The sequence below is a fragment of the Triticum aestivum genome, chromosome 7B (assembly GCF_018294505.1).
Source record: "Triticum aestivum cultivar Chinese Spring chromosome 7B, IWGSC CS RefSeq v2.1, whole genome shotgun sequence".
Lineage (NCBI taxonomy): Eukaryota > Viridiplantae > Streptophyta > Magnoliopsida > Poales > Poaceae > Triticum > Triticum aestivum.
The window spans coordinates 707,007,847-707,152,025 of NC_057813.1; the positions used below are offsets into that span (position 1 = coordinate 707,007,847).

Below are 144,179 nucleotides of genomic sequence, written 5' to 3' on the forward strand. Positions count from 1 at the left end.
GGTATAATAAACTTTTAACTTAGGTCATCAAAGCTAAAAAAAAGGAAAGAAAAGAAACAGGGGATCTTGGCAGCCACACTCAACAATCTATTATGCCTATAACTGAATGTTAAAAACAGTGCTCTTCCTGTAACTGATCTTACGAGGCTAATTCAAATCACACAGCTTGTGAGCACAAGTCACTCTTTCTATTCAGAGCAGCGATGGGGCTCTTATCTGTGATCACACCAGTTGTGCAGAATCATTCAGAAAAACAGCACGACAGAAATTTATAAACGCAGACGAGATAGGCAGTACTTAACTAGCATGAATATTTCAAGGTGAGCGAAACAATCCAAAGATAAACTGGGTCTGTATTTGTGTTGTCTCACATCAACCATAAAATAATTTTCGGGCTCTATAGTATTTTGTATCACACACATATTTCTCTTATCTGATTCTCTCTTGAACAACAGTTTACAAACAGACAACAGGTAACAGTTTACAAACAAGACAACAGATAACAGTTATGTTCGGGAGCTTCCCCACAAGCACAAGAAAAACAGCCACTACCATGTGAACAACAATGGCAAAATGACCAAGCGTAGCACCATAGATTCTGCAAGTAATCCACGCTACTGAAAACATACTCACTTTGACCTTTGAGGACCATCGGATCTGAACAAAATCGACAAAAAAGGAAGGTCAGACAGTGGTGGGTTTTAAGCTCAAATTGTACATATTGAAGAGCTTATAAGAAAAATGGGAAAAAACATTGGTCTTATATTGCGTAAGAAAAACAATAGTAGTATCCAAAGGCAGAAGCCAGAATAGCATTTTGTCCAACTGGTAATACACACAGAATTTGGAATATGCAACTGGCCAACTGCAAACACTTTCTTTTATGTGTTTATCATTATAATTAGTTGCAGTACTTGCAAGTCGGTATATAAAGCTAGACAGAGGCATAATAAACAAACTATGTGTTGAAAAATTGATAGCTTTTTTTTATATAGTACTACAAACTTATAAAGGCGTAACCAACAAACTATGTGTGTCATCTCTCATCTGTTATCCAACTGCCAGCACTGTAAAGACGTAGACATGTTTTAATTGTACACCTTAGCCATTCATTCCATATTGTATGGCTGCGATCACAACGTTTTCCTATGTGTTTCCACTTTCCATTACTAGCAGGAAATACCAGGTATAAGCGACGACTCCTTGAAAAGTTCCTTACTAGTTTTGGTGGATGAATGGATTTTTAGAAAAAGGAACAAATACACCTGACTACCTGAGCAACACCTCAGTATTTTCCCAATCCTTGTTCCTATTGTCCTGCCTTATCCCTCCCATTCACTCTATCTGCATCGGCATTCTATTCTCGTCGCGGCTGGCCATAATTTGCTCCCTAAGCTACGCGTATTGCTTCCAGTGTATCTGGTATCTGGTGCAGCAACATGAAGGAGCACCATACATCAGGGAGAGCGTGAGAAGCAAGAAGCTTCGGTGTCACCCGGTGAGCATGGAAAGCGAGAAGCTTTGGCGGTGGAGAGCAAGCACAGGAAGGAGCAGACAGAGATTGATCAGGAGCAAACGGGTGCAAGCGTGGCAGCAAGCATGAAAATAATTTTTGGCTACATGGAATTAAGGATGAGCAGCATGCAGTTGGAATAACCCTACTTTGTGAACCAATATTACTTATTTTTAGCAATGAAATATCCGTGTATTGGGCCGGGCCTTCTAGGCCTGGAAACACACAGTAAGGCATTTGAGATCAGAACCATCCAAATGAAATGAAAGGCTTGGATGTTATAGCGGCACGACTATGCCTTTTCAATTGTCTCCTCCAAAGGTGAGCTGGATCTATACATGTATTCATGTTGAAATGCCCTAACTATAAAAACAAGTCCTCGCAAATAATTGCTGTGATCTAAAATTGATGAGGCCTAAAATAACAGGCACTACATAAGCTATGTCACAGTTATTTTGCTATGTCTCGTTATCTCAAAAAGGTCATTAGAACAAACAAGAAAATGGATCACAATTACATTCCCAAGCTTTGGTTAGCTCTCCAACAAGGAAGAAAATAATCACTACCAAATTGTGTAAACAAGAATGACCAAAATACAACCTGCATAGTGTGAATCAACTGAACTAGCACACTAGTAGAAAACCACCCATTAGTCCCGGTTCGTAAGGGCCTTTAGTCCCGGTTCATGAACCGGGACTAATGGGTCGTTACTAATGCCACCACCCATTAGTCCCGGTTCAAACACGAACCGGGACCAATGTGGCTCCACGTGGCCCTGTGCACCGAGCCCAGTCAGAGGGCCTTTGGTCCCGGTTGGTGGCTCCAATCGGGACCAAAAGTCAATTTTTTTTTTTACAAAAGTGGCTGCTTTAGGGGTTTTGAGGGTTATTTTTAGGTTGTTATTATATCTAGCTAATAGAAATAAGTGTCCTCTCTTATCTTCGTCTTTGGTTTATCAACGCTGCTGCTATGTTCAATGCACCCGCAGATATGACATGCTCATGCATGCTTTGCATCATACATCATCATATATATGTATATAATAATAAGTCCTACTAATCATGCATCATCATACAACTTCTACTCGTTATTAATAATAAGTCATACGATCATCATCCTCATATATAGTCATCGAACCCAACCCTACATAATTGTTCTTAGCACATGATCATCAGTATCAGGTAGGACCTAAACACCCTTAAGGTAAAATAGCATAAAACAATATAGACCCTGACTCTCCATTATGAAGAATGGCGATCATCCTGTCTCCAATTCTTGCCTTTCGCTGCTTATTGCTTCCAAGAAGCTCCTTACGACTGTCCATACATTTTTTCCATTCTTTGATTGTTATGTCTCCACTTCTTTTAGAAACCCGGTATGGACAGTTGAGATTCGTAGGACGACCTGGTCGTATGTTCAAAACATGAAGGCTACCACGCGTATACATCAGATGAGGCACACAATCATTCGGGATTATCTGTTGAAAAACATAGTAATAACTTCGTAGTTAGCAATGATGTACTAGTTTTAGAAGTGTGCAAAAAGATGCACGGATGTTGTAATAGTAAAAAATAATCTTACCAAGGTATCTCCATGGTAGTTACCGTAGTTCAACACGTGCACTAGTGGCACGTATTGACCATAATGTTGAGGAGTTTGATTGTAGATATTGTAATTCTCAAGATCAGTACAAAATCCGACCAGATGATTTTTCTCCTGATAAGTTAATTCGGAGCCTTCGGTGTAGTACGTTCTGTCTACCATCTTCCGCACATTCTTTGAAGAATGAAAATAAGCTGTCAATGGAGATAAGTTGTCAACTATATATTTTGAAATAAACAATATAAATTACTTAATAACTATGTTTAGCTCACATGAGGGAAGAACTGGAGGTGTATCCACAAAGACCCAAATCGAAGGTGTCTCTTGCTCGATTGTAGGATCACCAAGATCCATGGTGACAACCATACCCTCATCAAGACCATACATCTTGCAAAATGCATCCCAATTTTTGCAACCAAAATGGGTTACACTCTGAGCATTGTACAGCTTTACTTGAAAATCCACACCATGTTCGGTACTTAGGATAATTTTTTTGGTTTCGAAATTTTCATGGTCTTCAAAATCCATCCTCTCCAAGACATAGCGTCTTGCAAAGCATGGGATAAGCTAGTCGAATTGGAAAAGATGAAAAATACACGTTAAAATAGTTGAAGTCGTGCTTAATTACGAAAAAAACTATTGTCGTCGTTGCGTACCGTATGAACATCGCAAGTCTCCTCGAGCTTAATGCTGAAGCGCCGATCTTCGTCCAGCTCAATGAATCTGTCGCACATACCTCGGTCGTCGTGGCACCAGTCGCACTCCCCCGGGCGATTTTCGTCGTCCGATGAGTACGACATTTCCGGCCTACGTTCATAATTCAAATATTAAACTAGATCATTATTATTAATCACGGGTTGACTATCGATGATCGATGTACGTACGTAGCTCCTCTTTCATTCCCGAATGCATTATTATACCAAATTGTCTAGCACACGGGAATGAAGGAGAACTTATCCAATATGAGCATTCAATAAGCAAAACCAAATCACAAAATAAAGTATAGTATTCAAATTAGCATGCATTCAATAATTATAAGCAAAAGTACATCATCTCTTGGTGTCCGTACATCATCGAATATTATCACTAATACAACTAGAACCGTAGCGCCCGGCGGGTATCGACGCGGGCGGTGGACACCCAAAGATAAGGAACCATCACAGGATCATAGCTCCAGTGAGATCCCTGAAGAACCTGCCAGGTATTGTCGAACCTCCCCTCCAATGCAACCATGTAGCGACGGACGTGCTCGTCCTCCTAGCTGACACGGTGACGTACCACCTCCGCGGTGTCCGAATGCCTCACCACCGTCACTGGCCCACGCGACCGCCACCAAACAAGGATCGGGTCAACAACGGACTGCCTCCTCACCAACCTACGTCCCCCGGAAGGTAGCACCTCCCAATACCAACCCGACGGAGCCCAGTCCCGAACATGGCCCTGATCAAGCAGGCCTCCACCGCCGAGTCGACGACGACGAGGATGCGGGATAGGCATCGCCGATGTCGACGTGGGAACTACTTCTATATATAGTTAAATAAAAGTAGTCTTATTAATTAAATCAACTATCTAGTTCAACTACTAAACACTTACTATAAATAAATAAGTAGTACTTACTAAAAACAAACTACTTCATTATATAGTAAAATAAATTAGTTTATTAAATCAGCTAGCTAGTTCAACTATATATAAACTACTTCTTCTTTTTTTCCTTTTTCTAAATACTATGAACAAAAAAATCATTAAAATTCTATGAACAAAATCTAACAGAAAAAAAATCTAACATAAAAAAACAAACATAAAATATCTATTTACAGAAAAAAAATCTAACATAATATAATACATATCTAAATTACTACACATCTAATCTAACAAAAAGATATAAATAACACAATATGAACAAATCTAACAGAAAAAAAATCTAACATAAAAAAACTAACATAAAAAATCTATTTACAGAAAAAAAAATCTAACATAATATAATACATATCTAAATTACTACACATCTAATCTAACAAAAAGATCTAAATTACACAATATGAACAAATCTAACAGAAAAAAATCTAACATAAAAAACTAACATAAAAAATCTATTTACAGAAAAAAATCTAACATAATATAATACATATCTAAATTACTACACATCTAATCTAACAAAAAGATCTAAATTACACAATATGAACAAATCTAACAAAAAAAATCTAACATAAAAAATCTATTAACAGAAAAAAATCTAACATAATATGAACAAATTAATTACACAATCTAAATTAACTACATATCTAAATTACTACACATCTAATCTAACAAAAAAATCTATGAACTACAAAAAAATCTAAAAACAAATCTAACAAAAATTAAAAAAAGAGGCTCATAGCCGGCGACGGCGACGGCGAGGTGCGGCGCGGGGCGGCGACGGCGTCGAGGCGGCGCGGGCCAGGGCGGCTGCAGGGGCGGGCGGCGACGGCGCGCGGGGCGGGGCGGGGCGGCACGGGGCGGCGACGGCGTCGGGGCAGGGCGGGGCGGCGACGGCGTCGGGGCGGGGCGGCGACGGCGAGGTAGCGGCAGGGGACGCGGCGACGGCGGAGGAGGAGAGGCCGGAGAGATCGAAGACGGGAGAGGAGGACGGCGCGCTAAGTGTTGTATATATAGCAACGGCATTGGTCCCGGTTCGTGGCACAAACCGGGACCAATGCCTCCTTTAGTCCCGGTTGGTGCCGCCAACCGGGACCAAAGGCCTCTTTTCAGCAGCCCAAAGGGCGGGAAACGAAGACTTTTGGTCCCGGTTTGGGGCTCCAACCGGGACCAAAGAACAGCATTGGACCCGGTTGGTGCGCCCAACCGGGACCAACGAACAGCATTGGTCCCGGTTGGAGGCATGAACCGGTACCAATGGACCCGTGTAATTACTTTTTTATTTTCTGCAGCTATTTTTTTGTTGATTCTTCCTGCAGCTGTTGTTTTAGTCCCACCTCGCCAAGCGAGAGGCACTCGCAGCTGTTTATAAGCCCTGAGTGCAGATACAATGACGAAAAGGCTCAATGCTCCTGCACGTTGGTTAGCTTCAAGCCTTGCGGAATACGGTAGACTGCACAGAGCTATGTGCAGTGCAGTTGACACTATTCCAAAAGGCTTGAAGCAAATTAACGAGCATTGCGCCTCTTTTTTATTTTTAATGACTTATTACAACTCAGAAAAAAAGAAAAAAAAAGTAGCAGAAAAGAAAAAAATATATAAAAAACCACTCAGAAATAAATAGAAGAAAAAATATAACAGAAAAGAAAAAATATATAGAAAACTACTAAGAAATGAATAGAAGCAAAAAATAGTTGTGATTAACTGTACTAAAAAAGGAGCATATATGCTTATTTTTAATGGCTTATTACAACTCAGAAATAAAAAGAAAAAAATAATATAGCAGAAAAAGAAAAAAAACTATATAAAAAACTACTCAGAAATGAATAGAAGCAAAAAATAGTTGTGATTAACTGTACTAAAAAAGGAGCATATATGCTTATTTTTAATGGCTTATTACAACTCAGAAATAAAAAGAAAAAATAATATAGCAGAAAAAGGAAAAAAACTATATAAAAAACTACTCAGAAATGAATACAGGCAAAAAATAGTTGTGATTAACTGTACTATTAAAGTAGCATATATGCTTATTTTTAATGGCTTATTACAACTCAGAAATAAAAAGAAAAAATAATATAGCATAAAAAGAAAAAAACTATATAAAAAACTATTCAGAAATGAATAGAAGCAAAAAATAGTTGTCATTAACTGTACTAAAAAAGTAGCATATATGCTTATTTTTAATGGCTTATTACAACTCAGAAATAAAAAGAAAAAATAACATAGCAGAAAAAGAAAAAAAAACTATATAAAAAACTACTCAGAAATGAATAGAAGCAAAAAATAGTTGTGATTAACTATACTAAAAAAGGAGCATATATGCTTATTTTTAATGGCTTATTACAACTCAGAAATAAAAAGAGAAAAATAAATATAGCAGAAAAAGAAAAAAAACTACTCAGAAATGAGTACAAATGCGCTTATAGAGGAAATTCAACTTAAATTCATAACGAATTTCAAGAGAAATCCGTATGAATTTATGCTAAATTACCTATATAAGCGCATCTATTTTCATTTTCGGAGGAGCTCAATAAGGTAGAGAGGGAGGGGCTTATAAACCGGTCTCGTTCCCCTTCGGTTGGCGAGGTGGGACTAAACTCTGGTCGCAACGGGTACCAACCATTTAGTCCCGGTTGAAGGTTCGAACCGGGACTAATGGAAGCCCATTGGTCCCGGTTCAAGCCACCAACCGGGACCAATGGTTTTGGGGCAGGAGCGAGGCCCATTGGTCTCGGTTCGTCCTACCAACCGGGACCAATAGTTTCAGACGAACCGGGACCAATGGGCCACGTGGCCCGGCCGGCTCCCGGGGCTCACGAATCGGGTCCGATGCCCCCATTGGTCCCGGTTCTGGATTGAACCGGGACTAATGGGCTGGAGCGGCCTGGACCATTGGCCCCTTTTCTACTAGTGGCAGGTGCTTTCCTGATTAGTAAACAAAATGTAACTTATTACCACACAATGTGAAACGAAAGAAATTATGAGGAAATAACCAAAATAAAACTTGCATCTCCTGTGGGAAATATTTGATTGTACTTAAAGAAACAAGTGTCCTGCCCAACCATAAGCTTGTCTGTTGGCTGGATACTAGTTGTGGATGAGATATTGGTTACACAAATTATCATTTTTTTTAAAATGTTGTATTTAGTCAGCTGTGGATGAATTTGTAAAAAATAATTCGGTAGGAAAATATAGCTGTACTGGTAATGTTGGGTAGGCAGGGCACTTGTTCTATTTAACTGAAGATAAATTCCCGCATTGACTAACTCAATAGTCTAAACAGGAGTTCCTTGACTTAAACAATTTCTTGTACACTTTCACATTGGACTTTACATGTTAGTTCATATATATAAGAAATTTGACATGAGCATAAGCAAGAGGGCTGCACACTAAACCACTGAATGAGATGCCCCACAAAAATGAATTCCATGTGACTTCATTGCTTGATTTTTTTTTTGTAAAATGGATTATTTTCTTCTGCATTTCATATATGTAGAAGCATTTAGAGTTTCAAAGCTAACTGTCTGATAATTCTCAGAGAGTATGGATGACTTTTAAAGCTGCTGTTATTATATGTAGAATTGAATAATTCAAGTTCCGGTTTAATCTATTTGTTGGCTTAAACAATTTCTTGTAGGCTTTCACAATGGGCTGGATATGTTAGTTCATAAAGATAAGAAGTTTGAATGACCATAAGCTAGCAATGAGGCTGCACAGCAGAACAAAAATGGACTCTGAGTAACTTTTTTTATTTGTGCCTTTCAGATAAACTGAATTATTTCTTCTTTGTTTCGTAGACGTGGCTTAGGCTGATATAAGAATGTTTTATCTCATTGATTGAAATTTCACAAATTGCAGCATGCATTAATTCATGATTAAGACTTCGTGACATCATTGCAAGTACCAAATATGGAAAGCTAACAGAGGCTCTTGATGAGTGACTGCCAAGACTTTGGGCGCAAAGGAAGACATCGCTAGTATCTTACCAATTATTAGTGCCGGCTGTTCGCCAGTTTGTTATCCGGTGGAAGTGAAAATGCTTGTGTTTGTCGGGGGACGCAAGAATGGCTTGTTGTGTTCTCTACTGTCAGAGAATGAACATATTTATAGTATTTGAAGAGATGTCTTTTATGAGTAGTCGTTCCTCTTGCCAAAAAACACATGCTTATTACTGATAGGATTCAGAACTGCCATTTGTGAGCATAACTTTTACGGATTATCAACTGCCAGCGATTTGTTTCGGAGTGCCGCTTAAGCCCATGTATAAGTAAATCGCCTTGGTTCACATGTTATGGGCCTAATCAAATTTTATATAGCCTCTGTTTACATGTTTATGGGCTCTTGTATAAAAAGTTCCGTTGCGTAACTTATTAATGATGATGATGTGGTTTAACATGGATTCAAAATTAAGAGGCAGTTTTGGAATAAAGTGGTATTACAGGGGGGCTAGTATATATATACTATTAATCTATTATTACAGGCAGAAGCATGATACCATTTGTCCCATTGGTAATATTGATCTCAACTGAATTGTATTGCAGCCTTGCAGGAATCGCTATATTATACCTAGTATGCTAAGAAACTTCTAACTTAGGTCAGTTAAAAAAAACTTATGTCCGAAGTTCAAAAATCAAGGTGTCTTGGCAGCCACAATCAACAAACTATGTGTATGTGTGCCCTCTACCATGCTACAGAGTTTGATGCTTATATTTTGCAGTCATTGGGAGACTCAGAAAGCGGCAAGTAATGTGTTCCAGCTATCTTACAAGGAAATAAGAGGAAGAAAAACTGGGCACACCCCACTTATAACCGATCTTATGGGGCTGATTCGAACCAAACAGTTTGTGAGAACAAGTTGTTCTTGCTACATCAAATTTCTTCCTCCTGATATATTTGAAAGATAAAAAGCCGACAAGATGAGCAGTGCTTGAATTGAATGAAGATTTTAGTGTGCTGGGTGAAATACTCGAAGGGTAAACTGGATCAATTCTAGTATTTCTTCTAAACATTGAGTCCTTGAAAAGTGTCGTTCCTCGAAAGTAATTGTTGTGACCTAGCATTTTCATGATTTCAGGAGGCCTAAAATAACAATTTGTTTAATGTCTAAAATAGCATTGGATGCATAAGCTATGTGAAAGATTCATTTTTCTCCTCAGATTCTCTCCAGAAGGCGATTGGAACAAACAAAACAACAACCACAACTATGATCTTGTGCTTGATAAGATTCCCACAAGCATAAAAAGAACGGCTAGTTGCAATAATGAAACATTAAGCATTAGACAAAGTTGTGTGCTAACTATGAAGGGAAAGACATATATATATAGCTAGGATGCAATAGAAAGTTTACCACTTCATATTGTCGGTGCAGACAAGGATGGTGGGAAGTTGGTATATATGTGTGTCCCGTTCCTGGCGAACTGGAAAGGTTTTGCAAGAACCCTTTCAAGATGCATCTGCTTGACATCTATTGAAAAATATTCCTCCTCTGGCACCCCCCAAAACTCTCCAATCTTTGCTAGCAGCAAGTACCTCTCCGTTGCAGCTTTGATAAGATGCTGGTTCCGAGGAAGTGGGATTGTCTTCTCCAATTGCCACTGGCTAGAGCTATCACTTTCGTTTCCCCTAATGTAATAACACAGATCACCTCCGATTTCGGGGATAGCAAACATACCCAGTCTGCCTTCTCCCGCCTCCACAATGGCTACAACTTCCTCGTTCCATTCTCCGGGTGGAAGGTCAACAATGGAGAACTCCATACTCCCGGTGTCAAGCATGAGCAAATCTTTCTTGATGGTGTTGAGCTCCCAGTAGAAACAGCCATAAGCATAATGGCGCCTAGAAAAGGTATAGTCGACGAGTGAGATCATGGTGAACTCACCCGCAGTTTGCCATCGTCCACTGCTTGAAGAGAAGACGAAGGCGGCCACCCTACTTAGGCAATGTACCATCCAGATCACTCCGAATGCCATCGCCGCGTCCCCCTCCTCCTCCTCCTCCTCCTCCTCCTCCTCCTCCTCCTCCTCGTCGAGGGGAAGGAGGAAAGGATGGCACCAGGGATTGTACACCACGTCCGGGTCCGCCACCAGAGCGGCAAGCTCTTGAGGCACTGCGGGAAGCAGGATGTATCGCTGGTGCAACGGGTCACACACCGCGAGCTCTGTGAATTTTAGACGACGATCATCGTTGGGGGAGTGGCGGAGGAGGACGCGGCCGTCGCGGATGTCCTGAACGGCCCAACGGCAGGCCCGACGGCGGTGGGGGGAGGCGAGGAACCGCGGGGCCCGGCGGAGGCGGAGGCGGCCGTGCCGGATGTCCTGAACGGACCAACAACCGGCCGAGCGGCCGGTCCGGCGACGATGGGGTGATGGGACGAAAGAGAAGGTGAAGTCAGCTTTTAGGGTGAGCCTGTAGGCGGCGGGCGCGGAGGGATGGGGCGAGAGGGCTTCGTGGAACCGGCCGTGGGCGAAGAAGCCGAGGAATGGCGGGGCGTGGAGGCGGCGGAAGCGGCGGAGGAAGGATCTGTCGGCGACGAGGCGGCGGAAGGTAGCGCAGGTGGCGGAGGCGCGGGCGAGGTCTTCCGGTGCTGGCAGGCGGAGGAAGATCTCGGCCTGGAGGAGGTGCTCGGGGATATCCATCAGCTGCGTCGCCATTTCTTGGCCGGCGAGCGAGGTGGGCGAGGGAGGGTGGTGAGGACTGAGGAGTAGGGAGTCAACGGCCGGTGAGGCGCGGAAGATCCGGTGGTAAGAGATCGGAGGAGCCGCCGCCGGGAACCCTCGACGGCGACGCGTTGGCAAGGGGATGAGACTGAGATCGAGTCGGCTGTGTTTGGAATTTGGATGCTTTGCCGCTGGAGTGAAGACACAATTTGTCCGTCAGTTTCTTTTGGGGACAGCGATTTCCTCGTGAGCTGTCGAAATGGGCCTTGCCCACTTAGTCCAGGCCGGCCATCTGCGTGGCCTCTTTGCAGGCCCGGCATCTCACTTTCTTTTTGTGCTGTGTCTCAAAAAACGAAAAGTCTTCTTTTGTGTAGGGAAAGCTGTTGAAACCCTAAAAAAAATTCCAACCTTGGGAATAAAATCTCAGCTTAATTTACTGAATATGGGGACACAAATCACAGTTAATTTACTGCATAAACTAATGGAAGTTCCATCGCAACTGGCTATGGATCACAAGTGAGAGTTCAATGTGATGATGGAAGCGACAATCATGCCTTTCTATGATGTCTTCCAGCTTTGCCACCAAACATTGCAGTACTTGAGGAGTTAAACATATCACTCCGCTCGGGGCGACATGGGAGCCGACACAACCCTAGCCACGGAGCTCCCTTCCCCCGCCCTTCCTCCTCGTCACTCCCAGAGGGGCCGCCAGCGAAGACCGAGCGACCGCTAAGGATGGCGGCGACGAGGTCTGGCTACTTCATCTTCGTGTCGAGGGCTACAGATTCTGAGGCGACGGCCTCGGGTAGTGCAGGGACGTCGGTTCTATGGCGAGCGGCACTCACGGGTGCTCCTATTCCTTGGTCATGTCGGCGGCGAGTGGCAGCGCTCATTGATCATGATAGGTGCCCTGGTATCCTTGGGTGCGCCAAATCGGAAGGTCGCCTTCTGCACTCCCAACGCCCAACTCCTCGCCGGATCTGGTCCTCGATGGCCATCGATCGCAGGATGCACTGATGGTAGGGATGCTGGAGGTGCGGACTCTAACCAAGAGAAATCTTTGGCTAGCTATCTAGTCATGACGGTGACGACACCTGCGGTGTCATCCCCCTTCTATGAAGAGCCGTAGAGGTTTGACCCCGTTCCCTCCCACGTGCATACTCGGTGAAAACCCTAGTTTGATACGTACTAGGTGGCCCCGGCGTGGCATGCGTCATCATTTCCTTGAAGGTGACGTCGTGTGTGAGTTGGGGTGTGTGTTGGCTTTGTGGTGTGATTGTCTGGCGTACAACAGAATCGCAATTGACGGTGGCGCCGAGGTGCTCTATGTCGCTAGATCAGTAGTCTTTCATGGCTCCTTGTGGTTGTTAGAAGCCCGGTCTGTGTGTGTTTGCTTCTTGGTTGGTCGGCGCCATCGCCTTGGACGGTAAGGGGGTATGGTTCCGCTGGCTCGTTAGCAACAAGGTGTGGGAGCTTGGACATGGTGCCAATAACTACGGGCTCTGATATTCTCTCAGCACTGGTTGTTTCAACTCCTCTGATGTATGTTTCTTCAGCGAGCTCACCCAATAGCAGCTTTGTTTCTTAGTCGGTAGATGAATGAGCTTTGTCGTGGCATTGGTCGATGATCTTTACACAGTGGGTTTATCAGGCTGAGAATTTCTCATGGGGCTCCAAAATCATTATCGATCTTTGATCTAGAGTGAGCTTCTCCAGCTTTCGATGGTCTGACATCGTTCAACCCAAAGCAAGGGGCAAGGGTCCCCTTTAGAATTGGAGAAGGTAGGTAGTATGGTGACGATGTTCACCTTTAGGGGTAGATAAGGGCGCGTCCATCATCGTTGGGTGGTCTCTCCACCTAAAGTGTGCTCGCGTCAATGCGCTAGAAGCACGTCAATGGGCTCCATCAACATCAAGCTAGCTTCTCAGTTGTTTATATCATGTGTGCTTGTTGTTTTCGTGTATGCATGATGTTTTGGCATCATCTTGTATCTGCTGTTTTCGTTATCATTGTTTTCTCTTTTTTTTGTTATGAAACAATATGACGTAGTAATTCCTAGCTGGTTGATGGCTTTGTTAATTCAAAGTCAGGCTCATCTTGAAGCCTTGTTCTAAAAAAATGTAGTATTAAGAGGCAATCTTAGCTCTAAGCCAGGCCCCATATCCGGGTAAAAAAATCAGCATGATTTCTCTATCATTGTCATGAGCTGTCTAAAACAGAGAAGAAGAAAACTGGGTGCCCTGCCTATAACTGAAATTATGAGGCTGGTTTAAATCACACACCTTGTCAGCACAAATCACTCTTTCCATTCAGAGCAGTGAGAGATTCATTTCAAAACAGCGACACAACTTGAATTTATAGATGCAGGCAAGATAAACTGTACTTCACTAGAACCATAAAAGATTGCTGGGTTTACAGTGTTTTGTACCACACCCATTATTTCTCTTGTCTGATTCTCTCTTGAACAACAGTTTCAACAAAACAACATAACAGGTAACCAGTTATATTCCGGAGCTTCATAAGTTTCCCACAAGCACAAGAAAAACCAACCACTACTAAGCCATGTGAACAAGAATGGCAGATGACTAGTACTCCCTCTGTAAACTAATATAAGAGCATTTAGATTATTACTTTAGTGATCTAAATGCTCTTATATTAGTTTACGAAGGGAGTACTACCAAGTGTAGCACCGCACAGATTCTCATCTTGTAGGCAACGTGACCACCTGGCTTCTGGGAGAAATCCACGCTACTGAAATACTTCACTTTGAGCTCCGAGAACATGAATGTTGATCTGACTATATTGGCTACATTAGATCTGAACAAAACCGACCACAAACGTCATGTGCTCATCATTAATTCTGCAATACTTGTAAACTGGAATATATATTCTTACAAAAATGGAACATATAGCTAGACAAAGGCATGTATATACATAAAAAAATGAGCCCTGGACATCCCAAGCAATGCAAAATTTATCATATTAATTACTAAAACAAGAGGCAAAGAAGCCACTACAATCATCCACAAAAGCTAAACTATTCAGATTTAAAATAAAATATAAAGAACATCAGTTAGCTGCAATCCGGGTTGTGCATATGATGGCTTCACCCATGATGTCAGCAACAACAACAACAACAACAACAACAACAACAACAACAACAACAACAACAACAACAACAACAACAACAACAACAACAACAACAACAACAACAACAACAACAACAACAACAACAACAACAACAAAGCCTTTAGTCCCAAACAAGTTGTGGTAGGCTAGAGGTGAAATCCATAAGATCTCGCAACCAACTCATGGCTCTGGCACATGGATAGCAAGCTTCCACGCACCCCCGTCCATAGCTAGCTCTTTGGTGATACTCCGATCCTTCAGGTCTCTCTTAACGGACTCCTCCCATGTCAAATTCGGTCTACCCCGCCCTCTCTTGTCATTCTCTGCACTCTTTAGCCGTCTGCTATGCAGTGGAGCTTCTGGAGGCCTGCGCTGAATATGCACAAACCATCTCAGACGATGTTGGACAAGCTTCTCATCAATTGGTGCTACCCCAACTCTATCTCGTATATCATCATTCCGGACTCGATCCTTCCTCGTGTGGCCACACATCCATCTCAACATACGCATCTCCGCCACACCTAACTGTTGAACATGTCGCCTTTTAGTCGGCCAACACTCAGCGCCATACAACATTGTGGGTCGAATCACCGTCCTGTAGAACTTGCCTTTTAGCTTTTGTGGCACTCTCTTGTCACAGAGAATGCCAGAAGCTTGGCGCCAATTCATCCATCCGGCTTTGATTCGATGGTTCGCATCTTCATCAATACCCCCGTCCTCCTGCAGCATTGACCCCAAATACCGAAAGGTGTCCTTTTGAGGTACCACCAGGCCATCAAGGCTAACCTCCTCCTCACACCTAGTAGTACTGAAACCACACATCATGTACTCGGTTTTAGTTCTACTAAGCTTAAACCCTTTCGATTCCAAGGTTTGTCGCCATAACTCTAACTTCCAATTTACCCCCCTCCGACTATCGTCAACTAGCACCACATCATCCGCAAAGAGCATACGCCATGGGATATCTCCTTGTATATTGTGACCTCATCTATCACCAATGCAAAAAGATAAGGGCTCAAAGCTGACCCCTGATGCAGTCCTATCTTGATCGGGAAGTCATCAGTGTCGACATCACTTGTTCGAACACTTGTCACAATCTTATCGTACATGTCCTTGATGAGGGTAATGTACTTTGCTGGGACTTTGTGTTTCTCCAAGGCCCACCACATGACATTCCGCGGTATCTTATCATAGGCCTTCTCCAAGTCAATGAACACCATATGCAAGTCCTTCTTTTGCCCCCTATATCTCTCTATAAGTTGTTGTACCAAGAAAATGGCTTCCATGGTCGACCTCCCAGGCATGAAACCAAACTGATTTTTGGTCACGCTTGTCATTCTTCTTAAGCGGTGCTCAATGACTCTCTCCCATAGCTTAATTGTATGGCTTATCAGCAAAGCAAAATATTCATGTTTTAATTGTTTGCTTCATGGTTTCTCATCTAGAGTTGGACAAAGCCATATACCCGTTTCGATTGGCTCAATAAGCCTGACGTGATGGTGAACTTCAATAAAACGAAAGACAAAGGAGGCATCATGTTCTTCCACAACGATAAAAATTTCTAATCCTTATATATGCGTACATAGAATTGGGCGACGAATGAGAGGATCAAACCAATGTGCTATGCGCGCACGCAACAAGCATGAAACAACGAAGGGAACTGAACAATTTGTTGGTGCAAAAGTAAAGTTTGGAAGCAACAAATCATATATAAGTGTAACAAGTCATTTCAAATTTGTAGAAGAAAATATGCACAATATTAAGAGCATGCTTTGACAAGAGTGGGTGAGAATGTTGTATCAGTGTACTTGGTCTTAATTAGATAACCAAGGGACAAATACAATTAAAGTATGATAGGCATGGGTGTAAGCAATCATATCTAGTCATGACATTGTATACAAATAAAAAGAATATAACTGCAATATAGCAAACAATTAGGTCGGTGGAAGAAGGGACGGAAAAGCAATTCGGCTCCCGGGTCCAGATGCTCCTGCTATCTGGACCGCACCTCTTCTTTGCGATTTCCGCACAGGCCTATATTCACTGTCGTATTATGATTAAATAGTACTAGGCCTGGCCCACCTATCAGACATACAGACTGGAAGCGGCTCCGTAACACCGCTATAGTACAGATCGGCTGAGACGGAGGTGGACCAACAGCCGCCGTCATCCCCTAGTAGATATTTATGGCCGGATCCCCCACCCCCAACCTACCCATCGTCTTCCTCGGTTCATCCACCAGTGCCTCACTTTCCTCTCCCCTCTCCCTCGGCATGGCAATGGAGTCTTTGTCCTCCGCCACCAAGCGTAGGCCGACACCGGCACCCCTTCCGCTCATCCCCTGCCCATTTTGCGGCGCACAAGCCCTCACCTTCGTCTGTGGCCCTCATGGATCTAAGCCATCCCCATCCCACCGTCGCCGCTCTTCTGGACTAGGCCATTGTTGCTGATTCTTCCAGCGGCTGAGCTATCCATATGCGAACCACCATTTTTCTAGCCCCAATTGAGTAGCTATATCTCGATGCACCAGTCTTACTCACCCACATCTATCTGTTCATCTCATTCCCAGAGAACCATGTCCGACTACACTAGCCGTGACGATATTAGCGATAGGCAGATCACCCCACCAGATCCAGCACGGCTGCTGGCACAGCTAGTCGCTCAGATGGTCTCCCCCCAAATACAACATCCAGAAGCTCTGTCAGGCATGTTGTGACTTTAATGAATGGGTTTAGTGAGTACAAACGCCACAGACACTAACATTTTGGTCGCTGACGCCCTTAGAGTGCACCCTCCGGCGATTTCCTTCTTCAGGGCGCTGGAGGCTGGAGAGGCCGCATCTTGGAATGCACTTGTGGCTGAGCTCGAGGGGAGGATCCTCAGCCAGGAAAATGACACGGTCGCGTGGAGGCTAACTGCTTCTCAGAAATTCTCGGTGAAATCCTTATACGAGAAGCTGATGGAGGGGAATGAGCTAGACATGGCTAGGGGGCTTTGGAAGGCTGGCATTCCCCTCAAGATCAAGATCTTTGTGTGGAAAATGTTCCGTAATCGCCTTCCAACCTCGGATAATGTGGCTAAGCGTAACGGGCCGGCGAACGGGACATGCGCCATTTGTGGCCTCGGGGAGGACGCTAACCATGTCTTCTTCGGGTGCTGTCTTGCTAGATTTGCGTGGAGCGCGGTTAGAGATACCTTTAAACAGAATTGGAACCCGCAAACAAGCGTCGATCTACTCAACTTGCTTTCGGCATAGAGGGGTGCTAATGCAAGGTTGGTGTGGCGTAGCGTAGGGGCGATGCTTTGGTCAATCTGGAGCGTGAGGAACAAAATTACCATAGAACACAAGTTCCCTGCTCACCCAGCTGAGATTCTTTTCAAATGTCACATTTTCTTACAGGCTTGGGCGCCATTGGGGAAGCAGCGTGACGAGGGACGCATGACCGAGATCATGGAGCAGATCAAGCTGTGCATGGCGAAATCAAGACTGCAAGGACAGCACGCTTGAGCCTTTTGCGTTTAGTTATGCTTTGCCGCGACCTATGTCATTGCCTATCTATCAAGTTTGTACTCTTATCTTTGCCTCGACGTTGAGCCCGCTGAACTTTTGTCGTTCTGATATGTAAGGATGGAACCTTTCGTGGATGTTGCCTTGGGGCTTTATTAATTTATAAAGCCGGACGCTCCGTGCGTCTTTGTTCCAAAAAAAAGTACAAATGCTGGTTAGTGAAAGAAATAGGTTTTGGTGGGATGCTTGAACTCCCAATGATCCAGAAATTAAATCTCAGGCTGAGCTCCTGGTGCATGAGTAAGGTAGATGTTCGTCGCAGAGCAGTAGTCATCAACAGCAAAAAAATACTACATTTTCAGTGCTGCAGATGTGGCCATGGTGTTCGGCATACGGTCTGGCAACAGAGATGTGCTCGGTCCGGATGGTAACATCAATGATGCGGCAAGCGCGGCGGTCCTTTCTATGTGAAGAGAATGCACAAGCAACCCGCCATGTCACCACTGCACGCCATAACATACACACCGACATGATCAACTTCACAGACAAGCTGATGGCAACACTTTGCAAGTTTGCATCCAATTGCACATGCTGTGTTGCGAGGGGTTACTCTGATTGTCCCCTGAAAATGATAGATGACAACGCAACATCTACCGAACCTCAGGAGCTAGAGGACCCAGCTAATCTACCCAGTTCTACTCTACAAGCCATTGTACCGAACCCCAGTTTCCAGCAAAATCCATGGCGTGAGGCTTGAAATTGTCTGATTGTGAAAGTAACATTTTTTTGTCAGATCATATCTTCATGGCCATCATCTACTTTCTGTTGGAATTAACCACGCTGTCCAGTCTGGCTCGGACTTGAACTGTCACCACGTAGCCGTGTAGGTATAGGATTAGTAGTAACCTAGGTTAGCTACTATATATATGTACAGGTACCCTGTAATCGATAACCCAGATTTAAGAAATAAAGTATTAGGTGCGACACGCACCTATTGCTATCCATCAGCGTCCAAGTGTTTTCGCGTGCGTGTAGTTTCGCCGAGTTGTGCTAATCCCGTCTGTTAAGCTAGCTAGCTAGGCTCTGCCAAATCCATCCAGCAGCTAGCTAGGCTGCTTCGTTTGGTACGTGTTCCTCTTGCTGTTTGCGTCTATGTACGGCGAGTCTCCGCTCAACCGGCCGGAAAGTTATCGGCCGCGGTAGTTTGTACGCGCACGTCGTCGGAAAGTACTCGACGGTTGCGTCGTCAAGGTTGGGACTGTGCCAACACTTTCCCTAAACTATTAATCATTTTACTTTCTCTCACTTTCCATATTAATGATGTGCAGGAGAGTGCTCTTCTAATAAAGATAGACCGGATAAATGGATGAGGCAATCCGGCTCCACTTCCCGCCCTCAGCAAATCAAGGCCTCCAAAAGCCCTAGCAAGGAATCTGTAAGTGATGCTCGGACAACTGAATCAATTTGCTCTGCTGTCCAGCACTATGCATGGTGCATATCAGTTTCAGTTAAGGATATGTACGCCGACTGCCAGAAGGGTGATCCTTCGACAGTAATTTTTGTTGTCAACCGCGTCAACATACCGAAGTATGTATCATCAAGGAGTTATGCCACCAACCCATGGTTCGCAGGCCGGCCAGTCGTTCCAACATCAACTACTACCGTTGAACTTCTTGATTCCCACTTCCAATCGCTGTCTGCACAGCACCTTGCCAGGTTTGCATATATTATCATTCTCCACCATTTAATTAAATCGCGTGCCGCACTGCATCACCATAAGAAAGAGAAATGTCTAACAGCTCCCGGGTGCCCCTACACCCTCATGAACAGTAAATTCATATAAAATTGAAAAAAATCAAAAAAATCTGAAACTTTCAGGGATCAAGGATTATCAAAGGTTTGATGTTCGTGCAAAGTTTCAGCAACAAATAACCTTCATGGAGCCCTCACCAAAAAAATCACTGCTAAAAATGTACATAAACTTTGATTTTTTTTATTTGAGTGCTCTTCGAATGTTATTTTTAGCTAAAACTTTGCAAGATCATCAAAAGTTTCATGATGTTCGATGTCCCAAAGTTTCAGATTTTTTTATTTCATTTGAATTTGTTTTGAATTTACTGTTCATAGAGGGTGTAGGGGCACCCGGGTGCTGAAAATCATATCTCCCATAAGAAATTTACTGGTTATGACATTTTTTTTCCAATAACTCGATAGTACACAATGCGCCATGGTTTGTACGAGTTAGCGGGAAGGACATCATGGATCAGCTAGTCGGCAATGCCATGCTCGATCATGAACTAGGGTGTATCATTTTACGACGGCAGAACCAGGTTGATCAGGAGTCAAACCACGCTTTACCATATCTGAATCACCGTCACATACTAGAGTGTGATTTCTTCTCAGCACCTAATCAAACCCAAACCAGTCATCTATATAATCAATTTGGACCAGTTACCTAATTCTAAAACTCCTCCCTCTTAATTTTTTTCAGACGCTCGCTCTTTAAGGCACAAGTATTTCTGATTTTCTAGAGATTCAGAATCAATTCATTGGGCAAACGGTCCAGCATGCAATTGAGGCGTGCCAACTGGTAATAATTATCCCTTCGTCATCTTGCTCGCACTCTCCCAGTTTTTATGTGTGGCTGAAACACAGCTTTTTGATAGCTTGTCATCTTACTCCATTGTAGTTCTACATCCCAGCATGACGGATGGGCCCTGTACATTTGGGACAATGGTAGGGAAAACGCAACGGATGGGCCCTTGTACAATTGGGACATGCTTACAAGGGTTATACAGGTATATGACCCTCGTCCGGGCCAAATGGATGCAACCAGGATGAGCAGGCTACACACGAGCTTATCGCGTCTCGCCTCCACGATGCATTGTTCGGGTGCCTAAACGACTTACATGCTGGGTGGCCAACACCCAAGGATAACTGGTCCACTGTTTTCCCCCGTTTCATGGATACCTCAATCACCAGGTTTGTAATTTTTTTCCCTACCATTTTAAGCCTGTTTCTTAATTGTTCAACTTACCCCTATCATGTTCATGATCAACACGGTGACTCGTACTAATTACGATAATAATTTTTTCAGAGGAAACAGGTATTTGTGTTATGCACATCACCAGGCACCATGATGGTGAGAAGCTACGAATGCCTATCACCAAGGTAATAGGAATTTGAACAGACTAAACCATTTATTCGCCCTCAAATACTCTTGGAAAAACACATTCCTCACAATGTCAATCATCACATTTTCTCAGATTAACTTGGCGAAAACTAAGAAATCCATTCTGCAAGACGTGATGAAGCTTCAGGCCGACAGTTCTTTGCCAGCCGATGCAATATGGTCAGTTCATGCTCCTAGCGATGGTTTTGAAGACATCCTCTGAATGCATGCCATTTTACGTGTCAGGCACAACACGCTTCATGTCTTTCTCCATATGAGATGATTTTTGCAACCCACCCAGCTATGTTGTACCTTCAAACAGAGTAGTACTTATTATCGTACAAGTCCCAGTACCAGGGCACAACCCAAGCAGACAAGATCTTTGTAGTGGATATGTTTTTTGGTTGCTATCATCCTTCATCACCACTCGGTTTAACCATTTTTGGGGAACTTATCATCATATGAGCGTACATACACACGTCCTTGTTGCTGAGAAAAAAAATATCCCAGTCGCTGTCAGACGAAACCAAGCAGGAGAACCACCCTCAGGGCATCTCCAGCCGCGCCCCCAAGAAGGCCTCCCCAGGCGATTTTTTCGCGCCGGCGCCGAAAAAACGGCCTAGTCGCGCCCCCAGGACGCCGAAAATCGCCGGCTTGGGCCGAAAACAGCGCCGGCAGACCCAGCCCGAACCCGGCGCGCTGGAGGGCGCCCGGGGGCACCGGGACGAGTTGTTTTGGCGTGAAGAAACCGCGGGCCAGCCGCGTCAGCGACTCGGCGCCTCGTCTCCCCCCAACGGCCTCGGTTTCCGCGGGGAATCAATGGCAAGGCTGCCGCCGGTCAGCCTTGCCATTGATTCCTTCACGGGCGGCGCTTCACGGGGCGGCGCCAACGCCTCCCCTCCCTCGCACGCGCACACATGGGCACGGCCAGGCTATAAAAGCCGGCGGCCTCCACTCCACTCTCCTGTGCCCACACCGGCCCCGCCCGCCCCTTGCCGCCGTCCAGCCCCTCCCTCTCACTGCCTCTCCCGCGCGCCGTCGCCGTCGCCATGGCAGAAGGTTTCCCCGGGGACGAGGCGGCGGCCAATGGCTTCGGCCGCCGTTCGCTCCGCGTTCTGGAGTCCTGGCTCCTGTTCAGGCGAACATCCCGGCGCCGCCGGACATGCGCGCCGGGCCGTCGGGGTGGAGGCTCAGCGCCGGGGGAGTGCCCATTCCCCCGTTGCCCAACGCCGCGGCAAAGCCGGAGTACTTCGCCGAGGAGGTCGAGATCGTCCGCGCGTCCCTCACCGACGCCCAACGCTCCCTCCACCAGTACGCCGCCGACAACCACGCGGCCTGGGCGGCGTATTTCGAGCGCCGCCAGCAGCAGCGTTTGGCGTCCACCAACGGCGCGCCGGTGGTTGGCGGGCGGCAGAACAGCGAGGGGCGCCACCTCTGGTGGGGCGTCCCCGGCCACACACTCGAGGGCGTACTCATGCACCTCGAGGGCGGCAACGACCCGCCATTGGCATACCCCCCGGCGACGCACCGGCGCGTCGGGATATGGGCGCCAAGGCGGTTCGGGTCTTCCTCCTCCTCTTCCTCCTCCCGATCCTCCTCGCACTCCTCCGGCACTCCGGCCCTGCTCGCCGTCAAGGCCGAGCCTGCGGCGGAGTCGCCGCTCGGTCGGCGCACTCGCAGCGCCGGCATCGTCATCAACGAGGGCGGCCGGCGCGCTTCCTCCTCGGCTCCTTCGCGCTTCGTCAAGCCGAAGACGGAGCCGGGGCTGGCGCCGGTGAAGACGGAGCCGGGTCTGGCACTGGTGAAGGCGGAGCTCATCGACGACGACGCGGCCCTAGAATGGGCGCGCCAGGACTCCATTGCGATGGAGAAGGCGCGCCGGGAGAAGGCGAAGGAGCGCCAGCGCGCCGCCCTGCGCCGCTTCGAGGAGCGCCGACGCGGCCGCGACGAAGACGGAGTCGTCGTCCTATGCGACAGCGACGACGACGACGACGCGCCGCCGCCAGTCCACCATGGCGACGTCGGGTCCAGCCGGGGCATCCGCGTCAAGGAGGAGAAGGCCGACGACGACGATGGTGGCGACGGCGGCGACGACTTCAGCCCCTTTCTTTTTTAGATTAGCTTAATAATGTAATGAAAATGGACGAATTTGGACGAAATTCGCCATGTTCAAACGAAATTTAACTACTCTTTGTCATAACTTCGCCGAACGGGCCCCTCTTTTTTTTTACACTCGCCTGTGGGCGGCCCTGGGGGCCGACGGCTGGGCGACGACTCGCCCCAGGGCCTTTTTTTTCGCCGGCTCACCCCCAGGCGGCGCTTTTAGACGCCCCCTGGGGGGCCAACGGCTGGAGATGCCCTCACCCGCCTGACCCGGCCTTGAATTTTTTTTCACCATACAAGTGGGCAAGGCAAACGGCTGGCGGCGTCAAAAGCAAACACCTGTACCAGGCGTGCAGAGTACATGTGCGTCCCGGTCGTTATCCAGGAGACGTCCGTCAACTGCTGCAACGCCCGCGTCCGTACGTACAGCAGCCAGGCCTCCGTATTTTCCATTTTAGATTCCTGTATTGCTGTGACAGTGACGTCTGGCACAGATCACGACACATCTAGGAGTGGCAGAGATTTCGGGTCCATCTGGACCCGAGAGCCAAAACTCCACTCCCGAAGAAGGGAACACAAAGTTTGTAGATACAATACATGTTTCGATTTATATTGATGAAACTTTTCCAAAAGATTATTGATGGTAGGAATTAATATAACAAAACAGTTTTGCATGGCGAGCTATGTACGACAATGCCTTGATCTTTTGTTGTCACACACAGAGTATCTTACCAACAATATAGTTCACTAAATAGTTCTCATATTGGCTCTTCTTTACATATTGAATTATTTAACAATCTAATAATGTAGAGGGAACTGAATTACATAAAAAATTGTGTGGCGGCAAACAATTGGCTGTCAACAGATTAAGCACAAGTTTTGGTCTAATGTATTTTGGCTACGATCTTTTCTCTGTCTACCTAATGGCTTCCGAAGACATCTTAGACCTCATATAACAAATACGCATCAAGAGTATCATTTATAGATTGTTCATTATTCATCTAATGATTAGGAAGTTACAAGACTAAGAAAGCATGTTCAGTTCACTCTCTGTCTAGTAATGTGCAGCGGTCCTATATTTCTAGGCATAGAGTTGCACCTTTTTTTTTACAACTTGATCGACTAGAAAAATAATTTGCTGCTAGACTTAAAATAGCAAACCTGCAAACAAAAACATATCATTTTCCCAACTCCTTGTTTCTGCCATCAGCATTCGATTCGACATTGCTGTCCAAAATTTGCTCCCCAAGCTTGGAGAATTTGCTTCATATAGTGTGTTTGGTTCCCAGTGCAGGCAGATGAAGTAGTACCGGCTCCAGCAGGGAGAGCATGGGCAGAGAGAATCTTCAGCATCAGTCAGCGAGCACAGGCAGCGAGAAGCTTTGGCGGCCCATAGCAAGCACAGGAAGCAAGCAAGGGAGGATGGTCAGGAGCAAACAACAGTGCGAGTTTTGTGGCGAGCATGAAATAATTTCGGCGAGCACGGGCAACGAGAAGCTTTGGCGGCCCAGAGTTAGCATGTGAAGCAGCGGTACAGGATGACCACGAGCAAACGCCGGGTGCGAGCGTGGTGGCAAGCATGGAAATAATTTCGGACTTCATGGAATTAAAGACGAGCAGCAAGCTCCTGGGTAATCCTAATTTGTGAACCAATGTTTCTTTTTTTAGCAATGAAATATCCGTGTATTCGACCGGGCCTGCTAAGCCTGGCAGCACACGGTAAGGTGTTTGAGATCAAAACCATCCAAATGGAAGAAAAGGCCGGGATGTACAACGGCACAACTATGCCTTTTCAATTGCCTCTTCCAAAAGTAAAATGGATGTAGACTTATATTCTTTTTCAATCGCCTAGAGACCATAAAAACTAGTCCTCGAAAATAATTGCTGCGATCTACCATTTTTGTGAATCTATGAGGCCTAAAATTACAAGTGATGCATAATGTCACAGTTATTTTGTCATGTCAGATTATCGTAACGGTCGTTGGAACAAAAAAGACGCAATTATATCCCTGAGCTTGATTAGCTCTTTCACAAGGAAGAAAATAGCCACTACCCAATCGCGTAAACAAGAACGCCGAATTGTGATGATGAGTTATCACAATTCAAAAATTTGTGCGGAAACTATGAAGGAAAGCAAATAGATGAGATAGAAAGTTTGCCACTTCATATTGTTGGCGATAACAACGATGGTGGGAAGCTGGTATACAAGCATGTCCTCGACATGCCAGACCAGACATGTTTACTCCAAGCTCATTTATGCTCTATCATTTGTGCAAAATCACTATTTCTGCAAAATTGCAGAGACATTTATTATTACATTCCACAGTTTGAAAGGTTATTAGTGCAAATATATACATGAATTACATTCTTAAAGACTTCTTTGCCTTCAAGCAATACATCAGTGATCAGGCTTTCCAAATAGACCTGATCATGAAGGGAGAAGAATAGACGGACAAGACATCCAATCAGAAAAGAAAAAAATTTAAATGGGCTCGGTTATAAAAATATCCTCAAGAAAATTCATTGAGGATCGCCATATAAAATGCTAGGGAGTAACAATTATGTATGTGTGTTGATATTAGCAATCATTCACTCAAAAATTAAATTTACGCATTGAGGACATATTTTTGGAACGCCAGATAAACCTGCATTCCCACTAATTTATCAATAGGAGTAGCCTCCAGCAAGACTTTGAAGTCATGCAAAAGGAGAAAGCTCAAAGATAAGCTTGGGTCACAGCAAAAGCTAACATCTAAAAAGCATCAGGTTAATCAGCACACAGCACGAGCTAATTAGCACGTACGTAGCAGCTTCTCAACCTCTCGGATGCTCAAAACTTTAACCCCAACCAAATACACGAGCTTCCAGAGCCTGCTCCCCCTCCATTATTCTGCAATAGGGACCAAAAACAAATCTGTAGTAAAGTAGGGAACACGAAAACTGATTAGGAAGATAAAAGATTCCTTTTCAAAACAAGCAATGTTTCTTATTTCCAAAATTGAACACCATATTAGGTTGCCGCCATAAAAAATAGGTGATCAACTTTCTCCTTTGCAGTACAAAAACAACACCTTGTATGCACAACTTGTGTATATAGATACCACATAACCAATTCACACCAATACAAATTTCTGGGATGTGGACATTCCGTAAAATAAAACTAAATACATAAAGTAAACAGTAAACACCCCCTTTAGCGTGTACTAAGCATAGCGGATGCCAAGAATCATTCAAGTTGACCAAACACACTTGACTATGACTGAATCCAAGACTTCAAATTCTAATTATGTACTTCTAATGAGAAGTCCACGAAATCTGCTTCAACAATACCAGGCACAGACAATTACATTATAATTAGAAATTATACTAAATAATGACAAGCACAAAGACTCGTCTCCCATCCCAGGGGACAGCGGTCAACAAAATATATAATCTAAGCAAGCATACGCCATAAAAACCGGGATGAACAAGGAAGGATAAGGTCTGGCAGTACACTTGAAGTAATTACCTGTCCAGAGGCCATTGGAAATTATCAGTTGAAGAATTTCGGAAGTAAGATAATGGGAGTAGCAGCCTCCAAGATCTGCCCAAATAAATTGACCACAACCAGTATGAACATCACCTGCACAAAATTTGGGATTGAGAGGATATCAGGATAATGTAATTGTTTGGTGTAAGAACGGGAAAGAGATATAGGAGAACCTAGCCGAGTGCCATGCTGATGGGTGTTGCCGGAGTGGAAATAATTAGTGAAGAGTGATAGGGGCATAAATACACGTACCTGTACCGAGGCAGCGAAAGGATGGGCACATCACCTGCCATGAATGCAGAGAAACCAAAGAATGATTGCTTCTTCAAATCCCAACGGAGCAGTTGTCCTCAGCGGAACAGCCATAGTGTCGGCCTACATCTCCCGCATAGGCTCTCCTTGCCCTAAACCGTGGGACCGATCAATCCATCGCCTCCTCTCTCTAGCAGGGACCGTCCACGTCAGCTCGCTCCCCCATTTCTCAGCCTAGTTTACCATAGGGCTTCAAATTTTCCTCTGCAAAAGCAGCCCTCTAGGACTTTTCAGCCCAGGAATCAGAATGTACGGTGAAAGCCCGAGTAGACAACAGACTAATGGTCATGGTTGCGCCCAAGTCACAAAAATGGATGGCCAGAAACGCGCTGGGCGTTAGATGGTTGGAAAGCTGCTCAGTATTACTGTCCTAAAATGTGGCTAAATTACCGTATATCAGAAACATAGCTCATCATGACATAGTTCATTGACCGTGAACCAAGGTCTAGATTTTGTTTGTTATTGTGTGAATCACTGGATCGAAAATTACCTGAGTGTGTTGCGATAACTCGGTGCCAATTTCGTTGTTTGTTAACAGAAGAAAATCCTGTCTTCTAACATTTTCCTAGAGTATTTATAAAGCAACTGTTGAAAAAGCACAATTCAACAACCACAAACCAGAGAATTTCTTGAACAGACGAGATAAGCAAATCTATACCAATATAAAAAAACATGAGTTAGGATGAGGTTCTTTTGATCTATGCTCTCCAAAAATATATTTAAAATTTATAACTATCAATCCCATGGTTGTGGGTAAATATTATACCATCTCCTAATCATAGTATATGTATAGTTTGTTAATTCAACTTATTTATTCATAGTTACTTTCTGATTTTATTTTATGTACGTGGAAATTTATTACTCATTATTACAATTTTCTATCGTGATATTTATGTAAAAGAAGCCGGTGTCATTACTATCGAGATGGACATGCTATTTCAAGCTTATAAACAAATTTTCAGTCTAACATTGAATTCTACACCGATATGCTGGCTTTAAAAAAGTATCTGTTTGGCTAAAAATAATCTGGCGAGTATACAACTGCATCTCGACCATCGAAGTGCATACATAAGTAGGAAGGCTAACTTCTGTCCCACTGCTTTTTTTGGCGACAAAAATCTCATAGTAGCGCCTTTTCAAACTATATGGTTTCATCGACATGGACAGGATGAACCCACATCAGAAAATCCTGGTGCATCTTCTTCATCCTCGTTCACCTCTTTGGCTCTCCCTTCACCACGGTTTCCTTCTATTCTTTGAGCTCATCTCCCACCTACATGCTAAGAGTCACCACCACAAGGTGGGCTTCTAGGATCTCCTTCCTAGTAGTCGCCACCAGGATGTAGCGTCAGGATTCAAGTGCATGGATCCCTAACTCCGGCAAAGGAACATTCGTATAAAAGTTTGAATCGTCATTTTGTCAAGGGATGTAATATAGTTTTGTACTGTTATTTTTTTTTGCTAGACACAACCTCAGCCTAAGGTTCACAAAGGGATAGAAATACAAATATGTTCTCTCCGAAGGACAATATATGGATCTCACAATTTCAATAGATGTTCCAACATCTTCTACGCGCAAGAATTCTCCGCATCCTTTACCCTTGACATCTTATCACATAAAGTTACCCAAATACCACCATGGGTTTCTACCTCAATGGAGTAAACAAATGTCCTATCATGTGCCGGGCCATCTTCCTTCTCTAACCTGAAAAAAACAATGAAGCAATTGTGTAGGGCTGATCTAGGCAAAATGTCAAGTTAGATAATGCAAGAAGCGGTAAGCATTCAAAGGCGCTAAGCTTTCACTCGGCCCCTCCCACACACCTTGTCAAGGGTATTTGAGCCACTAGACCCATCATGACAAAGGATCCACCACGACAAACCAAAGACTTGCTCCTGATAAAGATCAGGGCTTGCCACCCACAGCGACAGCTACGCAGGACCAACCGCTACTACTCCCCTCATAGCCACGTCGACAGAGATAGCACCCAACACCATAGTTGCGACACGTGTCAAAGAGTCGACCACATAGCCCACCATCCAAGGCCACCGCCCGAGCGTCCAAACTCCACCGTACAGAACCAATGGTGTGACAGCAGCTGCAACTCAGCCCAGCTCTTCGTGAACATGCAAGAAACCGCCGTGCCAGATGCACCGTGTGGGCCACAGGACGAGGCCGCAGACCGACCCTCCGGTGAGATTAGCGGAGGGCGCAACTCTATGCGTGGGCAAGCACCGACAGACCAAGGTCGGAGGTCATGACTGCATCGCCCCCACGTGCCGACATTGGGGGAGAACAGCTCCACTGCAGAGGCCAACAAACGAGGCCATGGACTGGCCTTCTTGGACAGATCTAGAGATGCACATCACCTCCATGCCACGGCGGGAATCTCCCATCCCAAGGCAACGACGGGCTGAGGCGGCGGCCAAGAACGTGTAGCCCGTGCGTGCAACACCAGGGGAGTTGCACGCCACCATGCCCGAGTGGAACCCCATGGCTCTCGGAACCGCGTCGTTGACAACACCATGCGTGGAGGTATAGAGAGGATGATCAAGGGTAGAGGGAGGGAGGAGCACCCCGCTGCCGTCGTGGGCCGGTGACGGCGGTGCGGGAGGACACGAGGAGAGTGGTGGCGGCGATGGGAAAACCTAACCCGCAACCCACCCAGGAGGAAGATGCGAGGTCCTCACAAGGGGTTTTTTCACATCATCGTTTACTGCCCATTTTCTTTTAAAAGGGGGGGGGGTAATAATATTACTATTGAGCAAGAACCATGAAGGATCGGGCCGCCAACAAATATGGAAGTTAGGATTTCCTTGATTTGTTCCATATATATATTGATGTCTACACGAACACGGTAAGGTAAAGACTAAAGGTGAGGAAGGATGGTGATGGGTGCATGGAAAGGAAGATGTGTGAGTGGGTGGTTTCTATGTGTGGGCAGGGGGGACAGCATGAAGCAGTCTAGGCGCGCAAAAACATATATGGGAGCGAGATAGGAGATGAATGTTATAGGAAGTGAGGAAGGGGAAATGCGGGCATGGGCTTCTAGGAAGGAACACGAAAGCACTAGAGGGAGTGGGTCGATGCCCGAAGGAACATCGGCGAGCATGGGAGAGAATGGGATAAAGGAAAGATATATGCCCATCAAATTTTCTATTTTTCTGATTGGTTAAGAGTAGATCACTGCAAGGTGGCTCAATGCATACATACAATAATCATGTCAAGTAGCTGCCGCTTTAGTCAAAATAACTTTATGGAACACAATGATGGGGAAACTAAAAAAGTGCACAATTTTTATACTTCAAGGTAGTGTTTTAGACGATTTTGGAGTTCTAGGTTGAAAAGACATACTCAAGCTATAGTTTAAGGTTGAAAAGTGTACACTTTCTCATTTTAGGAATGCCTTAATTAGCACTAACTAAGATGCTAAAATGTACAAAGAATGATGAATTGATTTTATAAGTTCCTGGGGGGGGGGGGGGGTAATATATAGCACAACCATGATTCAAACAAAATAAAGAAATCACTTTGGTTTGACCATTAAATCAACATGAAAGCTTCCCCAACGGTATTAGCAAATAGTTTTTTAGTTTATGAAGCATTACTCTTTGCAATGTGAAGCTTGAATTCTGAGCAAATCAGGTCTTAATAGAAACAAAACAAGTTTAATCTGGAGTAATTTTGTTTTCCACTTTTATACTTTTTTTAACATATGTTATTCAGAAAATTCCCTTTTCCTGGTAACAAAGAAGATATAACTAAACAAATTTTGAATTAAGAACTATGTAATCAAGTTTTTTTTGGTGGGAGCCCGGGGGGGGGGGGGGGGGGGGGGGGGGGAGTGTTCATGCTATAGTGTTTGGCAATCCAACCAGACTAGTGGTTTCCATACTGCATCTGAGATGTTCTGGAGAAGTATATGTTCCAGACCTAGTGACCTACTGAGGTCAAAGTACTATTTACCTAGTAAGGTTGTGTAACAGAAATAGTAGTTCTAGACCAGACTTGTCCAGACAATCACTCAGATCAGGTACCTCTTTCCCAACGTGTTCATGCTGTAGTGTTTGGCAATTAAACCAAACTAGTGGTTTCCATACTGCATCTGAGTGATGGTCTGGACAAGACTGTTCCAGACCTGCCGAGGTCAAAGTACTATTTACCCAGTAAGGTTGTTTAATAGAAATGACCAAATGTTACTACCCTAAGATAAATGGGAACAAGGGTGAAATTACAATAAAGAAACAAAATAAATGTGCAGCAGTGAAACAGTTCTAAAGATGCCCAGAACAAAGTATATGATCAACAAACAATTGTAGTGTAGGTGTGGGAAAGAGATGCCTCATCTGAGGAGCATTGCAGGAAAAGTTCAACTAATGAACAGGATATATAAAACTAAAAAGTGACAGAGTAGTCAAGAATCTTACTAAAGATGGGTTTTGGCCAATGCTTCCTGCTGCACTGCTCAATAAGCTTCTGCTTGCATTCCCTAAGGGTGTGTTTGGTTCAGGAACGAAGTGGAATGGAATGTCATGGTTCCATTCCACTAGAATGGGTCGGTTCCGTTCCTGCGTTTGGTAAGTGATATTAGATAGAATGGAAGGGTTCCATTTCAGTGTTTGGTTTAGAGAACTATGGATTGGTTAGAAAGCTAAAATGGAATTAATTTTATTCAGCTCACCTCTTCCCTGAGAATGGTGAGAATACCTCTGACATATAGATTTTTACATTTTGAACATATTGCCCAAAATCTGAACTTCCAACCATTTCTGAAAATCAAACTACTGCTAATACTCTCTCACGCGACAAGTAAAAACCACAACGAACATGACAGAGTGGAGTGCTAAATTAAAAAAAAAATCATCTGGTGGATAATGATGCATCTGTGGACGACATGCATAGCACCATCTAGAACACAAACAAATCATCTTTTACAGAGAAACTCATGCCGCTGTCCTCAGAGCTGACTACTACTGGTCGCCGCACGACAAAGAACTTACGCCGCGGCGGGCTGGTCACGCGCGATTTCGCATCTGGCATGGGGACGCCCAGCCAAGGAGACCGGCAACGACGAGGTCGGCGGCGCAGCTCGCCAAACAGCTTTGGAGGTCGATGGTGCTGCGCACCCGTTCACTCATCCGAAGGAGCTCCTAGTCTGCCGCCCGACTGTACTCGGAGGAGAGGAAGGATGTGCTTCGGAGGAGGAATAGAGGAGGTAGCCGACGCTTCTAATCGAAGGAAGACGGCCGGCGACACAGACCGGGCGAGGACGTCCGGCGGCGCAGATTGCGGGAGGAAGAGAGATGAGGGAGAGGAGCCGTTCGGGAGGGAGAGGAGAGAGCGGCCGGTTCCGCGTGATACCTGCGATTTGGAGGTATCGCTCGGTTCCGCATATGGGCCGAATATTCCCTTGGTGGGAATGAGTGCGTTCCATTCCATCTATGCACCAAACACTAGAACCATGTATAGGAACGGGTCCGACTCATGCCATTCCACTTCGTGACTGAAACCAAACACACCCTAAGCTCTCCAACCTCAACCCCCAATCCATGGCCAACTCCGGTTGTCAACACTTGCTGATTGCCTCCACCGAGAAGCTTGCTTAATGCATCCCGGGTGGCATTGAGCTTAGCGATTACCATCTGCTCTGAGGAGCCCATCCCAACAAGTACCCCACCAACAAATACATTTACAACCACTATTCCACCCTTCTGCCAAGTCTTGAATTTTACATCTTTCCCATGTTTCTGGCACAGTTCATGCAACGTAGACACAGGTTGCTCATCTACTGTTTCTGCCATGACAATGGGCTCAAAGAGGAACCTTGTTACCTACTCCCTCCGTTCGGAATTACTTGTCGTAGAAATGGATGTATCTAGATGTATTTTAGTTCTAGATACATCCATTTTCGAGACAAGTAATTCCGAACGGAGGGAGTACATAATAAACAGTGATATCATTATCACCACCCATTATTCTAGTGAACTACTTTCTTCGTAAATAAATATGTCGTTAGAGAGCAGAGATCCATTTTTTTAACTTTCACAAATATTATTGGTAAAGCTATCTTGGATTGGTCATACCAAAATGAAATCATTCGATTCTTCATGGAATTACATAGATTTTTATCAGCGTATTATGACTACAATTAGTAGTTAAGTTATATTCTGGAAACCTCAGATCAACATATTAATGAATGGGAAATAACATGAAAGATGGATTACAAACCTTCTAGAGCTTCTCAAGATTAAAGTTGCAATCCACATAGACAGCAGCAGCAATGGCCTCAACTATATCAGCAAGCACCTTGGGAGCCTTAAATACAGTGCAACCATAGGGCGTAGTGCCAAGGTCATCCTCTACTCTTGTTTCACTGACTGGATAAACTGTCCTACCTGCATAAAGGTATACCCAATAACATGTCAATGGTAGCCAAAAACAGTTCATCTAATATCCACATCTCCAAGAGATAACATCAATCACTTAACAATTGAAATGTATTATGCCTTATGAACCCGAATGGAGCGGCGTGAGTACTTACCAATTCCAGTTTCAGCATTGCTAAATACAGTACTAAACTTATTTTTGCATCACTAAATCAAAACTAAGATGTGGCGAGAGCTGGCTGTATGCTTTGACCTCAAATTAAGCTCAACCTCCCCAGGGGACAGTCAAAAGCGGATGACATAATATAATATCTATATACAAAAGAGCCCCCAAATCTATGACTTCTAACTTAGCGGAGGAGGATCCGAGGACGCTTAAGCGGCACATACCAAGAGATCGAGGCGAGGGCAGTTGCATCGGAGCAGTGGGTAGAGGTCGTGGCGCACGGCGACGCGCGCCAGCTTCTCGGTGGAGATGTTGGCGGCCCGGAGCATGGAGAGTGCGCCCGGGCTGACGGTGGGGTTGGTGAGGTAGAGGAAGTTGGAGAAGGCGAGGCCGAGCGCCGCGTCCCCGACGAACTCGAGCCTCTGGTACGAGGCGGCGCCACCCCTGGCGAAGGACTGGTGGGTGAGCGCCTCCTCAAGCAGGGAGCGCTTGTTGAACTGGTACTGGAGAAGCCGCTCCACGCGGGCCGCCGCCTCCTCCCTGTCCGCCACGAAGCACGGCGGCGGCAACGTGACGGGAGCCGACGGCGGAAGCGACGAGGCGCGGCGCTTGCGGAGCCGGGCTCCATCATCCCTGGTGTGCTGGTGCGCGTGACCGTCTTGCTAGATCGGAAGGCGGGAAGATGAAATTTTGGAGAGGAGGCGCCCCCAAAAGAAAAAAAAACAGAGGAGCTCACCTTGCTAGACAAGCTCGTGGTGGCGTCGGCAGCTGCTACGAAGTGGGAGGAGGGCAGGAGGGACGGGGATCCGTGCGCCGTGGGGGCCGGCCGGAGTAGAGTGCCGGCCGGGCCTGTTGCTGGTGCTGGAGACCGGGGCGGGGGCGGGTCATGCCAACGGGAGGAGGAGGGACCCTACCCGCCCGCCATGACGCCGGAGGGAGCCGCGTCGAGGAGCTGCTCACAAGGGACCGGCGGCGGCTGCGAGCGGGACTGGGCTGCGAGGGTTTTGCGTGAGCGAGCGGGAGGAAAGGGGATCCAGGGCTGCGGGCGGGACTGGGCTCTTCGCCTTGCGGGTATACCTGCCAGTGGCATTTTTGTTGTAATATGCTCAAACAATAGTGTCATTTCCCTATACCCCTTCGGGTTTAAGTGAGAAGCTGCGGGAAGCACCCAAGTGAGGTGGAAATAAGTTGAGCTGACTTTTACAAAGGTGAGTGCTAGGCACCTGCGCGCCGGCCCAAATTTGGGCCGATCGCATAATGCCACCCGCCTGATTCATGAAACCCTAGCCGTGTGATTGTGTCTTCTTTCTCGTGCATTATCTCTTCTCCCTCCTTTCCACCCACATCCAGAAAGAAAAATGTCTCCTGCCCGCCACTGCACCAGTCGATCCCCCCTCCCCCATGTCTACCCTTCCGTGAAGGACCGTTCCTCGCTCGTCTCGCCGTCGACTCCTCGCAACCCCGCCGTCGCCGTTGAAGCTACATCTCGTGGGCGTTTTGCGGCCCTCATCGCCATTTGGTTCCAACATGGCATTGCTCCATGGTCGCAGCCCCCCTCCCTCACCGTCGTTTGGTAGCAGCCTCGCCGTCAACCCGTCGTAGTCTCACCGTCATAGCCATTGTTGGCACTAGGTCGAAGCTTTTTCCATGGTCGGTTGAAGCTTTTTTCGTAGCTGCTTCCAGCTTTTCCATGGGGGTTGAAGCTTTTCCGTCATGCCTGATGAAGCGTTTTTCTCCATCGGTTGTAACTTCTACTAGGCCGGTTTAAGCTTTTCTCCATGTCCGGTTGTACCTCACCCCAGATACTCAGCGTAGCAAAACTATCTGTTAGTTGTAGCAAAAAGGTGTGACGGTTCCAGCAAAAAAGAAGCTGACCGGTGCCGTCCACCTAATTATAGTGTTGATGGCTAATTTCTATGCCTCCAGCAAAACTTGATGCCGGATGTAGCAATTTGTGTCACTGGATGCAGCTCCAGCGACCTATTCCACGCACATAGTCTCATCACCTTGTATCATTTTTTGCCGCCGGTTCCAGCACACCAGATAGCCGGTTCCAGCACGGGCGTACACTGATTGTGGCACCGCGATATCGAGGTCGTAGCAGGGCGGGATGCTAGTCGCAACACCGCTCACCATGGTTGTAGCACACTCCACGACGGTGACGATGCCTTGGTTGTAGCAACATCGAGGGGCTCGCCGACCAAGACAGAGAGGAAATTGGTGGCGAGCGTGGCCATGAAATCGACGACCAATGACGCGTCTTTGTGGCAGCCTCATGTGGTTTTATTGCAGGGGGTAGAAGCAAAAGCTCGCAGGAGGAGGCTCATGGTGGTGCGCAAGGTAGAAGAAAAGAAAAGAGATTGCGATGTTTCTGGAGATATGATTTTTGTGGCCATAAAACGGTTGGTGCAAAAAGATAAGGAGTCAGCGGGTGGGCCAGGGCACGTGGCTGGGTGGGATAGGTGCGCGAGCGAGCAGAGCCAGGGCGACCGGCGCAAGCTTCAGCCGGTCGTCCGGCCACCATCATTTCCCTTTTACAAAACAAGTTCCTTTGCATTTTTGACTTATTTTGACAATAAGCTACTATAAGTTAGAAAAAGACTTGGCCCTAAGAAACGGAAAGGAATATGAGAAGAACACGCACGCGGTAGCATTTGGAGGAGCGTCTCCACCAGCAAAAAGAAAACGGAAATGTAACTGGCGACCGTTCGCCAGGAGGCCAGTCCCGGTGAACGCACTCTTTCCCGCCGATTGGTGTGCACGAATTTTGTCGGAGGATCGAAGCCACATCAGATCTTTTTTAAACTAATTCGCTATAAGATGAAAGACAGCGAACACATTGCCATTGGAAACACTACTGCCCCCGCAGTGGCTAGTGACGCGCCCCCGGACACTTTGTATTGCATTCTAGTCTCTCCTTTTTTCGTTACATGGCAATTTAAAGAGGGCAAAAAAGGCAAATCTTACGCACACAACGAAAAATGACCATCCTTTTTGAAATAAAACAACAACATATATATGAAAATGAAATTTCATATATATGCTATGGGAAATAAAAGAGTGAAGTGCATTGCAGGTCCCTAAACTATTTTAGGAGTATCATCTAGGTGCTCAAACTATGAAAATCGGCATTCACGTTCTTAAAGTGCAGTAAGTGTGTCATTCAGGATCAAAATATGTCTGACCACGCCTGACTGGCCAGCTGGCGCAGTTGACCCATGACACGTCGGACATAGGGCCCTGCAAGGTAACGGCCGGTGATGAAAATATGCAAAAAAAATCAATAAATTCCAGGGAATGATAAATGCACTTCACTCCAAATAGATTCAAATTCATGGTTTAAAATAATGTTTGCGAATATGGAAAAAATGTTCACGACTTTAAGAAATGTTCACAAACGATAAATTTGAAAATGTATTCGACCACAAATATTTATGGTTCGTGAAGAAGTTGTGAACATTTTTGAAACCATGAACATTTATATTAATGATTTTTTTTTGTAAATTCATACACATATCTTAGAGATCATAAATATTTTCTTAACCCCAAAAGTTTTTTAAAAGATTCATGAATATTTTTAGAATTCAAAACTTTCTAAAAATCGCCAATGTTTGAAAAAAATGATCATTTATGAATTTGTGCAAAAACAAATTCAAAGACATCGTTCGTGATTTTTTTTCCATATTCGCGAACAATTTTTGGGGTTCGCGAACCTAATTTCAAATTTTTCGTTCACAAACAGTATTGGTTGTTTGTGAACATATTTTCTTTTCTTTTAAACTTTATCGTTCGCAGATATTTTTCTAAAGTCGCGAATATTTTTTTCCACATTCATCGTACAATTTTTTTTTCAAATTCATCACTCGTGAACATTTGTTTTAAGTTACGAACATGTTTTTCGTATTCGCAAACAATATTTGTGGTCCATGAACATATTTTAAAATTTATCTTTCATGAATACTCTTTTAAAGTTGCGAACATTTATTCCATATTCGTGAACATTTTCTGTTGTTCGCGAACATATTTCCAGATTGATCGTTCGTGAATATATCTTCTTTTCTTTTGAATTTATCGGTTGCAATCATTTTTTAACATCGCAAACATTTTTCCCAAATTCATCGTTCGCAAAATTTTATTCCAAATTCATCGTTCGTGAACTTTTGTTCAAATTCATCGTTCGCGAACATTTTTCTAAAGTCACGAACTTTTTTCAATACTTGCAAACATTTTTATTATTTAATGAACATTTTTTCCATATTCACGAATATTTTTTGAAATAATGATTTTAGTTTATTTGTGTATTTCCATCACTGGCCGTTACCTTGAGGGCCGTGTCATGGGTCAGCGACACCAGCTGGCCGGTTAGGCAGGGTCGGACAATTTTTGGGCTTGAATGACACACTTACTGCACTTCGAGAATTTGGATGATGATTTTCATATTTTGAGGACTTACATGATACCCATGAAATACTTCCGGGACCTACAGTGTACTTCACTCGAACTAAAACAACCATCTAATTTGACCACGACCCCTACCACATCGAGGGCCATGTCTAGCTCCTCTTAACGAGGTTGCTTACATATCCTTAAAGACAAGGGGCAGCGGGGGATGGGGTGAATCCCATCGCCATACTCTTTGTACATGTGACCAAGGTTTCCACATACCGAGCACCAGTTTGGGAGTCGTTCATATTTCACGCGAAAGATCTAGCGCTTATTATCCGGGATAAGTGAAACAACATTCTTCGTGTATTTATTAACATTGATCTTAACTTCAGCTCTGGAAAAAATCCCTCAAAATCCTGCGACTTCGGCTCAGTATAGATAAATTCACTAACCTTTCCCTGTAGTGATTCAGTAACAACACATACTCATCTGGTAGGTCGTGGATTTAGGTCCATATCTTTGGAGAATCGAGCTTGATCGGCGAGGGTTTTGTAAACCCTTCGTATGGCACCAATACCACGAAAATTCCAAGGCCCTTCTTCGATAACCCATTTCGAATCGTGAAGGCACAATAGGACTCCAAGGTGTAAAGGTTGTCGTTCAGGGGGCAAAAGGTCACCTCCTTGGCAAATTTTCACGCCACTATCATGTTCTTGTAAAAACAGTATTGGTTGTTGGGCTTGTCCATATGGACTCGTGCAATGGCTATCCATCATGTCAAATTATCCGTCAGTGCTTCATCCTGTTGCACAAGAACATCATGGAGGTCGTCGTCTCTGAGCCCAAGTTGCCATCACCGATGAGGGAAAAGCTAACCCTAGCATGAGGGGAAAAAGAGGTCTTGGTTATGTCTAATAGTTTCATAGACAATAATGGTGTCCAATAGGTGATCCGCATCGGAGTTGCCCTAAGACTTGGTTTGGTGCTTATTTCATGTAAACGAAATTTCAATGGCGTGGCCCATGAGTTGGCCCAAATAAGTGTGTGTGTATGTGCGCGGGAAGGGTCTCGCTGCTATTGGGAGTATAATGTTCTAACATATGTTGATAGGGAGAATCAAAAAGGAAAATGTTGATAGCCTTATAATAGCCGATTTGCCAACTATTATGCCGTAATAAAGCTTATGATTTTTCTTAAAATAAATTGTCATTTCTTAATGTCCGGATGACCAAAAGATCAAGTTATATTAAAAGCACAACAAATGAAGTAGCATAGGAATAGCAGAGGCTGAAAAAGGAAGGCTCTCAGCGAGTCGTACCGACGACGGTATAATGATCGTTCGGTGGCCCAATGACCTTGCTGTAATTTTTATTATATTTGAAATAGCTTGTACTTCAAACTTTTATAATAGATGTTGGTATAAAAAAAGTGAAGGCTCAGAAGAAAAGGAAAAAAAAAGACTGACGTCAATCCGTACACTTCTAGCCCCCCTCATGCCGAGTTAACAGCAACTTCAGGTGACAGGCCCGTGGCTTGGCCCGGCCAGAAGTATACGTCATGACTGCTTTTTGCCTCGGCAGACCCTGGACCAGCAAGCTGGTGTATATGCTTGCGTCGTCGGCAATACGTGGGTCACTACCAGGCTATTTAGACCGTGACTTAGACTTTGTAGCGAGCGGTGTGGTACTAATGTTTCTTTCCGCACGGTGTGGTACACGCCCAACCGAGCGGTGTACTCGTTCACGGCCCAGCGAGCCACCTCGATCGTCTTCCGCCCAGCTAAGCTGTGCCTTTTCCTCGGGGGTCATCAGCACCATGCAAATCGTCATCCATGCTTCATCTCGCCCACGACCGAGCACCATGCCGACCTCATACATCTCCGATTATCAAAGCTACGTACTATTGTATTATACACATGCAAATTTTTATACTAGCCTGTTGTAACAAGATGCAATCAATCGTCTAAAAAAAGTTTCATGATGCAATTAACAATCACAATCCTGACGCATCTGGTTGGCTACAAAACTGAGCAAGCCAAGTCTGCATTTGCCATTGGATCCATTATAAGTAATCTCGTTTCCATCGACTGTTAGACTATGTATAGCTTCTGTACTTATGTACGTGTTGTAACACATTCATTATATATAATGAGATAAGCCACCCCTAGAGGGTTGTGCTGGTTCCCCCAAAACTTATTGTCTTACATGGTATCACGCTAGGTTACGATCGCTTCCGCTTCCAAACCCTAATACCCGCACCGCCGTCGCAGCCGCCGCCGCCTTCACCGCCGCCATGTCGAGTGCCGCCACCACCGGTTCCACTGCTGCGGGGTTCCTCCCGGCCTCTCTTGCGGCTCTGCTCAACCTCCCGCTCGATGCCGTCGCCGTTCCGGCTCCGATCGGGACCAGGAGCATCGGCTCCGTCTACTCCACGCCGCCGGCGCCCTCGCTTGGGCGCGACCTCGTGGTCCACACCGCGGCGCCGCCGTCCGCTGCGGACTCCGCGGGCGTCGTCCCGCTGCTCCTGCCGCAAGCGGATCACACCGCCCCGCTGGCGGGGCTGGCGGCGTCCGCCCCGGCCGCGGGTCTTGCGGCGTCCGACCCGGCCGCGAGCTTTGCGGCATCCGCCCTGGCTGCGGTCCCACCTCCTCCCGCATCGGCTTCGGTGCCTCCGGCTGCCTCCATGGTGTTTGCACCCCAGGCAGCCCCCTCGATGGGATTGTCTTCGCCGCTGCCGTTTCACTTCGGTCATCTCATCACCATCAAGCTCTCCGCCGACAACTACATCTTCTGGCGTGCGCAGGTTCTCCCGCTCTTGGGGAGTCACTACCTGCTAGGCTACGTCGACGGATCGCTTCCCTGCCCACCCGCACTGGTAGACAGCATGCACGGTCCGGTCTACAATCCGGCCCATCGCGTCTGGACGGGGCAGGACCAGGCGAACCTCTCCTCCATCCAGGGGTCGCTCTCGCCGGCAGTTGCCGGACTTGTTGTCTTCGCGAAGACGTCTCATGAGGCCTGGACCATCCTTGAGCGAACCTTTGCAGCGCAGTCCCAGGCTCGTGTCTCTGCACTCCGTCGTCAACTTGGAGAGTGTCAGAAGCTTAACTCCACTGCCACTGAGTTCTACAACAAGGTCAAGGGCCTCGCCGACACATTGGCCTCCATTGGACAGCCCCTCACCGACTCCGAGTTCAACTCGTTTATTGTCAATGGTCTTGATGAGGAGTATGATGCCTTAGTCGAGATCATCAACGAGCGGGGCAACTCGACACCCATGCTGGCACACGAGGTTTTCTCTCGGCTCCTTCTCACTGAGCAACGGGTCGAGACACACCGCTCCAGGGGCACTGGCTCCCTCTCGGCCAACGCCGCCACCAAGGGTGGCCGCTCTTCTTCATCACCCCGGTCTCCCTTGGGGCTGCCACCGTCGCCCGCCTCGGCCCCCCCACCTACTGCGACCTTACCGGGGGCTGGCGGTCCACGTGTGTGCCAGCTTTGTGGCCGCGATGGGCACTGGGCCTCCAAGTGTCATAAGCGCTTCCAGCGAAGCTTCCTTGGTCTTGGCAATGACGGCAAAGATACACGCAACAATGCCCGTCAGGTCGCCATGGCTGATCGTCCCGCGCCGCAGAAGCAACAGGGACACACTCAGTCCTACTCCATCGATCCACACTGGTACATGGACTCTGGGGCGACAGAGCATCTGACCAGCGAGATGGGGAAGCTTCACACTCGTGAACCCTATCATGGCTCCGACAAGATCCACACCGCCAATGGAGCAGGTATGCACATCTCTCCTATTGGTCAAGCATCTCTTCTCACTAGACATGCCAATAGGAGTCTTCAACTTCGCAATGTTCTTCGAGTTCCATCTGTGACCCGTAATCTTCTTTCAGTTCCTAAACTCACACGTGATAATAATGTGCTTTGTGAATTTCACCCTTTTGATCTTTTTATTAAGGATCGGGGCACGAGGGACATTCTTCTTAGTGGGCGGTTGTGCCAGGGCCTCTACCGTCTGGAGCATCCTGGCGTCGCCCGTGTTTTCAATGGAGTTCGGGTCTCTCCGTCACAGTGGCATGCTCGTCTTGGTCACCCGGCCACACCTATTGTCCGTCATATTTTGCGTCGTCATGAGCTTCCTAGTTTGTCTAGTAATAAAGATGTAGCAGTGTGTGATGCTTGTCAGCAGGGGAAGAGTCATCAACTTCCTTTTTCGGAGTCCAGTCGTGAGGTGAAACATCCTTTAGAACTTGTGTTTTCAGATGTATGGGTCCTGCTCAGACTTCTGTCAGTGGTCATAATTACTATATCAGTTTCGTTGATGCTTATAGTCGCTTTACCTGGCTTTACCTTATTAAACGCAAATCTGATGTGTTTGATATTTTTGTTCAGTTTCAAAAACATGTTGAACGTCTTCTCAAGCACAAAATTGTTCATGTCCAGTCGGACTGGGGGGGCGAGTATCGCAACCTCAACTCCTTCTTTCAGTCGCTTGGGATAGCTCATCGTTTAGCATGTCCACATACACATCAGCAGAATGGTTCAGTCGAACGTAAGCATCGTCATATTGTTGAAGCTGGTCTTACTCTTTTGGCCCATGCATCTGTTCCGTTTCGGTTTTGGAGTGATGCTTTCACCACTGCATGCTTTCTCATCAACCGTACTCCCACTCGTGTTTTAAACATGAAGACTCCCATTGAGATTCTCCTTAATGAACAACCTGATTATACCTTTTTCAAGGTATTTGGGTGTGCTTGCTGGCCGCATCTTCGTCCATATAATAAGCGCAAGCTTGAGTTTCGTTCTAAGAAGTGTGTTTTTCTTGGCTATAGCTCTCTTCATAAAGGTTACAAATGTCTTCATGTTCCCACTAATCGTGTCTATATATCTCGGGACGTCGTGTTTGATGAGCATGTTTTTCCCTTTGCCAAACTTCCTGTGTCCACTGTCGAACCACCATCTCTGCATTCATCCTCTGTTGCTTCTGACCAATTTGATGATGTTGCATACTCTCCTTTGCTGTTACCTAACCATGGTGCAGGAACCGGACGTGGGGCTCGTTTGGAGCTGTTGGAGGATTCACCATCATCGTCGCCGCCTTCTGATGGGCACGTCGATTGCCCTATGTTGCATGGCATCGATTCGCGTGCCCATGCATGGTCACCCGAAGAGCCCGTCGCGCCGCTACGCCAGCGACCGCCGAGTCTCCAGCGGCTCGGCCCTCTTCGCCAGCGGCCGCCGAGTCTTCAGCGGCTCGGCCTGTCACGCCGTCTTCGCCCGCGGCTCGGCCCGTCACGCCGTCTTTGCCTGCAGCTCGGGTCCGCGACGCCGTCCTCACGTCGCCTTCATCCGCGGATCGGCCCGCGACACCGGCCGCGCCACGGCCCACTATGCCGGGCTCGCCATCGGCCCGGTCTGTGACGCCAGCGTCGCCAGCTGCTTCGTCTGCTCTGCCGGTTTCGCCGGTGGGCCGGCCTTCTTCGCCGACCGAGCCCGAGGCTACTGTGTCTGGCTCCTCGTCACCGGCTGACTCGTCAACGTCGCCGTCCTCCAGCCCGTTGCAGGCTGCTCCGTCGACTTCGGTGGTTCCTGTGTCCCAACCACATACACGCGGTCGCAGTGGCATTTTCAAACCTAAGGAGCGTAAGGATGGTACGGTTGCTTGGTTGGCTGCTTGTTTGGCTGCTGCTGTTGCGGATCCATCTTCTGAGCCTCGCTCATATCAGGCTGCCCTGCGCATTCCACATTGGCGAGAGGCTATGGAGCAGGAGTTTCATGCTCTCCTTCGTAACAAGACATGGACTCTCGTTCCTCCACCACCACGGGTAAATGTTATTGACTCAAAATGGGTATTCAAAGTGAAGAAGCATTCGGATGGATCTATTGAGCGTTACAAAGCGCGACTTGTTGCTCGCGGTTTTCGGCAACGTCATGGTCTTGACTATGAGGACACCTTCAGTCCTGTCGTCAAGCCTACCACTATTCGGCTTCTTCTCTCCATTGTTGTTTCTCGTGGTTGGTCACTTCGTCAACTTGATGTGCAGAATGCTTTTCTACATGGATTTTTGGAGGAAGAGGTTTATATGAAACAACCGCCTGGTTTCTCTGATCCTGATCGTCCTGACTATATCTGTCGTCTCTCCAAAGCACTATATGGTTTGAAGCAAGCTCCTCGTGCCTGGCATGCCCGCCTTGCCTCTGCCCTTCATGCTCATGGGTTTGTGCCGTCCACTGCTGACACTTCATTATTTCTTCTACAGAAGCCAGAAGTCACTATGTATCTTTTGGTATATGTCGATGATATTATCCTTGTCAGCTCTTCTCAGTATGCTGCTGATGCTCTTGTCTGCTCTCTTGGTGCTGATTTTGCGGTCAAAGATCTTGGGAAGCTTCACTACTTTCTTGGAGTTGAGGTCACTTCTCGTGCTACTGGTCTTGTCCTTACGCAGAAGAAGTACTCCTTGGAGTTGTTACAAAGAGCGGGCATGCTGAAGTGCAAACCGACCACCACACCCATGTCGTCTACCGACAAGATAACAGCTGTTGATGGTGAGCTTTTGTCTCCTGCGGATGCCACAGAGTACAGGAGCATTGTTGGTGGACTTCAGTACTTGACGATCACGAGACCAGATATCTCTTATGCTGTTAACAGGGTTTGTCAGTATCTTCAGGCTCCCAGAGATACTCATTGGGCTGCTGTTAAACGCATTCTTCGTTATGTTCAGTTCACCCTGACATTTGGTATGCATATTCGGCCGACTTCCTCTCGGGTCCTTTCGGCCTTCTCTGATGCAGATTGGGCTGGTAGTCCAGATGACAGGCGATCCACGGGGGGTTATGCAGTATTCTTTGGCCCTAATTTGATCGCCTGGAGTGCTCGGAAACAGGCTACTGTGTCACGTAGCAGTACTGAAGCTGAGTACAAGGCTGTGGCTAATGCTACTGCAGAGATTATTTGGGTGCAGTCTTTGCTTCAGGAGTTGGGTTTGTCTCAACCACAGCCTCCTATTCTTTGGTGTGATAACATCGGTGCTACATACCTTTCTGCAAATCCAGTATTTCATGCCCGAACGAAACACATTGAAGTTGACTATCACTTTGTACGGGAACGTGTATCACAGAAGCAACTCCAGATCAAGTTTATCTCATCTAAGGATCAACTTGCAGACATCTTCACTAAGCCTTTACCTCTGCCACAGTTTGAGGCTTGTAGGCGCAATCTTACCCTTCTCAGTTCTTTAGAAAGTGGCTAAGATTGAGGGAGGGTGTTAGACTATGTATAGCTTCTGTACTTATGTACGTATTGTAACACATCCATTATATATAATGAGATAAGCCACCCCTAGAGGGTTGTGCTGGTTCCCCCAAAACTTATTGTCTTACATGGACCGTTCGATCAACGCTCGCCGGTTCTCCTCACCTGCTCCGGACCCAACGACCACGACAACACATGCTTAGCTAAGCCTCAACCTCAGCAAAATCACCACACGAGCCATTGCCATTGGCATTATATACGCAAGCGCAACACGTACACACATGTCCAGTCCAGTCGAGGTCACAACAGCTTTCCATCGACACAATATCAAGAGGAGCTCTAGGCCCGGCCATGGCAGCGGCAGTGGTGGAGAGGTGGGCGGGGCTCGGATCAGCAGTGGCGACCGTCATCTTCCTCTGGTCCATGGTGCAGAACTACATGCCCCCCACCTTCCGCCTCTACCTCACCACCTTGGCCACCAAGCTCGCAGCCTGCTTCAACCCCTATCTCCAGATCACCATCTCCGAGTATGGCGCCGAGCGCTTCCAGCGCAGCGACTTCTTCCTCGCCGTCGAGGCCTACCTCAGCGACGCCTGCGCCCGCCGTGCACGCAAGCTCAAGGCCGAGCTCGGCAAGGACAGCAAGAACCTCCTGGTCTCCATGGACGACCACGAGGAGGTCACTGATGACTTCTCTGACATCACCATCTGGTGGTACGCCTCGAAGAGGCAATCCAAGGCCAACGTCATCCATTTATACCCCGGCCAGGACGAGAGGCGCTTCTACCGGGTCGTCTTCCATCGACGGCACCGCGACCTTGTCGCTGACTCCTACCTTCCTTTCGTACTCGGTGAGGGCCGCGCTGTCACTGTGAAGAACCGCCAACGCCATCTCTTCACCAACAATGCTAGCGGCGGCTGGAACCCCTACCAAGGGAAAAGCGTGTGGAGCCATGTCCCCTTCGAGCACCCTGCCACCTTTGACACGCTTGCCATGCACCCCGATGAGAAGGAAGCTGTCATCGACGACCTCATGGCCTTCCAGGAGAGCAAGGAATACTATGCCAAGGTCGGCAAGACGTGGAAGCGCAGGTATCTCCTTTACGGACCGCCCGGCACCGGCAAGTCTACCATGATCGCCGCCATGGCCAACTTCCTCGACTATGACGTCTACGACCTTGAGCTCACAGCGGTCAAGAACAACACCGAGTTGCGGAAGCTCTTCATCGAGACAACAGGCAAGTCCATCATCGTCATAGAGGACATCGACTGCTCTGTCGACTTCACAGGAAAACGCCGCAAGGACAAGAAGGCCTCAAGCGACAAGGACTCCGACAACGATGACAAGCCCAAGCTACCGATAGAGCCAGAGAAGGACGATGCCACCAAGGTGACGCTCTCGGGCCTGCTTAACTTCATCGACGGGTTGTGGTCTGCTTGCGGAGGTGAGCGGATCATCATCTTCACGACCAACCACAAGGAGAAGCTGGACCCGGCGCTGATCCAGCGGGGCAGGATGGACAAGCACATCGAGATGTCCTACTGCCGCTTTGAGGGATTCAAGGTGCTCGCCAAGAACTACCTAGATGTCATTGAGCACGAGCTGTTTGGGGAAGTTCAGCGCCTACTCGAGGAGACCGACATGTCACCCGCTGACGTTGCAGAGAACCTGATGCCCATGTCGAAGAAGAAAAGGAGGGACCCGGATGTGTGCTTGATAGGCCTAATCGAGGCGCTCAAGCAGGCCAAGGAGGAAGCGGCGGCGGCCAAGGTGAAGGCAGAGGAGGCTCAAGCGAAGAAAGCCAAGGAGAAAGAGGTGAAGAAAGGCAAGGAGGAAGACCAAGAGAAGGACAAAGCACCCGAGGCAGCCAATTGGGATATTAAGCAAGGTGACAAGTGAAGTGACATCACGCCAGGAAGCCAAGGAAAAAGAATGAGCTTGTTCAGTAGTGCTCCCTTACAAAACAAAAATGCAGTGTTTGGTGAGAGAAAACTAATGCACCTCTCAACTGAAACAATATTTCTTTCTTCTCTCACTTGTAATGCTGCTGCATATAAAGCGTGCAACAATACAAAATGCTACTGTAACAACGCTTTACCTACACCAAAAGGCTAACAATTTTTTTTCAGGGAATTAGAAAATAAACATGGTATCATGCAGGCTTCATTACCATTTTACCAACCCAATGCCGCCACTACGCATGACAGTGACAATATGCAATTAGCGATCAGAATGTATCCTGCTCCTAGAGTTAATTAAGCAACCCAAATCTGAATTGGCCCGTTCATTAATTAATTAACTAATTAAGCAACCCAATTCTGCATTCTTTCAGCCCTGACCAAATGTAACACGATATTGTTGTAAGAACAGAACACAAACAGAGCTTTGTTTACAAAACAAAAGACAGCAGTCTGGCGTATATAACTCGTCTATAAAACTTGCTTGTTCTGATGAAGTATACAAATGCTACAACAGACCCAAAGACACAGACACATGGCAATGATCAGAAAAGAGAATGCGAAGCATTGCTTACCAGCGCACGCAAGCTCACCTTGTGGTCACCGTGTTGAAGGTGGTGCCAAAATGGTTCAGCCCGAACACCTCCAACGTTATGATGAGCATGTTTTGATGGATACGTAGATGGGCAAGAGATATTAATAATTTGTAAGATGGGCATGTGCAGAAGAGGCATGATTTTGCACCAAATTTAAGCATAACTACATTATGATCAATGATGAGACGGATTGAGGAAACTAAAATAAGGTTAGATGTAAGCCATCAATACTAATGCTTAATCATCACTAGAAAATTTCTAAACTCTTTAGTTTTAGATATACACTAATGACCAAATAAGAAGGAATAAAGACAAACGAGTCAAACCGTGCAATTTTTGACCGAATTTCTAGAAAAAATTATCCAGAAATTGAACGCCAAATTAGTATCAGTAAATACATAATAATTTTTTTTAATATTACTATTTTAGGGTAAATATATTCTTTAGTGTTATAGTTATTGATAGTTTTTCATACAAAGGTGGTCCACTTTACACCGCTTGACTACAGACAAACTTTATGGGCCTTCTTCTTTTGGAGTCAGGGGGAGTACAATAATTTCAACACCAGGTATGTTAGCTATATTTAATTATTTTATTTTTTATCGTATAGAACTAGGGTTATAAAAAATTAATCAAATAATACTTAGTCTGGAAGAGAATAACTGGCAGAGGTCGAGGAACACTAAAAAATCATTCTAGGTCGCTAAATAGGCTTTTTTTTCTATAAACTTTTCTGTAACCTATGTGAATACAATGGTATCTGAACACATTAACTTTGAAAATAATAATATTTAAAACATACTTTTATAACGGTAAAAGAAATCTAGCCGCACAAGCGCAGGTTACCCTTAGGGATGTAAATGGTACAGATAATTCCTGTTCCGGATCAGTATTCGCATCCGTTTCTAAGGATATGGTCTGCACTCGCACGAATCCGTCGGATATGGATATAGATATGGATTTCGGTCAACTGGATATCCAACGGATATGGTATCGAAATATCCATCGGATGTGGATTATCCGGTACTTTTACGGATTATCTGAGGTTCCAAAATATGATTAACTGATCAGTTTAGCCCTATCGGCAAGTCTGGTATATAAATTTGCCCACCAATTAGAGTCACCAGATATAAAATTGTTGAGGTATTGGTGTGAGTTTTTTTTTTTATGAAATTATCAGATCTATTATAAAGATTCGTCGGAAATATAAAGCATCTCAAACATAATAAAAATTACATCGAAAGTACATCTTCTCCTCTCCTCCTATGGCCCCAACGACAATGACAACACGTGCTTAGCTAAGCTTCAACCTCAGCAGAATCACCACACCAACCATTAGCATTATATACGCAACACGTACATGCATGTCAATAAGGCTGGCATATAGAATCATCATCAATGTGTTCAAGCTAATGTCATTACGAACTTGAAGATCAACCATTTGAAAGAGAAGGAAAGATTTACATGAGAGGGGGGAACTTCGCATCTCTGTGGGTCGTTCTGGCCATGTTTGGTTGTTCGGTGGTCCAAAGACTTTGATGTAATACTTATTATGTTTGAGATACTTTGTACTTTCTATGAATTTTTATAGGAAAGCATTTGTATATGGCCGACCGGCCCAACTTTACACCCGCTGCTCGATCCGAACAAATCGTGCGTCTCACAACTACTACCTTATCTCCTCAGCCGATCAGTGTCATCTCTCTCACCCGCATCTCCCTCTTCTCCATGCTGACGACCGCCCACCTGCTCCCCCGCATAGACGGCAGCCAACCTCCTCCTCCCCCGTGTCTATAGCCTCACCTCCTGCTCCCCTGAGTCGCACCCATGGAGTCGCCACCACACGCCGGATTTGCTGCGACCAGCCCCACGCTCGCAGCGTGCTCCCCTGGCCTTGTCGCGAGCACAACAAACACCAATGAGCTCGAGGTCACAAGTTACGAGCTACGCCCCCAACGCGGTGCTGCTTGCTGCAACCCCGGCAGCCGCCATTGCTGAAGATGGCGGTCACAGGAGCTGCAACCGGCAACAGCCGATGCTGGAGCGAGGTGGGTCTGGTGGCGTAGAGTCGACATGCTACGACCAGCAGATTTTGAGCATGTCGATTGTAGCTCAAAATCTGCTGGTCGTAGCATGTTAAAATCTGGTGGCGTAGAGTCGACATGCTACGACACTGGTCGACCAGCAGATTTTGAGCGAGGTGCGTTTCTGGTGGCGTAGAGTCGACATGCTACAATCGGCTACAATCGGCCTGCCACCTTAAGTTGTTAAGTCCGCTGGTCGTAGCATGTCACCTTTCGGCAAATTTTTATCAGAAAACATTTATTATGTTTGAGATACTTTCTACTTCCAGCAAATTTTTATCAGGAAACATTTGTATAGAGCTGACCGGCCCAACTTTGCGTCGACCACTCGTCAATCTGCACTAATCGTGCATCTCACAACTACTACCTAATCTCCTTAGCCGATCCACATCATCTATCTCACACGCATTTATATCTTCCCTGCACCGACAACCGCCCACCTCTTTCTCCCCCGCGTCGACAGCCGCCCACCTCCTGCTCCCCCGTGTCGATGGCCCCACCTCATGCTCTCCAGCGTCGCACCCACGGAGCCGCCAGCACGCGCCGGATTTGTTGCGACCAGCCCCGCGCTCGCCGCGTACTCCTCGGCCTTGTCGCGAGCACAACAAACACCGACAAGCTCAAGGCCACATCTTACGAGCTACGCCCCCGACGCAGTGATGCAACCCCGATAGCCGTCGTTGCTACAGATGGCGGTCATAGGAGCTGCAAACGACAGCAGCCTGTCCTGGAAAGAGGTGCGTTTCTGGTGGCGTGGAGTCGACATGCTACAACCGCATGATTTTGAGGTAGAACCGGCTTTTCCATTAGCTGGAACCGACGAGTTTTTTTGTTGTGGCCGGCCACGACGAGGCAATTTTGCTGGAATTGGCTTTTTTTTTTTGCTGGAACCGACCAATTCTTTTGCTTCAACCCGGCAAAAAAGTTTGGGCGGCCGGGCGGGCCTAGCATCGACCATGTTTATAATAGATCTTGGTACATTGAAAAAAAGAAAAGTGAAGGCATGATTTTGAGGTAGAACCGGCTTTTCCATTAGCTGGAACCGACGAGTTTTTTTGTTGTGGCCGGCCACGACGAGGCAATTTTGCTGGAATTGGCTTTTTTTTTTGCTGGAACCGACCAATTCTTTTGCTTCAACCCGGCAAAAAAGTTTGGGCGGCCGGGCGGGCCTAGCATCGACCATGTTTATAGTAGATCTTGGTACATTGAAAAAAAGAACAATCCATACTTCTGGCCCCTCTCATGCACGACTTAACAGCAACTTCAGGTGACAGGCCCACGGCCTGCCCCGGCCAGAAGTATGTGATGACTGGTTTTTGCCTCGCCTGGACCAGCAAGCTGGTGTATATGCTTTGCGTCCTCGGCGATACGTGGATCACTACCAGACTATTTAGACCGCGAAGTAGGCTCCAACGCGAGCGATGTGGTACTAAAAAGCATCTGGCCAACCGAGCGGTGCGCTCGTCCCGGCCAGCAGCAGCTAAACGCTCGCTGGGCCACCTCCTAACCTGCTCAAAAAAAAAAAAAAAGCAAACCTGCTCGACCGGTTCTCCTCAGAGCTCCTCCCCACCTGCTCCGGCGCCAACGACGACGACGCTTGGCTAGTTAGCTTCAACCTAAGCAAATCACCACAGGAATCATTGGCATTATATACGCAACACGTACACGCATATACAGTCCAGTCCAGGTAAGCTTGGGAATAGTTTGGACTGAAACTAACCTTAGTTTCAGTTTGGTTTTCCTATTAGATTGTGTTTGGTTGGTTTAAATGGGCTGAGAGTCTAAATCAATTTGGTGTGGTTTGGATTTTATAAAATACTGGATTTGGACTTGTTTGGTCTCAAATTGTTTCATCCTGTGGACGAAATCCAGTCTCCGGGTCACTACGGCTTTCTATCAACACACGATACCAAGAGGAGCTCCAGGTCCGGCGATAGCGGCGATCGTGGAGAGGTGGGCGGGACTCGGATCGGTGGTGGCAACCATCATCTTCCTCTGTTCCTTGGTGCAGAACTGTGTCCGCCCCCTCCCCACCTTCCGCCTCTACCTCACCACATGGGCCGACAAGCTCGCCACATGCTTCAACCCCTACCTTCAGATCACCATCTCCTAGCCCTAGTATGGCGTCGAGCGCTTCCAGCGCAGTGACTTCTTCCCCGCCAACGAAGCCTACCTCAGCGATGCCTGTGCCCGTGCGCAAGCTCAAGCCGAGCACGACAAGGACAGCAAGAACCTCCGGGTCTCCATTGACAACCAGGAGGAGGTCATTGACAACTTGTCCGGGACCACCTTGAGGAGGTCATTGATGACTTCTCTGGAACTCCTACCTTCCTTTCATCCACGGCGAGGGCCGTGTTGTCACCGTCAAGAACCGCCAACGCCGCCTCTTCACCAACAATGCCAATGGCAGTTGGAACCCCTGCCGGGGCAAAAGCGTTTGGAGCCACGTCCTCTTCAAGCAACCCGCCACCTTTGACATGCTCTTCATGCACACCCTGATGAGAAGGAGGCCGTCATCGACGAGCTCATGGCATTCCAGGAGAGCAAGGAATACTACGCCAAGGTCGGCAAGGCGTGGAAGGGTGGGCACCTCCTTTATGGACCGCCCGGCACCGGCAAGTCCACCATGGTCGCCGCCATGGCCAACTTCCTTGACTACGACGTCTACGGCCTCGAGCTCACGACGGTCAAGAACAACACCAAGTTGCGGAAGCTCTTCATCGAGACCATGGGCAAGTCCATCATCGTCATAGAGGACATTGAGTGCTCTGTCAACCTCACCGGAAAACGCCACAAGGACAAGAAGGCCGCACGCAACAAGGACTCCGACAAGGTGAGCGGATCATCATCTTCACCACCAACCACAAGGAGAAGTTGGACCCGACGTTGATCCGGAGGGGTAGGATGGACAAGCACATCGAGATGTCCAACTGCCGCTTCAAGGGCTTCAAGGTGCTCGCCAAAAACTACCTAGATGTCATCGAGCACAAGTTCTTTGGGGACATTTAGCGGCTGCTCGAGGAGACAGACATGTCGCCCGCTGACATTGCAGAGAACCTGATGACTATGTCGAAGAAGAAAAAGAGGGAGCCCGACGAGTGCTTGACATGCCTCGTCGAGGTGCTCAAGCAGGCCAAAGAGGATGCGGCGGCGGCCAGGATGAAAGAGGAAGAGGAGGCCAAGGAGGCTGCAGCAAAGAAAGCCAAGGAGAAAGAGGAGGCAGAGGTGAAGAAAGCCAAAGAGGAAGACAAAGGGAAGGACAAAGCATCGGAGGAACCAATGGAGATATCAACAAGTGAAGTGATCTCAAGCCAGGAAGCCAAGGAAAAAGAGTGAGCTTGTTCACTAGTGCTCCCTTGCGAAAGAAAAATGCAGTGATCTCACTTGTAATGCTGCTACATATAAAGCGTGCAACAATACAAAATGCTAACAAGACCCACTGAAGGATGATGAAAGCAAGCCGATGCTCTCAAGCCTGCTTAACTTCATCAAGGGGCTATGGTCAGCATGCGGCCATGAGAGAATCATCATCTTCACGACGAACCACAAGGAGAAACCGGACCCGGCACCGGTCCGGAAGGGCAGGATGGACAAGCACATCGAGATGTCCTATTGCCTCTTTGAGGGCTTCAAGGTGCTTGCCAAGTACTACCTGGACATCATGGAGCAGGGCTGTTTGGGGAGATTCGATGGCTGCTCGAGGAGACCAACATGTCGCCCACCGATGTGGCAGAGAGCTTGATGCCAATGTCGACGAAGGAGAAGAAGAGGGACCCTGATTATTGTTTATTAGGCCTCATTGAGGCGCTCAAGCAGGCCAAGGAGGCCAAGGAAGACACGGCAGCGGCAAAGGCGAAGGCGAATGAGGAAGAGGAGGCAGAAGCAGAGAAAGCCGAGGAGAAAGAGAAGCAAAGGAGAAGAAAGAAAAGGAGAAAGACGACGGGAAGGGCGCAACACCGGAGGAAGCTAAAGGAGACATCAAACAAGGTGACGAGTGAAGTGACATGAGTAGAGTAAGCATGTTAGTGCTCTCTTACAAACACAAACAGATGCAGTGTTTGTTTGAATAAAATATGTATCACTGAACTGAATAAATAATATTGGTTTCTCTTCTCAACTATTATTTCAAATAGGAAGTAGCCATTATAGTGTTGCTATATACTATTCCTTCGTCCCAAAATTCTTGTCTTAGATTTGTCTAGATACGGATGTACCTAATACTAAAACGTGACTTGATACATCCGTATTTGGGCAAATCTAAGACAAGAATTTTGGGACGGAGGGAGTAGTACATTATGTTATAATACCAAATAGTAACATGTTATTGTTGTAAGAACAGAACAACAACTGAGTGTCATACACACCTTGTGGCAACTCCTTGTCATATAAGCGCCTCTGGAACCCGGAGCCCATGTAGACCGACGCATGGAAACCGGAGGAGATGATGGCGTCGCCTACATTCATGACTAGAAGCGTCGCTCCTATGAAGAAAGGCCTGCCCACTCCTCGCAACTGGAGGAAGTGATCGGAGATGCTGCGCCGAACCTCCCTGAGAAGTTCCAGATGCTCCAGAGCGACACCAGGGTGCTCGTCTCTCTGCTCGTGTAGCCAAAGGATCCCCTTTTGTCTGAAGTTGTTCACCGTGCCAGAAGTCGAGTTTACACATGGCCTGCACCAGATTCAGGTTTTCTTTGTGTGACAACATTGTCCTGACCAGATACCACAAGCGCAGTGCTAGAGCTGGCTCTTCTCGTTGTTTCGATTCCGTCTTGTGAGCTCTTACAACAATAACTGCTGGAGACATGATCAACAGCAGGAGTATCATGAAGCAAACATTCTGTCCAGGTAAACTTATCACGAATACTTGGTCAAAGATTATGACAACCATCAGGTACCCGGCAACAGACACGGCCATGACAGCGAAGGCATCAAGGAACTTCTTGTTGTACCGCCGATGAGCACTGTCGACGTCGACAAAGTACATGAGCAGCAATGCGATGGCTGCGGGTAATATCGCTAGCATAAGTATGAAGCTGCCAGGATCAATATGGAGAGTGTGCTGTACCTGGACCAGTATTGCTCCACTCAAAGCCCAGAAAACCCTGTTTGGAAAATGCATAAATCGTTTAATACCATATAATAAAGGAGTAGGGACACATCTGTACTTGTGTAACAAGACAAAACATGATACACTGCCTAATAAATGTGCCTTACGATTGCTAGTTTGCTACGTTGTCGAGAAACAGAGTGCAGGTTAGGATTATTGAGCAAATGGGGTGCAATGTTGGATCTACACACATTTGCATCGTCAGAGTTAGGAATGTAGTTAGCTGAAAACTCAAGACAATAACACTCAAAGTTCGTGCAATTAACGCAAATGATAGCTCTACCCATGCAGTGTGGTAGATACAGGATTTCAGGAAACAAGCATGGTGCTGAAAGGATGAGGCCAGCAAAAGAAGGCTGCGTTATTGCCTCTCTGGTGTCTCTTGGCCAGAACACATTATAATGAAACAGTGACTGTACCTACACAATTGTACTCTTCCTCTAGAACCAGGGATGCTGCCTCCCAGCCTCCAGGGAGCAAAAACTAATACAAGTCTAAGAAATCGCATTACTGTACTTTTCTGCTACTCTCAGCATATGCATCATCTGTATACTACGCCACCAGAACAGATTCCTCACAGTCACAGCACATAAGAAAAGAACTGAAAGCAAACGAAACACATGGTTCTTGTGATTTTTGATTCCTCGCAGTCACAGTAGAGGATGTGGCCCTTTTGATTTCACATGGATTTTTTTGATACTTCTGATTTCATCTGTATACTTTGGATTTTTTTTTTTTGATTTCAGCATATACACCATCTACACATGGTTGTATTGTAGCATGAATCGCTATCGGACTAATTAATCACATCATTTAGGTACTGACGCGGTACAGTACTTAGCAGAGTACAGTAAGAAAGAAAGCCAAGCCAGCGAGGGGAATGAGGACGGCAGTACCTTCACGATGCCGTTGACGGTGCCGCGGCGGTCGGGGAAGTTCTCGACGGCGGAGACGACACCGGCCGTACTATAGGAAGGTCTGCGCCTGCGCGGCGAGCAGCATGTAGAGGCAGACGAGCAGGATCGGGGTCGGCGAGGAGGACGATGTGGAGGTACCCGGCGGCGCAGAGCGCGGCGCCGACGAGGAGGACGATGCAGGGGCTTCAGCGGCCCACGGGCGCCTACGCGGAGAGGACCCCGGCGTTGGCGCCCACGTCGTAGGCTCGTAGCCCTGCCCCTGCGACGCCTTGATTGCCGGCGAGTATACACCGAAGCAGTAGCTGCCACCGGCCCACCGCGGCCCACGCGGCCATCGCCGCCTCCCCCCCCGCCGGAACAGAGGAAAAAACAAAGCTTATTTTTTGGCTCGTGATGTACTATCTGCTTCAAGGCTCCAATGATGTTTACTCAAAAAGAAAAAGGCTCCAATGATGTGGGCCCTCTTTTATGCTGACACGTAAGCTATGTGACACGCTCTAGCCGCCCGCGTCATTGACAGCGTGGGCCAACTGAGAGGAAACCACTGCATTTGTTAAATAGGAAATTTGAGCATTTTTTCTATAAAACTTTCAATCTATTTTTTTTGGCTCTGATCTATTCATCATGTCATGACAGTAAAAAAACACAAGAATACAAAAATACATCTATGTTCATAGATCATTTACCGATGATTACAAATACTCGAGCAAGCCGAAGGCGTGCCGCCGTTTTCGCCTATCTCTCACCGGAGCCATACCAAACTTGTTGTAATAGGCAATCGAGAAATCGTCGTGCTAATACCCCACAAACACAGTGCACCCAAAGAGTAACCGTACTTATAGAAAATTTGAACATGATGCAAAAACAAATGATTGATTTCTTTTGTGAAAATGAATCTATAGTGTTGTCCAAATTGTTTAGTGATTATTTTTTACATGAAAATAATTAGAAGTGGTCCAACTCAAAAACAAAGTAACTAGAAGTTGTCTGTGTGTTTTGCAAAGGCCATTCTTCATTCGCGGGGCTATATTTTATGGTATGTGTGGCTATCTTAATTATGTTTCAAGCATTGTTTGAATTAACCAGATGAAATTCATGCAAATACGACAATTTTTTTATAAACCGGATGAAATTCATTACATTTTGAACGTTTTTTAACTAAAAACTATACCGGACTAAGGTAAAACTAGTCTACGGCCGGCGCCGACGGATATCCATTTCCACAACATGGATACCCTTGACTAGTGTACGGCTGGCCACTAGTGCAGAACCGGGCATTAGCACCGGTTTGTAAGGCCCTATAGTGCCGGTTACATAACCGGCACTAATTTGTGGTCACTAAAGCCCCCCCCCCCCTTTAGTACCGGTTCAGCACGAACCGGTGCTAAAGGACAACCACGTGGCACGAGCCAGCTCAATATGCCTGGAGCCCTTTAGTACCGGTTGGTAACACCAACCGGTACTATAAGGTTTGGTGGATTTTTAGTTTTATGATTTCTTTTTCATTTAATTTTGTGTTTCCATTTGAATTCTTTTTCGTTTGTTGGTATTTTACAATACTACACATTGTACACGTTATGCATCATACATCATGCATGCTTTGTTTATCAACGTTGCTGCTATGTTCATTGCACCCGCAGATATAACATGCTCATGCGCATGCTTTGCATCATTACATCATCATCATATATATAATAACAAGTCCTACTAATCATGCATCATCATACAACTTCTACTCGTTATTAATAATAAGTCATACGATCATCATCCTCATATATAGTCATCAAACCCAACCCTACATAATTGTTCTTAGCACATGATCATCAGTATCAGGTAGGACCTAAACACCCTTAAGGTAAAATAGCATAAAACAATATAGACCCTGACTCTCCATTATGAAGAATGGCGATCATCCTGTCTCCAATTCTTGCCTTTCGCTGCTTATTGCTTCCAAGAAGCTCCTTACGACTGTCCATACATTTTTTCCATTCTTTGATTGTTATGTCTCCACTTCTTTTAGAAACCCGATATGGACAGTTGAGATTCGTAGGACGACCTGGTCGTATGTTCAAAACATGAAGGCTACCACGCGTATACATCAGATGAGGCATACAATCATTCGGGATTATCTGTTGAAAAACATAATAATAACTTTGTAGTTAGCAATGATGTACTAGTTTTAGAAGTGTGCAAAAAGATGCACGGATGTTGTAATAGTAAAAAATAATCTTACCAGGGTATCTCCATGGTAGTTACCGTAGTTCAACACGTGCACTAGTGGCACGTATTGACCATAATGTTGAGGAGTTTGATTGTAGATATTGTAATTCTCAAAATCAGTACAAAATCCGACCAGATGATTTTTCTCCTGATAAGTTAATTCGGAGCCTTCAGTGTAGTACGTTCTATCTACCATCTTCCGCACATTCTTTGAAGAATGAAAATAAGCTGTCAATGGAGATAAGTTGTCAACATTATATTTTGAAATAAACAATATAAATTACTTAATAACTATGTTTAGCTCACATGAGGGAAGAACTGGAGATGTATCCACAAAGACCCAAATCGAAGGTGTCTCTTGCTCGATTGTAGGATCACCAAGATCCATGGTGACAAGCATACCCTCATCAAGACCATACATCTTGCAAAATGCATCCCAATTTTTGCAACCAAAATGGGTTACACTCTGAGCATTGTACAGCTTTACTTAAAAATCCACACCATGTTCGGTACTTAGGATAATTTTTTTGGTTTCAAAATTTTCATGGTCTTCAAAACCCATCCTCTCCAAGACATAGGGTCTTGCAAAGCATGGGATAAGCTAGTCGAATTGGAAAAGATGAAAAATACACGTTAAAATAGTTGAAGTCATGCTGAATTACGAAAAAAAACTATTGTCGTCGTTGCGTACCGTATGAACATCGCAGGTCTCCTCGAGCTTAATGCTGAAGCGCCGATCTTCGTCCAGCTCAATGAACCTGTCGCACATACCTCGGTCGTCGTGGCACCAGTCGCACTCCCCCGGGCGGTTATCGTCGTCCGATGAGTACGACATTTCCGGCCTACGTTCATAATTTAGTTTTATTAATTAAGTCAACTATCTAGTTCAACTACTAAGCACTTACTATAAAAGAATAAGTAGTACTTACTAAAAACAAACTACTTCTATATATAGTAAAATAAATTAGTTTATTAAATCAACTAGCTAGGTCAACTATATATAAACTACTTCTTCTTTTTTTCCTTTTTCTAAATACTATGAACAAAAAAATCATTAAAATTCTATGAACAAAATTAATTACACAATCTAAATATCACCCAAAAAAATCTATTAACAATAATATCACCAAACATGCATATTCAATAATAATATCACCAAAAAAATCTATTAACAGAAAAAAAATCTATTAACAGAAAAGAATCTATTAACAGAAAAATGTATTAATTCAACTAGTTCAACTAAGCATTTACTAAAAATAAACTAGTTATATTAATTCAACTAGTTCAACTAATTAAGCATTTACTAAAAATAAGCAGTTCTATATATTAATTCAACAAGTTCAACTAATTAAGCATCTTCTAAAAATAAACTAGATAGTTTTAATTCATCTAAACATTATATATAGAAAACAGAAAATAAGTAAAAAAATATGTGTGTGTGTGTGTATACGTGTGTGTGTATGTGTGTGTGTGTGTGTGTGTAGTGTGTGTGTGTGTATGTGTGTATACGTATGCGTGTATACGTATATACGGCGCGTACGGGTGGCGCGGGGCAGCGACGACGACGGGCGGCGGGGGCGGCGACGACGGGCGCGCGGCGGGCCGGGAGCGGCGACGACGGGCGGCCGGGGGCAGCGACGACGACGGGCGCGCGGCGCGCGCGGCGACGACGACGGGCGGCGCGGGGCGGCGACGACGACGGGCGGCGGGGGCGCGCGGCGACGACAACGACGGGCGGAGGGGGCGGCGAGGGCGACGGCACGGCGGCGCGGCGGCGTCGGCGAGAGATCGAGCGAGCGAGAAACGTGGAACGAAGTGGCGTCGATAACTGATTTTTCGTAAGTGCCATATATATAGGGGGAGCTCCAACCGGTACTAAAGGTCTGTTTTGTCTAGGCCAAGCGGCGGGAAACGAGGCCCTTTAGTACCGGTTGGTGGCTCCAACCGGTACTAAAGGCGACGCATTAGTACCGGTTGGAGTCACCAACCGGTACTAAAGGCCGTGCGCTGCCACCCGCGGTGCGCTATGTTTAGTCCCACCTCGCCGAGCGAAGGGCAGCCGCACTGGTTTATAAACCCAGCCGCGGCTGCCCTTTCGAACTCCTCTATATAGCAGGCTTCTGGGCCTAACTATGGCGCGCTGCCCGGTGAGCCTCCTGGACCTTCTGGGCCTGCATTTGCACACCCTAGGTCTTGTAGGCCCACCGGGCAGCGCCCCAACATTTTTTTAATTTTTTTTCTTTTATGCATTATTTATTTTCTTCTATTTATTTTTGAGTAATTTTTTTATATAGTTATTTCTTTTCTGCATTATTTATCTTGTAGGCCCACCGGGCAGCGCCCCAACATTTTTTCTAATTTTTTTTCTTTTCTGCATTATTTATTTTCTTCTATTTATTTTTGAGTAATTTTTTTATATAGTTATTTCTTTTGTGCTTTATTTTCTTCTTCTTCTCCTTCTCCTTCTACTTCTTCTTCTTCTTCTTCTTCTTCTTCTTCCTCTTCCTCTTCTTATTCTTCTTCTCCTTCTCCTTCTCCTTCTTCTTCTTCTTCTTCTTCTTCTTATTCTTCTTCTTCTTCTTCCTCTTCTTATTCTTCTTCTCCTTCTTCTTCCTCCTCCTCCTTCTTCCTCTTCTTCTTCTTCTTCCTCCTCTTCTTCTTCTTCTTCCTCTTCTTCTTCCTCTTCTTCCTCTTCTTCTTCTTCTTCTCCTCCTTCTTCTCCTCCTTCTTCTTCTTCTTCCTCTTCTTCCTCTTCCTCTTCTTCTTCTTCTTCTTCTTCTTCTTCTTCCTCTTCCTCTTCTCCTCCTTCCTTTTGCCATAACAGAAGAAGTCCAGAGTTGTAATAAGTTATTAAAAATAAAAAAGAGGTGCAATGCTCGTTAATTTGCTTCAAGCCTTTTGTAATAGTGTAAACTGCACTGCGCGTAGCTCCGTGCAATCTACCATATTCCTAAGTTGATGGCGTCGCTTTGAATGATGCATACTGAATGCACAAAAAGTCTGGAGTTGTAATAAGTTTAAAAAAATGAAATGCCTTTGTAACAGATGAGTTTAATTTCGTTAGAAACCTGAATACTTCGAAAGAGATTGTCCAGTTTGTAAACGAAGTGCATCCAGTTTTTGCCGTAACCCTCTCTACTTTTTTGAAAATCTATGTGGGTGAAATGATGATACCATGCCAAGTTTCAACTTTTTCAGAGTTCATTTGTAGTGCTTTTTAATTTCCAGGTCATTTAGTTCTCAAAACAAATCATTAAATGCATGCAAAATAGCAAATGAAGGCAGAAATGGTTGAAAGTTGACGGCGTCGCTTTGAATGGTGCATACTGAACGCAAAAAATATAAGAGCATTTACATCACGATCTTATATTTCTTTAGAGTCTAAACTGTCAATAAGATCTTATAACATCAAAAATACTTTGATCATCAATGATCTTTGTGTGTACAATCTGAATTGTCAATATGAGTCATCAACGATTTATAAACCGATGAAGACTCATATTGCGGCCACAAATTCTACACATAGAGTTCAATGAAGACCAAGTGCTTGTGATAGTTTGAGAAATAACATATTTAAGGTGGTAAAAAGCTTGTTAGGGGAGCGAGGTGGGACTAAAAATAGCTTGCCATAACCTCATTAGTACCGGTTCGTGGTACGAACCGACACTAAATGGTGATGGTGGGGCCATAGCCTGACCGCAGGCTGACACATCCCCTTTAGTACCGCTTCGTGGCATGAACCGGTACTAAAGGTTCGCCACGAACCGGTGCTATTGATCGCCGCCACGAACCGGTGCTATTGTACACATTAGTGCCGGCTCTAATACAAACCGGCACTATTGGGCTTCACGTATGACCCTTTTTCTACTAGTGGGCCGCGGTGGATCTCCACTGTCTTCCCCATGTCCGGTAGTCCGCTCATCGGACTGCGTTGAGCCCCGAAGGAATATATGCTTCAGCGCAAAGGGCGGCTCGCTTCCCCATGTTCAGCAGCGCCTCTCATCGGAATAGCACCACCGGGTTGTGCTTCAGCCGGAGGGGAAGGGTGCCCTCCGCTTCCATGAAAGCACTGATCAGGGTTGGTTTTTGGGGCGGGGGACGACGGTGGCCTGCGATCGGGCAAGACACCGGTTGTGTACATCGGCGTCGCCTCAACAATGGCCTTCATGGGACCCAAGCGGCGGCGGCCGCACATGTTTCTACTTCTCCTCGATGATGACGGCTGGCGCGGATGTGCTGGCCACCATTCCGTCGATCCCCGCGAAGCTGGCTTCTTTCTCCGCCAACAGGGCATGGTTACGCATTCGTTGACAGCGGATGGCGCGGTCGTAGGCACGGGAGGAGCGGTACGACACTGCATCGTCCACGGCAACCACAATGCATGTGTCACCGTGCTCCCCTCATGCCGCCCTAGAGCAACTCGCCGCTCCTCGGCGAGCTGCCTTGGAGCTTCAACGGTGGTGGAGTAGAGAGTTGTCTAGCTCGTATTCGGCGGGCTCGATGGGACACCCAGTTAGGCTTTATGCCGGAGAACTCCTCTTCCTGCTCGTCTGGTGCCATGGAGATTGTGGAGAAAATTGTGGAGGAGATGGGAGCGGAGTGTGGTGTGGTGCGATTTTTTCCCAGCATCTGACACCATTTAAATAGCGGGCAGACGGTCGGAGCCAACCAGCGTTGTGTTTAATGATGGGCGGCTCGCGAACGGACTTGTGGCCGGAGTACGTTTCTCGGCACACACGGGGGTTTAATGGAGGAAGGCGGATAGTCTGTGGCCTTTTGAATGCGGCGAGGAGGCGTGTTCAACGGGAGTGCAGCAGGCGGCGCTTTCTCGGCCGTCGCGCCGCTTCAATGACGGCAGTGAGAGTGAAAGAACATGCGGTGCCCCCATGTTTGGTTTTGGTAATTGATGACAATCTCTATGGACTAATGGTTGCCTTGAGTTATATTTGAAGGGTTTGTCCATAGGCTTTTCTTGGAGTCCATTTGTTGGTTTCAAGGAGAGTTTGTGATGCCCACGGTGCTATTAAGGAATTATCCAAAGATTGGTCATGTGAGTGTTGAGCTTATTGCAAGCATGTCTTGAAGAAGAAGATTGTGTGATCATTCATGTCTACCTTCAAGACATCATTCAAATGAAGAGAGTTGGAAAGATTCAACACACAAAGCGCACAAGATGTATCGAGGGATCAAGTGATCCCATGGTATGGTAAGCATTGTCCATTACGCTTTGTGTGCTAACCCATGGTCTTCGTGAGAGTTCTTTGTGGGGTTAGGTTGCGGTGTGCAAGTTCAAGTGATGCATCACGAAGAGATCAAGTGCTTGAAGCTTGCCGTCCATTATGGTGACAATAGACGTGTGAAGATGAGCGGAAGAGTGGCTCACCCATAGTGGAGTATGGGGGAGCAATCAACTAGTCTTCATCGAGCCAACACAATCAAGAAAGGTGGTCCATCTTGAGGAGGAGTAGATCGTCATCATCTAGCTCAAGTGGACTTTGTGCAAGGCAAAGGTTTTCCCTTGATAGGTTTTCTATTTTACCGGTCTCATGGTAGTTGTGGGAGACCGGGTTATAGGATTGATTGCCGTACTATCAAGGGGGCTCTCGATGAGTTGCTTGATCGTATCGTTCGTAGAGAGCTCAAACCATTGCATCCTTGCATCATCTTTATTGGTTCTTGTTTGGTTCTTCTCCTTGTGAGTTTTGGAGCTTTTGTTCATTTTCATGACAAGCTCGAGTTCATCGAAAACGGAGTTTACATGCATCTTCTATGATGTTTTCGATGTTGGAGGTTCTGCCGGTTCTTCTCTGTTGGAGGTTTCTTTCCTCTCTTGTTAGGCATACCTCCCCGTCTCTGTTTTGATGCTACTCATTGTCTTGTATCCAACAAGCTTGAGTTTGCTCAATTCAGAGCTCATTTGCAGAAGTTATGGCAGTTCTGGTTTTATTGTTTCCCTCTGTTGTCTTCTCTGCAAAATGAAGGACTCCTGGTGTTGCTGATCTGGGGCATGCGGTAGTATTGCTCTCCGGAGCGGTAGTACCGCAGGCCCTTGCGGTAGTACCGCTCTGTGGGAGCGGTAGTACCGTGGCCTCAGGCCAGGCGTAGCTGCTCGAGCGGTAGTAGTGGCGGATATAATTTTTTACATCCGCGCCCTACGCGGTAGTACCCGCCGCGAGCGCGGTAGTACCGTGGGCTCTGGCCAGGCTTAGCAGCATGAGCGGAAGTACGGATGTAATTTTTTAAATCCGCGCCCTACGCGGTAGTACCGCTCTTCGTGTGTGGTAGTACCATGCCGGAGTTTTGCGTAGGTCCTCCCTCAGCGGAAGTAGGTACGGAACTAATTTTTTACGCCCGTGCTTTCTCTGCGCCTAGTGTTGCCTGCCTTATGGTAGTACTGGAGGGGCGTGCGGTAGTACCGCTCCGACTGTTCTACCATTCGTTGCCCTATGCAACAGGCCTTCATCTGGCCAGAGCTGCACATGCGGTAGTACCGCAACCTGCAGCGGTAGTACCGCGGCCAACCGCGGTAGTACCGCAGCTCCCTGCGGTAGTACCGCGTCTTGCGGGCTGAGTGAGGGGATAACGGTTGGTTTTTCTCCCCTCCTATAAAAGAGGGTCTTCTTCCCCATTGAGACTTATCCTTTGAGCTCGTGTTCTTCCTCCATTGTTGACCTTCTTCGAGCTTGCTAACTCTCAATCCCTCCAATGATTCTTGCTAGTTCTTGAGGGAAAAGAGAGAGGAGATCTAGATCCACGTTTCCACCAATCACTTTCTCCTTTAAGTGAGGGGAACCCCTTGGATCTAGATCTTGGAGTTCTTCGTGTTCTTCTTTCGTTCTTCCTCTCATTTTCCTCCCTAGCATTAGTTGCTTTGGTGGGATTTGGGAGAGAAGGACTTGGGCACTCCGTGTGCCCTTTCCATTGCATTTGGTGCATCGATTTGAGTTCTCCACGGTGATATGTGGAAGTGAAGTTTGAGAAGCTTATTACTCTTGGGTGTTTGGGCACCCTAGAGCTTGTTCCTCTTGGGTGCCTTGGCGCCCTAGACGGTTGGTGGTGTTCGGAGCTCAATCATTGTGGTGTAAAGCTCCGGGCAAGCGTCGGGTTCTCCAATTAGGTTGTGGAGATTGCCCCAAGCAATTTGACGGGTTCCGGTGACCGCCCCCAAGGGTTGCCAAAGTGTACGGGTTCGGTGACCGCCCCCAAGGGTTGCCATTTGTACGGGTTCGGTGACCGCCCTCAAGGGTCCCTTAGTGGAATCACGGCATCTTGCACTGTGCAAGGGCGTGAGAAGATTACGGTGGCCCTAGTGGCTTCTTGGGGAGCATTGTGCCTCCACACCGCTCCAAACGGAGATTAGCATCCGCAAGGGTGTGAACTTCGGGATACATCGTCGTCTCCGCGTGCCTCGGTTATCTCTTACCCGAGCCCTTTACTTATGCACTTTACTTTGTGATAGCCATATTGTTCTTTGTCATATATCTTGCTATCACATAGTTGCTTATCTTGCTTAGCATAAGTTGTTGGTGCACATAGGTGAGCCTAGTTGTTTTAGGTTTTGTGCTTGACAAATTAACCGTTAGGTTTATTCCGCATTTGTTCAAGCCTAAACCATAATTATTTTAAAGCGCCTATTCACCCCCCCCTCTAGGCGACATCCTCGATCTTTCAGAGAGGTTACGTCCATCCTGCACCACTGTCAATGCGGAGCAGTAGCTCTCCAGCAGCATGAATGCGGGCAGCTGGCCCCGGGCGAAAACGCGCGCGGGTGTGGGTGGGTGTTTCGGGTGGGCCAAGGTGGTCAGACGTGGGCGTGGTAGCGGCCCGGACACCCGCAAAGCCCCTTGCCCACTTTGTCTCTTGTTTGCGGGAAAAAGTGCGTGTAGACAGCCCGGCGGACCGATACATGCCCGTGTTGGATGGCACAACACGTCCAGACCACACGGTCCGGACATAAAACGAGCGGTTTGAGGGTCCACGTTGGAGATGCCCCTAGGGGCGAAAACAGATAAGGGTGCTCTTACCGGTTTCGTTTTCGTATTGTCAAAAGAAGTACGAACGCGAATATGAATATTCTTGAATACGTACTGATCAAATATTACTCGGATGCGGATAACTAGATTCGGAGCGGATACGAATAATAGTGACATATCAGTTAAAGGACATAAGAGAATAACTATATCACACAACATAATCAACATGCAAACATATAATAAATCAATCATATAAACAAGTTTATGAATAAATACTACAGCAATGCATAGTAATTACTAAGTTTAATTATACAAAAAATTGGACAACTTATTAGGCTTTTATTTTGGATATTTGGCACATTTGGCATGTTGGATATATATGGATGGAGGGAGTATGATTTATTCTTCTTAAACTATTTTGATAGTGATTTAGCTTGGACAACTTGGTATTGTGTGCCCAACTAATACAGTGGTTGATATTAATGAGGTTGTCTACAAGCGTGTTCATGGTTGTTCCAGAGCATTTCTCAGTTGTGATACTATATGAAAGGGTACTGATTATGTTCACAATGTTGATCTGTCATTTCGTCCATGGTGTTTCTGCATTTTATAGTCATTGATAATTTTCCATGGAATGAAATTAGTTTGAAGATTGGTTTGCCTGTCATACTTTTGACAAAAATGAGAGGATCATTGAGACTCTGCAATTATACATGTCTACTGATCACTAGGCTTGGCGAGAGGGTATTCGGTGGGGAGATGCGATTATTACTGGGACTAATAAAGGTAGATCTGGTTGTATTACCTGAATCTTTCTAAATGCGCCGAGTACTAAATGGCTATTCACATAGGGTCGCTGCCAATTTCCTGTCCATTTGTGTTGTAGTATGACGATCAACAAAAGTTAGCGGCAAAGACTAATGAAAATCTACGTTTATGCCAATTTTCTCTTTCGAACAATTATATGTAGCAGTTTCATGATCACTGAGTTCCGACCAATGTGACAAAGGACATCCTGTACAAGAAGGATATCAGTTTGCTGTGGTTCTCTGTCAGGTGATCTACTTGGTGTTCCCCATGGCCTATAGGTGGTATTTTTTCGCCTTCTCTGTAATGTGTTTTTCTCTTGTTGTGTCCGGTTGATTAACTGCTTTCTTTACCATTGCAGGAGAGAACAATGTGAAGGCATTGTGAATTTAATGGCTCCGCTCTGCTTTTGTTTTAGAACTTTGTGGTTGCTTGTAGTTTATAGCTTGTTTCTGCACCGCTAAGCTAATTCAGTCAACAAGAGGTTCAGGTTAGGGGCGGTGCATAACCCCGCGCTTCTGCACCGATATTATACTATGGATCCTATGTAATGTCAACCTTTGGATCGCCCCTGTTTTTCTGAAAGAAAAGAAGAAGAAAAGTGCAGAGCAGGATTTGTCATTTTCTGAAGAAAAAATACAGAAAGTGCAGAGGAAGATTTTTCATTTTTCTCAGTATGTGACCATTGGCGCGAAAGCTCCACTCGTGAGCCGTGACAAACTATACGAGCGGATAGTCAAAAATTAAAGAGCTGGACGGATGTTTTTTATTGTTCGCAAGTCAAAAAAGAGAGAGATATTTGACTGCTCGCTAATCCTTTTTTTATTTTTTTGCGGCAGACTGTTCGCTAATCCTTTGCAGCACACCATTTCACCCACGTACATGGTTGGATATACGCGCAGGACACACGGAGACGGAGGAATAGGATGGCGACGGCAGATGATTCCACCCGCCACCAACCCAAGGGCACGTAAACTTCCTTCACAGTTGATCATCCAAAAGAAAGCCAACCTTTTCCCGTTCAAACCAAATCTTCATCTTGCATTGAGAACCGACGGAATATTAAAGTTGATTGATTCGTTCCTATATGTATACAAGCATCACGGTATTGGTGCACTGCTATTGCTACTACCTCGCTACCATTTCCACGGCCGTAAACTGCTTTTACAGAGTTGATTCGATCTCGCTTAGAGAAGAAGCAAAATTCAGAGACATATTATGCTACAGAAGCAGCAAAGGACTTCAGGCGATGGCGACGGCTCGGGAGGCCGGCGTCGGCGAGGGAGGCAGGCGCGAGCTGAAGTTCCGGTACGGGAAGGCAGCGTCCTCTGCTTCGTGATCGCCGTCGCCGCTGCCGCCGTCATCGAAGTTGAGCGCGTAGCTGAGCGGGTCGTACCTGAACTCCCCCGCGGCCGCCACCCGCCGTCTCCACCTGGCCCTGCCGCCACTTTGCGGCCTCGGCCCGTCGCTGCCCGGCAAGCCGAAGCAGCCGCAGACGGTGGTCCGCAGCTTGTGGCGCAGCGACGGCGGCGAGTAGGGCGAAGAGGACTCCACAGCGTCCATGGCGTCTGCCTTGGTGCTAGTGTGCTTCAGCTAGTAGAAGCTAGAGATGGATGTGGTGGATTGTCGAGTTATGGAGTGCGTGACAGTGTGCTCTGCTGCTGGAGAAGGAAGGCGGGACTAAATAGGAGGGGCGGAGAACAGGGGCCGGCGACGGCATGAAGGGCAAGAGACGCGCACACGGGGAGGCAACCAGCCAAAGCTTTCGCCGTAGCGCACGCGTGGGTTAGACGTGAGGGTGTTGTGGGGATTTCGTAGGCCGGGGCTCCGGAGCCGTTGGAACGGGACGGAGGAGGGTGACGGCAACGGTCGGTCGTTTGTGCAAGCTGTGAGAGACAGCTGACCAGCTGACCGTGATAGTAACGGTAACAGTGGTAGCTTAGCTGCTTCAGTGCACTTACAGGCTTTGCTCGTTGCCTTTCAAGTGTCAGACAGCTGTTACTTTTTTTTTCTCTCTCTTTTGGAATTGGAGATCAACATCTGATGCTCACGCAATGGCGATGGTGACGGCGAGTCTGCTGGAGTGAGCCGCGCTCGGTCAAAACGTACACCTCGCCAAAGCAGAAAATTATCCTGCCTCCGTCTCCCTGCACCGTTGCGTCTGTTTGGTTTCCTTGCCCTCCACGCAGCCTGCAGAAGCGACCAACGCAACACGCACCAGACATCCCTCTCATATACACTAGTAGTACAGTACTAGAGTAGGATAGGGCCAGCTTCAAGCTTGAGCACCTGAATGTTTCAGCTTGCGTGGTCCACTGATTTCGAATTCGATCAGAGCGGCCTTCCACTCAACTGATCTGACGAGTCCGGCGATAGTGTTGTGCCCATTTAATCGATCACTCGATGCTCTTGCAAAGTCAGAGCCTCGGAGAAGCGAAGCTCAGCCTTTTTGAAACACCCACCAGAATTTTTTTTCCTAACCAGGCGCATTACACAAGAGCATCTACAGCTGGCGTTTCAAACCCCACTCAAATGCCGGACGAGTGGCCCGGTCACTAACCGGTAAAAAACAATCCATCAACCCGGGCTGACCAGCACTCCTCATATCCAATCTAAATCCAGGGCGGTCCGGGTGCATTTGCAACGTCGGACTAAAGACGGGTCCCGCACATAATTTTTGAAAACCCAACGGTCCGATGGGTGTCTCCTCCGGTGAGGTGTGAACGCTGCGTGGCGATACTCAGGCCTGCCGCCCGAGGGCCAAGGTCCGGCTATTTAAGCCGGACGGTGTCCCCAAAGCCCTAGACACATCCACTTCCACTTCCTCTTCCTCTTCCTCCCTCTTTCCTCTTCCATGGCCCGACAGAAGAAGACCACCTATGTTATGCTAACACCACAGCGGCGTTTCCAGTTCCAGATGATCAAGGAGATCCGGGCTAGGCGCCCGGATTGCAGCGGGGTTGCCTTCAAACTCGCCGGAGCCAAAGGAGGAGGACGAGGAGGGGAGCAGCAGACGGATCACATGGAAGGGACGGTTCCGATGGAGGAGGATGCGGAGAAGCCGAAGGAGGAGCCGCAACCGGTTGCGGGCATTGCCATGCAAGATGCCATGGTGGAGTTCGAGCTCGCCTAGGCGGCGGAGACGGCGGAGCCGATTACCACCCTTGATTCCTCCAGGGTGAGGCCTTGTTGGAGGTCAGCTCGCAATACATCCGGTGAGAACGGGAAGACCGAGGGCTTTGCCATGCAAGATGCCATGGTGGAGTTCGAGCTCGCCCAAGTGGCGGAGATGGCGGAGCTGATTGCCACCCCGGAGTCCACGAGGGTGAGGCCTATGTGGAGGCCAGCTCGCAATACATCCGACATGAATGGGCGGAGACCGACACGCTTTTCGCCAAACTGGAGGCGAAGGCCGTCTTAGAGGAGTCGTAGGAGCCAGAGTTGTGGCTCTCACTCATCTATCCTGAACTGGGCATGGAGATCGTGGACATCTTCGACGATGAGAAGGGTATGATAGGTTTTAATTGATATACATAGTCAGTAGGTTTTTTCTCTTTTGCATGGTCTGTATGGATTTAAAGTTTCAAGTATGAGGTATTCAGATGGAGAGAAGGAAATTTAAGAGCTGCTACGAGGACCAGAATTTGGTGTCCATGGTTGTAGATGCTCTATGTTAGGAGAGCCTGGACTTAACATTTTATCATAACCTCTCTGCCCCGCCTGCAAGTGTGTTCAAGTGTTGTCTCCAAGTCAGTGGTTTCTGAATAGCAACCTGTACACAAACAAACTGTTAGTAGCCAAGTAACATAGTGCAAAGCATCAGGTGCGGTCTCATAGGTAGATAAGAGCATCGACAACCATGGTCACCAAATTCGGCCCCTCAAACACATGCGGACACTCCGGGCGCGACCGCGGGCACTCCTTAGTTTGTGTCCTTCACATTCGTATGTTGGGGAATGTAGTAATTTCATAAATTTTCCTACGCACACACAAGATCATGGTGATGGCATAGCAACGAGAGGGGAGAGTGTTCGTCCACGTACCCTCGTAGACCGTAAGCGGAAGCGTTATGACAATGCGGTTGATGTAGTCGTACGTCTTCACGATCCGACCGATCCAAGCACCGAACGTACGGCACCTCCGAGTTCAGCACACGTTCAGCTCGATGACGATCTCCGGGCTCCGATCCAGCAAAGCTCCGGAGATGAGTTCCGTCAGCACGACGGCGTGGTGACGGTAATGATGTTCTACCGGCGCAGGGCTTCGCCTAAACTCCGCGACGATACGACCGAGGTGGAATATGGTGGAGGGGGGCACCGCACACGGCTAAGGAACGATCACGAAGATCAACTTGTGTGTCATGGGGTGCCCCCGCCCCTGTATATAAAGGAGCCAGGGGGAGGAGGCGGCCGGCCAAGGAGGGCGCGCCAAGGGGGGAGTCCTACTCCCACCGGGAGTAGGACTCCCTCCTTTCCTAGTCCAACTAGGAGAGGGGAAGGAAGGGAAGGAGAAGGAGAAGGAAGGAGAGGGAGGAAGAGTAGGAAAGGGGGGCCGGCCCCCTAGTCCAATTCGGTTTGGGCTAGGGGGGCCGCGCGCCCTGCCTCCTCTCTTCCACCACTTGGCCCATGAGGCCCATTGCTTCTTCCTCGTATTCCCGTAACTCCCCGGTATCCCCGAAAATACCCGAATCACTCGGAACCTTTCCGAACTCTGAATATAGTCGTCCAATATATCGATCTTTACGTCTCGACCATTTCGAGACTCCTCGTCATGTCCCCGATCTCATCCGGGACTCCGAACTCCTTCGGTACATCAAAACTCATAAACTCATAATATAACTGTCATCGAAACCTTAAGTGTGCGGACCCTACGGGTTCGAGAACTATGTAAACATGACCTAGAACTATTCTCGGTCAATAACCAATAGCGGGACCTGGATGCCCATATTGGCTCCTACATATTCTACGAAGATCTTTGTCGGTCAAACCGCATAACAACATACGTTGTTCCCTTTGTCATCGGTATGTTACTTGCCCGAGATTCGATCGTCGGTATCCAATACCTAGTTCAATCTCGTTACCGGCAAGTCTCTTTACTCGTTATGTAATGCATCATCCCGCAACTAACTCATTAGTCACATTGCTTGCAAGGCTTATAGTGATGTGCATTATCGAGAGGGCCCAGAGATACCTCTCCGACAATCGGAGTGACAAAACCTAATCTCGAAATACGCCAACCCAACATGTACCTTTGGAGACACCTGTAGTACTCCTTTATAATCACCCAGTTACGTTGTGACGTTTGGTAGCACCCAAAGTGTTCCTCCGGTAAACAGGAGTTGCATAATCTCATAGTTACAGGAACATGTATAAGTCATGAAGAAAGCAATAGCAACATACTAAATGATCAAGTGCTAGGCTAACAGAATAGGTCAAGTCAATCACATCATTCTCCTAATGATGTGATCCCGCTAATCAAATGACAACTCCTTTGTCCATGGCTAGGAAACTTAACCATCTTTAATTCACGAGCTAGTCAAGTAGAGGCATACTAGTGACATTATATTTGTCTATGTATTCACACATGCACTACTAGAAAAAACCTTATACACAGAAGTTTATCAGCAGCGCGGTTTTGAAAATGGACGCTACTGCTAATTAGTAGTAGCGAGGGGTATAAAAACCGCGCTACTACTAAGTTAATAGTAGTAGCGAGGGATATAAACCCGCGCTGCTACTAAATGGTCTGCAACAATGCCCCCGGATAGGCCATAGTAGTAGCGAGGGTATAAAACCGGCGCTACTACTAAGTAAGTAGTAGTAGCTTAGGTAAGACCCCCACGCTACTACTAAGCGTGTCCACCCCGGCCCATCCACACTCCCACCCCACCACCACCTCCCACCCCACCAACCGTCCCACACCACCCACCCCCGTCTGTCTAAAAAAAACAAGCAGCCCGATCCAGATCCCCAACCCACTCGCCGCCGGCCTCCCTTCCACCTCCTCTCCTCCCTCCGTCCGCCCCCACGCCCCCCGTCGCGTGCGCCACGCCGGCCTCCAACTACGACCTCACGCATCGAGCGCGCGCGCTGGCGCAGCCCTGAGTCACCCGCCGCGTCCACGCCGAGACGCCCTCCATCCTCACCTTCCAGGTCCGTTCCTCCTCCCCCCCAATCCCTGTCTTTCTTCCCTCGTTCCAGTTCCTGCATTTGGGGATATCTTGTTGTGCAATCTGGATACCATTGCCCGTTCCAGCACGCGGTTGCTGCTCGATTCGTTAGTCTTGGGAGAAAGCAGAACAAATTTGGTGATGAAATCATGTAGACAGAGATTAATTTGACTAGAAACAAATGAGGAGACAATTTATCGTCCTATACAAAAACATTGACGATATCTACGATGTATGCAACCTGGCCTCGATTACTAAGCTATTCTTGCTTGTATTTTTCTGAAGGGGAAAAAAATCCCTGTCTGTTCAATTATTGTAGAGGCTGCAGCACAAGTTGCTGGACAACTTCTTCTCCGCTCACTCGCCGTCTCCCGTCTCATGGCCGAGCTCAAGGTCCGCTCACTCGCCGCCTCCTCACCGATTCCAGCCCTGGTTGTTAATACCTAGGTTATGTATCAGTTTTTCAATCTAATTTTTCAATTGAATCACTTCTGGTGCATGACTGCATGACCGCAGGTTGATAGATCACTTCTATCTTATTACTCTTTTCAATCTAATTTTTCACATGTCCATGAATTCCTAGTTGGATATAAACTGCAGTCATCCATTGATTTAGTATCAGTTTTTCAGAAATCATGGCCATCTAATTTGATAAGAAACTGGAATCTAAGTCCATCGATTCCGAGTTTCTTGCCATATTATTTTCTTTAGTAAGTACACTTCATCGGTTTCTTTTGCACACCATGACAGTCTAATTTGAGTGTTGTTGAAACGTACTGATTTTACTCTACGCAAGTCAACCTGTATCACTAGATAATTTTTTTGTACACAATTGAAAGGAATGAAGTATGTACAGTAGTAGTATCAGCATATTCAGAAGTATCACTAACTGAAGGACATCTGCACGTATATGTAAATCGGTAGCAATCCTTTTGCATAATCAAACTGAATTCAGTTCGGTTCAGTTAGTCGAGTCAAACACTGACGAATTCATCCAACCCGACCATGGTCACTGACCTCTTACTCCTCTCAGAACCTTGGAACTGCTGTGCTCAATCTGTAAAGAGAAGACCAGGCTTTTGATTGTAAATTATGCATGACAGACATATTAAATGATGGTCTGCATGTTTCCATTATGGCTTTCCCTCTGAATTTTTAGAACACATCGTTACAAGGATATCAGATTTCTTTTTTGCCTAATTCTGATCCTAACTACCTATTTCAATTCATGACCATTACTTGGTCAACCATGCTTTTAGCACTTCACCATACTGTTTGCATCTTTGTCCCAGTGAAGTTTTTTCATAGGCGATTGATGCGTTGACATAATGTGCAAACAGCAAGACGTTGATTTATGAACTATATATTTACATGCAGTATAGGTTAATATTGATCTGTGATTTTCCTTACTTGGTCAACCTGTTTTTAGCACTTAATCATATTCTTTGCATCTTTGTTCCAGTGACATATATGAGTATATCATGTGCGATTGAGGCTATCCTGCTGAAGGGAAGGAAGATGGAGGAGCAGATTCTAACAGCAAGCGTTAATTTCTTTACTTTGCTGTTAAGTAACTGTTGTCTTACTTCCTCTTATTTGTTTCAGGCGAATGTATACCCATCCACCTGATGGTTTTCTTAGTTTATCAAGCAGTCCACGAACGCCAACATTCCAGCCAATGCACTATCCATCTCATGTCCCCCCTCCTAGACAACAGCAACAGGAGAATCTCCATTTTGTCGGTGTCCCCTCACATGTTGCATTCTCAACACCACCACCACCACCAGTTCATACTAAAAGGAAAAAAACACCATCCGAGTCTGGTTCTGGTAGAGGTTCTTTACAAAAAAAAGGCCCATGTTGTAGAACAGGCCGGTGATGTCTTTGGTTGTCATGAGGCTGGCCGGTGAGAATGCCACGTTGCCGGAGCCAAATGAGCCCGGCGTAAACCTGCGGAGGAACATGACAGATACAGGATTTTCTGAAAATGAAAGCGAGTTCACCATGACTACGACAGATACTAGGTAGTTTAGCTTGGGATAGAATACAATGCACGGGTTACAACAGAAGTTATTTCTTGTCTCAGAATTACTGATTGCTCTTTGTTCTCATTTTCCTTGTTAGCTGAAACTATTCCTTGTCTACAGATAAGCGGAAGCCGTGTTCGGAGCCACCAACAGTGTCTTCCTTGGATTCGTTCGTGCAATAAGGAGGGTACCCGGCCTTCTTCACGTGTCGAGCAACAAGTAAGGACCAGCCTTCGGCTGTTACTATTGATTCATGTGCATGCGCAAAAACGAAAGAAAATACAATACTAGATTTGGACACAGCACGTGAACGAACAAGTTTTCACTTTCCTGACATGGGTGCAGGGGTGATCGAGGAGGATTTTCGTGGCCCGGTGGGTGTCGTGCTCTTCAACCACTTGGAGGCGGACTTCACCGTGAAGCCCAGTGACTACTGCACACAGATGATCATCCAGGTGATTGCGATGTCGGAGGTCGCCAAGGTGGAGGTCCTCGACGCCACCGTCCGGGGGGAGGTCCACCGGTGTCTGAACTCCAAGCCTTAGTAGATACATCTAGAGAAGTGGTCTGTTTAGGTTGGTGGTGGAATGCTAGGGAAGGTACCCACCTTTAGATGATGGTTGTGTTCGTCTGATGTTAAATGGGATGTCATGATTTCTTTCAGTTGAGATGTTGTTCCTTGACACGAGTCTGATATTAAATGGGATGTTGTGATTTCTTTCAGTTGAGATGTTGTTCCTTGACATGAGTTTATTTTGCACTGGGCATGTCTATTTTCTATCCAAGAATAATGCATCTAAATTTTATTTTTTTAAATTCCTAATTAGCTACTAGTAGCGTGGGAGGAGAAGTGCACACTACTACTACCTAGGATAGTAGTAGCGCTGGTTGAGATAGTAGTAGCGCGCTGCCATCTGCGCTACTACTAACAGACGTACTAGTAGCGTGGGTGGCATCCGCGCTACTGCTATCTAGTTAGTTGTAGTGCCTTATTGGTAGCGCGGGTGCCCGCGCTGCTGATAGGCCTAAAACCCGCGCTGCTGCTAGGCTTTTCCCTAGTAGTGATGTATTATGTTTCTGGTTAATACAATTCTAGCATGAATAATAAACATTTATCATGAAATAAGGAAATAAACAATAACTTTATTATTGCCTCTAGGGCATATTTCCTTCAGTCTCCCACTTGCACTAGAGTCAATAATCTAGTTCACATCACCATGTGATTTAACATCAATATTCATATCTGTATATGATTAACACCCATAGTTCACATCGTCATGTGACCAACACCCAAAAGGTTTACTAGAGTCAATAATCTAGTTCACATCGCTATGTGATTAACACCCAAAGAGTACTAAGGTGTGATCATGTTTTGTTCACGAGAGAAGCTTAGTCAATGGGTCTGTCATATTCAGAGCCGTATGTATTTTGCAAATATTCTATGTCTATAATGCTCTGCACGGAGCTACTCTAGCTAATTGCTCCCACTTTCAATATGTATCCAGATTGAGACTTAGAGTCATCTGGATCGGTGTAAAAGATTGCACCAATGTAACTCTTTACGACGGGCTCTTTTATCACCTCCATAATCGAGAAATATTTCCTTAGTTCTCACTAAGGATAATTTTGACCAATGTCCAGTGATCTACTCCTAGATCACTATTGTACTCCCTTGCCAAACTAGGGCAGAGTATACAATAGATCTGGTCCATAGCATGGCATACTTTGTAGAACCTATGACTGAGGCATAGGGAATGACTTTCATTCTCTTTTCTATTTTCTGCCTTGGTCGGGATTCGAGTCTTACTCAATTTCACACCTTTGCAACACAGGCAAGAACTCTTTCTTTGACTGTTCCATTTTGAACTATTTCAAAATCTTGTCAAGGTATGTACTTATTGAAAAACTTATCAAGCGTCTTGATCTATCTCAATAGATCTTGATGCTCAATATGTAAGCAGCTTCACCGAGGTCTTTCTTTGAAAAACTCCTATCAAACACTCCTTTATGCTTTGCAGAATAATTCTACACTATTTCCGATCAACAATATGTCATTTACATATATTTATCAGAAATGTTGTAGTGCTCCCACTCACTTTATTGTAAATACAGGCTTCACCGCAAGTCTGTATAAGACTATATGCTTTGATCAACTTATCAAAGCGTATATTCCAACTCTGAGATGCTTGCACCAGTCCATAGATGGATCACTGGAGCTTGCATATTTTGTTAGCACCTTTAGGATTGACAAAACCTTTTGGTTGCATCATATACAACTCTTCTTTAAGAAAACCATTAAGGAATGCAGTTTTGACATCCATTTGCCAGATTTCATAAAATGTGGCAATTGCTAACATGATTCGGACAGACTTAAGCATCGCTACAGTTGAGAAAATCTCATTGTAGTCAACACCTTGAACTTGTCAAAAACCTTTTTGCGACAAGTCGAGCTATGTAGATAGTAACACTACTATCAACGTCCGTCTTCCTCTTGAAGATCCATTTATTTTCTATGGCTTGCCGATCATAGGGCAAGTCCACCAAGGTCCACACTTTGTTCTCACACATGGATCCTATCTCAGATTTCATGGCCTCCAGCCATTTTGCGGAATCTGGGTCATCATCGCTTCCTCATAGTTCGTAGGTTTATCATGGTCTAGTAACATGACTTTCAGAACAGGATTACCGTACCACTCTGGTGCGGACCGTACTCTGGAAGACCTACAAGATTCTGTAGTAACTTGATCTGAAGTTTCATGATCATCATCATTAGCTTCCTCACTAATTGGTGTAGGAATCACTGGAACTGATTTCAGTGATGAACTATTTTCCAATTCGGGAGAAGGTACAGTTACCTTATCAAGTTCTACTTTCCTCCCACTCACTTCTTTCGAGAGAAACTCCTTCTCTAGAAAGGATCCATTTTGAGCAACGAATATCTTGCCTTCGGATCTGTGATAGAAGGTGTACCCAACAATTTCCTTTGGGTATTCTATGAAGACGCACTTCTCCGATTTGGGTTCGAGCTTATGAGGTTGAAACTTTTTCACACAAGCATCGCAGCCCCAAACTTTAAGAAACGACAACTTGGGTTTACTGTTAAACCATAGTTCATACGGCGTCGTCTCAACGGATTTAGATGGTGCCCTATTAAACGTGAATGTAGCTGTCTCTAATGCATAACCCCAAAACAATAGTGGTAAATCAATAAGAGACATCATAGATCGCACCATATCCAATAAAGTGTGGTTACGACGTTTGGACACACCATAACGTTGTGGTGTTCCAGGTGGCGTGAGCTGTGAAACTATTCCACATTATTTCAATTGAAGACCAAACTCGTAACTCAAATATTCGTCTCCGCGATCAGATCGCAGAAATTTTATTTTCTTGTTACGATGATTTTTCCACTTCACTCTGAAATTCTTTGAACCTTTCAACTATTTCAGACTTATGTTTCATCAAGTAGATATACCCATATCTGCTCAAATCATCTTGTGAAGGTCAGAAAATAACGATACTTTGCCACGAGCATCAACACTCATTGGATCGCATACATCGGTATGTATTATTTCCAATAAGTCAGTAGCTTGTTCCATTGTTCCGGAGAACGGAGTTTTAGTCATCTTGCCCAAAAGGCACGGTTCGCAAGCATCAAATGATTCATAACCAAGTGATTCCGAAAATCCATCTTTATGGAGTTTCTTCATGCGCTTTACACCGATATGACCCAAACGGCAGTGCCACAAATAAATTGCACTATCATTATTAACTTTGCATCTTTTGGCATCAATATTATGAATATCTGTATCACTACGATCGAGATCCAACAAACTATTTTCGTTGGGTGTATGACCATTGAAGGTTTTATTCATGTAAATAGAACAACAATTATTCTCTGATTTTAAATGAATAACCGTATTACAATAAACATGATCAAATCATATTCATGCTCAATGCAAAACGCTAAATAACATTTATTTAGGTTTAGCACTAATCTCAAAAGTATAGGGAGTGTGCGATGATGATCATATTAATCTTGGAACTACTTCCAACACTCATCGTCACTTCCCCTTCAACTAGTCTCTGTTTATTCTGTAACTCCTGTTTCGAGTTACTAATCTTTAGCAACCGAACAAGTATCAAATACTCAGGGGTTACTATAAACACTAGTAAGGCACACATCAATAACCTGTATATCAAATATACCCTTGTTCACTTTGCCATCCTTCTTATCCACCAAATATTCAGGGCATTTCCGCTTCCAGTGACCATTTCCTTTGCAGTGTAAGCACTCAGTTTCAGGCTTTGGTCCAGCTTTGGTCTTCTTCACGGGAGTGACAACTTGTTTGTCATTCTAGTTGAAGTTCCCTTTCTTTCCCTTTGCCCTTTTCTTGAAACTGGTGATCTTGTCAACCATCAACACTTGATGCTCTTTCTTGATTTCTACCTTCGTCGATTTCAACATCACGAAGAGCTTGGGAATCGTTTTCGTCATCCCTTGCATACTATAGTTCATCACAAGTTCTACTAACTTGGTGATGGTGACTAGAGAATTCTGTCAATCACTATCTTATCTGGAAGATTAACTCCCACTTGATTCAAGCGATTGAAGTACACAGACAATCTGAGCACATGCTCACTAGTTGAGCGATTCTCCTCCATCTTTTAGCTATATAACTTGTTGGAGACTTCATATCTCTCAACTCGGGTATTTGCTTGAAATATCAACTTCAATTTCTGGAACATCTCATATGTTCCATGACGTTCAAAACGTCTTTGAAGTCCCGATTCTAAGCCGTTTAAGCATGGTGCACTAAACTATCAAGTAGTCATCTTTTTGAGCTAGCCAAACGTTCATAACGTCTGCATCTGCTCCTGCAATAGGTTTGTCACCTAGAGGTGGATTAAGGACATAATTCTTCTGTGCAGCAATGAGGATAAACCTCGGATCACGGATCCAATCTGCATCATTGCTACTAACATCTTTCAACACAGTTTTCTCTAGGAACATATCAAAATAAACATATGAAAGCAACAACGCGAGCTATTGATCTACAACATAATTTGCAAAATACTACCAGGACTAAGTTCATGATAAATTTAAGTTCAATTAATCATATTACTTAAGAACTCCCACTTAGATAGACATCCCTCTAATCCTCTAAGTGATTACGTGATCCATATCAACTACACCATGCCCGATCATCACGTGAGATGGAATAGTTTCAACGGTGAACATCAATATGATGATCATATCTACTATATGATTCACGCTCGACCTTTCGGTCTCTGTGTTCCGAGGCCATATCTGTATATGCTAGGCTCGTCAAGTATGACCTGAGTATTCCGCGTGTGTAACTGTTTTGCACCCGTTGTATTTGAACGTAGAGCCTATCACACCCGATCATCACGTGGTGTCTCAGCACGAAGAACTTTCGCAACGGTGCATACTCAAGGAGAACACTTCTTGATTATTAGTGAGAGATCATCTTAAAATGCTACCATCAATCAAAGCAAGATAAGATGCATAAAGGATAAACATCACATGCAATCAATATAAGTGATATGATATGGCCATCATCATCTTGTGCTTGTGATCTCCATCTTCGAAGCACCGTCGTGATCACCATCGTCACCGGCGCGACACCTTGATCTCCATCGTAGCATCGTTGTCGTTACGCCATCTATTACTTCTACGACTATTGCTACCGCTTAGTGATAAAGTAAAGCAATTACAGGGCGTTTGCATTTCATACAATAAAGCGACAACCATATGGCTCCTGCCAGTTGCCGATAACTTCGGTTACAAAACATGATCATCTCATACAATAAAATATAGCATCACGTCTTGACCATATCACATCACAACATGCCCTGCAAAAACAAGTTAGACGTCCTCTACTTTGTTGTTGCAAATTTTACGTGGCTGCTACGGGCTTTAGCAAGAACCGTTCTTACCTACACATCGAAAACCACAACGATAGTTCGTCAAGTTGGTGCTGTTTTAACCTTCGCAAGGACCGGGCGTAGCCACACTCGATTCAGCTAAAGTGAGAGAGACACACACCCGCCAGCCACCTTTAAGCACGAGTGCTCATAACGGTGAAACCAGTCTCGCGTAAGCGTACGCGTAATGTCGGTCCGGCCCGCTTCATCTCACAATACCGCCGAACCAAAGTATGACATGCTGGTAAGCAGTATGACTTGTATAGCCCACAACTCACTTGTGTTCTACTCGTGCATATAACATCAACGCATAAAACCTAGGCTCGGATGCCACTGTTGGGGAACGTAGTAATTTCAAAAAATTTCCTACGCACACGCAAGATCATGATGATGGCATAGCAACGAGAGGGGAGAGTGTTCGTCCACATACCCTCGTAGACCGTAAGCGGAAGCGTTATGACAACACGGTTGATGTAGTCGTACGTCTTCACGATCCGACCGATCCAAGCACCGAACATACGGCACCTCCGAGTTCAGCACACGTTCAGCTCGATGACGATCTCCGGGCTCCGGTCCAGCAAAGCTCCGGAGATGAGTTCCGTCAGCACGACGGCGTGATGACGGTGATGATGTTCTACCGGTGCAGGGCTTCACCTAAACTCCGCGACGATACGACCGAGGTGGAATATGGTGGAGGGGGGCACCACACACGGCTAAGGAACGATCACGAAGATCAACTTGTGTGTCATGGGGTGCCCCCCGCCCCCGTATATAAAGGAGCCAGGGGGGAGGAGGCGGCCGGCCAAGGAGGGCGCGCCAAGGGGGGAGTCCTACTCCCACCGGGAGTAGGACTCCCTCCTTTCCTAGTCCAACTAGGAGAGGGGAAGGAAGGGAAGGAGAAGGAGAAGGAAGGAGAGGGAGGAAGAGTAGGAAAGGGGGGCCGGCCCCCTAGTCCAATTCGGTTTGGGCTAGGGGGGCCGCGCGCCCTGCCTCCTCTCTTCCACCACTTGGCCCATGAGGCCCATTGCTTCTTCCTCGTATTCCCGTAACTCCTCGGTACCCCCGAAAATACCCGAATCACTCGGAACCTTTCCGAACTCCGAATATAGTCGTCCAATATATCGATCTTTACGTCTCGACCATTTCGAGACTCCTCGTCATGTCCCCGATCTCATCCGGGACTCCGAACTCCTTCGGTACATCAAAACTCATAAACTCATAATATAACTGTCATCGAAACCTTAAGCGTGCGGACCCTACGGGTTCGAGAACTATGTAGACATGACCTAGAACTATTCTCGGTCAATAACCAATAGCGGGACCTGGATGCCCATATTGGCTCCTACATATTCTACGAAGATCTTTATCGGTCAAACCGCATAACAACATACGTTGTTCCCTTTGTCATCGGTATGTTACTTGCCCGAGATTCGATCGTCGGTATCCAATACCTACTTCAATCTCGTTACCGGCAAGTCTCTTTACTCGTTATGTAATGCATCATCCCGCAACTAACTCATTAGTCACATTGCTTGCAAGGCTTATAGTGATGTGCATTACCGAGAGGGCCCAGAGATACCTCTCCGACAATCGGAGTGACAAAACCTAATCTCGAAATACGCCAACCCAACATGCACCTTTGGAGACACCTGTATTACTCCTTTATAATCACCCAGTTACGTTGTGACATTTGGTAGCACCCAAAGTGTTCCTCCGGTAAACGGGACTAGCATAATCTCATAGTTACGGGAACATGTATAAGTCATGAAGAAAGCAATAGCAACATACTAAACGATCAAGTGGTAGGCTAACAGAATAGGTCAAGTCAATCACATCATTCTCCTAATGATGTGATCCCGTTAATCAAATGACAACTCTTTTGTCCATGGCTAGGAAACTTAACCATCTTTGATTCACGAGCTAGTCAAGTAGAGGCATACTAGTGACACCATATTTGTCTATGTATTCACACATGTATTATGTTTCCGGTTAATACAATTCTAGCATGAATAATAAACATTTATCATGAAATAAGGAAATAAACAATAACTTTATTATTGCCTCTAGGGCATATTTCCTTCATGGTATATCTCATATCCGATACCCTATATCCATATGAAACATGAGACATGAAATAAAAAGTACGTGGATCATCGCACAGACTATGAAACGGAAATAGGTATGCACATTCTGATCAGATTAATATCACCAACAGATCTTCAAAAGCTAGTCAAAGTTCACAGAATCCAAATACACGACGGACATGTTCTAACTAAAGCACTAAATAACTAGAAATTAAAGATGAAGACGACAAAGATTCACCACTTCCCTCGATGGGCCTTTGCCCTTTTCAGTTGCCAACACAGTTGTAGGCGTCCGCGATAGGTGGTGGATCATCAAAGTCATAGGACTCAAAACCGTGGTCGTCGTCGTCGAAGAGGAAGATGACCCGCTTCAACCGCCGGACGGCCCTATCATGCAGCCACTTGAGCTTGGCCACCCGAGCCTCCTCTGCCACCGACTTGTGCTCCGAGTGCCTAATGACAAGCCGGAGTGTCGGAGTAATGGGCCACGGGTAGGCCAACCCGAGTCCCAGAACCTTTCAAGACATCGGGGCAGGCTGCGCCCCTCAAGTCCTAGGAGCGACTCCAAGACAAGCCGAGTCCCCGAGGCGACTCCAAGATAAGCCGAGTCCCAGAGGCGAATCCAAGATGAGCCGAGTCCCAGAGGCGACTCCAAGATAAGCCGAGCCCCAGAGGTGACTCCAAGATGAGCCGAGTCCCAGAGGCGACTCCAAGATAAGCCGAGTCCCAAAGGCGACTCTCAGTTAAGCTGAGTCCAGAGGCGACTCCAAGATAAGCCGACTCCTGGCCAGCGACTTCCGAAGAGGTCGGCTATAGGGAGTCGACCTGCAACTCCAACCACCCTGTTAATTAAGGGCAGGCATGGCCACAGTGCGCCGTACCGACGGAGATCTCCGTGCGGCGCGACACTGTTGCCATGCCGGCCCTGACATCAGCCCTTGGGGGCAGAGCCCTGTGCCCACGATGGCCTGTCTGTACGACCCTGAGACAGCGGGCCCCACCAGTCAACGGGAGCACTGAAGGCGGCAAGAGCGCCAAGAGACGGACCCGTTGGGAGTCGGCCCCCAGGAGTCGGCCGGCCCCTCCCACGGCCCCCCCACGCCATTAACCAGATGTGACGGGGAATGGCAACAGTGATCGCCCGTCCGGCGGCGGTACTGTTGCCATGACCCCATGATCGAGCCAGCGTCATTAGAAGCACGACTACAGTAATCTGCAGCCGGCAAGACCCGCCCGCGGCGGACAAGGGATGATGCCCCCATACCAGGCTAGTCGGCGGGACCCACCAGTCGGCGGGCCCCAGTAGTCGGCGGAGAAGACGGCGGCCTGAGAGACAGACGAATGGGCCTGCGCCCAGCCGGTTTTACCATTGTACCCCTGGGGGTAGGCCTATATAAACCCCCCAGGGCACCCATGCAAAGGGTTCGAATCCACTAGCACTAGACCTAGGGAGAAGAGGGCTAAACAGCTCAAGGAGCAACCTTGTACTCACTTTGCCTTAGGGACCATGCGGAGACCCCGCAGAGCAGCAGTAGCGGTGTTATCTCCTCGGAGAGCCCTGAAGCTGGGTAAGATCCGCCGGCGTGCATGTCTTCGCCTCATCCCGTTTCCAGGCACCGGCGACGTTCTACTCGCCCCCACCATGATAAGCCATCCTTTGGCATATGTCACACCCAACCCCCGACATTTGGCGCCCACCGTGGGGCAAGGTGCACCGTCGTCTGGAGATCTGTTCTGGATGGGAACCCTTTTCCTCCCTGGCGAGCGCAGCCAGCCAGGCTCGCCAGACGGAGTCTGCATCGATGCGCTACGCGGCGCTGAGGCCGCCTGCGCAGCCAGCTGCCTCGCCGAACTTGTCGGTGAGGTTCGCCTCTCCGATGAGCCTACATCTGATACAGGCACGGGCAGCCCCGAGAACCTCCTTGCAGGCCTCCTCGACCAACTCCACGTCACCGACGAGCCTGCCGTGGACTTGGAGTCCGTAGGCTCCACCGAACCGATGCTGGTCGATTCCGACGCCGCGTCGCTCGACGCGTTCCCGAGCCACTCCCTCAAGAGGAGAGCGGTGGAAGCACCGTCACGGAGGTGCTTGTCATCAGACATGATGAGCGTTCCGGTGAGGGAGCTCATGACCCACTCGACGTGACTCTACAAGACCTGACTGCGCCTATCCCAGAAGACGCAGACGCCGAGACGCTGGAGGCACACCGCCTTCAGATCATCGAAGGCGTTAAGAAGCTGGCAAGCATGAGACGCTTGTCAGAAGCCTACCAGCGCGAGATGGATCGCGCTGTGGGCGGCTCGCCGGCTCCGACTGGGCCTAGCCGCCTAGGCGCGGTCCGACAACGCGGCGCGACCATCGCCAACCTGTTCGGGGCCAATCGCCCCGTATACGCCACGCCAGCGGAAAACATCCGCGCCGCCCAGGCGGCGACTGACGAGCTGAAGAACTTTGAAGGCGAAGAGCGCCGCATGATGACGAAGCGAGTCCAGCAGCTCCTCAACGCGGTTGCTGCCCAGAATGCAGCCGGCGGCCGCACAGAGGCGCTGCAGCAACCAAACGATGACCTGCCTCCCCGCCGAGATCAAGGCGCGACGTCTCGGACGCCAACTGGCGGAGTCCGCGGAAGAAAAGACAAAGAGCCGGTTGTCAGCCACAGTCGGACTCGCATCACCATCGAGCGCGACCAAGACGGCCGCCCGAGAGCAGTGGAACGACAGGGCGACTATCTGCCTCCTCCACCGCGAAGAGAAAGGCGAGTCTCCCCGCAGCCCGTTGAGCATCTGACTCTTGGTGGCCGCCTTGGCCGTCGAGAGGGAGTCGGAGAGAACGACGCCACCACCGGATCGACCGACTCCACCGATCCCTGGCGCTGTAAGAAGAAGATGAGTTGGGTCCGCCTTGCTTCGGACCTCGCATCCGAGACGAGCCCTTCCCCAAAGGGTTCACGCTCCCCCGAGACATGCCCAAGTATACCGGCTCCGAAGCCGGAAGACTGGCTAGTTGACTACTCCACGACCGTCAACATAGCGAACGACAACAAGCGAGTTGCCGTGAAGTATGTTCCACTCATGCTCCAGAGCACGGCCCGGACATGGTTGAACAGTCTGAAGCCCCGCAGCATCAACAGCTGGGTCGACTTCGCCGAAGCCTTCGTCCGCAACTTCACAAGCACATACAAGCGACCTCCGAAGCCTCACCAGCTCTCCCTGTGCGTGCAAGGCCCAGACGAGCCAACACGCGACTACCTCACGCGCTGGGCCGAGCTTCGGAACTCCTGCGAGGGCGTGCACGAGGTGCAGGCTATCGAGTACTTCACCGCCGGGTGCCGGGAAGGCACTCTCCTCAAGCACAAGCTACTCTGCGACGAGCTGCTGATCATAGCAGACAAGTACGCCACGGCCGATTCCTCCATGAAGATGGAGATTCAAGTTAGTGCGACTGGCAAAACGACCCCTCAGGCTCCCAGAACTTCGGCTGGAGACGCCAGTCGGCGGCAGCAACAAAATGACAACAAGCACAAGGCCTCTCAGCCGACTTCCAGCAGTCGGCAGGTTGCGACGGTCGAAGACCAGCAGCCGGAGGGGCAGCCTCCGACCAAGCGACAGAAAGGCGGCAAGTCCAACTGGTTGCCGGCCTTCTCTTACGAGCAGACTCTAGATGGTCCCTGCAAGTTCCACAGCGGCGCGAAGCCATCAAACCACACCACTCGAAAATGCCACTGGCTCACCAGAATCGCCAAGGGAGACGGCCTCCTTCCTCCCCCGCCTGCTAGGCTGCCGCCTCCACCGCCGCCCCAGCAGCCGGCTGCCAGGCCAGTCGGCGCAGTACGAGATGAGTACCCAGAAGAGCACGAAGCCTATGTGGTGTTCACCAGTGTGGCTGACGATCGACGCAGCAGGCGGCTGCAGCAGCAAGAAGTGAATGCAGTAGCATCAGATACTCCAAAATTTATGCATTGGTCCGAGAAGCCTATCAGTTGGAGTAGAGCTGATCACCCAGAGGTGATGCCGAACCCAGGCTCCTACGCCTTGGTTTTGAGTGCTACTCTAGCCACGGATAGGCGGGCCGCTCGCTTCTCGCGAGTGTTGATAGATGGAGGCAGTAGCATCAACATCCTGTACAAGGATACCATGGAGAAGTTAGGAATCAAGCAAAGACAGCTGCAGAGCAGCCGGACTGTGTTCCACGGCATTGTACCTAGCCTTTCCTGCTCACCCATCGGCAAGATCCTGATAGACGTCCTCTTCGGAGACAAATTCATTTCCGCGGAGAGCCGTCTGGTTTGAAGTGGTGGACCTAAGCCCATACCACGCGTTGCTAGGCCGACCTGCTCTGGCCAAGTTCATGGCGGTCCCCCACTACGCCTACCTCAAGATGAAGATGCCGAGTTCCAAGGGGATTCTGACCGTCGCCAGCGACTATAGAAAGTCATCCGCTTGTGCAGCCGAGGGCAGTCAGCTGGCCGAGTCCCTGGTAATCGCAGCCGAGAAGCGGCTTCTTGACCGAGTCGTGGCGATGGCCGGCAAGCAGCCAGAGATGTCGCCCGACCCCAAGGAGTCGGAAGCGGAGGGCTCGTTCAAGCCGGCCAAAGAGACCAAGAAGATACCCTTGGACCCGGAGCACCCAGAGAGGTACCCTGTCATAGGTGCAAACCTTGACAGCAAATAGGAAGGCGAGCTCGTCGATTTCCTCCGTGAGAATCGAGACATCTTCGCATGGTCCCCTAAAGACATGCCAGGTGTACCGACGGAATTCGCCGAGCACAAGTTACATGTCCGACCTGATGTGAAGCCCGTCAGGTAGCCCTTGCGCCGCCTGTCAGAAGAGAAGAGAAGAGTTGTTGGAGCGGCGATAGCCCGCCTCCTGGCAGCCGACTTCATTATGGAAGTATTTTTTCCAGAATGGTTGGCAAACCCGGTCCTGGTGTTGAAGAAGAACAAGCAGTGGCGGATGTGTATTGACTACACAAGCCTCAACAAAGCCTGCCCCAAGGACCCATTTGCTCTGCCAAGAATTGATCAGGTGATAGACTCCACAGCCGATGCGAGCTGTTGAGCTTCTTAGATGCATACTCAGGATATCACCAGATCAAACTGAGCCCGGCAGACAGACTGAAGACCGCCTTCATCACGCCGTTTGGAGCCTTCTGCTACCTGACCATGACGTTTGGCTTAAGGAATGCCGGTGCCACCTTTCAGCGTTGCATGCAAAACTGCCTCCTCAAGCAACTCGGCAGAAACACCCACGTCTACGTGGATGATGTAGTGGTGAAGATGGAAAAGCGTGGGACGCTGATGGAAGACCTCAAAGAGACCTTTGAGAACCTGCGCCGATTCCAGATCAAGCTCAACCCTGAGAAGTGCGTCTTTGGAGTACCAGCCGGCCAACTCCTTGGCTTCCTGGTCTCTGAACGCGGCATAGAGTGTAACCCTGTGAAGATCAAGGCCATCGAGAGGATGGAGGTACCCAGCCGACTGCTAGATGTGCAGAAGTACACCGGCTGTTTGGCGTCCATCAGCCGATTCATCAGTCGGCTGGGCGAGAAGGCTCTCTGAGGGAGTCCTGGACTAGGGGGTGTCCGGACAGCCGGACTATCATCGTCCGCCGGACTCCAAGACTACGAAGATACAAGATTGAAGACTCTGTCCCGTGTCCGGATGGGAATTTCCTTGGCGTGGAAGGCAAGCTTGGCGATACGGATATGTAGATCTCCTACCATTGTAACCGACTCTGTGTAACCCTAGCCTCCTCCAGTGTCTATATAAACCGGAGGGCTTTAGTCCGTAGGACACAACATACATTACAACAATCATACCATAGGCTAGCTTTAGGGTTTAGCCTCCTTGATCTCGTGGTAGATCCACTCTTGTACTACCCATATCATCAATATTAATCAAGCAGGACGTAGGGTTTTACCTCCATCGAGAGGGCCCGAACCTGGGTAAAACATCGTGTCCCTCGTCTCCTGTTACCATCCGCCTAGACGCACAGTTCGGGACCCCCTACCCGAGATCTGCCGGTTTTGACACCGACACTCTCCCTTTATACCAACTGATGAAGAAGACCACCTTTTTTGAATGGAACCACAAGGCGGATGAAGCATTTCTCCAGCTGAAGAAGATGCTGACTACTCCCCCTGTGCTGGCAGCTCCGACTCCTAAAGAGCCCATGCTCCTATACATTGCCGCCACCAGCCGGGTAGTCAGCACAGTCATTGTAGTCGAGCGCAAGGAGGAAGGCAAGGCGCTCCCTGTCCAGAGACCGGTATATTACCTGAGCGAGGTACTGTCGACCTCCAAGCAGAACTACCCCCACTATCAGAAGATGTGCTACGGCGTGCACTTTGCCGCCAAGAAGTTGAAGCCTTACTTTCAAGAGCATCCAATCACCGTGGTTTGCATAGCCCCGCTGGCCGAGATTATTGGGAGCCGAGATGCTTCTGGCCGAGTGGCCAAATGGGCCATAGAGTTGGCTCCCTACACCATCTACTACCAGCCCCGCACCTCCATAAAGTCGCAAGCACTGGCCGACTTCCTTGTCGACTGGGCCGAGATCCCGTACCTGCCGCCAGCGCCCGACTCCACCCATTGATGGATGCATTTCGACGGCTCCAAGATGCGACCGGCTTGGGAGCCGGCGTCGTCCTCACCTCCCCTAAAGGCGACAAGCTGAAGTATGCGCTGCAGATCCACTTCACCGCCTCCAACAACGTTGCCGAATACGAGTCGCTCATTCACGGGCTCCGGCTTGCCAAAGAACTCGGCATTCGCCGGATCATGTGCTATGGCGACTTTGATTTGGTGGTCCAGCAGTCATCTGGCGACTGGGACGCCAAAGATGCAAACATGGCGAGCTACCGCTTCTTGGTGCAACAACTCAGCGGATACTTCGAGGGGTGTGAGTTCCTTCACGTGCCAAGAAATGAAAATGACCAAGTAGACGTCCTGGCACGAGTCGGCTCCACCCGCCAAGCGAAACCATCCGGCGTCGCTCTTCAGCGCCTCCTTAAACCGTCTATCAAGCCTTCACCAGAATCAGACTCCATCTTTGAGCCGGCTCCCCCCAAAGATGTCAGATCCGACTCCAGAGCCCCAGCAGATAGCACGAGAATTCTTATAGACGGCTCCAAGAATGTCGCAGTCAAAGCCGGCCCGAGAACTTTAGAACCCGGCCCGGGGACTGTGACAACCAGTCCAAAGACTCCAGAGCTCGGCCCGGGGACTGCGCCAGTCGGCCCGGGGACTGCGACAACCAGTCCAAAGACTCCAGAGCTCGGCCCGGGGACTGCGCCAGTCGGCCCAGGGACTGCGCCAGTCGGCCCGGGGACTTCAGCGATTCAACAAGCGGCCGCGGACTCCAGCCCGCCGCCTCCCAGCCCAGCCGCCCTCGTCCAAGTCGCACTGGTAGCAATCGAAGAAGTAGCAGCACCCTCATGGGCACAGCCCATCCTCAAGTTTCTAGTGAGCAAGGAGTTGCCAACCGATGAAATCTTGGCTCGGCAAGTGCAACGCCGAGCGGCAGCCTACACCATAATCAACAAAGAGCTGGTCAGGCGCAGCGTTACTGGTGTCTACCAGCGCTGCGTTCAGCTAGAGCAAGGCCAAGCAATCCTCAGAGACATCCATCAAGGCAAGTGCGGCCACCATGCCGCTTCAAGAGCACTCGTCGCCAAAGCCTTTCGGCATGGCTTCTTCTGGCCAACTGCCCTAGAAGAGGCCAAGGAGTTAGTCCAAAAATGCAAGGGGTGCCAGAAGTTCCGCTCCAAGCCGCTTTAGCCGGCTTCTGCACTCAAGACCATCCCCATCGCCTGGCCCTTTGCGGCTTGGGGCCTGGACATGGTGGGACCATTCAAGACGGCCCGAGGTGGCCTAACTCACTTACTCGTCGCAGTGGACAAGTTCACCAAGTGCATAGAAGCGAAGCCCAAGAAGTTGAACGGTCCGATTGCAGTGACTTTCATCACCGACATCACGGTTCGGTACGGCATACCGCACAGCATCATCACCGACAATGGCACCAATTTTGCCAAAGGCGCCTTGGCCCGTTTCTGCGCGATGCAGGGCATCCGACTGGACTTAGCGTCCGTTGCCCACCCGCAGTCAAACGGCCAGGTAGAGCGAGCAAACGGCCTCATCCTGTCCGGCATCAAGCCTCGACTGGTCGAACCACTTGAGCGTTTGGCCGACTATTGGCTTGAGGAGCTGCCAGCCGTCCTCTGGAGTCTGCGCACGAATCCAAACAAGTCAACCGGCTTCACGCCTTTCTTCCTCATCTACGGTGCCGAAGCCGTCATCCCGACGGACATAGAGTTCGACTCTCCGCGAGTCACCATGTACACCGAGGAGGAAGCAGAAGAAGCATGCCAAAACGGCGTCGATCTGCTGGAAGAGGGCCGGCTGTTGGCACTCAGCCGGTCCGACATCTACCAGCAGAGCCTGCGCCGATACTACAACAGGAAGGTCAGGCCGAGATCCTTCCAAGAGGGCGACCTTGTGCTCTGACTGATCTAGCGAACAGCCGGCCAGCACAAGTTGTCGGCGCCTTGGGAAGGCCCCTTCGTCATCAACAAAGTGCTGGGCAACGACTCCTACTACCTAATCGACGCCCAGAAGCCCCAAGCACGCAAGAGGGATGACTCCGGCAAAGAGTCGGAACGGCCATGGAACACAAATCTTCTTCGAAGATTTTACAGCTGATGCAGTATGTACCACGCTATCCTTTGTATTAAAGTACCGAGACTTTGGGCCCCCCGAGGCGAGCTCGGGGACTGCCCTTTTTTGTTATCTGTATGATAAGAATTATGCCTTCGAGTATGCTACTCTTCGTTATGCCGCTTGGCACCGGGTTCGACTAAGTCGGCCTGGGGACTCGCCGTCTTGCGCTATGAAATGCTTCCTGCAGTCGGACAAGTAGTGTGCGGCGCTTAAGACGTCTCCTGTCAGAAGCCACAACTCGCAGAACGACTGTCAGTGGGCAGAGAGTAAGGAAGAATAAGCGCCCACACGAAAAATGGCTAAGGACTCAAAGCATAAGCATAGCCCAAGCCGGCTTCCAGCCTCTCTTCGAAGAGCCGACTCTTGAATAGTCGGCTTGCCGCCTTCTATCCAACTTGCTAAAAGACTCTAAAAAAGGCCAAGTACTTGCCTTCCCTAAGGTAGCCAAGCAGTTGACCCAGCGACAGTCCGCAGAGCGGATTGTCCGTCTGGCAAGGCGGCGACTGAGGGAAGGCGGCAAAGGAAAAGCCAAAAGAGCAATGAGCAAGGAAAGATAGAATTCGGATAAATATTTACATAACATAGGCCCTTGGCCAAGTTCAAAATACACCCCGCGGGTGGAATTGTGCAAATTAACAAGTTCTTTCAAAGACTACTAAAGCAGATAAAATAAAGGCAAGACGGCAGCCTAAGAAGCGGCAGACGGGTTCGGCGGGTCGGTGGAGACGGCGGTGTCAGGCGCCGGAGCGGCCGGCTAGGCAGTCTCGGCTTGATCGTCTCCGGCGTCGGCCGGCTCAGTCGGACCCGACTCGTTGCTGGAGGCGCGGCCGAGCTGAGCCTGGTCGTCCGCTCCGTCTTCTGGCGCCTCCATCTCGCCTCCGTCCTCCGCCTCGTCTTCCTCCTCGGCGCTGGAGCCGATCACCTCCGCCGAGTCCTCGTCGTAGTCCGGGTTCATCCCGAACCACTCCGGCGGCACCTCCTCGCCGTTCGCGGCCCGCTCAGGAACGAAGACGCTGGTGTTGGTATAGTCCGCAATCGCCACCGCACGCTCGACGAGGACGCCTTCCACAGCCACCAGCTCTGCCTGGGCCTCTGACCGGAACACGGCCAGCCGGTCCAGGTCCAGCCCCGGATACCAAGCCTTGACGAATTCCAAGGCCCCGCGCTCCAGCCCGGGCCGAGGAACCCTTCCAGGCCTCAAGACGGCCTGCCGCGACCTCCAGCCAGTCGGCAGTCCGACTGGGAGTACGCCGAATCGGCATGCCCGGCCATAGGGCGACAATTGCCTGAGCATCGGCACGTTGAAGCCGACGCAGCAGCTGATGGGCCAGCCGCAGACGAGTCTCGATGCTCAGGAGCTGCTCGTTGATGGTCAGGGGGGCGTTGGCGGCGATCTCCGCGCCTTTTGCTCTCCGCGCCTCGCGATCAGCCTCGATGGCTCGAGTGACCGCCTGCGAGTGGCCAGGGAAGAAGTCTGCCAAAACAAAAAGAAGCAAGAGAAAGAGTCAGGAGTCGGCATGACTTGCTGTCGGCGGCTCGAAGAAAGAAAGCAAGGAAGATCACCGTTGATGATGTCTTCGATCTCATGGAAGCCGGAGGTCAGCATCGCCTCCTTGTCGGTCCAGGAGGAGCGCTCGCTTTCGAACTCGGCCAGGAGAGCGGTCTCTCTCTTCTCCGCCTCGTCCTGCGCCTTCTTGAGAAGCTCCTTCTGCTCCGCCAGCTACGCAGCCAGCAGGTCGCGTTCTGTGGCGACCTTGCTGCATTCCTCCTCCTTGGCGCATAGGGCAGTGCTGGCTTCGCCCAGCCGTTCCTGAAGAGCGGCGTTAGCCTCTAAAGAACAAAGGGAAAGGACATTAAGTCGCCAACTAAGAAGTACGCTGGGAAGATCCAGCCCGACTGCTCAGTAGTTGGCCCGAATCTCGGGGACTACAGCCCGCGGGTGCGCCAGCGCGCCCCCGCGGAAAAGAAGAAGGACTTACTCCGGCTCTCCGACAAGTCGGCAGTCCGCTTCCCCAGCTGCTCAACGTTGCGGTTGAAGGCAGTGACGCGGAGGTTGTGATATTCATGTGACGAGTATTTTAGATAAAGGCAAATATGAGGAACTCGCCAGATGGAGTTCCGGGCCGCCTGCTTAGCAGCCGGCCCGAAACTCGGGGACTACACCCAGTGGGTGCGCTGGCGCGCCCCCACAGAGAAGAACGAGAAAAGAACAAAGTCAAAGAAGAAGGCATACCCGAATAGCTGCTCGTGACGCCAGATGTGCCTTGGTGCAGCCCTGGATGGCCTCGCCCTCAGCTCGCAGCTTCGCCTGGACGTCCAGGAGCGCCTGGTTCAGCGGACCGTCGCCACCTCCTCGCACCCACCCAGTAGGTGCGACGCTTGTCGCCACGGCATCTGGGATGGCTGAGCTGACGGCGCCGGCCTCCGAGGGACGTGGCGCCGAAATCGCCTTCTCAAGGCGGTGGCGCACCGGTGAGGCGACTTGAAGGAGCAGCTTCACCACGGCCTCATCTTTAGTCGACGGCATTGGCGGGCCTGCCGGCTGCTTACCATGCGCGCTCCCCGACAGCGGCGGAGGCGGCGGTGGCAGTGTGGCCATGCCCGACGCGGAGGCCTCGCCACCATCCTTCTCCACGATGGGGTTCTCCCCGCCGGCTTCTCCAGTCTGCCCCGTGAACTTCGGAGGCGGCGGTGCGGAGTTCAGCGGGATGACGAGCAACGCCGACTGGTGCTGCGTGGTCTCCTCAGCTCGCCGTCTTGCTGCGACGGCGGCTTCGGCCTCCTCCAGTTTCTTCTAGGCGGAGGCCACTGCTTTCTCGGCCTCCGCCTTCTCCAGGCGGTCGGCCTCCTCCTCGTCGTGCTTCTCCCGCTCGTTTCGCTCCGTCGCCTCTTAGATATCGGCGGCGGGGTCAATCCGCCGAGTGCTGGCGGACGTCTCGGCCAACCCCATGACGGAGGGGACGGTGACCCTCTCAAGGGAAAGGGGGGCCCTGAAGCAAAGAAGGAGTATAAAAGACTCAGAAAAGATTCGTCAAAAGAAAACAAGACGAAGGCATAGAACACTTACGTAGAGACTAGCGGCGGCTTCTTCACTTCCTTGCGGAAGCGGTTGGCCTTCGCGACCGCCTCCTCCCGCTTGCTTGCGGCCGCCGCCCCCTTGAACTTCTTCGGCTGGCCGCCGAGCGAACTCGACCCGGCCCGGCGCTTCTTCACGCCGACTTGACCGGCCAAGCCGGCGGAGGAACTCGCGCCTTGATGGCCGGCTCTCGATTGGTGGCGTGGGGCGACTGCCCCTTCGGCGTCGTCTATTGGCCAGTCGGCGAAGGTGGCCGAGGGCCTGAAGCCGCCTTCCGCTCCTCCTCCTCCGCCTTCGGCGTCGGCCTCCATCGCCGCCGCCCCCAAGTCGGGGTCGTCGACGTCGCTCTCCGCTCGGTCGGGGACGAACTCGCGGGGCGGTCCCGTTGCGCCGGCTGCAGGCTAGATGAGGGGGTTCTGACTCGAAGAAACCAAGAGGATCAGAAGTCGGATTTGGCTACAAAGAAAAAGAGAAGAACAAAAACACGACTCACCACTGGCGGGGGGTTGGCGCGTGAGTACGGCTCTTTGCCGAACTGCCAGTCCGCCGCGAGCTCGCAGTTCGCGATGTGGTTCACCATGTTTGCCACCTCCGCGTGGGGCATGTCCCTGGTGCACATCCGACTCGGGTCCCGGTGGTCGCTCATCTGACAGATCAAATGAGGTCGGCCTTGGAGTGGGAGGACTCGGCACGTCACGAAGGCGGCCAGCAAGTCGGCCCCAACCAAGCCTTCCGACTGCGTCAGCACTCGGAGTCGCGCGACGGCGGCGGCACCTGCGGGAGTCAGCGTCCTGGCCCGGTGGGACCAGCTGGGAAGCCTCCCAGCCGGCGCGCCGGCTTCGTAGGGCGGCAGGTTGACCCAGTCGCCTTCTGGGGCGACGTTCTTCACGTAGAAGTACGACCGCTGCCACATCTTCACCGAATTGATCAGCGCGACGGAGGGGAATGGATTGTCGGCGGTCGACCTTCGCATCGCGATGAAGGCGCCGCACTGGGCCGGCACGCCGGTGACGTATGTGCCGAGCTTGGATTGGAAGAACTCTCCCCACAGCTCGATGGTGGGGAGAACGCCAAGAAAACCCTCGCACAGGGTGGCGAAGGCGGCCAGCAGCACCACCGTGTTCGGAGTAAGGTGGTGCGGCTGGAGCCTGTTGAACTCCAAGAAGGAGCGGAAGAAGCCGCTCGCCGGCAGCCCCAGGCCGCGCATGAGGTGCGAGCGGAATATGACCCGTTCGCCCTCCTCCGGCGCCGGCCTTATTTCCCCCGCCGGCGCGGCACGGGCTCGCACCAGGTTCGCGCCGGGGAGCCGACGCGTCTTGCGGACGAGCTCGATGAGGTTGTCGTCCACCTCGGAGCTGTCCCACACGCCGGAGCGCACGGCAGGGGCCGCGGCAGCGGAGGAAGAACTCATTGTTGCGGGCGCGGCGCGGTTCGGTGCGACGACGGCAAGGAGAAGAAGAGGCAAGAGGAGGCGGGGGAGCAGGGAAGAATGGGCGCACGTGTTTCGCCGTCCCGCTCCCCCCGCCTACTTATAGGTCCATAGGCTGAGAAGCCGATGGGGCGGGCGTGGGGATTAACTGCGCACGGGACCCCACGCCCCCCACGATTTACCCCACGAAGTTACTGCACGCAGTAACGATGTGGGAAACCCAACCGTCCGCGCGGCCGCAATGGATCCGTTCGCGGGCCAGGCGCGGTAGTGGCGGGCCCCGCCCGACGGCCTGTCCCGTCGCGCGCGTGGGTGGGCAGACTGCCCCTGACACGTGGCGCCGCGCGACGGCCTGCAGTGAGCGGCTGTGGGGAAGCGTATCAGGCATGCCGCCTGGTTCCCGCCGCGACCAAACTCCTTAGGGGGAAGACGGCCCTCTACGAGTCCGACCCCGGAAAGTCGGCCAGAAGGAAGACGGCAAGCGGGGCCTGTCGGTGTCAAAACCGGCGGATCTCGGGTAGGGGGTCCCGAACTGTGCGTCTAGGCGGATGGTAACAGGAGACGAGGGACACGATTTTTTACCCAGGTTCGGGCCCTCTCGATGGAGGTAAAACCCTACGTCCTACTTGATTAATATTGATGATATGGGTAGTACAAGAGTGGATCTACCACGAGATCAAGGAGGCTAAACCCTAAAGCTAGCCTATGGTATGATTGTTGTAATGTATGTTGTGTCCTACGGACTAAAGCCCTCTGGTTTATATAGACACCGGAGGAGGCTAGGGTTACACAGAGTCGGTTACAATGATAGGAGATCTACATATTCGTATCGCCAAGCTTGCCTTCCACGCCAAGGAAAGTCCCATCCGGACACGGGACGGAGTCTTCAATCTTGTATCTTCGTAGTCTTGGAGTCCGGCGGATGATGATAGTCCGGCTGTCCGGACACCCCCTAGTCCAGGACTCCCTCAGTAGCCCACGAACCAGGCTTCAATGACGATAAGTCCAGCGCGTATATAGTCTTCGGCGTTGCAAGGCGGGTTCTCCCTTCAAGTTTCATGTACCTGCCGAACAGTGTCCGGCTTTATCATAAATACTGTGTTTCTCGGCTTCTACGCTCAATAATGGCCTTTTTCCACGTGTCGCACGAATGCGAAAAGACAGGGTGTCTTTTATGCTTCACCCCCTAGTCGTGCGAGTCGTCCGCCCACAAAAGAGGCAAAAATCCAGATCCAAACCACACCATCTTCCTCCCACGAATACTTCACCGGAGCGCCCTTGACCTAGAAATCCATTCCATCATGGACCGTCAACACGGCTCCTCTTCTCGCGTTCCCAGCCCACCGCCAGGGGATTGGAGGAGGTGCTCTGTTCTGCACAATGAGCTAGTGAAGCTCCAAGTGGGGGGATATCTCCCTCCGGCCTTCATGGTCCCGGTTCGAGCCGGGCTGGTCACTTATCAAGGTGGGAGGCAAGCGGAGGCTACCCCAAGCCCCAATAAAGGGAGCGAGTATGCTTCGTCCCTTATCTGATAAGGGGACTCGGATTCCCAATACATCCGATCCTCCGCGGGCTCCTGGAGTTCTACGGGCTCCAGCTCCACCACCTCACGCCCGCCTCTGTCCTGCATATCGCGGGCTACGTAGCTCTTTGCGAGCTATTCCTGGGCATTGAGCCCCATTTTGCATTGTGGAAGAGGCTATTCTGCCTCGTACCCCGTTCTCACGAGGGGTCCATATATCAAGTGGGCGGCGCCGAAATATGGCGCATCGCCGGTATCAGATACCCATCCGGTACTCCCAAGAAGGCGTCCGAAGACTAGCCTTCAGAGTGGTTTTCCATAGGAGGTGCTCCGCTGCCGGACCCAGTTCGGATTGGCCTCCCGGAGTTTAGTGCTGCTCCTCTGAAGAAACGCCTCAGCTGGCGCCCACGGAGCCCCGATTGGAGGAAGACAAGAGCGTCCATTACTTGATGGGCCGAATAAGATTACTGGCCCATTCCGGGTTGACCATGATTGGAATCATGGCGACATGCATCATGCGGGGGGGGTACAGCCATTGCAATACAGAGGCCACCCCATGTGGGATTTCAACGGGGAAGACGATGCCACCCGTCATGGCCGCGAAGGGCCGGATTCGACCGAGGATCTGGTGGAGATCCTGTCCAGCCTGTACAATGGGGAGAAGGAGGACTTCCTTCGAACGAACCCTTTGAATGGGTTTTCCATGAACAACCCTAGAGGATGGGTAAGCGAACACTTTCAAGGGCTCAACCCATGCTTTCGAAGTTTAGGCTTCTTACATTATGTCTTCGGCGCAGGATCTACGCCGGACTGTGGAGGACATGGTAAGTCCCGCTCCGCAACCCGAGGATCCAGAAAGATTCCTGGATCCGGCCTCCAAAGAGGATCCGGACATCAAGGTGGAGCTGATCGACGGGGTGTTTCACCAGCTCAGCATGGATAATGCTTTGGTCGCCATTACGGCGGACTACCCCGGACTCTATCCGGCTTCCCAGGTGACTGTGACCGAGGTCCGAACACCATTATCTCTTCCTTGCCCATTTCTGACCTTCGCGAACGATGGTATTCTACAGGAAGCGCCTTTACGGCGGGAAGCCGAGCCCGCGGCGGCTGACCAACAAAGGTCAGTCCGGACCAGCAGGCGGAAAAGGAGCGCGACACGGACTGAAACGTCGCCGCAAAGGTATAACTTGTATTTGAATTTTCAGAGCAACGTTCCTAGGAAGCGTCTGAGTGCTCATGATCTTTGTAGGAGGAAAAGCGCTCGCCAGACTGCGGGCGCGGAAGTTGCCGATCCAACCTACACCGGCCAGGCTCCAGCGCCCGGCCTGGAGGGGGAGGCAAGCGCAAGACGCGGGCCGGATCCTCCTCCAACGGAGGACACCGACAGACTGTCCGCCACCAAGTCTGAGGTGGAGAGCGCCATGAACCATAGGCGCCGCCGGACAGTGTTTCGTGAAGCGTGCTTCTCCCCTGAGGCATTGGACGCCTTTAACGCAGGGGACGCGCACCTCCGTGCCGCTCAAGATGGTTTTACCAGAGCCACGGAGCAGTATGTGAAAGACATACGGGTAAGGGAATTTTAATGGTTATATATACCAGTAGCCCCCGAGACTTAAAGTAGTTATATTAACTGATTTAAGGATCAATTAAAACGCAGGCTCTTACCGAGAAGAATGCCCAGCTGTCTCAGGAGCTGCAAGAATGCAAGGCCCAACTTGAGGCCGCACTTGCTGCCGCAGGGGGAGACGCAGAGACCCCTCCTGGTAACACATTTTTGTTAATAAATATAAGCGCTGTGCGGCGTGCACTCAAGTCTAATAGTGACATTGCAGGTGCCGCCGAACAAGATCCGGATAGGCAAGGATTACTACGCCAGCTAAAGGCCGGCGAGAGGGTGCTGACTAAGGTGCAGCAAGAAAGGAACAAGCTCCAGGATGCCCACGCCCAGCTCGGAGAAGAGCTGAAAGGTGTTCGGGCCGAGCTGTCCGGCTCCGTCAAGGAGACTGAGCGGCTTCGTCGCGGCATCTATAGTAAGTGCTTGAGCGGACTCCTTTGAAAAGAAGAGTTCGGCGAGGAAGTCAATTGACAAATTATGTCTTGTAGGTATACTCACCAGGTCGCCCCGCGGAGGAGATGCCCGTATCAGCGGGTGATCAACTTCCCGAGCTGTTGCAGCTGCTCGAACGAGTTCGGCAGGCAATGAGCGGCGTCGTCCAGGCTTTATGGCCAGCCCTCTCCCTACCCGAGGGCCTTGGGGAGCTTGCGGAGAAGCTTCAGGGAGTGCGGCAGCGCTTCCGTTTATGGAAGATTTCGGCCTGCCGCCAAGGTGCCAGGGAGGCTTGGGCCATGGTGAAGACGCGTTACTAGAAGGCGGATCCCAACCATATGGCCGAAGTTGGACCGGTGGGGCCCGATGGGAAGGAGATCCCTGTGAGTTTAGTATACAGCCAAGTAGAGTTGGCTGCTAAATTTTCCCAACGGGACTGTAAGTTAGACAGCCTGTTAGACGGGATTGAGGAGGAATACAATCAGTAATTTTGACGATGTATGTTTTCCTTTAAAGTGACATGTGAAATGCCTTCTAGCCGGATTGTAGATCGTTTGTCTTTGCCGACCTTTTCGCTTCAACCTCGGGACCCTAGAGTCCGGAGTGTGTCCGAATACCTTTTTGGTTAAGAAGCAACCGAGGTATGCATGGAGACCAGGCGTAGGGGTCATTAGTGCTTTATCAGACAAGTGCCCAACTAGTTATGTTATATTACATGGTTAGTAAGAAACATCTTCCAGAGAGAATAGTTCCGTTAAGGGTTCCTTTCCCTGGGAGGCATGCCCTAAAGTGCATGTCCGGACTGCGAAAAAAGCAGAAAAACATCTGGGGGCGGATAAATGAGTAGGTAAAAAATCATCTTTTAAGTCACCGACCGAATATTCCCTTAAGAACGCTAGCTTTCGGCTTCACCCAGTCTGAGGTACACATCCGGCTGACCCGGCAGTAACAATCGCAGAGGTGCTCCCTTTACCTCCTAGCCGAACAATCGGGAACGTAGGGGTAAGCACAGGAGCCAGGCAACCCAGCTTGGCCAAAACTTAAGTCATATCGATGCATATAATGGTGAGTAAAAGGTACATGTGGAAGCTTGACACATGTGCTGGGCATGAAACCCTTATAATTGAGCTTCTGTAAAAGAAGCCCCCAGGTATAATGAGTGCGGATGGCACATCAAGTGTATGCGAAAAATGCGAAAGTAGGCCCTTAGGGGCTTTTTAGTAAAAAGGTTATGAAAAGAGAAACAAAAGACAGCCGAAGTGTAAAAATTTGGACGGAGGAAGGGGACGAACTCTTAGTCCGGCGCTAGGCATAGAATCTTCGGAGGCGGGCTGCGTTCCATGGGTTCGGCTCGAGTCGGTTATCCGACGCATTTCGTAGACGGTATGCTCCGCCGGTCAGGACTTGATCGATAATGAAGGGGCCCTCCCATTTGGGCTTGAGCTTGTCCTTTTTCTTGTCCGGCAGGCGTAGAACTAGTTCACCAACGTTGTAAGTCTTGGCCCGTACTTCTCTGCTTTGATATCTTCGGGCCTGCTGCTGATAGAATGCGGAACGAGCCTTGGCGACGTCGCGTTCTTCCTCCAATGTGTCCAAGCTGTCCTGCCGATCAAGCTCGGCCTCTCTTTCTTCGTACATGCGCACTCGAGGTGAGTCATGAATAATGTCGCAGGGCAAGACTGCCTCTGCGCCGTAGACCATAAAAATGGTGTGAATCCGGTAGTGCGGTTAGGCGTTGTCCGCAGCCCCCAGAGTACGGAGTCGAGCTCCTCGACCCAGTGCGTGTCAGATTTAGTAAGTGACCGCACTAGTCTGGGTTTAATGCCGCTCATTATTAGACCATTTGCTCGTTCCACTTGACCGTTGGTTTGAGGGTGATAGACTGAAGCGTAGTCGAGCTTGATGCCCATATTTTTGCACCATGACTTAACCTCGTCGGCTGTGAAGTTCGTGCCGTTGTCGGTGATGATGCTGTGGGGGACTCCGTAGCGGTGTACTACCCCGGATATAAAGTCTATCACTGGTCCGGACTCTGCCGTTTTGACCGGTTTGGCCTCTATCCATTTGGTGAATTTATCCACCATGACCAATAGGTACCTTTGCTTGTGGGTTCCCCCTTTAAGGGGTCCAACCATATCAAGCCCCCAGACCGCGAACGGCCAGGTAATGGGTATAGTTTTGAGGGCGGTGGGCGGCATGTGGCTCTGATTAGCAAAGAGCTGACAACCAACGCATCTCTGGACTAAGTCCTGGGCATCTGCCCGGGCCGTCGGCCAATAAAATCCTGTACGGAATGCCTTTCCTACAAGGGCCCGGGCTGCTGCGTGGTGTCCGCCTAGTCCGGCATGAATTTCAGCCAGGAGGTTTCGCCCTTCCTCTTCGGAGATACACCTTTGAAGGACTCCGGTTGTACTTTTCTTATAAAGTTCTCCCTCATGGACCTTGTAGGCTTTCGATCGCCGGACTATGCAGCGGGCCTCGTTTTGGTCTTCGGGAAGTTCCTGCCTAAGCAAGTAGGCTAGGAATGGTTCTGTCCACGGGGCGATTACTGCCATTATGACGTGGGCTGAAGGTGTTATGTCATCGGCTGAATCGCCGATTGGCGCGGTTTTTTCCGGTTTGTCACTTCCGGGCTCCTCTTCCCATAGTACGGATGGCTTGAAGAGCCGTTCCAGGAAGATATTTGGAGGGACAGCATCACGTTTCGCACCGATGCGTGCCAGTACGTCGGCCGCTTGGTTATTATCTCGGGCTATGTGATGGAATTCGAGTCCTTCAAACCGAGCTGACATTTTTAGGACAGCGTTGCGATATGCTGCCATTTTTGGATCCTTGGCGTCAAAGTCTCCGTTTATTTGGGATATTGCAAGGTTTGAATCCCCGCGCACCTCTAGGCGTTGAATGCCCATGGAGACTGCCATCCGGAGACCATGTAACAGGGCCTCGTATTCGGCTGCGTTGTTGGAGTCCGTGTACATTATTTGAAGTACATACTGGACTGTGTCCCCGGTTGGGGACGTCAATACGACGCCAGCCCCCAGTCCGGCCAACATTTTAGAGCCGTCGAAATGCATAGTCCAATTGGAGTATGCGCCGTACTCTTTAGGGAGTTCGGCTTCGGTCCATTCGGCGACAAAGTCAGCCAAAACTTGTGACTTTATAGCTCGCCGAGGTTTGTAAGTTATATCGAATGGTAAGAGCTCAATGGCCCATTTTGCAATCCTGCCCGTTGCGTCGCGGTTATTTATAATGTCATTGAGTGGTACTTCAGAGGCCACTGTTATCGAACACTCTTGAAAGTAGTGTCGGAGCTTCCGGGATGCCATGAACACCGCATACGCTATCTTCTGATAGTGTGGGTAACGGGACTTGCAGGGGGTTAACACAGTGGATACATAATACACTGGTTTTTGAAGAGGGAATTTGTGCCCTTCTGTCTCTCGTTCGACGACGAGTACCGCGCTTACAACTTGATGCGTTGCTGCGATGTATAACAACATTGGTTCGCCCAGATTGGGCGCAGCCAGGACCGGATTTGTTGCCAATATGGCCTTTATTTCTTCGAGTCCGGCAGTGGCAGCATCCGTCCACTCGAAGTGTTCGGTGCGCCTGAGGAGGCGATAGAGGGGCAACGCCTTTTCTCCTAGACGGGAGATGAAGCGGCTTAGAGCTGCCACGCATCCTGTTAATTTTTGTATTTGTTTGAGGTCTTTTGGAATGTCCAACTGTGACAGAGCTCGGATTTTAGCTGGGTTTGCTTCGATTCCTCTACCGGATACGATGAAGCCCAGCAGCTTTCCGGCTGGTACGCCGAAAACACATTTTTCCGGATTCAGCTTGATGTCATATGCTCTGAGGTTGTCGAACGTGAGCCTCAAATCGTCTACTAGAGTTTCGACGTGTTTTGTTTTGACGACTACGTCGTCTACGTATGCCTCGACTGTTTTGCCGATCTGGGTAGCCAGACATGTTTGAATCATGCGCTGATATGTTGCGCCGGCGTTTTTAAGTCCGAAGGGCATCGTGTTGAAGCAGAATGGTCCGTAAGGAGTGATGAATGCCGTTGCGGCTTGGTCTGCTTCCGCCATCTTGATTTGATGGTAGCCAGAGTATGCGTCGAGGAAGCACAATGAATCGTGCCCTGCGGTAGCATCGATAATTTGGTCGATGCGGGGGAGAGGGAAGGGATCCTTTGGGCAAGCCTTATTGAGGTCTTTAAAATCGACACAGAGGCGCCAGGATTTGTCCTTCTTTGGTACCATTACCAGATTTGCTAGCCAATCCGGATGTTTGATATCTCTGATGAATCCGGCTTCCAATAGTTTGGCTAGCTCTTCTCCCATTGCCTGTCTTTTGGGTTCGGAAAATCGTCGAAGAGCCTGTTTGACTGGCTTAAATCCTTTTAGGATGTTTAGGCTGTGTTCTGCCAACCTGCGTGGGATTCCGGGCATATCCGAAGGATGCCAGGCGAAAATGTCCCAATTTTCCCGAAGGAATTCGCGCAGTGCGGCGTCTACTTCGGGGTTCAATTGTGCCCCGATGGAGGCCGTCTTTGTTGGGTCCGTTGGATGGACCTGGAATTTTATTATTTCATCTGCTGGTTTGAAGGAGGTGGACTTGGATCTTTTATCGAGTATCACATCGTCCCTGTTCACCGTAGAGCGCAGCGCGGTGAGTTCTTCTGCTGCTAAGGCTTCGGATAGTGCCTCCAGGGCTAGTGCGGCTGTCTTGTTTTCGGCGCGGAGTGCTATGTCCGGATCACTAGCGAGAGTGATTATTCCGCCGGGCCCAGGCATTTTGAGCTTCATGTACCCGTAATGAGGTACTGCTTGAAAAATTGTGAATGCCTCTCGTCCTAATATAGCGTGATATCCGCTGTTGAACGGGGCCACTTGGAACGTGACTTCTTCGGATCTGTAATTGTCCGGCGAGCCGAACACCACATCGAGTGTGATTTTTCCGGTGCAGCGCGCTTCCCGGCTAGGGATTATTCCTCTGAAGGTTGTGCTGCTTCGCTCAATACGGCTCCAATCGATTTCCATTTTTCGCAGAGTTTCCTCGTAAATGAGGTTTAATCCGCTGCCGCCATCCATGAGGACTTTTGTCAGTCGAAAGCCGTCCACTATGGGACTAAGCACCAGTGCGGCTGGTGCTCTGGCTGTTCGGAATTTAGGCTCGTCGCTGACGTTGAAGGTAATAGCTGTGTCGCTCCATGGATTTGCTGTTGCTACTTGGTAGACTTCGGCGAGTCCGCGGATTGTTCGTTTTCGCATATTGTTTGATGCGAAGGTCTCGAAGACTGTTGATACCGTACCGGTATTGTTGGAGTGGTTTTCCGGGGCTAGAAGCTCCTCGCCACTTTTGGCCACCTGCCGTAATATCCAACATGCTCGAAGGCTATGTGTTGGGACGGCTCCCTCTGTACTATGAAGCTTACAGGGTCCATTGAGCCATCCCTCCAGTACGGTTCCGTGCCCCTTATTGGGTTTTTGCTTTTTCGTTTTTGCATCTGGGGCCTGAGTGTGAGGCACCCTTTTGTTGCGGACTGGGGTTGGGGCCGGATTATCCCAAAATTGGTTTTCGGTTTTCCGGAAACTCTCCATCGCACAGTACTTTCGTACTATGGACGCCAGATCGGTGAAGCGTGTAATTTTACGACGATCGATGGCGTTCAATATTCCCTTGTCCGTGCAATTATTGCAGAAGATTGAGATTGCGTTTTCCTCTCGGCAGTCCTTTATCCTGTCCATAACCAGGAGGAATCTGGCCCAGTAGTGATGTACTGTTTCAGCGGGCTCTTGCCGTATTAGAGATAGATCGCATATGTCTGGGCGGGTGGGTGGACTAAAATCCGGATCCCTGCCCATCTTGGGGCTTAAAGGCCGAGGAGTTTCCGAATTCGGAAGCTTGGGTTGCTGGACACGATCCAGCGAGTCCGGAGCGATGCATGGTTTTAAGTTCAATGCTCGATCGAAGTCCGTCCCTCCGCGGAAATCCGGCATGGAGGGTTCGGGAATCCGGACGTGACTAGTTTTCAATATAGGCGAAGAGTTGCCGTATTGCTCCTCTACCACTGCGACGTGGTGGGTGGCCTGGGGAGAGTTAATCTCTCTCAGATCGGTTTTAAGCCCAATCTGATTGTAGTCTGTAGCGACTCCCAGGGCGGCGATGCGATCCAAGAGCTCGTTAACAGACGAGAGCTCTATTGGATCCAACTGTTCGGCAGATTTCGAGCTGACGCGAAGATTGCTTCTGACGACTTGAGAAGTCATTGTCGAAGCGGTGGCCGGACAGGCGGTCATAAGAAAACCACCTAGCCGGATAGTTTGGCCGGCGGCCAAGGCCCCTTTGGCGAAAACACCGTCTTTGAAGACGGGTGGAGGCATCCTTCCTATCGGTGACGACACAGAGGAACTCTCAATGAAAGCACCAATGTCGGTGTCAAAACCGGCGGATCTCGGGTAGGGGGTCCCGAACTGTGCGTCTAGGCGGATGGTAACAGGAGACGAGGGACACGATGTTTTACCCAGGTTCGGGCCCTCTCGATGGAGGTAAAACCCTACGTCCTGCTTGATTAATATTGATGATATGGGTAGTACAAGAGTGGATCTACCACGAGATCAAGGAGGCTAAACCCTAAAGCTAGCCTATGGTATGATTGTTGTAATGTATGTTGTGTCCTACGGACTAAAGCCCTCCGGTTTATATAGACACCGAAGGAGGCTAGGGTTACACAGAGTCGGTTACAATGATAGGAGATCTACATATTCGTATCGCCAAGCTTGCCTTCCACGCCAAGGAAAGTCCCATCCGGACACGGGACGGAGTCTTCAATCTTGTATCTTCGTAGTCTTGGAGTCCAGCGGATGATGATAGTCCGGCTGTCCGGACACCCCCTAGTCCAGGACTCCCTCAGGGCCCAAATTCCACCACAGTAAGAATGAAACTGTTGAGGCCCCACGACATGTCACCCTCGGAGCCTCACCAGCTTCGGGGACTACTGTCGGAGTAATGGGCCACGGGTAGGCCAACCCGAGTCCCAGAACCTTTCAAGACATCAGGGCAGGCTGCGCCCCTCAAGTCCCAGGAGCGACTCCAAGACAAGCCGAGTCCCAGAGGCGAATCCAAGATGAGCCGAGTCCCAGAGGCGACTCCAAGATGAGCTGAGTCCCAGAGGCGACTCCAAGATAAGCCGAGTCCCAGAGGCGACTCTCAGTTAAACCGAGTCCAGAGGCGACTCCAAGATAAGCCGACTCCTGGCCGGCGACTTCCGAAGAGGCCGGCTATAGGGAGTCGGCCTGCAACTCCAACCACCCTGTTAATTAAGGGCAGGCATGGCCACAGTGCGCCGTACCGACGGAGATCTCCGTCCGGCGCGGCACTGTTGCCATGCCGGCCCTGACATCAGCCCTTGGGGGCGGAGCCCTGTGCCCACGACGGCCTGTTTGTATGACCCTGAGACAGCGGGCCCCACCAGTCAACGGGAGCACTGAAGACGGCAAGAGCGCCAAGGGACGGACCCGTTGGGAGTCGGCCCCCAGGAGTCGGCCGGCCCCTCCCACGGGCCCCCCCACGCGATTAACCAGATGTGACGGGGAATGGCAACAGTGATCGCCCGTCCGGCGGCGGTACTATTGCCATGACCCCATGACTGAGCCAGCGTCATTAGAAGCACGGCTACAGTAATCTGCAGCCGGCAAGACACGCCCGCGGCGGACAAGGGCTGACGCCCCCGTACCAGGCCAGTCGGCAGGACCCACCAGTCGGCGGGACCCAGTAGTCGGCGGAGAAGACGGCGGCCTGAGAGACAGATGGCTGGGCCCGCGCCCAGCCAGTTTTACCATTGTACCCCTGGGGGGTAGGCCTATATAAACCCCCCAGGGCACCCATGCAAAGGGTTCGAATCCACTAGCACTAGACCAGATCATATAGGGAGAAGAGGGCTAGCCTTGCCTTCTCCTACCTTCAGAAACAGCTCAAGGAGCAACCTTGTACTCACTTTGCCTTAGTGACCATGCGGAGACCCCGCAGAGCAGCAATAGGGGTGTTATCTCCTCGGAGAGCCCTGAAGCTGGGTAAGATCCGCCGGCGTGCATGTCTTCGCCTCATTTCGTTTCCAGGCACCGGCGACGTTCTATTCGCCCCCACCATGATAAGCCATCCTTTGGCATATGTCGCACCCAACCCCCGACACGGAGCGCCTTCGCATTATGCCTCCATAGCCGGCAAGCATCCGTCTCCTCCGTCGTTAGCGACCGGTGGTAGACCCAGTCGAGGAGCCGCTCGTCCTTCTCGGGCTCCGCCGGCAACCCGCAGCGGTGGCACACGGATTGGTCCGCCACTTCCCTCTCCCTTGCTCGTGGCCTCTCGCAGCGCACACCTCCGTTTTCAACGTGCGCGTCCGTGTCGGCAGAGCGGACACTAGCACCCACCGCTGCCCTTGCGGAGCAGCAGCCGGCAGGGGGAGAGGACAGTGTGGACTACACAGCCCCTGCAGATCTGCACACGGGTCGGGAGGGGCCAACATCGGCGTTCGCGCCATGCCGACGCGGGAGCGATGACGGGTCAGATCCGGAGCTGTCTCGTGTCCACCTTGGATTTCTCTAGCACAATGCGGAGCACCAGCTCCTCGTCGACGTCGACGTCATCGTCATCGGAGCAGCTGCTGGAGCGCGACATCCTCGCCGGAGTCGTCAGATTTGATCCAAATCGAAGAGGGAAGAAGAAGGGACAGAGCGAGAAAGGAGAGTGAAGTGAGCTAGGGTTACTGCACTCGCCGAAGCCATCTACCGCTTTCCAAATTAATGCCGCCAAAGCGCACACCAAAAGGGACGTCGTGCCTCCACCATTGCTAGATCCAAAAAAGCACCATCACCAATGAGGCTTTGTAAGTCGATGAACAGGCCCATTGCAAGCAGTGCGGGACATATGTCGTTGTGGCACGTCGACCGAGGAACGTCCCATGCTACCTGATTCTCTGATTTTTAAAAAGGACAACCGCTACTACGATTCAGGACTCAGGGTGGACGTGACGAGCGGGCTTTTGGCCCGGCTCGCGGCTCGTTATGGACCGGACCGTCCGGTCCTGGCTCGCTCAATAATATGGCCGGTCCGGTCCGCGAAAACAGGACCGAAATTCGGTCGGTCTGGTCCGCCAAAAGCTCGGTCCGGCTCGGAGGACCGAAGGCCCAGCCCAATACAGCTAATCAGGACAGCCCAACACATATAGTCTTGCGTGCGTGACCTAGCGAGCCAGCTTCCTCTCCCTCGCCTCCCTCTCCCCTGCGCGGCTGCGGCAGCTTCCTTTCTCCCCGACACCAGCCCCCTCTCCCTCGCCTCCCTCTCCCCGGCACCGCCCCCCTCTGCCTCGCGCCGCCGCGCCTCTGCCTCGCGCTGCCATGCCCTCGCGCGGCTGCTCCTCGTCTCCCCCGCGTAGCCGAGCCGGTCCCTCTCTCTTCCTTGCCTATTCCTCGCGCCGCCGCGCATCAGGAGCGTCTTCTCCGGCTCCGGCCACCCTGCTTCTTCTCCGACCACCCCTCCGTCACGCTGGGCCCACATGGCAGTGACTGGATGTCGCCTGGACCGTGAGGACTGCCGGTCCGCACCGAGCTTCGCGCCTGCCGGTCCGGTCCCCGAAATCAAGACCGCCGCACTGCTCGGTCCGGTCCGGCTCGGACCGCCGACGGCCGGTCCAAACGAGGGCTCGGACCGGGACCGGACCGGCCCGGACTGTGTCCATCCTGATTCAGGACTTTAGGTGATGGCGCTCGGGAGGCCGACACCGGCGAGGGAGGGAGGCGCGAGTTGAAGTTTCTGTGCCGGAAGGCCGCATCCTCTGCTTCCGTGCCGTCGTCGCTGCCGCCGTCGTCGAAGTTGAGCGCGTAGCTGAGAGGGTCGTACTTGAACTCCCCCGCGGCCGCCACGCGCCGCCTCCACCTGGCCCTGCCGCCGCCGGTGTGCGGTCTCTCGGCGCCGCTGCCCGGTGAGGATGGTGATCCAAAGCAGCCGCAGACGGTCGTCCTCAGCTTGTGGCTCAGCGAGGGCGGGGAGTAGGGCGACGATGACTCCACCGCGTCCATGGAGGCTGCCTGCCTTGGTACTGGTGTGCTTGAGTCCGTAGGAGGTGGAGATGTGGAGAGAAGAGATGGAGTGAGGAAGTGGAGGTGGGGATTGGCAATGGCTGGAATGGATGGAGAAGGAGGCCTGGGAAGGCGGGACTAAATAGGGAGAAGGGGGAAGGACGGATAAGGCAGGGCGCGGCCAGGGCGTGAATGGCGGGAGACGCGCACGCACACAGATGCGGGGAAGCAAGCAACCAAAACCGCTGTCGCCGTAGCGCACGCGTACGGTTAGTCAGACAGACAGACGAAACGAGAGGGTGGTTGGGGGATTTCGCAGGTCCAGAGACGTTACTTGGACGGAAGTGAGCTGGACGACGATGGCAACGGCAGGTCGTCGTGCAAGCTGATGCTGACCAGTAGCAACGGTAACCACAGTGGTAGCTTAGCTGGCGGCTAATCCCTGACCTTCTTTATGTACACACATCATTACAGGCTTTTCTCTTTTGTGATAAATCATGATCGGCTGTTGTCGTCAAGCGTCTGATACCTTTTTCTTTTGTTCTCTTTTTGGGGAACCAACATCTGATTCTCAATGCTTCCTGTCCGGCGGGCGGATCGTATACATTCAGAAGCATCATCCATGAGCGGGACCTGCTGCGTGCCGGGCTGGTGTGGATGATAGGGGACGGCATGAAGGTCAACATCCACCATGATTAGTGGATCCCGAGGAAAGGGAGCTTGGTGCCACTGGGTGCCAAGTTCGTCCCTGGCGTGACTAAAGTTGGCCACCTCTTGGACCAATCTGGGGCGAGACGGGATGCGCAGAAGGTGGACACTATGTTTTCGAGTGATGATGCTAGAGATATCAAACGGATCGCTGTGAGAAGGCCGGGAGTTGAGGACTGCCTCGCGTGGAACTATACGAAGAACGGTCAGTTCACGGTCCGGTCTGCGTATCACCTACGCATGGGGATGAACAAGGCCAGATGCAACCGGGCGGAGTCCTCATCTGTGAGCAATCACAAAAGCTGCCTGGCGTTATGGGATTCGGCCGCCCCGGGGAAGGCCAAGATACACATGTGGCGCCTGATGAAAAATGGCCTTGTTGTTGGGCACGAGCTGAGAAGACGGAGTATTAAGGCTGGAGTGTTTTGTGCTGCTTGCAGGCGGGACGAGACCGTTTTTCACCGTTTCTGGGGGTGCCCGCATTCGGCCTTGTTCTGGAAGAGACTGTGCTCGGAAACGGGAATGAGGGTGGTGATCCCACCCTGTCACATGCATTCCCAGAGTGCTTTCTCTAGGTGGCTGCTGGACTGGTTTGCTGTTGCCCAGGATGAGGAGGGAGCGTTGGTGATTCAGGCCGTCTATGCCTTGTGGCTGGCGCGGAACGAAACCAAGGAAGGGAAGCGCATCGAGCAACCGCTGGCGATTGCCCGGCGTGTGGTGTCTCTCGTGGAGGAGTGGAAGCAAGTCCATGAGCAATCTCCACCGCAGCCGAAGCACAGGGTCCAAGCAAAATGGGAAGCACCGGAGGCGGGGTGGGTGAAGGCCAACGCTGATGGGGCTCTGTCCGTGCAAAGGGAGCGAGGAGGGGCTGGTGTAGTTTTCCGAGACCACAATGGTGGTTTTTTGGCTGCAGCGTGCCACTCCTACAACCATGTGGTGAGTCCTGAGGTAGCTGAAGTTCTCGCTTGCAAGAGGGCGCTTCAAGTGGCATCTGAGATCAATGTGGGAAGGATTCATCTGGAGCTTGATAATGCTGCTGTAGTTCAGGCTATCAATCGTAGCACGAAGGATCTCTCTTTGATTGGGCCGGCTGTCCAAGAAATCAGAAATATGCTCCAGCTGTTCACTGTTGTCAAGGTGTCGTGGAGGAGCCGAGAAGCAAATCGTGCCGCTGACAAGCTAGCTAAATTAGGTTTAGATGATGATTTATGTAAGGTTTGGTTATCTGTACCCCCAGAGCATATTCTGGTGATCTTGTCAGATGACATTCCGAGCTTTTAATATATGGCGGCGACATTGATCCTCAAAAAAAAAAAGCTTCACTTTTACGTTCTCATCACACACAAGAGAAGAGAACATGCATGATAGAAAGCACTGACACGGCCGAATCGATGGATGTGAACGCCGGCCAGATCACGAATGGGATGCCAAACCTCCTGGCCGGGTGAAAGGTTTCGTATCGTAGGGCCCACGCTGACGGACGGAGAACAGACGGACAGGATTGAGGCAACTCTGCTCAGTCAAAGCATGCAGCTCGCCGGAGCAGCAAAACAAACCATCCTGCCTCCGCAAGCGCCGTTGGTTTGGTTCCGCTGCTGTGGACGCAGGCTGCAGACGGGGCCAACGCCAAGACAAAGTCGAAGCAATGCGATTTATTAAGCAACCGGGCTCTCGAGTACTACTAGACTGGTGCTAGTGGTATGCCCAGTTGCCCATGATCGATCTATCGGGATAAGGATCGATTCCTTGGTCACACCATTTGTCAACAAAACAAAGCGTTCCTCCCTTCCCTTCCCTTGAGAGACAATCTAGGAGTATTGTAAATAAAATAAGCCAGCAGTCCACGGCAAAACCACACGCGATGGGAATCCATCCATCCATCCACCCATCACATACTAATAAACCTTTCTTTCTTTAGTTCCTCCACCTTGGTGGTGCAAAGAAAAAACAGGGATAACCAGGTAAGCCCTAGCGGAGCCCTGTGACACAAGTGCCAACAATCCTCTCACTGTCATAGCCAAACAAGCTTCTAAAGAAAACTGTACCATCTTACAAGCACTGTGTCACAAACTGCTGTTTAAATTCCAGCGTCACGCTCTTGGCCACACCCACACGATCATGTTACACCAACTGAAACCCGGATCCAGACGACATGGAGCAGCAAAGGAACAACATCATCTCACAGAGACATGAGCCATGAGCAGCCATGACAAGTGAGCCAACAGTATATTAAAACCATGCCTTCTTGTAGGCGAGGCGACCACATCTGCACGTGCTGAGTCCACGCGACAGAGATCACGACTGCTTCGAGTTCTAATGTCGAGGGTGTTCATCCGACCATGGCTCTGATTGTTAGACAGTTTTATGTATATTGGTGTACACTTGTGTAAAGCCTAGAATGTAGGATCTATAACAGCCGCCCTGGCCTGCGTGCCGCCTCTCAAGGGCTCCCTCTTGCATATGTTGTAACACTGTAACCGATCCTAGTCATTCAATCAAGAGCAATTCTCTCCAACTTGGTATCAGACTCCAGGAGCACCCATGGCCGGCCCTCCTCCCTTCTCCACCTCCGGCGGCACCTCAAGCTCCGCCACCTCGCCGGGCTCTCTCTCCTCCTCCTCCACGGCGCCTGCTGCCGACTCCTCTGCGTCTACCTCCCCCGCAACCTCGCCGGCTTTCTCCTTCGGTACCACCCCGTCCCTCTTCAGCGGCTCTTCTGCTGCATCTGGCACCCAGTTCGCCCCACTGTTCACCGCCGGCACCACTGCCTCGCCCATGCTGGCTACCCCTGCCCCTAGCCCCTCCATCTTCCATGACCACATAACCAACCACATCAAGTTCCTCCTAAACCCAGCAGATCACAATTACCACAAGTGGAAGACCTTCTTTTTCATGGTGCTTCTTCGCTATGGCGTCACCTACCTCATCGAGCACCCTCCTCCGCCCAACACCACCTCCCAATACCTCGAGCTGGACGCCCATGTCGTCCTTTGGATCTAAGCCACTCTCTCCGACACCATGTGCGACCATGTCGTCGGTGCCACGACCACGTTCGCCCTCTGGCACAAGATCAAGGATTACTTCCTTGCCAACCGCGCCGCCCGCTACATGATCCTCAACCGCCAACACCGCAACCTCAAGCAGGGCGATCTCTCGGTCTCCGAATATGCACGTCGCATGAAGCTCCTCACCGACGGCCTCGCCGACATCGACCACGCCGTCACCGAGACTGATCTCACCACTTAGTTTCTTCATGGCCTCGACAAACGGCTCGAAACCATTCGGGTCGTCCTCAGTGACCAGACCCTCCTCTTCGACACGGTTCTCTCTCGCATGGTCTTGGCCGAGGAATCTCAGGCGCAGCGCGTAGCCGAGGAGAGCGCCTCCGCCTTCGCCATCACTGGTTCCAGCTCGTCTGGCGGCCCCTCCGGTGCGGGTGGTCGCGCCGCTGGAGATCGCGGCGACCGCTCCTCCGACCGCCTCCCCGACCGGCCTCAGGGAGCGCCTCATCCACAGCCCCACCTTCCGGGCGTGGCCGTGGGGACTGCGGCGGCGACGGTGCTGACCGCGGCCGTGGGCGTGGCCGCGGACGCAACGACAGCGGGGGACGCGGCCAGTCGCATCCCGTGTTCTCCCTGTTTACATGCTACTTCGCTCCATACGGGATGGCGCTCCCGTCTCCTTGCTCCGGCTGGATCCCACCCAACGCCGCTAGCGTCCTTGGGCCACGTCCCGGCTCCCACGCCCAGGCGTACCATGCCTACGCCCCACCGCCGATGCCCAACCCGTACTACCCACCACCGCCACCGTCGTGGGATCACATCGCCATGCTCAATGCCGCCTACAACAATGGTGGCTGTCCTCCCACGCCGGCGCCTGAATGGTTCCTCGACAGCGGCGCCTCCTCTCACGTGACAGGCAATCCAGGTACCTTGACCACACCCAGTTCTTCATTAAAGGATATACCATCTAGCATTCTTGTGGCAATGGGCAGCATCTTCCCATCACCGCCTCCGGATCCACCACTCTTTCCCCCCATGACTTCCGCCTTACCGACATTCTTGTCTCTCCTCATGTTGTTACTAGTCTTATCTCTGTTCGTCGTTTTACTAAGGATAACTCATGTTCAATTGAATTTTACCCATGTGGCTTTCTTGTGAAGGATCTTCGCACTCGGAAGGTGCTCATGATCTCCGTTAGCAACGACGATCTCTACCCCTTCGTTGGCACAACTCCATCTCCGGCGTCTGCACTTTTCAACGTCTCCACCTCGGACTTGTGGCATCGACGGCTCGGCCACCCTAGAGCCAACACTCTTTCGTCCTTAGGACTTGATTTTCTTTCCCATTGTAATAAGGCAGCTCACTCTCCATGTACCGCTTGCCAACTAGGGCGCCAGCGACGGCTTTCGTTTTCTTCTTCACTTAGTAAAACTTATGCTCCTTTTGATTTGATCCATTGTGATCTATGGACCTCTCCAGTTGTAAGTTTCTCCGGTTATCAATATTACTTGATTATTTTGGATGATTTCACGCACTACTCCTGGTCCTTTCCCCTTCGCAACAAATCTGATACATCATCCACACTCCAACGCTTCTTTTTGTACGTGTACACTCAGTTTCATGTGATCATCAAAGCCATGCAGTGCGACAACGGCGGCGAGTTCATTAACGCAACTCTACGACACTTCTTCTCCTCAAATGGCGTCGTCTATCGCTTCTCATGCCCCCATACTTCCACTCAAAACGGCAAGGCCGAACGGATCATTCACACTACCAACGATATTGTCCGCAGTCTTCTCCAACAAGCCACGCTTCCACCACCGTTTTGGGTCGAGGCCTTACACACCGCAACATATCTTCTCAACTGGCGTCCCTCTCGTGCCATTCATCCCCACACCCCCTACTTCCTATTACACGGCACACATCCCACTTATGACCACTTATGCGTTTTTGGTTGCCTTTGCTTCCCCAACGATTTCCGCCACCATGCCTCACAAGCTTGTGCCGCGCTCCACTCGCTGTGTCTTTCTTGGGTATCCCCTAGAGCATAAAGGGTATCGGTGTTTTGATCTTACGACCCGTCGCGTCATCGTTTCACGCCATGTCCTATTTGACGAACAAACCTTCCCATACACGCCACCCACACCTACGCCACAGCCAGGCACGTCCACAAACGATCCCATGCAGCAGATCCCGCCCACCCCAACCTCCTCAGATCGCCCGACCCCACCACATCTCTCGGATCCGCCACCCCGCCCATCGCTATCGCACGCGCACCCTCCGTCCGGGCGCCACAGTCCCGCTATGCCGACCGTCTCCACGCGTACCCCCGCCAACGGCTCGCTCACCTCTCGATCCGCATCTTCCTCGCCTGTCGTGCCCACTCCCCGTGCCTCCCCCCAATACGGTCCGCAACCCCGCTCCGCGCCAACTACCCTGGACCCACCTGACCCAGCATCCACCCCGGGATCCACTCCGGTCGGCTCTGACTCCCCTGCAGCCCGGCCCACAGCATCCACCTCGCATCCCGCGCCATCCACTCCCAGTCCGCCACGCCTACCTCGCCATGCATTGCCAATAGAGCCTCCACGTAATTCTCATCGCATGACCACTCGCGCTAAGCGCGGTTACTGTATGCCTCGCCGTTTATTCTTAGCCACCACTACCCCTCCTCTCTCCGCTATACAACCACATATAAATCCGCACTCAAGGACCCCAATTGGCAACAAGCGATGCGTGATGAATATTTTTCTTTAATGAATAATTCCACTTGGTCTTTGGTGCCCAAGCCTGCAGGTGTGAATGTGGTGACAGGCAAATGGATTTTTCGGCATAAGTTCAATGCGGATGGCTCTCTCGCTCGATACAAGGCACGCTATGTGGTCCGTGGCTTCACCCAACAGGAAGGTGTCGATTATGACGAGACGTTCAGTCCCGTGGTCAAGCCATCCACCATCCGTGTTGTTCTCAGTCTTTCCACGTCAGAGTCATGGCCTATTCATCAACTCGACGTCAAGAATGCATTCCTCCACATTGAGCTCAATGAAACTGTGTACTTTGCTCAGCCTGCCAGGTTCGTCGACCCAGCTCATCCGGATCATGTTTGCTTGCTGCACAAGTCTCTTTACGGGCTCAAACAGGCGCCTCGCCAGTGGTTTCTTCGGTTCAAGAAGTTCCTGCTCTCCCTCGGGTTCTCTGCTTCCCGGAGTGATTCTTCTCTATACATTCTCCATCGTGGTACGTCCATTGCATATCTTCTTGTGTATGTTGACGATATAATCCTCACCGCCAACTCCACCCACACACTCAACACCATCATCGCTTCCCTTAAGTCCGAATTCTCCATGAGCGACTTAGGTGATCTCCACCATTTCTTGGGCATCAATGTCACACCCAACAGCGCCGGCCTCTTCCTATGTCAACAGCAATACACTTTAGAGATCCTCGACCGTGCCAAAATGTTAAACTGTAAACCCGTGTCCACACCCATTGACACCAGCTCCAAACTCTCCTCCACCGATGGTCATCCTATCTCTAACCCCACACACTATAGGAGCCTTGCCGGTGCGCTCCAATATCTTACCCTCACTAGGCCCGACATCTCCTATGCCGTACAACAAGTTTGCTTGTTCATGCATGAGCCCCGGGACAGCCACATGCAATTGATCAAGCGCATTCTTCGTTACTTGCGGGGTACAACGCACTACGGTCTTCAGTTCTACCGGTCCACCTCTCGCGATCTAGTTGCTTACACCGATGCAGATTGGGCTGGTTGCCCGGATACCCGGAAATCAACGTCTGGCTTCTGTGTTTTCCTTGGCTCCAATTTGGTGTCGTGGTCTTCCAAACGATAGCCAACCGTGAGTCGCTCCAGTGCCGAGGCTGAATACCGCGGGGTTGCCAACTGTATCGCCGAGTCGTGTTGGCTGCGACAACTCCGTCATGAGCTGAAGTGTCCACCGCGGCGTGCAACTATGGTTTATTGAGACAACATCAGCGCTACTTATCTTGCCAGCAACCCTGTACAGCATCAACGAACAAAGCACATTGAGATCGATTTGCACTTCATCCGTGATCGTGTTGCTCTTGGTGAAGCTCGCGTGCTGCATGTTCTATCCAGCTCTCAATTTGCTGATCTCTTCACCAAAGGACTGCCATCACAGGTGTACCATGAATTCAGATCCAGCCTGAACGTTCATCCAAATGGCGTTCCGGCTGAGGGGGGTTGTTAGACAATTTTATGTATATTGGTGTACACTTGTGTAAAGCCTAGAATGTAGGATCTATAACAGCCGCCCTGGCCTGCGTGCCGCCTCTCAAGGGCTCCCTCCTGTATATGTTGTAACACTGTAACCGATCCTAGTCATTCAATCAAGAGCAATTCTCTCCAACTCTGATACATCGACTCTGCGCAGACAAGGCAGGAGTTAGTCAGGCAATACAGGTGGACTTCCAGCTCAGATCCTACAGATTCAGTAGTTCAATGAACAAGCAAAATGGGACAGATTACTATTGGGGGGGTTGGGGGGGGGGGGCTACATAGTATATATATATAGAGAGAGATTGTTACAGGCAGAAGCAGAACAATGTTTCTGCCACATTGACTATATTGATCTCAACTGAATTTGAAATTTTGTAACCGTAAACTCTCAACTTTTATGTGTTTAGCTCTATAACTTACCGCTATGCACGTTGGATCAATAGCCAGGTAGAGACATTATAAACTTGTTCAACTGGTGCACAGTCTATGCGGTGGGTTGTCGGCTTTTCCCCCAAAAAAACATCACCCAATTTTCAGAGGTAGGGGCGTCCCCCCATTGTGTCTCGCTTTGTGTAGAATCTCGAGGGAAGAGAGGTAGCTGGGGCGAGACGACTGGCACCGGGCGTAGGAAGTTAGTCTACACACCCAATTTCATCTTTCTTTTTTGTTAGTATAAGTGGTACAGTTGTTGTCTTAATTTCGTGCAGGCGAGCTCCATGGTTGGGGTCAGTTGAGATCTGTGGATTCATTAGTGTTTAAATTCACTTCATCTGGATGGTATGGTTGATTGCCTTCTCTTGTATGGAGGAGAGAGCATGGGGTGAGTAACAGAGAGGGGCTTTTTCCAACCGATTAGCCCGTTGGGTTTGCAAAAGAAAAAAAAAAAACAGCGTCAGTTGTCATTTGCACACCCGCATCTTGTGAATTGTTGGTGTGATTAAGCTGGGCATTGTCTACGAACACTTCCGGCCCTCGGTCTTCATTAAACTCTTGCTGCTACCAGTTTGCAGTTAATTCTGTCTTTCTTTGCAAGAGTTTTCAGTTATTGTCTGACACTCGTCTCTGGTACACATCTCTGTCATTCATTCTTTTTAGGAAAGTTGCATTTTTTACATAGTTGATCTCTGCTCTATCCTTCATTCCAGAATCTCCAAGATGACGGGTGCATATATGATCAAGTTCAGCATGTGAAGTAGCCCATCACTATTTGCTGGTTCCATCCTCGCGCCACACTGGCAGCTGACTTGGAGATCATGGGGCCCCCTTCGGATTAAGTACTTCACGTGGCTCGCGCTCCAGGACCGGTGCTGGACCGGCGCGCGCTTGGCCCGCCATGGACTCCCTCACCATGCCCTCTGCTTGCTCTGCGGCCAGGAGATCGAGTCCATGGAGCACCTACTGACGGGCTGCCCTTTCTTGAGGCAGATTTGGCATAGCTGCCTTGCTTGGTGCATCCCTCCTGCTCATGCACCGACTGCGAGCACTCGGTTCCTTGACTGGTGGCACACTACCACGTCAAGCGCCCCGGCGGCACAAAGGAAGGGTCTCTCCTCACTCATCTTGCTCACGCCTGGTCCATTTGGAAGCACCGCAACTATTGCGTGTTCGACGGCGGCACCTCCTCAGCCACGCAGCTATGCCTAGACATCCGCGAGGAAGCGCGCTCCTGGATCAAAGCAGGAGTGACCGGGTTAGCCTCCATAGCACTGTAGGCGCTAGATGAATGTACTGGGGCTGAGTATACCCATTCTCTATCATGCTCGCGCTAGCGACTACGCCATCCCTGTGTACGTAGCACTCTAGCGGCCCCCTCCTTGTACGCTCTTTACTCTACCTATCAATGAATGATACGCAAGCTTTGCGTATTCGCGAAAAAAAACTGTGAAATCTGCATATGACATGTCTGTGTTAAAAGGTAGATTGTAGCGTGTCAACGTATGTATGTACGGTTCGGTTGTAGTAGATAACAGTGTAACCGAGGTAGGTTGTTGTAGTCGGCCTTATCTCTAGTATAGCTTTGATTAGGGGCCACGACTCCAACAACCTCTTCAAACCCTCATGTATCTTGTGCTATATATATTGACACGAATGCGTCCCTGATGAGATCATCAAACGCTTAGCCTATTTTCTTATATGGTAATCAGAGCCTACCTCGGTTGCATCCATGGCGAACTCCTCCACAAATTCATTCCCCTCATCTCCTTTTGCACACTTCGCCACAGAGAACCTCACGAGAGGAAACGAGGCACTCTGGCACACCACCGTCCTCTCAGCCATACGGGGGGCGCAGATGGCGGCCTTCATCGACCTCGAGCAGGAGGTGCCACCCATGCACACTGAGGTCACCTCCTCCGACGGCAAGACCAAGACCAAGGCTCCGAACCCAGAGTTCAGCGTGTGGTATGCGCGAGATCAGCAGGTTTTCTCCTACCTGCTGACGACGCTGCCGCGCGAGATGGCCATCCAACTTGCAACATGCCATACCGCAGCTGAGCTGTGGAACACTGTGCAAGGGATGCTGGCATCGCATACCCGCGCACAGACCGTCAACGTAAGGATTGCTCTGGCGAACCTCCAGAAGGGCAACCTATCCGTTGCTAAATATGTCGGTAAGGTTAGAACACTTTGGGATGAACTAGCTGCTTTAGGAAAGAAGGTGGACGAGGAAGATGTCGTCTCCCACATCCTCGCTGGACTTGATGAGGAGTTTGATCCCGTGGTGTCTGCCATGTGCTCACGGGTCGAGCCTGTTGGGGTGCCGGAGCAGTACTCGCGGCTCCTAAGCTTCGAGACTCGCATGAATCTGCATGGCGGGTCTTCTCAGTCGTCTGCAAACGCGGCGGCATGCGGGCGCTTCAATAAGACAAACGGCGGCGGTGGTGACCGCGGCCGTGGCTTCCCCAACAAACAAGGCGGCGGCGGCGGCGGAGATCGCAACCGCAACTACTCCAAGCCACCCAACCGTGGAAACGGGGGAGGTGGTGGCAACGGAGGCGGCAGCGGCGGGAACTACAACAACAATCCCTCCGCCAAGCCTATGTGCCAGATCTGCGGCAAGATTGGACACCCTGCATGGAAGTGTTGGAAGAGGTATGATTCTTCCTACCATGAAGGAGAAGAACAGTAGCATCAGCGCTCGGCGAACATGGCGGCCCCTCAGTATGGAGTAGATACCAATTGGTATCTTGACAGCGGCGCAACAGATCACATCACGGGAGACTTGGAGAAGCTGACAGTTCGCGATCGCTACACGGGAAACGAGCAAATCCACACAGCTAGTGGATCAGGTATGACTATTGCCCACATTGGTCAATCACACATACATACCCCTGAACGAGAGAGCTTGCACCGTAACCAGCGGGAATTTTTGTTCCCACTCCACGCTCGCAAGAACTCGATCAAGTTTTTCGTAGGTTGGGTTAGGCAGAGCGTTAGCCCATGTAAACTTTCGACCAGAGAGCTCTATCTCTCTCAGATCCAAGCTTTCAATAATGGTGTTGAACATGAAGGACCACCTGCCATCAAAGTTATCATTGTTCTTCTCGTCTCTCCTCCTGATGATATTGAAATTGCCTCCAACTAAAATTGGCAGCTGCTCTGACCCACAGATTCGGACAAGGTCCGCGAGAAACTCCGCTTTAAGCTCTCGCTGTGCGGCACCATATACCGCCACCAAAGCCCAGTTAAAGCCATCAATCCGAGACCTAACTCGAAACTTTACTACAAAGTCGCCCATCACTACACTACGGACTTCAAGCGAATCACATCTCACACCTAGTAAGATACCACCCGATCTTCCTCGCGGAGGGAGGCAATGCCAATTGAAATCAATACCACCGACCAGAGAGGAGAGAAACTGTGGTGCAAAGTTATCTCTACCCGTTTCTGATAGAGCAACAAAATCTAGCTTCTGCTCTAAAGCTGTCTCAGCCAGGAATCTTCTTTTAGCCAAGTCCTTCAGACCTCTGCTATTCCAAAAAATTCCTCTCATAGTTCATCATGGAATTTTTTGGTGGTTCGAATCCTAGCACTCCTACGAACTGCGGAATCGGGATAGATCTTCCGTTTCCACTTACGCTTAGGTTTACTAAGCTCAGTCACCCGGTCCTCATGACCGGGTTCACAAATATTACTAGCATCATTCTCTAGGGGTACATCATCTTCCTCAGCGTCATGATCGGGGGGTGCTAGATCCGCACACAGACTATCAAGCACTCTAACCCCTAATGCATCAATCTCATCATCATTCATTGGTTTAATGGCTGCAAGATTGCGAATAGTCTCTAAAGCACGTTCCGCCTCCAAATCTAATATATCATTCACCGAATTGGTAATCTCACTATCCGTAGCACCTAGTGAAACTCCTAATTGGTTTGCATTATTTTTAATGTCCTCATTAGAAAAATGCAATAGGGAATTAGACAAGTTGACGGACATACCAGAAGATAAAGCAGCCTCCTGAAGCTTGGCCTCCCTCATAGCGCACCGCTGCTGCATATCGTCCACCTCAGGGATGTTGAGGATGCGAGCACTCATCCGTCTCCCCTCGAAGATAGGGTCCGGGATCCCACCAAACGCGATCACCTCCTCCCTAGTATAACCTGGCACCAAAACCCCGAAAGGTGGTGCCGAAGTTACCAGAGAAGGCGTCTGCGGGCTCCCGATCCCCTTAGACGGGTGCCCCACACCAGGTAGTGTGGAAGAGTGGATGATGGGGGCTTCCTGCCCGCTCCCTCCTCCCGCCACAGCCGCCAGCTCAGGCGACATAGCCAGTGGCAAGGTGGTCCTCCTGACCATCGGTGTAGAGGGAGGAGACAGGGCCTCCTGCCCCGGCGTCCCCCCAAACGCAGCAGCTGCCATAGTGGTTGTCACCACCATCGGAGTAGGAGTTGAGGCCGCCTGCCTCGGGCTCCCTCTCCCAGCAGCAGCCGACCCCCTCGGGGCCGTCATCGGTATGGAGACGGGGGAAGACAGGACGACCTGTCTCGAACCCCCTCCCCCACACCCCATCGCGCCCGCAATCGCCGACACCGAGGTCGCGTCTGCGGGAGGCGGCAGACCAAGAGAACCATCCACCGGCCTCCTCTCCGTAGCGCCGCCCTCAATCTGATCATACACCATTGTTCGTGGACTCAGGGGAGCCGAACCACGTGGGTAACAAGAACACCTTCTCCTTCGAGACGTCATGGTTTGAACGTGAGGGGTTCTTAGATTTGATTGCCAGGGAATGGGTTAAAGATGTACGAGGCAAAACTGCTATTGAGCGGTGGCAGAATAAGATTAGGAACTTGAGAAGCTTCTTACGGGGTTGGGCTAAGCACCTTAGCGGTGTGTATAAGATTGAAAAGGATAGACTCCTGACTCTTATACAGGACCTGGACATTCAGGCCGAATCCAATATTTTGTCACCAGCAAAGCTTCAGGTTAAAAATGAGGCGGAGAAGAGGTTAAAAGAACTACTCCGCGAAGAAGAACTGAAGTGGGCTTTGCGTGCTAAAGTACGCAAAGTGGTCCAGGGGGACGCGAATACTCAGTTCTTCCATTTGATAGCTAATGGCAAACACAGAAAGAAGCAAATCTTTCAGCTTGAGCAGGACGAGGGCACTATTTTAGGTCAGGATAACCTAAAAACATACATTACCAAATATTATAAGCAGTTATTTGGACCTCCGGAGGATAATACTGTGTCCCTTGATGAGTCCAAAACTGAGGATGTACCTCAGCTATCGGCTGCTGATAATGAGATTCCGGTTGCCCCGTTCTTGGAGAAGGAGGTTTTTGATGCTATTGCACAGATGAAAAATAATAAGGCTCCCGTACCGGATGGTTTCCCGGCTGAGTTCTATAAGAAGTGCTGGCACATTATTAAGGGGGATCTACTACCTATGTTCCATGATCTATTTTCTGGACAGCTTCAATTATTCCACTTGAATTTTGGGACTATCACACTACTTCCTAAGAAGACGGATGCGGTGAGAATTGAGCAATTCCGGCCGATCTGTCTCCTTAATGTTAGTTTCAAAATTTTCACCAAGGTCGGGACTAACAGACTCACACAGATTGCACATTCTGTAGTGCAACAGTCCCAAACCGCTTTCATGCCGGACAGAAATATCCTTGAAGGGGTGGTAGTCCTGCATGAAACGCTCCATGAAATCCAGTCCAAAAAATTAGATGGAGTGATTTTTAAGGTGGATTTCGAGAAAGCGTATGATAAGGTCAAATGGCCATTTCTCCAACAGTCTTTGTGTATGAAAGGCTTTGATGAAGCCTGGCGCCGACAGGTTGAATCATTTACGCAAAAAGGTAGTGTGGGAATTAGAGTTAATGATGACATAGGTCACTACTTCCAGACACATAAAGGCCGAAGACAAGGTGACCCGATGTCCCCTATCTTGTTTAACATTGTGGTGGATATGTTGGCAGTTTTGATAGGAAGGGCTAAGGAAAATGGTCAAGTAGGTGGATTGGTGCCTCACCTTATTGATGGAGGTGTCTTTATCCTACAGTACGCTGATGATACAATCATCTTTATGGAGCATGACTTGGCTAAGGCGAGAAATATGAAGCTGGTGTTATGCCTATTCGAACAATTGACCGGGTTAAAGATCAACTTTCATAAGAGCGAGCTGTTCTGTTTTGGTAGGGCCAAAGCTGAACAGGATGCTTATAGGCAATTGTTTGGATGTGAGTTGGGAGAGCTACCATTCTCATACTTGGGGATTCCTATCCACCATCGTAGGCTGACAAACAGAGAATGGAAGTGCATCAAGGACCGATTTGAGAAGAAAATGAGCTGCTGGAAGGGCAAGCTCATGTCATATGGAGGCCGATTAATCCTAATTAATTCGGTGCTCACGAGTATGCCGATGTTTCTTCTATCGTTCTTTGAGGTACCAGTTGGTGTTAGGAAGAGACTGGACTTCTATAGATCACGGTTCTTTTGGCAGGGTGATGAGCTTAAAAGAAAATATCGGCTTGCTAAGTGGGATATCATCTGTAGACCGAAAGACCAAGGGGGTCTAGGTATTGAGAATCTCGAAGTTAAGAATAAATGCCTTCTTAGCAAGTGGCTGTGGAAGCTCTCTTCGGAGAATGATGCTATGTGGGCTCAAATCCTTCGCGGCAAGTACCTTCATTCAAAAACTTTGTCCCAGGTCACAGTACGGCCGACCGACTCGCCCTTCTGGAAAGGTCTCATGAAGGTCAAGCAGGCATTGTTTAATTGGACTAAGTTTGTTATTGGAAACGGCACGAGTACACGTTTTTGGGAGGATACTTGGCTCGGTGACACACCCTTAGCCATCCAATACCCTTCTTTGTACTGCATTGTTCAACGGCGTGAGGTGTTCGTTGCATCGGTCTTTCAATCTACCCCCCTTAATATCCAGTTCAGACGAGTGCTAGCGGGCAATCGTTGGGAAGAATGGCTCCGTCTAGTTAGGAGACTGATGGAAGTCCAGCTTTCTCACCAACCCGATGAATTACGCTGAAAGTTGACTAAGTCTGGAGCATTCACGGTTAAATCAATGTATATTGATGTTATTAATTCGAACTCCATTCCTACGTCCAAACATGTTTGGGATGTCAAAGTTCCTTTGAAAATAAAAGTGTTTATGTGGTTTGTCCATAAACAAGTAATTTTAACTAAGGATAACTTGATAAAGCGTAATTGGACAGAACCTACTAGGTGTAGTTTCTGCGATCGGGATGAGACTATTAAACACCTCTTTTTTGATTGCCCGCTGGCCAAGGTACTTTGGCAGACGGTCCACATTGCTTTTAATATCAAACCTCTGAATTCTGTTAATGCGTTATTTGGGACATGGCTTAATGGGATTGAGCCTAACTTAGCGAGACATATTCGGGCTGGAGTTTGTGCTTTGTTGTGGACTATCTGGAATTGCAGAAACAATTTGGTCTTTAACAGAATATCATGTATACATTTTTTGCAGGTCTTATTCCGGACTACGGCACTGATCCGTTCGTGGTCGCTACTCACCCAGACGGAGGCCAGGGGGCATTTGGTTACTGGGTCTTTCCGCTGGGAGATGGCATAGGACAGAAAAATAGGAAAGGCTACTGTAGCGATTGGGCCATGATGCAGTGCACAGGCCTGGTCCAGCCCAGCCCAACCGAGCTGAGGTTATCTTCAACCTCGTGCCAGTAGCACCGAGGGCGACTGGACAGCGCGCACCAGCCGCCGGCGTCCACCTCCTCCTTTCCACTGGACCCCATCCCGCGAGATAAGACTACCGCATCCCCCCGAATCATCTGCCTCTCTCTGGATGCTCTCCCTTCTCTCAATCGCGTAACTGATTCACTTGAGAGCATGTGTTCGACACCGAGCGCCATTAGCGCGGCCAACGACCAAAACTCACCGACCCTCTATGCCTCCGACGTCCTCCACTATGCTCTCTACCACTTCACCGAAGAAATCGAGCTAGGACAGCCCAGGCCAAGCGAATCGACCTCGCCTTCATCGCCTCCGATCGAAGACCGCCGGCGCAGATTCGTTGACGTACAAGTTATCCCGCCTGATCCGAATGCATCTCCAGACCTGCCGTGATACCCTCCTCCTCTCCCCTCTCCTTCCCCGTTTGTTTTCATGCCATAGCTCCATCCCCGCCGAGTCCGTGGCAGTGCCGCCGCTGGCCTCGTTCCTGCTGGCAAATTTAGCCACCCTGCGCCCTCCTGCTAGCAGCCCTGGAAGCAGGAGAGGCAGCGCTAGCCACCCCGCACCTCAGTCATCGTCCTGGGGGCCTCCCGGTGAGCCTCTGCCATGGATTTTTGTCGCCGACGAATAATCTCCGATGAGGTCCTTAATTAAGCATTAATTACCCCGCTAATAGCCCCCTGAGCCACAACCACATGGGCCCACTGGCATTATTAACCTCTGGCATGTCAAATAAACGGCCAGATACCGGTCAAAGAGCTTTGACTGGACGGAAACGGCACGGAAGGGTAATTTTGTAAGGGAACATGACCGTGGAGGGGCAATTTTGAGCACACTTCGAAATTAGGGGCAAGTCTGAGTAGTGGGTTCGATTTAGGGACACAAATGTAAAAGACCCTTCTTTTTTTGTTAAGGATCGGGCAACGAAGAGAACCCTTCTTCGCGGCAGGGGTAGACGAGGTCTATACCCTGTAAAACACATGGAAGAAGATGCCAAGAAGCATGTGCTCAGTGTCACCTCTCCATCTTTGGACAGATGGCACCGGCGTCTAGGACACCCTTCTTCAATTATTGTTAGCAAAATAATTAGCCAGAATAAGCTTCCATGTGTTAGTCTATCAAATAATGAACTTGTCTGTGATGCTTGCCAGAAGGGCAAAAGCCACTGGTTACCTTATCCAAAATCTATAAGTGAATCCATGTTTCCTTTGGAACTTATCTTTTTTTATGTATGGGGACCAGATGTTGAATCAGTACGTAGAAAAAAAATACTATGTGAGCTTCATAGATGATTTCAGTAAGTTCACATGGATCTACCTAATCAAAAATAAGTCAGAAGTTTTTCAAAAATTTCATGACTTTCAAAACCTTGTTGAGAGACAATTCAGTCAGAAAATTCTTGCTCTTCAAACAGATTGGGGGGGGGGGAGAATATGAGAAACTGAATTCCTTTTTTACTAAAATAGGGATATCCCATCATGTTTCGTGTCCTCATGCTCATCAACAGAATGGGTCGGCCGAACGCAAGCATCGTCACATTGTTGAAGTAGGACTCTCTCTACTTGCTCAAGCCTGTATGCCCTTGAAATTTTGGGATGAGGCTTTCATTGCCGCTACCTATCTTATCAATAGGTTGCCTAGTAAAGTGATCAAGTTTGAAACTTCACTTGAAAAATTGTTCAATGAAAAACCCAACTATTCATCCCTTATAATCTTTGGGTGTGCTTGCTGGCCCATTTGCGTCCATACAATTCACACAAACTTCAGTTTCGTTCTAAAAGGTGTGCCTTTCTTGGTTACAGTAACCTGCATAAAGGCTTCAAGTGCCTAGATATTTCTACCGAGCGTGTATACATCTCAAGAGATGTTGTCTTTGATGAAACGATTTTCCCTTCTCTGAATTACACCCAAACGCCGACACTCGCCTACGGGCAGAGATTCTTCTTTTGTCCTCGGAGCTTCTAAATCCAATAGATCACGGGGGTAATGAATGTGTTGATCAATTGGCAACTAGTCATAATACTGATTTACATGAAAAAATGCTGCTTGTGGTCATGATTTTATGCAGAATCAACTCTCCACAGGCGCAAGACACGAGGAACGGACAGGCGCCGATCCCGAGAGATCTGGCGCAGACACAGCAGGCGCAGATCCCAGGGAGGATTCACCTGGTGGTGGCAGTCCTGCCGCGCCTGACATGCAGGAGGAAACCGGCGCGCGGGGCGCACGGGCTGCGAGCATCCTCTCCGCGCGTGACACGCGGACGGAAGCCGCCGGCCCACGAGCGAGTGGGTCCAGCCCGCTCTTGTCTTCACGCTATGACAACCGGGTCGGGTCGGCTGGGTGCGCGACAAGTCCAGCACGCCATAATGAGGCTGGCAGCCCGTCTCGTAGGGAGCCGTCGCCATCCGCGCTTGATCCAAGGCGGATCGACCGCTCAAGTGCCGAGGCGGATTCCCCTGACAGCTGAGTACGAGGAAGCGGATCTTCTGCGGCCACTGGTGATCCTGATACGACTATGGGAGGAAGATCCTCTACAGCCGATTCAACTGGCGCCCCCGGGTCTGCACGAGTAACTCGGTCACAGCAAGGTATCTTCAAAACAACAGTTCCCAAGGACGGAACAATCAGGTACAAGAAAAATTTCAAGTTTGTAAATTTTGCTGCCACCGGTGAACCACAAAGTTTGGTAGAAGCCTTGAGTAACAAAAAATGGAAAAGTGCTATGCATGATGAATATGATGCTCTTATGAGAAATCAAACATGGCATTTAGTGTCACCTAAGCAAGGAAGAAACTTTATAGATTGTAAGTGGGTATATAAAATTAAAAGGAAGTCTGATGGTACAATAGACAGATACAAGGCTAGGTTAGTGGCTAAAGGATTCAAACAAAGATATGGTATTGACTATGAGGACACATTTAGTCCAGTAGTTAAAGCTGCTACTATTAGGCTTGTTTTGTCTGTTGCTATCTCCAGAGGATGGAGCCTTCGCCAATTGGATGTACAGAATGCGTTCTTGCATGGCGTTCTCGAGGAAGAGGTCTATATACGACAGCCACCTGGTTTTGAGGATGGGTCAAGGCCACATCATGTATGCAGGTTGGACAAAGCTCTGTATGGTCTAAAACAGGCACCCAGGGCATGGTATTCAAGGTTGAGTTCAAAGCACTTCTCTGTTCTTCTTTCAGAAAGGGAAGGTGATCATATTTATGTTGATTTATGTTGATGATATAATTGTTGCTAGCTCCTCACCCGAAGCTACCTCAGCCTTGGTGAGAAATTTGAAAAATGAATTTGCAATCAAAGACCTAGGAGAGTTGCATTATTTTCTAGGCATAGAAGTCAAAAGATTAAATGAAGGTATCTTACTTACACAAGAAAAGTATGCCAAAGACATATTGAAGCGTGTAGGGATGATAGATTGTAAGCCCTCTAGCACACCTATGTCTACTACTGAAAAGTTGTCATTGCATGAAGGAGAATTACTATGTCCAGAAGAAGGAACTAAATATAGAAGTACAGTTGGTGCACTTCAGTACTTAACATTAACAAGTCCAGATATATCCTTCTCTGTTAATAAAGTCTGTCAGTTTTTGCGTGCTCCTACTTACTGGACAGCTGTAAAGAGAATACTAAGGTATATTCAAGGGAGCGCTGGAATTGGTCTGACAATATGCAAATCTCCTTCAACAACTGTTAGTGCCTTTTCTGATGCAGATTGGGCAGGATGCCCTGATGACAGGAGGTCTACTGGAGGCTTTGCTGTGTTCTTTGGTTCAAATCTTATATCATGGACTGGAAAGAAACAAGCAACAGTCTCACACTCCAGCACTGAGGCTGAATACAAGTCCTTGGCAAATGCTACTGCTGAGGTGATGTGGATCGAAACACTGCTTGATGAACTAAATGTTGAGAGACCACGTGTGTCATACTTGTGGTGTGACAATCTTGGAGCAACATATCTGTCTGCGAATCCTGTATTTCATGCCAGGACAAAGCACATAGAAATTGATTTTCACTTTGTTCGTGAAAGAGTTGCACGGAAGCTTTTGGAGATAAAATTTATTCCAACTGGAGATCAAGTTGCAGATGGGTTTACTAAACCACTACAAGTTTGACAGCTTCAAACCTTTAAGAACAATCTCAACCTTGACATGTTAAGATTGAGGGAGGATGTTAAAAGGTAGATTGTAGCGTGTCAACGTATGTACGTACATGTGTACGGTTCGGTTGTAGTTGATAACATTGTAACCGAGGTAGGTTGTTGTAGTCGGCCTTATCTCTAGTATAGCTTGGATTAGGGGCCAAGACTCCAACAACCTCCTCAAACCCTCATGTATCTTGTGCTATATATATTAACACGAATGAGTCCCTGATGAGATCATCAAATGCTAGCCTATTTTCTTATAGTCTGTCACCCGGCAATGATGAACTTGATGTATGATTTCGGGACTTCTCCGCAAGTTTTGAGGGGATACGAGACTAACATCTAGACGGTAGTAAAATATATGAATGGAAGCACTTGCACTCTTTTTTCCCTTATTGACAAGGAAATCATTAACTTTAGTATTGAATTTTTTGTTGATGTTGTGCAGAGAACAGTAGCATCAGCAAACAAAAAGGCCACAGTCCATTTTCATGAAGTATAGAACTCCAGGAATAGTAAATGCCTAATTTCTGTATCCACTTTCATCTTTTTGGTCAATTATTTACCAGAAATACTACATTTTGTAAACAATACTTATGCTACATATGGGCAGTTATTTTTTTTGAACGGTCACCGGGGGGGGGGGGGGGGGGAGAGCTTCCCCACCTGAATATATTACCTCTCAATGGAAGTTCGAGTATTACAACAGAGAAAAGTTACAACATCAGCTTTTTAGGGTATAGCTGAGGATAAGAAGTGAAGCCAATGCTTAGCGAATAATTTGTCTTCCTTCTTTTTGAACCGAAAAACCCATAGAGAGAAATCAGCTACAATGTTGCGTAGTGTGGTCCTGTGAGAGTGGTCGTCGTTTCTGAAAACTAGGGCGTTTCTTGAGTCCCATAGTTTCCAAGATATAGTCAGAGCGACCGATGGCCATATGTTGGGGTTGAGGCCTTGAAGCGTTGGGTGTTGGAGCAGATCATCAAGAGAGGTTGGAGCTTGCAGACCCAGGGAGGACCAGACTTGTGATGATCTTGACAGCGAGGGCATGCGGCTGGAGATGAGGTGGAGCGCGTCCTCATGAGGGTCTTGACAGCGAGGGCATGCGGCTGACTGTGCAATGTGCTTGCGAAACAAGTTGGCCTTCGTGTTCAGCCGATCGCGGAGGAGTAGCCAGGCGAAGATCTTGACCTTGATTGGGACTTTTGAGGCCCAAACAAGATCATGATGTGGGTCGGCATAGTCTTCAGCAACAATAGAGGAGTAGGCATTCTTGGCTGAGAACGGCAGGCCATGGGTAAGAGACCGTTCGTCCGGTTGGTCCACCTGTTGGAAGTCCTGCAACAACAACAGCACACTATCCAGCTCGCGAGCAGCAGCATTAGACAGACGGTTCCGCAGGTTCGCCAATAAGCTGGTTTGCCAGACAGTAGCCACTAAAACCTTGTCATCAATGGAGTGTGAGTAGAGGTTGGGGAAAACTTTTTGTAGTGGTGACTGTAGAAGCCATTTATCTAGCCAGAAGAAGGTGGAGAGGCCATTGTATGTGATGACAAAGGAATGCTCAATTAGCAGTGGCAAGTTGTTGTTGATAACCTTCCATAGAAAGGAAGGTCGTGTAGTTTTTGCAGCTATGCCAAGAGGGTGCTGTTGGTTGAACCACTGGGTCCAAGGGACATTTGGGTATTGCAGAATTTTGGAAGAGAATTTCATAAGCAAGCAGCGGTTTTGGATCTCAAGATTTTTAATGCCTAGACCACCAGTATCTTTGAGTTTGCAAACGTTTTTCCACGCGACAAGGCAGCTCGCCCCTGTGCATGTAGACTCGTTAGACCAGAAGAAGGCTCTCCGAATAGCGTCAAGTTTTGCTAAGATGGATTTAGGTAGCTTGAATACTGACATAAAATAAACTGTTAGGGAGTCGAGGACCGCAGTCAGGAGGGTGAGCCTAGCCCCCCGTGAGAGAAGGCGCGCCACCCATCCAAAGAGGAATTTCCGAAAGTTACCAATGATTGGGTCGAAGGCAGTCAGTGGTAATTTTGTAGGGTATAGTGGTAGCCCAAGGTACACCAGCGGAAAGGAGGATGGTGAGCATCCGATAGCAGCAACAATGTTTTTTTGTGTGGCTGAGTCCGAAGCAATTGTGAGAAGAGCAGTTTTGTGATAGTTGATTACCAACCCCGTTGCCAGGGCGAAATCATGAAGGGTTTTTTTGAGAATCAAAGCTGCTGCATCACTAGCAGCAGCGATAATGAGGGTATCATCCGCGTATTGCAGTGTCACCGGTGGTTCATTTGGTCTTAGAGGGTGGCAGAGAACGTTAGGTTGAAAGGCTTTGGCGATTAATCTTTGGAGAACATCCGCGACGATGATGAACAGATACGGTGAGAATGGGTCCCCTTGTCTAAGTCCACATCGACATTGAATCCATGGCCCTGGAACACCATTCAAAAGAATAGCCGTTTTTCCAGTGGAGAGGATATTTTGGACCCAAGCGCAGAAGATGGAAGGGAAGCCACGGGCTATTAGAATTTGAATGAGGGAGGACCAGCATATGGAATCAAATGCTTTCCTGAAACCCAACTTAAAAACCATGGTCGGGGCTTTGCGAGTGTGGCACGTACTGAGAATGTCTGCAGCATAAATGAAGTTTTCGGCTATGTTACGACCATGAAGGAAGCCCGTCTGATCGTAGTGAATGAGAAGCGGTATGAGAGGTTTAACTCTATTTGTGAGGATTTTGGCAACTGCTTTTGGCGTGCAGTTTTGGAGGGATATGGGCAGTTAGGAACTGGCATTCTAGTACTCCCTTCGTCCGGAAATACTTGTCATCAAAATGGATAAAAGGGAATGTATCTAGACGTATTTTAGTTCTAGATACATCTCTTTTTGCAGAGGCCTGGGTATACCTCCATTATCAAAAAGACATCTCTTTTTTATCCATTTTGATGACAAGTATTTTCGGACGGAGGGAGTACTTCAAGATCTTGGCATACTGTTCAATACAAGTAAAATCTTCAGAGCTGCAGGTGAGTTATTCTCGGTTTCACGTCTTTTTTAACTTTTCTTCATTATCTATTCTTCTCTCTCTCTTTCTTGACTGAAAAGATGAATGACCAGAACAAGACATTTGCCAGTGTTGGGTATTTTCCTATTACCTCCAGTCTGTGGACCTTTTTCCATTTGTTGTCTTTCATTATTATATTTTGTCCCTCGATCTTCAGTCTCTTTTTCTTCTCGGCTATATGTCTTTTTCCTAAGTCATTCTCAGTATTTGTTTAATCTTAGCTATTCGGTTATCACTTAGAGATAAGGTGTGTGTGTGTTCAATCTTTCATTCAGTCAGTTTGATATAAGGTTCTGATAATTTTGTTCATTGTTCTGTAATAACTAACTAGTTACAAGCTTACGTCAGTGAATTTTTAGTCATACTAGTTGTAGTACATTCTTCGCAAAAAGGTCCACGTGTCACGAGCACAGAGTAAGTACAAAATCACGCACCGAGGTGTTGCATGCATGTTTGTCATGCCAGATACGGCCGGAGGAGACATGCGTAGTTTCCAGGCAGACTGTCTGTCCGTTTCAACTTCAAACGTTGCCACCTTCAGTATAGCTTCAGCCTTCAGGCATCAGGACGTGAAGTTTTCTGCATGCGCGGTGGCTCTATCCATTCATTTTCCAGCAGATGATCTGAGCTCAGCTCATCTCATCAGCCTTCCACCACTGATAGTGCTATGCCTTGTTATTCAGGCTCGTGAGTGCTACTAGTGATATGCCCAGTTGCCCATGATCCATCCATCTATCGGGCCGTGGCGCCTGGGATAAGGATCGATTCCTTGGTCACACCATCAACAAAGCCTACTACTACTTGACACATAATCTAACTACAAATAAAAACGGTCCACGGCAAAACCATAAGCGAGAGGAATGGAATCAATCCATGCATCCGTGGACCTACTTGGTGCATATCTAATCCTGCAGATTAGTTAACTTACGCTTTCTCCGTGCCTCACCAACGGGCCACGTCAACAGCATTCAGTGATCTATAATAATCCTGCATACCATTGGCAAAGACTGACACGGATCTTGCTTCTCGATCTAACTAGGCGGTAGATTAATCACTCGAATTCAAGATACACTCCCTTAGAGTAGCAGCAAGAAGGGGATCTGAGGAAGAAGAGCCGGAGGTGGGAGGAGATACACGCCACAGGCGGCCGGGTCGGGGTTCACTTCTTTCGTGCCCCTCACACACACACCAACCACGCGCTAAGTAGGGCGACCCACATGCTGCCTCACTAGCTCCAGTCTGGCCCGGTGTAGCGCGGGTTGGGCTGCTTGTTGCGCTGCGGCCTGATGGGCTTCACTTGGGCTTGCTCGCTTGGGTTGCCGGATGTAGTTCTCGTGACATCTCCCCTTCCTTTACGCTTGGCTTGACCCCAAGCCAGCGCTCGGGGAAAGCGGGATCGCAGCGGAATCTTGTCCTCCCAGGTTGCCAAGGATGCAGGGAATCCCGACCATTGCACCAGAACTTGTTTCACTTGCCGTGCTCCTCGTTGGACGCGACGCTTCTGGAGGACGGCTTCAGGTACTTGGAGTGGAAGCAGATCCTCGTCAAGCACCGGAAGTTCTGGCATAGCACTTGTGGCCGGAGGGAGGCCGGCACGGAGCTGCGAGACATGGATAACATGATGAATCTTGGAGTGCTCCGGTAGTGCAAGCTTGTATGCCACTTCGCCCACGCGTTGCAGCACCTGAAACGGGCCAAAGAATCGAAAGGCAAGCTTGTGGTTAGCGCGTGCTGCCACTGATGATTGTGCGTATGGCTGCAGCTTGAGGAAGACCCAATCCCCCACAGCGAATACCCGGTCTGACCGTTTGCGGTCTGCCTTCACTTTCATATCCTGCTGGGCTCTGTTAAGGTGCTGACGGAGCAAAGCCACCATGGTGGCACGTTCTTCAGTCCACTTGGCCAGGTCAGTGACCGCAACATCGGCTATGTTAGAGATGCCGAAGAAGCGGGGCTTGTGGCCGTAGAGCACTTCGAAAGGAGTGGACTTGAGAGTGGAGTGGTAGGAAGTGTTGTACCAGAATTCCGCGAGGGAGAGCCGGTCCATCCATTTGCTGGGGCAGTTATGAACAAAACAGCGGAGGTAGATTTCCATGCACTGATTGACACGCTCGGTTGTGCCATCAGTCTGCGGGTGCCGGGCAGATGAGATGTTGAGGGTTGTGTGGGTCAGTTTGCATAGTTCTTTCCAGACCCGACTGGTGCAGACTCTATCGCGGTCAGAAACCATAGCATCGGGAGGTCCGTGCAGTTTGAAGACAAAATCCATATATGCTTTCGCCACTTGGAGAGCGGTGAATGGATGGCGGAGGGGAATGAAGTGAGCATACCGGCTAAGTTTGTCCACCACCACCACCAGGATAGAGTTGAAGCCACGGGAGGTCGGTAACCCTTCCACAAAGTCCAGAGTGACCACTTGCCACGCTTGCGTAGGCACTTCCAGTGGCTGCAGCAGCCCAGGGTACTTAACATGTCCTGGTTTGGCTTGTTTGCATACAACACAGAGCGCCACAAAGTCCTTGACAGTTTGCTTCAGTCGGGGCCACGCAAAGAGGCGAATGATGCGGCTGTAAGTAGCCTGAATGCCGGAGTGCCCTCCGATGGCGCTGGAGTGCATCTCACCAAGGAGTTGGTTTTGCACTTGTTTGTTGCTACCAATCCAGATGCGTCCTTTGTAACGAATGATCCCATCTTGGACAGCGAATGGCGGCTTGGGAGCCCGCGCTGCCGCTGCTGCTAACAACCTGGTGCATTGAGGATCCACGGAGTAGCCTTTCTTAACTTCTTCCAACCAGGAAGGGACGCACACTGAGACTGCATAGAGCTGGTCAGATGGTTCTGGACGGCGAGACAAGGCATCAGCCGCCAGGTTGGTCGCACCTTTTCTGTACTCGATGGTGTAGTGGAGGCCGAGCAGTTTAGTTAGTGCTTTCTGCTGCCAGGGGGTGGTCAGGCGCTGCTCGTCCAAACACGCCAAGCTGCGGTGATCCGTGCGGATGACAAAGGAGGAAGTGAGGAGGTAACGGCGCCAACGATCCACGGCCATGAGGATGGCGAGGCACTCCTTTTCATATGTAGAAAGCGCCTGGAGCTTGGGCCCCAAGGATTTGCTCATGAAGGCAATGGGGTGATGGCCTTGCATGAGTACTGCGCCAACTCCACGCTCTGAGGCATCCGTCTCCAAGACAAATGGCTTGGCAAAGTCTGGCAAGGCAAGCACGGGAGCTGAAATCAGGGCTTTCTTGAGCTCCTGGAAGGCTTCTTCGTGTAACGGTGTCCAAGCATAAACCACACCTTTCTTTAGCAGATCTGTCAGGGGACGGCTGATCACACCGTAATGGCGCACGAATTTACGGTAGTAGCCGGCGAGGCCCAAGAACTGCCGCAGTTCCTTGACTGAAAGAGGTTGTGGCCAATCCTTCAATCTGTCCACAGTAGAAGGATCCGTGCTGACACATTCAGCACTAATGACATGACCCAGGTGTTGGGTTTCGTAGTAATTTCAAAAATTTTCCTACGCACACACAGGATCATGTGATGCATAGCAACGAGGGGAGAGTATTGTCTACGTACCCAACGCAGACCAACTGCGGAAGCGATGACACGACGTAGAGGAAGTAGTCGTACGTCTTCTCGATCCAACTGATCAAGTACCGAAACTACGGCACCTCCGAGTTCGAGCACACATTCAGCTCGATGACGATCCCCGGACTCCGATCCAGCAAAGTGTCGGGGAAGAGTTTCGTCAGCACGACGGCGTGGTGACGATCTTGATGAACTACAACAGCAGGGCTTCGCCTAAACTCCGCTACAGTATTATCGAGGAATATGGTGGCAGGGGGCACCGCACACGGCTAAGGAATAGATCACGTGGATCAACTTGTGTCAACTTGTCTGTTTAGAGGTGCCCCTGCCTCCGTATATAAAGGAGGAGAGGAGGGGAGGCTGGCCGGCCAAGGGGGGAGGCGCAGGAGAGTCCTACTCCCTCTGGGAGTAGGATTCCCCCTCCAATCCTAGTCCAACTAGGATTCCTCGGAGGGGAAAAGAGGAGGAGGGGGCCGGCCACCTCTCCTAGTCCTAATAGGACTAGGGGAAGGGGGGGGGGGGCGCAGCCCATCAAGGGCAGCCCCTTCTCTTTTCCACTAAGGCCCACTATGGCCCAAATAGCTCCCGGGGGGTTCCGGTAACCCTCCCGGTATTCCGGTAAAATCCCGATTTCACCCGGAACACTTCCGATATCCAAATATAGGCTTCCAATATATCAATCTTTACGTCTCGACCATTTCGAGACTCCTCGTCATGTCCGTGATCACATCCGGGACTCCGAACAACCTTCGGTACATCAAAATGCATAAACTCATAATATAACTGTCATCGTAACCTTAAGCGTGCGGACCCTACGGGTTCGAGAACAATGTAGACATGACCGAGACACGTCTCTGGTCAATAACCAATAGCGGGACCTGGATGCCCATATTGGCTCCTACATATTCTACGAAGATCTTTATCGGTCAGACCGCATAACAACATACGTTGTTCCCTTTGTCATCGGTATGTTACTTGCCCGAGATTCGATCGTCGGTATCCAATACCTAGTTCAATCTCGTTACCGGCAAGTCTCTTTACTCGTTCCGTAATACATCATCTCACAACTAACATATTAGTTGTAATGCTTGCAAGGCTTATGTGATGTGTATTACCGAGAGGGCCCAGAGATACCTCTCCGACAATCGGAGTGACAAATCCTAATCTCGAAATACGCCAACCCAACATCGACCATTGGAGACACCTGTAGTACTCCTTTATAATCACCCAGTTACGTTGTGACGTTTGGTAGTACCCAAAGTGTTCCTCCGGTAAACGGGAGTTGCATAATCTCATAGTCATAGGAACATGTATAAGTCATGAGGAAAGCAATAGCAACATACTAAACGATAGGGTGCTAAGCTAATGGAATGGGTCATGTCAATCAGATCATTCTGCTAATGATGTGACCTCGTTAATCAAATAACAACTCATTGTTCATGGTTAGGAAACATAACCATCTTTGATTAACGAGCTAGTCAAGTAGAGGCATACTAGTGACACTTTGTTTGTCTATGTATTCACACATGTATTATGTTTCCGGTAAATACACTTCTAGCATGAATAATAAACATTTATCAGGATTATAAGGAAATAAATAATAACTTTATTATTGCCTCTAGGGCATATTTCCTTCAGTCTCCCACTTGCACTAGAGTCAATAATCTAGATTACACTGTAATGATTCTAACACCCATGGAGCCTTGGTGCTGATCATGTTTTGCTCGTGGAAGAGGCTTAGTCAATGGGTCTGCAACATTCAGATCCGTATGTATCTTGCAAATCTCTATGTCTCCCACCTGGACTAGATCCCGGATGGAGTTGAAGCTTCTCTTGATGTGTTTGGTCCTTTTGTGAAATCTGGATTCCTTTGCCAAGGCAATTGCACCAGTATTGTCACAAAAGTTTTTCATTGGACCCGATGCACTAGGTATGACACCTAGATCGGATATGAACTCCTTCATCCAGACTCCTTCATTTGCTGCTTCCGAAGCAGCTATGTATTCCGCTTCACATGTAGATCCCGCTACAACGCTTTTGTTTAGAACTGCACCAACTGACAGCTCCACCGTTTAATGTAAGCACGTATCCGGTTTGTGATTTAGAATCGTCCGGATCAGTGTCAAAGCTTGCATCAATGTAACCTTTTACGGTGAGCTCTTTGTCACCTCCAAATACGAGAAACATATCCTTAGTCCTTTTCAGGTATTTCAGGATGTTGTTGACCGCTGTCCAGTGATCCACTCCTGGATTACTTTGGTACCTCCCTGCTAAACTTATAGCAAGGCACACATCAGGTCTGGTACACAGCATTGCATACATGATAGAGCCTATGGCTGATGCATAGGGAACATCTTTCATATTCTCTCTATCTTCTGCAGTGGTCGGGCATTGAGTCTTACTCAACTTCACACCTTGTAATACAGGCAAGAATCCTTTCTTTGCTTGATCCATTTTGAATTTCTTCAAAATTTTGTCAAGGTATGTGCTTTGTGAAAGTCCAATTAAGCGTCTTGATCTATCTCTATAGATCTTAATGCCTAATATGTAAGCAACTTCACCGAGGTCTGTCATTGAAAAACTTTTATTCAAGTATCCCTTTATGCTATCCAGAAATTCTATATCATTTCCAATTAGTAATATGTCATCCACATATAATATCAGAAATGCTACAGAGCTCCCACTCACTTTCTTGTAAATACAGGCTTCTCCGAAAGTCTGTATAAAACCAAATGCTTTGATCACACTATCAAAACGTTTATTCCAACTCCGAGAGGCTTGCACCAGTCCATAAATGGATCGCTGGAGCTTGCACACTTTGTTAGCTCCCTTTGGATCGACAAAACCTTCTGGTTGCATCATATACAACTCTTCTTCCAGAAATCCATTCAGGAATGCAGTTTTGACATCCATCTGCCAAATTTCATAATCATAAAATGCGGCAATTGCTAACATGATTCGGACGGACTTAAGCATTGCTACGGGTGAGAAGGTCTCATCGTAGTCAATCCCTTGAACTTGCCGACAACCTTTTGCGACAAGTCGAGCTTTGTAGACAGTAACATTACCATCAGCGTCAGTCTTCTTCTTAAAAATCCATTTATTCTCAATTGCTTGCCGATCATCGGGCAAGTCAACCAAAGTCCATACTTTGTTCTCATACATGGATCCCATCTCAGATTTCATGGCTTCAAGCCACTTTGCGGAATCTGGGCTCACCATCGCTTCTTCATAGTTCGTAGGTTCATCATGATCTAGTAGCATGACCTCCAGAACAGGATTACCGTACCACTCTGGTGCGGATCTTACTCTGTTTGATCTACGAGGTTCAGTAGTATCTTGATCTGAAGTTTCATGATCATTATCATTGGCTTCCTCACTAACTGGTGTAGGTGTCACTGAAACAGTTTTCTGTGATGAACTACTTTCCAGTAAGGGAGCAGGTACAGTTACCTCGTCAAGTTCTACTTTCCTCCCACTCACTTCTTTCGAGAGAGACTCCTTCTCTAGAAATGATCCATTCTTAGCAATGAATGTCTTGCCTTCGGATCTGTGATAGAAGGTGTACCCAACAGTTTCCTTTGGGTATCCTATGAAGACACATTTCTCCGATTTGGGTTCGAGCTTATCAGGTTGAAGCTTTTTCACATAAGCATCGTAGCCCCAAACTTTAAGAAACGACAACTTTGGTTTCTTGCCAAACCACAGTTCATAAGGCGTCGTCTCAACGGATTTTGATGGTGCCCTATTTAACGTGAATGCGGCCGTCTCTAAAGCATATCCCCAAAATGATAGCGGTAAATCAGTAAGAGACATCATAGATCGCACCATATCTAGTAAAGTACGATTACGACGTTCGGACACACCATTACGCTGTGGTGTTCCGGGTGGCGTGAGTTGCGAAACTATTCCACAGTTTTTCAAATGTACACCAAACTCGTAACTCAAATATTCTCCTCCACGATCAGATCGTAGAAACTTTATTTTCTTGTTACGATGATTTTCAACTTCACTCTGAAATTCTTTGAACTTTTCAAATGTTTCAGACTTATGTTTTATTAAGTAGATATACCCATATCTGCTTAAATCATCTGTGAAGGTGAGAAAATAACGATATCCGCCACGAGCCTCAATATTCATCGGGCCACATACATCGGTATGTATGATTTCCAACAAATCTGTTGCTCTCTCCATAGTACCGGAGAACGGTGTTTTAGTCATCTTGCCCATGAGGCACGGTTCGCAAGTACCAAGTGATTCATAATCAAGTGGTTCCAAAAAGTCCATCAGCATGGAGTTTCTTCATGCGCTTTATACCGATATGACCTAAACGATAGTGCCACAAATAAGTTGCACTTTCATTATCAACTCTGCATCTTTTGGCTTCAACATTATGAATATGTGTATTACTACTATCGAGATTCAATAAGAATAGACCACTCTTCAAGGGTGCATGACCATAAAAGATATTACTCATATAAATAGAACAACCATTATTCTCTGATTTAAATGAATAACCGTCTCGCATTAAACAAGATCCAGATATAATGTTCATGCTCAACGCTGGCACCAAATAACAATTACTTAGGTCTAATATTAATCCCGAAGGTAGATGTAGAGATAGCGTGCCGACCGCGATCACATTGACTATGGAACCGTTTCCCACGCGCATCGTCACCTCGTCCTTTGCCAGTGCCCGCTTATTTCGTAGTCCCTGTTTCGAGTTGCAAATATTAGCAACAGAACCAGTATCAAATACCCAGGTGCTACTGCGAGCTCTAGTAAGGTACACATCAATAACATGTATATCACATATACCTTTGTTCACCTTGCCATCCTTCTTATCCGCCAAATACTTGGGGCAGTTCCGCTTCCAGTGACCAGTCTGCTTGCAGTAGAAGCACTCAGTTTCAGGCTTAGGTCCAGACTTGGGTTTCTTCTCTTGAGCAGCAACTTGCTTGCCGTTCTTCTTGAAGTTCCCCTTTTTCTTCCCTTTGCCCTTTTTCTTAAAACTAGTGGTCTTGTTAACCATCAACACTTGATGCTCCTTCTTGATTTCTACCTCCGCAGCTTTCAGCATTGCGAAGAGCTCGGGAATAGTCTTGTTCATCCCTTGCATATTACAGTTCATCACGAAGCTCTTGTAGCTTGGTGGCAGTGATTGGAGAATTCTGTCAATAACGCAATCATCCGGAAGATTAACTCCCAATTGAATCAAGTGATTATTATACCCAGACATTTTGAGTATATGCTCACTGACAGAACTGTTCTCCTCCATCTTGCAGCTATAGAACTTATTGGAGACTTCATATCTCTCAATTCGGGCATTTGCTTGAAATATTAACTTCAACTCCTGGAACATCTCATATGCTCCATGACGTTCAAAACATCGTTGAAGTCCCGATTCTAAGCCGTAAAGCATGACACACTGAACTATCGAGTAGTCATCAGCTTTGCTCTGCCAGACGTTCATAACATCTGGTGATGCTCCAGCAGCAGGCCTGGCACCCAGCGGTGCTTCCAGGACGTAATTTTTCTGTGCAGCAATGAGGATAATCCTCAAGTTACGGACCCAGTCCGTGTAATTGCTACCATCATCTTTCAACTTTGCTTTCTCAAGGAACGCATTAAAATTCAACGGAACAACAGCACGAGCCATCTATCTACAATCAACATAAACAAGCAAGATACTATCAGGTACTAAGTTCATGATAAATTTAAGTTCAATTAATCATATTATTTAAGAACTCCCACTTAGATAGACATCCCTCTAATCCTCTAAGTGATTACGTGATCCAAATCAACTAAACCATGACCGATCATCACGTGAGATGGAGTAGTTTTCAATGGTGAACATCGTTATGTTGATCATATCTACTATATGATTCACGCTCGACCTTTCGGTGTCCGTGTTCCGAGGCCATATCTGCATATGCTAGGCTCGTCAAGTTTAACCTGAGTATTCTGCGTGTGCAAAACTGGCTTGCACCCGTTGTAGATGGACGTAGAGCTTATCACACCCGATCATCACGTGGTGTCTGGGCACGACGAACTTTGGCAACGGTGCATACTCAGGGAGAACACTTCTTGATAATTTAGTGAGAGATCATCTTATAATGCTACCGTTAATCAAAGCAAGATAAGATGCATAAAAAGATAAACATCACATGCAATCAATATAAGTGATATGATATGGTCATCATCATCTTGTGCTTGTGATCTCCATCTCCGAAGCACCATCATGATCACCATCGACACCGGCGCGACACCTTGATCTCCATCGTAGCATCGTTGTCGTCTCGCCAATCTTATGCTTCCACGACTATCACTACCGTTTAGTAATAAAGTAAAGCATTACATCGCGATTGCATTGCATACAATAAAGCGACAACCATATGGCTCCTGCCAGTTGCCGATAACTCGGTTACAAAACATGATCATCTCATACAATAAAATTCAACATCATGCCTTGACCATATCACATCACAACATGCCCTTCAAAAACAAGTTAGACGTCCTCTACTTTGTTGTTGCATGTTTTACGTGGCTGCTACGGGCTTAAGTAAGAACCAATCTCACCTACGCATCAAAACCACAACGATAGTTTGTCAAATAGACTCCGTTTTAACCTTCGCAAGGACCGGGCGTAGCCATACTTGGTTCAACTAAAGTTGGAGAGACAGTCGCCCGCAAGCCATCTCTGTGCAAAGCACGTCGAGGGAACCGGTCTCGCGTAAGCGTACGCGTAAGGTTGGTCCGGGTCGTCTCGTCCAACAATACCGCCGAACCAAAATATGACATGCTGGTAGGCAGTATGACTTGTATCGTCCACAACTCACTTGTGTTCTACTCGTGCATATAACATCAACATAAATAACCTAGGCTCGGATGCCACTGTTGGGTTTCGTAGTAATTTCAAAATTTTTCCTACGCACACACAGGATCATGTGATGCATAGCAACGAGGGGAGAGTATTGTCTACGTACCCAACGCAGACCAACTGCGGAAGCGATGACACGACGTAGAGGAAGTAGTCGTACGTCTTCTCGATCCAACCAATCAAGTACCGAAACTACGGCACCTCCGAGTTCGAGCACACGTTCAGC

General features: G+C 48.9%; 3 protein-coding genes, 2 long non-coding RNA genes and 4 pseudogenes across 6 annotated transcripts; 5 read left to right on the forward strand and 4 right to left on the reverse strand.

The window, feature by feature from the left end:
• Positions 1–20,557: 20,557 nt before the first annotated feature.
• Positions 20,558–21,536, forward strand: LOC123155518 (uncharacterized). Its single transcript, XR_006477477.1, has 4 exons — positions 20,558–20,634; positions 20,747–21,026; positions 21,142–21,215; positions 21,311–21,536. It is a non-coding gene; the product is annotated as an uncharacterized lncRNA (long non-coding RNA).
• Positions 21,537–28,699: 7,163 nt separating this feature from the next.
• LOC123158550 (ribonuclease 3-like protein 2) lies at positions 28,700–35,849 on the reverse strand (annotated as a pseudogene).
• Positions 35,850–45,707: 9,858 nt separating this feature from the next.
• LOC123161956 (AAA-ATPase ASD, mitochondrial-like) lies at positions 45,708–47,258 on the forward strand. The gene has a single exon (XM_044579766.1). It carries the CDS (start codon positions 45,711–45,713, stop codon positions 47,256–47,258), a length of 1,548 nt encoding a protein of 515 aa, XP_044435701.1. The 5' UTR covers positions 45,708–45,710.
• Positions 47,259–49,831: 2,573 nt separating this feature from the next.
• LOC123158551 (AAA-ATPase At3g28580-like) lies at positions 49,832–53,995 on the forward strand (annotated as a pseudogene).
• A 295-nt stretch (positions 53,996–54,290) lies between these two features.
• LOC123158552 (uncharacterized) lies at positions 54,291–56,776 on the reverse strand (annotated as a pseudogene).
• Positions 56,777–68,054: 11,278 nt separating this feature from the next.
• Positions 68,055–68,660, reverse strand: LOC123163088 (uncharacterized). The gene has a single exon (XM_044580846.1). The coding sequence runs from the start codon at positions 68,582–68,584 to the stop codon at positions 68,264–68,266; it is 321 nt and encodes a 106-aa protein (XP_044436781.1). The 5' UTR covers positions 68,585–68,660; the 3' UTR covers positions 68,055–68,263.
• A 4,283-nt stretch (positions 68,661–72,943) lies between these two features.
• LOC123162616 (uncharacterized) lies at positions 72,944–75,940 on the forward strand. Of its 2 annotated transcripts, none has more exons than XR_006481367.1 (5): positions 72,944–73,173; positions 73,476–73,583; positions 74,653–75,214; positions 75,338–75,436; positions 75,563–75,940. It is a non-coding gene; the product is annotated as an uncharacterized lncRNA (long non-coding RNA). The 2 variants fall into 2 exon arrangements; XR_006481366.1 differs by having other exon boundaries at positions 73,510–73,583.
• Positions 75,941–109,406: 33,466 nt separating this feature from the next.
• Positions 109,407–110,215, reverse strand: LOC123163140 (uncharacterized). The gene has a single exon (XM_044580901.1). It carries the CDS (start codon positions 110,122–110,124, stop codon positions 109,684–109,686), a length of 441 nt encoding a protein of 146 aa, XP_044436836.1. The 5' UTR covers positions 110,125–110,215; the 3' UTR covers positions 109,407–109,683.
• A 10,533-nt stretch (positions 110,216–120,748) lies between these two features.
• On the forward strand, positions 120,749–120,887 carry LOC123163389 (uncharacterized; annotated as a pseudogene).
• Positions 120,888–144,179: the final 23,292 nt, after the last annotated feature.

What these genes read in the sequence shown, in the direction of transcription:
- LOC123163088 (XM_044580846.1), bottom strand. Translation starts at nt 68,584, where the DNA reads ATGGACGCTGTGGAGTCCTCTTCGCCCTACTCGCCGCCGTCGCTGCGC.
- LOC123163140 (XM_044580901.1), bottom strand. Translation starts at nt 110,124, where the DNA reads ATGGACGCGGTGGAGTCATCGTCGCCCTACTCCCCGCCCTCGCTGAGC.
- LOC123161956 (XM_044579766.1), top strand. Translation starts at nt 45,711, where the DNA reads ATGGCAGCGGCAGTGGTGGAGAGGTGGGCGGGGCTCGGATCAGCAGTG.